General features: G+C 40.4%; 3 protein-coding genes across 10 annotated transcripts; 2 read left to right on the top strand and 1 right to left on the bottom strand.

Annotated features, from left to right (window-relative positions):
• Nucleotides 1-14968: 14968 nt before the first annotated feature.
• OVCH2 (ovochymase 2) lies at nt 14969-29901 on the top strand (the record flags this gene model as incomplete). The annotated part of the gene is made up of 21 exons (XM_082282787.1): nt 14969-15059; nt 16978-17087; nt 18031-18122; nt 18848-19020; nt 19244-19339; nt 19714-19865; nt 20455-20650; nt 21797-21820; nt 23487-23577; nt 23688-23821; nt 24260-24400; nt 24724-24854; nt 25250-25343; nt 26082-26213; nt 26589-26666; nt 27291-27477; nt 27714-27783; nt 28322-28517; nt 28790-28941; nt 29251-29419; nt 29816-29901. 21 exons carry the CDS (start codon nt 14969-14971, stop codon nt 29836-29838), a joined length of 2532 nt encoding a protein of 843 aa, XP_082138913.1. The 3' UTR covers nt 29839-29901.
• Nucleotides 29902-32316: 2415 nt separating this feature from the next.
• Nucleotides 32317-39507, top strand: CYB5R2 (cytochrome b5 reductase 2). Its single transcript, XM_082284002.1, has 9 exons — nt 32317-32413; nt 32510-32656; nt 33300-33372; nt 34404-34510; nt 35422-35551; nt 36298-36381; nt 36898-36983; nt 37575-37674; nt 38641-39507. The coding sequence occupies exons 1-9, from the start codon at nt 32363-32365 to the stop codon at nt 38811-38813; spliced, it is 951 nt and encodes a 316-aa protein (XP_082140128.1). The 5' UTR covers nt 32317-32362; the 3' UTR covers nt 38814-39507.
• Nucleotides 38936-133460, bottom strand: PPFIBP2 (PPFIA binding protein 2). 8 transcript variants are annotated; one of them, XM_082284000.1, is made up of 29 exons: nt 133295-133460; nt 115611-115708; nt 102146-102360; nt 81563-81652; nt 77595-77708; nt 69302-69433; nt 64293-64472; nt 62769-62861; nt 60206-60314; nt 58724-58756; nt 57003-57064; nt 56434-56509; nt 55254-55351; nt 55010-55074; nt 54693-54761; nt 54246-54306; nt 50635-50779; nt 49305-49337; nt 48603-48741; nt 47830-47958; nt 47153-47303; nt 46869-46980; nt 46315-46403; nt 45491-45613; nt 44755-44880; nt 43754-43942; nt 43185-43355; nt 41579-41644; nt 38936-40920 (listed from the first exon to the last, which is right to left on the bottom strand). In XM_082284000.1, the coding sequence occupies exons 2-29, from the start codon at nt 115675-115677 to the stop codon at nt 40849-40851; spliced, it is 3009 nt and encodes a 1002-aa protein (XP_082140126.1). In that variant the 5' UTR covers nt 115678-115708; nt 133295-133460; the 3' UTR covers nt 38936-40848. The 8 variants fall into 8 exon arrangements, 7 of the variants coding, with proteins under 7 accessions (XP_082140126.1, XP_082140122.1, XP_082140121.1 ...); XR_014226522.1 differs by having other exon boundaries at nt 40839-40920; nt 41579-41730; nt 133295-133427; XM_082283996.1 differs by lacking the exon at nt 49305-49337 and having other exon boundaries at nt 133295-133427.
• Nucleotides 133461-133735: the final 275 nt, after the last annotated feature.

The raw sequence follows: 133735 nt of genomic DNA, 5'->3' as shown, positions 1-133735 counted from the left end.
CACGCACTCGGCTGACTTGAGACACAAAGATTGGATGCTCTTGGTTGGAAACACTTCATTAATGCCAGGCACTGTAGGGAAAATGCCACTTTGGAGTTCTAATACTATTAAATTCTAATTCTTGGAAACACGTGAAAGGCTTCTAATTTGCCTGGGCTAACACATGCACTTTCAAGGTTACTTAGTAAGCAGAGCATGTCTCACCACTTTTCAATCCAGGTGTGTGGTTTTAAGTCACAGCTAATCTCTCCTTGTCAGTGACACCTCTGGTTTTCCTCTGATAAATATTTGATTTGGAAAGAAAAACATGCACGGTAACTTCCACTCTTTGCGACTCTAATTTAAAACCAAGTCTATCCATTTTTAATAGGAATGTGTTGCACTTAGCCCAGTAAGTCACCTTCTGGGTAGATCAGCTGCTGCTTTGCTGGTTTCTGCATTCCATGTGGTTTCTGCATTTCCGAGCCAGTGGGTGCTTAGCACCTATGTAGGAGTTCAAAGAGCATGAAATGTGACTTGAAATTCTATGGGACATTAGGTGGCTGAAGATATTTTAGGGACTTCTACTCCAGTAGTATTCTGTGAAGGCTTTTTTTTTAGGAATCCTCTGGTTAGAGAGACAGAGAACAGTTCCATGTTTTCAAATGTTGGGTGATCTCCCTGTTTTATCAGTCTCTGCTATTACTGCAGGGAAAGTCCTGATAGGAGTTAAACTATTGGTAGAAAATACTAGTTATGTCTGAATTAATGAGTTAAAATATTTTTAATAGGACTTGATAAAAAGAAAAATGCTTTGAAAACTCAGAGGCACAGAATATGGAAGCAGTTGGTGCTTTTCTCTTTAAAGGTTGTCCTAATACCTATCAAATAACTTTGCTTCTAACTAGAAATGAACTTTTTTTAACCAAGTGCAAAAACATCCACCAGTTCTTCTTGGCATTTATTTTTTCCTTTGTTTTGGACTCATGCAGTCTTGTCACTTTAGTCATTCTGGTGGAAACTTAGGGTTTTTGCTTCCTGTCTTGTTGAAATGTTATCCTGGGAGCCAGCAGTGATCAGTGTTGCTGTCATAGAAACTGAATGAAGAATTTGGAAAAAGATGCTCCTTTCACTTGTGGGAGCTTTCCAGGTGCTTGGCATGCAGGTTTAGCAATGGACCTGTTAATGTCAGGCATCTTTTAGGGTTAAGCTGGGTGTGTGGTGGCATGGTAAGATAGTTGCCTGAAAGAGCCATCTCCTCAGGCCCTTCAGATCCAGAAAAAACACCCTAAGTGGAAAGCCAGTGTCACCTGCACACTCAAAGTACCACCCTTCCTAATGCTGAGAGGTTGTTGTCACCACACTGAAATGTTTTTTGCATTTGCTGTCATAAAGCTATTAAAACATGACAAGTGAAGACAATGACTTGCATCATGAGGGATGATTATAATCTTTAAAGCATGAAATCTTCTTACAGGTCATCTTTCCCTTAATTCCTCTTCCCACCTATGACACATTGGCTGGCTCCGATGTTAAGATCACCTTGTTATTTTTAGAAACCCAGGTGGGAGAGTTTCGAGCAGGTAATTATTAGCATGTGGTGCTGCAAAAAGACACAGGTATTGCACAGTAATTTCCTGGGGCTTTAGAGCAGCAGAAGAACGAGAAGAACTGTGCCTCAAGTGATGCTGGAAGAACAGGCTGTCACCACTTTAAACTGCGGGTACCTGCTATCAATCTTCCTGCCCAGGGTGTCTCCTGTTCCATTCATGGGGTTTTGAGAGCTGATTGCTGCTACATCTTCTCAGTCACCCTTCTAGAAACTGTTGCTTGTTCTTTTCAGCAGCAGCAGTTTCTCAGCATCCCTTAGGAAGTCAGTCACAGGGGGGGTGGACACACACTGCAGGTGGGAGATGGTGGAAGATGAGAGGAAACATTTCAGCCTTATTGCAGAAATTACTGCTTGAGACTTGTTTAAAGCCTTCTGCCCTGCTGCCTTTTGATAGCAAGAAATACTTTGCTTAAAAGGAATGAGAAAGTGGTAAAAAAGTTTACCGATTTTATATTCTGATTTTATACAACTGGATTAAATAAAACAGAGCTTGTTGGTAGTATTTGCACCTGGCTGAAAGAAGAGTGGAAAATGAAAGTTAAAAAGGAAGGTAGATGATGAATCACTGCTCTTAAAATCTTTTTACTGTTGTCCCTTCCTTTAGGGTGGGAATTGTAACTGCCTTAGAGATTGAGTTTGGGAAGTAAACACCCTTACTAGATGATTGCAAACACTGATTTTTTGCTCCCGCAGGAATTGGGTTTAGTTTACTGTAAAATTGCTGCAGGGTAATGCCTCAGGCTGTTTAATTCTGTTCTGCCAAAATGAACCGTCTGAGGGAAGATAAAAATACAAAGGCTGTAAGTGAAATTTGATTGTGTTGCAGGTTTTGAACAACAGACTCTTGGCCACTGTCTGGGCTGTCTTTGGGCTAAAATAGTTGGAATACACGTGATGTGAATTGGTAGGCTCTGCTTGGATTTAACTGCACTAACGTTTTGAGCCGTGTGTGTTATTAAGCTTACTAGAAAAGCAATATTCAGTGTTCTGAAGAAGTGACATGCAATTACCCTTGATACTTACTCAAATTGTAACATTATCAGAGCAGATTTTCTGACACTTTTCTGCTGTTCTTTCACTTATTTTCCTTTAGAGAGGAATGACTGAAGATTCGTTGTTTGTTGGGAACTGACAAGCAGAGCCCAGATCACTCTTACCTGATAATTAACATCTTAAGCAGAATCTTGCCTCAGGGGACTGAGTGGTGCCTGGTACCGATGTTGTGCTTTAAAAGTACTTGAGTAAATAACCTATACAGGCAATACTTTTCAAATTAATTGAATTTTAACACTATATTGTGCTTTTTAGCCAGACCAAATTGTATTAAAATTAAACATTTTCTATCTCATTATTAAATAGATTAAAATGCCAGTGCCAGCTTCCAAATAAAACCTGTCCCCTCTGAAAGTACATGATTTCTTTTTTTGGGGGTCTAAGTTCTACAAGCATATATGTGTATGCACACATACGTATGTACACAAATGTATGAGTGACTCTTCAGTGCCCATCTTTGTAGTAAAAGCTCAAATGCTTGCAGTGCAAGGTGGACAAGAGGATTTCCACTGCACCAAGCAGTGGAAGGTTTGTCATCTCCATTTCACCCTTACAGGTGTATTGAATGCAGTTGGGAGCCTTAGAGCTCTGGGTTTGTTCAGGTGCTGCACAGAGAGCCAGTGCATGTGTTGTCTGTAAGTTCTGCTCCAGGACAACTGAGCTGTGAATAGAAAGGATTAATAAAGAGTGTGAAAAATTAAAAACTATGCCATAAGAGCTATTTTTGTAGCTACATTAAGGGGGTGGGCTGTACTTTGTTTACTGTTGGGGTTGAAAGCTTGACTTGGTAAATGAACTTGCTGAGAGACAGTATCAGAGCTTAAAAGTGCTCCTTGCTCATGCTCGAGCAGGTAGCAATAAACGGCGAGGTGAAGGTAGAGGAGTAGGTCCGGTTGTATTGAATGAAAGGCACTTCCCTCCTGCCAGTTAATGAAAACAACCTGGGACCCTGTAAGGGCACACATTTGAGGGGATAAAAAAGGCATTTTAGTTTCACATTTCCTACAGCTCTGCAGGAGCTGTGTTCTAGAGTTAATTTTTAAAGCCAGCTTGAATGCAGAGCTAGGCAGTGGATGAGAGAAAGTGCTGGCACCCCGTTAGTAACAATACTGCAGATGCTGTTGCTCTGGTGTGTTTTTTGGAGTGACAACTCATTTGAACAGGGAGGATGAGCCAAAAGAGGAGGTTTCACCACGGGGCTGGTACAATGGGCTGCTGTTGCACGCCGACCTTTGGGTAAGCAGTGATGAACAGAGAGTGCCGCTGCTGGCGACTGCTGCGTGCTCCGCTCCTGAAAGCTGAATTGGGCCGTCAGACACAGCAGGGGCTGCTGTTCCGCTCTTGTCTGACTCTCTTGTGTCTCTCTCACGGTGGCTGGCTGCCCTGGCAGAGCTCTAATCCCCTGTGCCACACCTGTTTATCCCTCCTGTGGCACAGCAGGGCTTCACGCTGTCACTGCTTGCGAGGCTCCGAATGAGAGGGAATCTGGGAAATTGTGGGGGCAGCCCCAAGGTGCTCACATTCCTGTGGCACCTCACAGAGCCCTGGTTGTTCTGGAATCTCTCAGGGTTTCCACGGTAAGCTCTGCAGCCTAAAGCCAGGCCGGGTGGAACCTGGCAAACAGGCCAGGCCTGATCCTGCTGCCGTTGGCTCCAAACCCAGCAGAGCGAAGGGAAGGAGTGAAGTGAGTCTCCTGTGGAAACAGATGCTGCGTCAAAGACACTTTGAATGGCAAAACCAGCTCCTGTCAATGATTCAAGGCTGGGCTGGATGGGCCTTGGAGCGAACTGGTGCAGTGGGAGGTGTCCCTGCCCATGGCAGGGGCCTGAAACTGGATCATCCCTAAGGTCCCTCCCAATCCAAACCATTCCGTCATTCTTGTGCACTATTACCCTGCACATTTTGTTGGTTAAGAGGAGTGTTCTGATTAAAGAGAAGTTTCCTGAAAGGAAAGAAAATGTCTAAACCAGCAAACGCCCCAGCTCAGATGCCATTTGAGGTTGGCCAATTAAAGCTACACAGCAGCAGATGATTTAATTTAAACTTTAATTCTAAAAGCAGCACTTTTTGCTTCAAGAATCATAAGCTCTCTATAGGAGAGAACTTTGCACAAGGGAAGTCTGCAGTGCTTGCTGGGAGGTTTGGATGCCAATAGCAATCAAATTATGGCCAAATAGAGCTTTCTCTGGTCTCGTTTGCTTGGCCAAGAAGATCATTAAGCCTCAGCTGGACTTCTCATAACTCCTCTATAATTCCTCTATAGCTCCTCAGCTGGAGTTGTACAGATTGAAGTTTTTGAGTGTCCAGATGGTCAAAAATGTGTGTAAAATATGCAACAGAAGAGAGTGGCATCTCAGAGGTTCTGGATTGATTTGGGGTTTTTTGTTTTTCTTGTTTTTTTAATTATTTTAGCCATTCTGCTATCTTAACCTTTGCAGTGGCCGCTCATGCAACACTAATTGATACAAAATCCTGGTTTTGTTTATTCAGTTGTATCACTTAATAATAGAATCTTGTACTAGGGATTTCAGACTGAGGAATGAATGAATATAACTAAAATTTCAAGTTTAAGAAGTTTTAAGCCAAAGTACACCCAAATTCTTTTGTCGAGGTTTTTCCACTTTCGTGAAGTAGTCCGGACAGTTGCTTTGTGTGTATCAACTTTATTTTTAACTTATTCTGGTCAGGAGAACCTCAGCTGGACACAGCTCACAAGTGACAAAGGCTGGGACAGCCCAGAAAATCAGGCTGTAACCAGAAGCTTCTTGTGCTCCTTGGTGACTCCTGGCCCATGGGCCAGGCTTTGGGGCACTCAGCCTTCAGCTCCCATCTGCTGTTTGAAAAATGACTCACGCTGAGCACATGTAGTGAGTAACTACTCCTTTCTTGCGTGGTTCTTTCCTGCCTGTAACAATGACAATACTGGAGACTGCTTGAATTATTAACTCCTCATAGTCCTAAATACAGCATCCTCCCTGCAGGCTGAGAGGGGCTCTGAAGCTGCAGGAACCTTTTGCTTTGCTTTCTTGCTGCCTGGGAACAGTTCAGATTACCAAAGACTCTACTAAGCCCACAGGGGACCTCTAACATTGCAGGTAGAAAGATTGGGGTGTGATATTTTGTTTTGGTTTTGTTTGTTTGGGGATTTTGTGTATTTTTTTTGACTTTTTTTTTTTTTTTCTGGTAGGTTACTCTGTAAGTAAAGGTGTGCCTCAGTGAAGTTTCCTGTGTTATTTCTGTCCTACCCCAATTCCTCTCATCCCTCTGCCCATACACAAAGGTACCAACTCAAGCTTTCTGGGCTGAGGCTTGTTTTTGTTTGTGTGAAAAGATACCAAAAACTATAGTTTACTCCTGACCCTTGCTCTAGAGAAGGTAGAGAGTTCCTAAACCATGAATTAGTGATGGCACCCCATACATATTACATTAGAGCAAGGAACAGTGCAGAAAGTGGTGTGTGCTAATTCAATATCAACCAGCACAGAGTGGCACAAAACTACAGCATTCTGCAGTATTTGTGAACTGAGGGCTTGACATGGCACTTTCCTACATAAAAAGGGTTGCATTGTGCACAAAGTTGTGAAAGAAACGCTGCTATTCAGTGTGTTTCAGCTGTTTTTTTCTGTAGGGAGTTAGTATTTGCTGCCTACTTTGTTGTGTGGCCGGTGTTGGCTTTTTTATTTTTTCAGAACTGGCCAAAGCTCTTGCACGGTCAGCACAGTGCTGCTCCCAATGCTGTGGCCAACCCCCACGGCCATGAAGTCTTAAGCATGCCCAGAATTCGTAGGTTGTTTAGTTCTATCTCCTGTTTACATCACATTAAAAGCAAGGCTTGTCCAGTTTAAATTAACTCTGTGTGGTTGAATTCACGTGCCTTTGAGCCAGGAATAAATGTGGTGACCAATCTCCCTGTGGCACTACGTCAAAAATCAATGTCTTCAGGAAAGGCTGGCGTTAAAACTTGCCTGCCTGGCTTAGGAGGACTCTATTGCAGTCATTTTGCAAAGAATTCAGTAGTTTCAGCTCCTGCTGATGGTGTGATTCTCTCACATCTGCCAAAGAAAGGCTAAAGCCTTCCTGCCTTTGAGCATGGTGTGGTTTCTGTGGTGCTCTGTGACACTGTTAGAGGCCTCCAGCTTTGGCTGAAGTGCTCAAGAGAATCGACCAGTGGCACAGCTCAGCTTCCCACCCACTGCAGTTTCACATCAGCCCTGGAACTCCTTTCAATCCATTTTCTTAAGCTTTTAAGACTCTTCTGTGATGGTTTTGTTGCAATGTGCTGCTGGGAGCTGGCTCTGCCCTGTCATTACAGGTCTGACAGGAGTAACCTAAACCCTTAAGCTCTGTCAACTTTGCCAAATATTGCTGAGACAGTTGAAATTTATCCCTTCCAAAGCAGACGTTTGGTGGGGTGGCTGAACATCCACGTCCCTGCTTCACAGCTTGCATGATCACATTACTTACAAACAACAAAGGGTTTTTTAGTAGCTCCACTATTTAGCTTTTTTGCTTTCACTCTTTTTGCCTCTTCCCTTCTCAGTTACTTTTTCAAAGGCTTCAGCTGTGTTTGCACATTCAAAGTACTGAATATTGTCGAGGCAGAGTTCTCATTTCCTCCTCATTATTTATAGCTACAACTGTTGCAGAGACAAGGAATCCCCTCAGTTTCAAGACAAAAGTTTTCTACTTCCCCTCTCTCATCCCGCAGTGGTATTTTGTGTAGCTCCCTAAAGGAAAGAACCAGTGTTTCATTGCTGGTTATACCTGAGCCACGAGTCTCCTGTGGCAGCAGATATTGCAGGTGGTTGCAGTGGTAGGAGCTGCTTGTGGGCAGGAGTCTGGTTTCAAAAGTGAAAAAATAGGAATATGAATCCAGCTGGAGAATTCCAAGCGATCTACAGCTTAAACCCAGATGACTTTGTCTCAGTGCATCTACTTGTACGAGGGTGAATCCTACTCAGGTTTGCTGTGGGGCAGAAAGGGTTTGCAAATTCCTGCCCCTTGTACCCTCAACATTGAGAATGAGCACAAAATGGGCAAAGCCAGACAAAAATCCTGCAGCAATATCTGTGCTGTGTGTCACTGTTGTTCATCATGTGGTTCCTCATTATGGTTAGAGAACTCTGCAGATTTCTGTTTTCCTTCAGCTTTCTCTGCAATCATGAAAACAGATTAAAGTTAATTTCTACCGAGCCTCAAAAGGATTGTGAACCAAACTTTCTGATATGACTTTAAACGTCTCACTGTATTTGAATGAGTTTTGTCTTGCAGTACAGAGGGAAAACGATTCATTTTGATTGCACAGCTGCTGGCATGGCTAACTGTTTATCCACCAAATCGCGGGGTGTTGCTCACCCACCTGCGTGGCAGGACTGGTGGTGTTCTGCCATCTGATGGCAGAGCTGGAACAGAACAGCGCTGCTGCCTTCGTGCCAGTGCAGGTTGCTCTGGGTGTATCCAGCTGGGGCAGCTAGAAGGATAAATGTCGATGCAGGGGAATCTGCTATTGGCTGTATTTTAATTGGAAATGAAGGAAATATCCCGTCATTTTTCAGCAGTGCTGTTTGGGCTGGCTTTGCCCTTCTCTCTGAGACGGCTTGCTCTTTGTGCTTGTTTGCTTGTGCTTCCCACAATCTCACATTGCCCTGGTATTGTAGGAGCAGAAGACAAAGTTCTGATTTTAACTTTGCTGCAGTTCCCCTCTCTGTCTCTCTCTTTTTGTGTCTCCATTTCCGTGTTTAAAAGTGGGAACAGTGTATCTTGCAGTCTTTCACAAACCCAAACCCATTCCCTAGATTTCAGCCTGGAAATACCCACAAAGACTTTTAAATCCACCTTTCTACACTTTTGGCACAACATAAATAGCTTTATGAACATGCTACTTCTTCACTGTTCTCTCTTCATTTCTGGCTTGATCTCCCTGTAGCTGAGGGCTGTGAGCCTGCTCTTGACTGCATTTGATTGTGGGTCCTGAAAATAAGTGATTTAGCCATGGAGACCAAGCCTGGAAGAGAGCAAACAGACCCTGGGCCAGTATCCTGTGACAGGGGAAGCTGGTCTCACTTGGCTGATCAAGAGCAAATACATGGACTCCCACATACAAATACTCCTGGACTTCCTTCTCCTGCACTTTTAAGCTCGTTTGACAGGTCATTCATCTCTTCCTACTGTTTGGACTCAGCTCCATCTCCTGGCAAGGCAGAGGTACCCACTGTGAAACAGGCTGTGCAGTGATACCTGGAGTCACCTGGAGTTCTCTCCTTTCATGTCCTGTTCTTGATGTGATGTGAAGTGCAGACATGACTGACAGCATAGCCAGGCTGATGTAATATATTTTTATTTTAAGTATGTTTCTGAAAAAATCTGCAAGGACTCATCTCGCTGCTGCCTGCCTGAGATGGCGTATTTATGTATTTTGAGCATACTGTGTAAGCACTGTGATACTGTAAGTCTTTACCCATGTTAAAACAGGCACTGAAATGTATTCACTGTACTCTCCAAAAATTTGGTGATGTATTGGATTCAATTTTGGCTGTGTGTCTGTTAGCCATCAATTTCCTATGAGATGTGCAGTTGATTAGACATAAAGAAATTGGGTACTTGTGAAAACCAGTTCAGTCTCCTGATCTCCAAAGCCTGTTTGAGGAATGTTCGTTCAGCCAAATTGTGCCAGATCGCAGCAGCACCGTTTCACCTGTCCTTGTCAAAGTGTGGTGTGACACAAAAATGTGCTGGTTAATTGGGGTGCTTGCCTTGCAGCAGCTGCACGTGTGAGGTTCCCTAAGGGCTCCTCTCTGTGCACACAATGCTGACAGGGGATGGAGGGAGGGATGGACAGACTGTGCACAAAGCAGTGCAGGACAGCTGCCAGCAATGGAACCCCTGTTTCTCCAGTGCTTCACATCTCGAGCTCTGCCAGGCTGGTGCTGTGACCTCTTCCCCAGGGAGCCTGTTCCAGTGCCAACCACCCTCTGGGTGGAAAATCTTTTCCTGATCAGTAGGTGAGCAAGGAGAGCCAGGACCTCGCACCCTTTGTGCTCATCACAGCTCCTCTGAGGTGCGATGTTCCATGAGCTTGGGCTCATCACATTCCAGCATTTATCCTTCTGGAAGTGACAGAGTGCTAAATACACAGCCTGGATACCTGCAGTGGTTGCTAATACGCACAAAATAATAAAATTTCACAAAATGAATGCTTTAGTATTCCTCTATTTTTTATTTATATTTACATTGAGGAGCTGCCACTGTGCTATTAAGACCATGCATTGCACAAAACATTCCCAAGGGGAATGCACTTGGGAGCTAAGTGACCAACTTGCTTCTGATTGTTGCTGATTTGTTTAATCCATATGCCAAATCTTAGCTGAAAAGCACTAATATTGATCTGTCCTTACAAAGCATTTTGAGATATTGAGGTCAAACTCTTCAGCTAAGCACAATTTTGTTCCCTCTCTCTTCCTTCGTTTGTCCTTTCCCAGTTAATCACTTCTGCAGTAGATGTAAGGCTGGACTCTATCCAAGGGAAGCTTTGGCTGATACCTCAATGCATTGTGCTCTTCATAGCCTGCAGTGTTTCTGCATTTGTTGTCATTGTCCACCTTGTTTGGTTTTGGTCTTGTTTGCTCTGAAAGGTAAAAATCTCTGTCTGGGAGAAGACTCAGGTGTAACAGGAAAATGGCTCATCACAGGTGTAAGTAACTGAACCTGTATCTGTAATTCTCATGAATTGGAAAATGGAGAAATGGAGCTGCAGTGAAAGGTGGGAATAGGCCAGCAGGTGCTGTTTCTTCTAATTCTTGGTACCAGTTACTTTTGGCTCATACATCAGCTATTGCACATTGCAGGATGAAAAAGAGCTCAGTGCATTTCCCATTAAAATTGCGCTCCTTTTTTTGCACAGGAGACCCAAACTGATCTTGATGCATATCCAAAATCCTGAATTAAAGACCAAGTGTTCTGGGAAACGGCGTCTTGGGGGGGTTCTGTGAGTTCTCACTGCCCCAAGTGCTCCTTTGAACATTCTTGCCATTGTGCACTTTGTTCTGTGCCCTGACAGGCCAGCTGAAAAATTTAGGAGGGAGTAGAGGGCTGAAGTGAAAACATTATCCAAAGCCAACCTTTCAGTTTTACTGCTCCCTCTGAGTCCTTGCTTGAGTTAATTGGAGGCAATAGAACATAAATCAGTGTCTCTCTGAGGCAAGAACCCGCAGCCCTTTCAGTTTTGGGGCGGGCTGTGATGGGAACAGAGTGGGAGCAAGAGGGGAAGTGTTCAAAGTCCCTCTGCATCCAAGGGAATCTGATCCATGAGGCTGACTAACATGTGGGAGGATATGGAGCAGACCTAAGCTGTGCAGGTGTGGTAGCAGCTTTCCTGGTTAAATTCCAGATTTACTGGGTGACTTTTAACTTCTGTTGTGCTGCTAAAAGTCTGTAAAGATACTCTGCCCTTTCAGGGATCTTCACCCCTGAAGAAAAGCGATTTCATAATCCCTGGAGTGGGAGGGGAGATACCTTAACACTTCAGAATATTTAGCTGAGGCATGTTTATTAAGCAGAACTAGACAAGAGCTTGTCACACAAGCTTGGAACAGAACTGAAAACTCTGGATCTGCTCTTAGGACAGTGCTGTGTCTAAAATGGCCTAGATGAAGTTTCCTGATGGATTTTGATGTTTTAGATTGTAAGTGGGGGCTACATTTGAAAGGAATGGGCTGTTCTGTCTAGGGCATGTATTCATTCCTTTGCATTGGCACTGGCATTCAATTTCTGATTAAAAGCTTTGGCCAAGAAACCAATCCAGCTATAAAAGCAAATCCAGCTACATCAAACAAGCTCAGGTCTCCACAGAGCCTGGCCAGAGCTGAGACTGGCACAAGAAGAATGGCAGCAACACACGTCCATGGGAGATGGGGCACAACTGCCCTCTTGGTAGCAGCCTAATTTTGGGTTTAAAGCCACCAGGAGCCTGCAAGCCCTGTGAGAACCCACATCAGTTATTTTGGGTCACTTGTGAAGGATTTGCCTCATGGTTTTTGCCTGTCAGTTTGTCCTTGGTACAGAAACAAGCACCTGTCAGCACCATTTTTATTAATAGGCTCAAAATGGTACTGGCTTAAAACTTCTGTCTCTGACCTTTTTGTACGTACTTACTTATTTAATTTTCAGCCAAACAATTTGCTCCCCAACAAGTGCTTGGTCGACTGAAAAATCATGGAAATGAATCTTTCTGGAAAATGAATTGATAGCACGGTGAGCATTTTTACTGCAAAATTTTAGTTTGCAGGTCTTTTTTGCAATTTTCACCCAAACCTAGCTATAATCCTAAAATAGAAGACCAGTTTAACTAGGATTCATGTGGGAATATCGAGCTGAAATAATGTAGTTTGTCTTTTGCAAATCAGGTCTATTTATCAGTGATCTCTGCTGGTCTAAAAAAGTACATGTATCCCAAAAATGTGAAGGCGTAACACGGTTCTGCTCTGAGATGTGACTTTGTTTGTACAGAGGGAGAGGGAAAAACATGGCTGTGAGTTGCAGAGGTACTTAATGTTGTGATTTTAAGAACTGAGAATCCCTAATTCCCTCAGCTTTTCAATTTATTGATCTTTGAAGTAACATGAAGGCTCTGGCTGAAAAAAGTGAATGCCAAGCTCCCCTCTCTCAATGTGAGGGTGGATGGTGGCTTTTGAAGCATATTAAAACTGAGGGGAGTTTTGTGCTGGTGCCATTCAGGATCTTTCATAAGCTTTTGGGGTGATTGTAGGCAATAATGGGTTTACCTTGAGAATTAGACTTTGTTTTTTTGTTACAACAAACCTGGGTGTAATTTGAAACAAGTCATTGGAATTACAATAGGCTAAAACCGGTGAAAAATAAGTTTGTTGGAGAATCAAAATTCCTGCCCAACTATCCAAACATAAATACATTCAGTCCATGTTAAAACTAAATCTGCTTTCAGTTAAGAACTGAAATAATTAAGAAGTACTGGATTCAGAAGCATAATACATACATGAATTATATGATTTGTGAAGTTTAATATTTTGACCTATTATATCTTGTTTAAAATATGAGGCCATTAATTTTATTGAGCTTAGAGGTTTTCCAGTTTTCCAGCAGTGACCTTGCAAACTGTTAGGATGTGACCAGTGCCCCTCAAAAGCACAGCTCATTGTATTTAAAAAAAAACCAAATTCAACCAAACCCAACAAAACCTCAATCCCATTTAAATCTTATTTTTTCTACTGATCTTCCAACAGGTTAATTACTAACCAGCATTTGCTGTTCATTTCACCCTTCACTCCTTGCTCCCTCTTCTCCTAAGTTTCACACTGTCACTGGGTGAACACATTTTCCACCTTTCTTCCTCCTTGGACAGGAGCAGTAACAAGAAGCAACTTTTCTAGCAAGAGTTAAACTTCCTCTGTCCTGCAGTTGGGCCATCTCAGTGGTCTACTGACCCAAGGCAGGCTGTGTTCCCTCCCACCACCCCTCAACCCCCTGTAAAAACCCCTCAAAGCCAGGAGAAAAAGAGACTGGAGGGCTCTGGTGATGAGTATTATCAATATTCTTCACTTTCCTTGGGTTTAGATTTATTTGGATGTGTGCATGATTATTTTTTAATGACCTCATAACAAGGAGCAGCTGTGCATTCCTACAGCATGGAGCACACTTTGATTAACAAGCATTTTATTCTCCGAGTGCACAGCAAAATAAGGGACAGCCCAGACTGATTAACATTGATTTGTGCCAGAATTTTGGGGCCAGCAGGAACTGCCTCTACGTGCTAAAACCTGGCTCAGGCTGTTTGAGACAGTTAGTGATTTAATGGCTTCATTTTTTTTGCTACAAAGGTTTGGGGCACAGAGCCAGCTCTGCTTTGAGATTCAGAGCAAAGGCCTGGATGGAGATCAAGTGGTGAGATTTGACTTTTGCCTGTGGTGAGGGTCAAGTTGGTCAGGAATGATGCTGGTCAGGAATGATGCTGGTCAGGAATGATGCTGGCAGTGCTGCCTGCCAAAGCTGCCAGTGTTAGGAGCCCTAGCAGCTCCACAGCGGGGTGGTGCCTCTGTCTGCACAGAGGATAAAGGGAACAGCTTCAGGAGAACTATAAATAGGTAGCAGAAGAGGAGAACATGGAATAATAGGACAAGAAAGCCTCCACTTCTGTTCTGCCATCCCAGGTAAGGAGCAGCTTGTACAGAACGTGCCCCTCTGTGCTTTTTCTGTCTGACCACTTTGATGCTGCACAGGAAGCGTTGCCTCTCTGTGAGAAATTGGAATGTGCTGATTGTTTCTCCATTTGCCAAATGGGCAGGATGTTTCTATTTCTCATCAGTGGCTTGTGCAGCATCACTCATAACCATGGAGATTGTTTATTCCTGTTTTCATACCATCCTGTTGCGGTGGGTGAGCAGGGAGCTCTGCTGTACACGGAACGGGTTTGGGGGCCTGGAGGGCTTGTTTTGTCCCTGCAAAATACAAATGAATCCCTGAAGGAAAGCAGCTTTCAAAAGTTTTTGATTAGAGCTGGAATAGTGTTGGTGATACAGGTCTCAGAAGTTGCAGAAATGGAGATTTCCCCAGGACTAGTAGGAAAACTTCACTCTAAATAAATTCTGTATTTATAACAGAAAACCAACTGCAACTCAAAGTTTCTAGGACAGGGTTTATATTCAGTTGTTATAAAATTGCATATTCAGAATAAAAGCTGGGGTTTGTTATCCTTTGACTGGCAGAGGAAAGAATGAAAAACTAGAAATGAATAAGCACATAAATGATTGTTGGGATGGTCCCTGATAGTGGACTGGGGGGGATTGTTATTGTGAAACTCTTGGCCAAACAGTAGAACACTGAGCATGCTGCCAACAACATTGTAAACTCACAGTGTGCTTCTCAGGTCTGGAAAAGTGGCTAAATATAAAGAGTGCAGGAAATATAAAGTGTTGCTTCCTCAAAAGCTGTAGAAATTGTTGGGGCAAATAGCAACTGATATGCTCTCCATGTGAGTTCTACTTCCATGTGCAGATCTGCCTGGGTAAGTGTTGCTAGCAGAGCATTCAATGGTAACTTCATTTTGTCATTTTGCCTCAGAAAAAATAGTTTCAGAGAGGATTCCAGTCGGTATTTTACAGCAAAGACTTCAGTGCTGGTGTGTGGAAGAATCATGCTCTATTAAATCTGGAAAACTTCTTAGTGGAGGTAAGTGTTTTGTGGCTGGATTAATGAGTAACTTCTCCTCCAATGAGTTGCTGTTCCCCTGCAGGGTTTGGGTCTGGATTTCCCTCTCTGTGTCACAAACTCTCCGTGTTTTCACTCAGCCCCAGGATGTGCCTTTCCCCCCGAGAGCTGCAGCTGCTGCTGCTGGGGCTGGTCTGTGTCACAGAGCTTTGTGCTGTGCCAGCTGCTCTTCAGAAAGGTAGGAGGGAAATTTCACGTCCAATTTAACAGTTTTGGGTCCTGATGGTTCTGCTCCAAGGCAGAACAAGCTTGGGAGGCAGTGCTGAAATCAAGAAGCTGCACTGGTTTCACCCTCTGAGTTATCTATATGAAAGGTTTCTTTCCATGAGTAATTTTTTAATGAAACTTTTGTTTGATTCCTTGATGATTCAGAACAAATAATGTTAACCTTGATTTATGATTAAATAAATAAAACTGAATACTTTCAAATTTGCAGCAAGGTCATGGTTTATCATGTTACCCATGGGGTACAAACAGAACACAGCAGGTTCTCCCTTCCATTGTCTTACATCTTAAAATCCAGAGTATTAATTTTTTGGAACAATTAATGATAGCAATTGTTCCTGCTTCCTTTGTGAAGATTTATGAATTTATAGAAAACAAGAATGGAAACCAGCAGCCTGTAAAGCAGTCAGGAATCTCTTGGGATTAAAAACTGCAAAGCATAGGGAATTTTAGAGTTTGTCAAAACACAGATAATAAAAGTTTGGGATAATATTAATAAAAATATTAACTTATCACTTTAAAACTAACCTTGAACAGGAGGACAGAGTTATTCAATTCTGAAAGAAAAAATAAATTTTTATTTTGTGAATCCGTTTTTTTTCATTTATTTATTTACTTATTCTCATTTGACCAGTACTAAATTCTTTCTAGTAAAACCTAAATCAATATTTAAAAAAAAAAATTTGTCTGTGTTTCCTCTTTCCCCTGTCCTTGTGTCTTTGCACAAAGGGAAAAAGGTGAGTCGAACGATAATTAGGAAAAAATGGGAAAAACCAGATAAATGAACTGGTTTGTTCCTATATAAAGGCTTTTTTATTTAAAAGCTGGTGTAAGTAGCATTGTGTCAGCATTATTGTGACACTTGCATCGGCCATGCTAATCTTGAGGTGACAGCAAAACCTTTTTTTGTAGATGTTGGATTCATCTGGTAGGTTGGAGAATTCCACGTTTCCCAGACAATTTGTACAAGTATTGGTCCTACATCCTTGGAATTCACCCACCTCTCTTCCAAAGCAACAACAAAATGGCCCAAGATTATGGATGCTGTATATTTCCCAACAGAGAGTTTAACAGAATTTGTAGTAAAATCTGTTAGCAATATGTTTTCAATGAGTTTTCATTGAAGTTTTCATCTTTAAGGAAAAAAAAATAAAAAATTGTGGCCACTGTTGGGCTTGGGAAATGCAAAAACAAACAACTCCTCTTTTACAACTTGCTCCTGGGCAGAACTGGTTGCTTTCCTTCTGTCTTTCTTAAAATACTACCAAAGGAGTAGTTATCACTGCAGACAATTGTTTCTAGAAATATTCTCCTTTAGAAGCACATACAGATTATAAGCTTCCCTCAGCCATAGTAGATAATAACAGTGAGTTAAGAAGAAGTAAATCTGGCATAGTTACAGATGTTCTGGAGAAATCCAGCCACTGTTGTTGGTCATCAGGGTCTGTGTATTGTGCATTTTGACTCTGTTTGTCAAAAATATTTTCAGTACAAATGCAGGGTGCAAAGAGATTTCTGAAATTGATAACAAAACAGTGATTTAGTTCCAAAATAATTCCAAAGCTTTCTTGAAAGATAATATCTGCACAGGTGTTTGTTCATGGAGGCAAAATTTAATATATATGGCACAATTGCACCAAAATATGGTCATTTGGAGAACTTCCACAAAATAAAGTACACTGTCTTTTTCTTAGCCCAGTTTAGCCTTAGCCTGGGCAGTTTGTGTTAGGAATTACGAGATGTGTTTCCTGACATGGCAGAGAGACTGAATTTTGCACCAAGCCATGCCTTCTAATTCCATGTTACCAAAAAAGAAGTAAAACTTGAATCCAGACTGAATCCTTCCTTTTTTCCCCCCTTTCCCCCCTCAGAGCCTAAGTGTGGGCAGAAAGTTCAAGAGACCAGCCCGTGGAGTTATTTTGCCCTCTTCACTCGGATCGTTGGGGGAAACCAGGCGAAGCAAGGCTCACATCCATGGCAGGTTTGCACAAGCAAATGTGGTTTTATCTGCAGAACAAAGCCCTGCAAAAGAGAAGGCTTTGGGGTGACCTAATTGCAGCCTTCCAGTACGGGAAGGGAGCCCACAAGAGAGCTGGAGAGGAACTTTTTACAAGAGCATGGAATGTCAGGATAAGGGGAAGTGGCTTCAAGCTGGAAGAGCATAGGTTTAGATTGGCTATTAGGAAAAAGTTCTCTACTGTGAGGGTGGTGAGGCACTGGCTGCACAGAGAAGCTGTGACTGCTCCATCCCTGGAAGTGTTCAAGGCCAGATTGGATGGGGATCTGAGAAAACTGGTCTGGTGGAAGGGCAAGGGGCACTGGATCTTTAAGGTCCCCTCCAACCCAAGCCATTGTATGATAATGTATTGTTGAACTCCACCCCGATTTTATGAAAAGCAGTGAAGCAGGTGGAGAGAACTCAGAACCTGTCCTGCTTCCTGATAAAGTTTTGTTTATGGTTTTTATTTTATCACTCTTTCTGGAAGAGTATCTGTAGATGAGTCTGGTGTAAATGGGTGAAACTGCTCAAAAATAGGGCACAGGACACCAACCCAAGTCCCTGGCTGCTGTCAGGCATCCTTGATTTGCAGTGCTCCCTGTGACCTGCAAAGGGAAAATTCTCAGCCAACCACTCACCTTCGCAGCCTGACGAGTACCTCAGTGACTTGGCATTTATTACAGGTGTGTTGCTTTTCCCCAGGCCCCAAGGCACAGCTGAGGGAAGAACAGCAAGGTTTGGGGTCTCTTAGGCTCAGGGATTCTGAGAATGCCATGGAAGTGTGTGTGCTGGGAATGCAGCATGTGCTTTGGCTGTGTGACTCCTCAGAGAGCACCTGTGTGTGCTCTCTCTGTTCTTCCCCAAAGGCAATTGGAGCAGACACAAAGGTTTTCTTTATTGGGTGTGTCTTCTTTAAATGCTGCAGGTTTCCCTGAAGAGAAGGCAAAAGCATTTCTGTGGAGGCACCATTGTTTCTGCTCAGTGGGTGGTCACAGCAGCTCACTGCACCCTGGACAGGTATGGATGCAGTAGGAATTCAGGAGCAGGCTGCAGGTGCAGGAAAACGTGGATTGGAAACATGTGTGCTGTAGCATTTCTTTGTGGTGCTTACTTACAGGTGCTACCCTTTTATTTCTAATCATTATTTTCCATGTTTTAACTGAAAGGGAGAAAAAACCCTTTGAACATCACAAAACAATAAATAAAGTTACAGAGTTTAGCAAAGACTGATTTTGGAAGTCTGTGTAAAAAAATTAATTTGAAGCAGAATAAAGTGTTTATACTCATTGCTTTTGTGTTCCCTTGCTGCACATGTGATATGGCAGGAGGAGCCCTAAAGAAGGATTCACTGTGGTTTCTTGGCATTTTTAATAAACTCAGAATCCTAGAGAGATTATCTTATTTTTTCTGTACTTTCCTATGCCCAAATCTCCCCTCCTCCTTCAAAAAGCAGTGCATCTAAACACTTTTACACACAGCAAGAAGGCCTGGTTCCTTAGTGCACCACCAAACCATGGTCAGGCCTGTAGCAAAATGATTTTTCTTCTCAGTCCTTTTCATCCCCCAATTCCTACTACAGGGCTCACTCAGCTCCTCCTGGCTGTATATATTAAGTGCTCTAAAATCTGAAGATGAAAGGTATTGGGTGTCAGAAGTAATAACTTCTCTGTTTAAAAACAACTCTATTTTTCCCTTTCATGTTAAGGAATGAGCAGCTGAACTCTAATTTTCCTATTCCACAGGAACCTACTGCAATATTTGCATGTCACTGCAGGAGAGCATGACTTGAGGCTCAAGGAGAACAGTGAGCAGACACTGCCTGTCAAATCTGTCATTCAGCACCCAAAGTTTGACCCCAGAACTCCAATGAACTATGACATTGCCCTTCTGAAGCTGGATGGCACCTTCAACTTCAGTAAGGCCAGAGTTAGCTGTGATCTTCTTCTCCAAGAGAAAAAGTTATTGTTCTTTGCATGCAGAAGATAAATTGTCAATATGAGACGAATTTTACAGATTCCACAAAAATAACAATACTTTTTTTGGTTAAACCCCCCCCCCCCCCCAACACTTACAAAGGAAGCTTTTTGTAATTGTTCTTTCAAATACTTACCAGTAAAATTCGTGTCCTTGTGTGGCAGGTTCCTCAGTTTTGCCAGCATGTCTTCCTCACCCAGGTGAAAAATTTGAAGCAGGATTTATCTGCACTGCTTGTGGCTGGGGCCGTTTAAAGGAAAGTAAGCCACTCACATTATTATTTTTTTTTCTGAAACTAAGAGCTTGATTTCACAGGCCAGAGCTAGACCAAAAGTAACCAATGAAGGGTCTTAAGAATTGTAATAATCTCAAAATGGGATCTTTGCTTCTATGCCCACATGTGAATTACCTCAAAACTGGTCACCAAAAAATCTAGACCTGCATTTCAATTTTGAAACATTTTGGAATTTTTTCAAGTAAAACTGCTTATATACAAAGATCTGGATGTTTGCCAAAACATGCTTGTAACCATAACATGGCTTGGAGCAAGTTCCCAACCAATTTTTGTGGTGTATTGAGAGTGGCATTAAGTTTACCTTCCAGCTTTTCTTATGAACATTTATTTGTGTTTCAGATGGACTGCTCCCTCAGGTCTTGTATGAAGTCAATCTACCAATCCTAAACAGCAGGGAGTGTTCAAGAGCACTATCAACTTTAAAGAAACCCATCCAAGGTGACACCATAATGTGTGCTGGATTTCCAGATGGAGGAAGAGATGCCTGCCAGGTCAGCTGAACTGAGGGCCCTGTGTGCTTAGGAGTCTGTGTGCCAAAGTAAATAAATACCCTGTAAACTGGGAGGTTTGGATGTATGAATTCTTTCAAAAGTTCCCTATGGGGCAATGTACTTAATTACATGATTCCATATTAAATACTGTATGGGTTGTAGGACAGGTTCCTGAGAGCAATTTTGCCATGCACCCCAGTGCAATAATGCTTAGGGCTTTCTAACTTCAGAACACTTGATAAATTAATTAATATTGGACAGATCCTGAGGACGAAAGCAGGAAGAATTGGATTACAGGAAGGAGAGGAAGTGGGATAAAGGTTAAGTTATTGTTCCTCACTCCCTTTTTACGTGCTCAAACACGTCAGAGATGCACCCATGAGGGAATTAATCTGTCTCTCCCGCTCCTGACAATCCTGACTAAACACCCTAAAACCGTGTGTGTCTTCACAGTTCTTTTAAAATCACTGTGTCCTGTGATGCAGGTTTTTAGTAAGGCAACTCAATAAAAAGAGACCTCAATAAACTGTTTAAGGCTTGCTCAGTTGTACAAACTCTGGCTCCTGGGATTTGCTTGGCTTTTTTCCAGGGAGACTCCGGAGGCCCCCTTTTGTGTCGAGGCAAGAATGGTGCCTGGACTCTGGCTGGTGTCATCTCCTGGGGGATGGGATGTGCCCGTGGCTGGATAAGGAACGAGAAGAAGAAACATTACAACAGAGGATCCCCAGGAATATTCACAGACCTCAGCACGGTGCTTTCCTGGATTCAGGAGAACATGAATGCTGGTAATTAAGTCTGCACAGCAATGTGGCCCTCACGTGACAAATCCCCTGTCTCAGAACATGTTATTTGATTTTATCTTTTTTCAGGATTCTGCACTTACACGTTTTCCTGTTTCTTGGCAAAGCACTGCAGCGTTTCACAGTCTCTTGAAGTGTATGGTACTGACTGCCAGCTGTCAAAACCAAATTGAGAGCATTGTAGATGTTTGCTTCTCTTCCACTTTGCCTCCTACTTGGACTCTTTTTTTTTAAAGAATGGTCCTTTTATGCAGCTAGCCAGTTAGCATGGTTTTTTAATTTTTATTTAAAATTTTTTTTTAGTGGACATTCACCAGATGAAAGTGTCAAAGATTCAGAGATTCCTTAAGCACTTCTTTGAAGTCACTTGTCATTTTCCTTGGCTAAAACATGTAGGATCAGACATATGACAACATGGGGACAAGTCACACTCACAAGTGCTTTTGTTCACTCTTCCCAAAAGGCCATGAATTCCCTCTGTGCTGGGGAACAGTGTGACCATCAGCCACCACTTCCAAAGCCATGGAGCTGGAGATAAAAATGTCAGGGGTGAAATTCACTGAGAGTAATAAGAAACTGAATTGATATTTTCTTCTACATTGGGCTATTTTTGTTAAAGGGTTTTGGAGACTGTGTTAAAACACAGAGAACTGAAAAACTGAGGGAGGGTTATTTAACAGGTTTAGTCAATGAGAAGAAAAAAGTTGGGAGGGGAAACCAAAATTTCCTGTTAGAAACCATCTTCAGCTGGTGATGCAAAGAAGGAACCCCCATGATGTGTCAGAGAAAAATGAAAAGGGTTTATCCTCTGAAAAAGTGCTGCTCAGACTGAGTAGTGGCCTGTCAAAGGATGGTTCATTCTGGAAGTGGCTGCTCCAGAACTGTTTATTCCAATGTCAGCATTGCCTAAACTTGCAATTTTGTTTTGATTCCAAGCCCTGGTTTATTGTTGGCACTGTGTCCCCAAAAACCATTGGGAGTTACCTTAGTGCCAGCTGTATAAAATTGCCATTTCACGTGAAGTAAAAATAGTAAAATAAAATAAGTAAAAAAAAAAAGTAAATTGTGAATATGAAGCTACAGTAATTTATTCTTCTTTTTCTACCCCCTTCCCTATCCCTCCTTTATCAGATCTGAAAGTGAAAAGCTCCACAGGTGAGTACACTACTTTTCCTCACTGTCTTCTGTGCTCTGTGTTAGAGCACAAAAAGTCCCCCCAAATAGTCATTTATATAATTTATAAAGGAAGAAATTTATAAAGGAGCTTGACTCATTAAAACACTTTAAAATGCATAATTTAAATAGATATGTTTTTCCTCCTGGTTCTGTAAAAAAAAAAAAAATTACTTCTGTAAGGTTTTATTTATGCATTGGTGCTTAATTAAAAGTAATTTTCCTTAAGACAACTACATATATAAGGCCGTATTTTTATTGAAATACAAATAAAATTAATGGGAAAAATGCAGAACAGAAGCTCCAGTAATGCATGAGAGCTAGTGACATTAATACTATATAAAAATGTATATTCTAAAAAGAAAGTGTGAGGTAAACTAGTCGTACTTTTGCACAGTTTGGGGTGACTCTATTTACTTGTCTGTCTATTTCTGAGAATGAAATTAAAAAAAAAAAAAAGCCCCATGAAACCCAACACTAAATGTAACATGTTTTAAATTTAGATCTTTCATTGATTCAGCCATGTGAATATTTGTCCTGTTCATCTAGGTACAAGTTCATGCAAAGATAATGGGAACAAGTCTTGTGAACTAGACCTTAAAACATTAATTTTAGTAACCTAGAGTGAGATTTGTCAGCTGATAAATGATGGGCACACTGTCAGTTAGTGTAGACTTGCTTTGGCCAGGGAGAACTGGGTATTTAAGTACTGTTTGTGGCTTTTTGAAAGTTTTTACTGGTCTTCCCAGGATGCTGCAGGGGAAATAATCTTATAAATACTTGATTCCTTAAATTTGTTTACATATATATAGTTGTTGATAAATGTTGCTTTTACTGGGTTACCTTGCAAGCAGAAGGAAGGGAGATGATTTTTGTAAGTTATTGTGTTTCTGCTGACACTTGGCTGGAGAGGAAATCTTCTGCTTCTTCTATTAAAGTGTTTTTAACAGCACAGTGTACAGTTGCAAAAGTCTCCTGCTGTAACATAACAAAGGGCATTATTACAAATGGGCTGCCATGAACACTTTTGTTATGCTCTGGGGTATCTGTTTTTACTCAGAGAAAATTATTTGTACCGAAATCTTCATGTAGCGAAGAGTTTCTTTAAGGTAAAAAACAAGCACTGCCATTTTTACAAAAAAATGATAGCCTATTGGCAGGGCTTCATTCTTGCTCCCAGATTACGGGGTTACAACCTGTTTTACCATAATTCCAAACAAAAGAGAGAAGAGAGAAGACACAGCACCAATCTGCCAGCAGAAACAAAGTACTTTGGCAAGATGTAAACTTACTCCCTATTCCCCTGCTCTGTTTGTTCAAGTTCCAAGACTTTACTTCTGTTCCCTACCATAATCCCTCCTTAAAATATATAGTATCATAAGTTTTCTAATCCATGAGACAGTTCCAGGGCAGCAGTAGTGCATCTTACAGAGCTGGACTTGCATTGATTGAAAAACAAAAGTATTTCCAGCACAATTTTGCTTCCCACCCCACCTTCAGTCTGACATCACTAATATGTTTACACTTTGCCAAAGTACAGCTGAGCAATCCTGTCCCACAATATCCTTGAGATGTTTGAGCTTTCTGGTGGCACAGCTGGCTGCATATTTGTCAAGCCTGATTCCTTCCATTATGTTTTAACCCACAGCGTTTTGTAGTGTTCAAGATGGCAAACTCTGCAACAGTGAAGGGGAATTACATTTTCCCGCAAGGCCTGAACAGTTCTATCAAAACCACCAGTATGTAGAGAACACACAGTCTTCCCCCAGAAAATATTCCCCATACAAGTGTAGGTTTTGGGGTGGTTTTTGTTGCATTTTTGTGAATGGGAACTAATTTCTTATTCCAGATTGTGTATATGGACTCTATCTGTGCCAGAAGTGAATTACATACGGCTTCGTTTCTCCCACTTTGATGTGGAGCAAGAAACGTTCTGTGACTACGATTCTTTATCAGTCTATTCAAAAGATGACAGACTTGTGGGTGAGTTGCTGCCCTCTTGTTCTTTGAAATAATCATTCAGGTTGGAGGAAAAGACCTTTGAGATCTGTAACCTGTCAGAGTATTCTTTATTCTAACAGCAAGTGCACCCAGTGAGGATGTGGTGGTTGGTTACGTTTCACTTGCATTTGCTTGATTGATACATTGAGACATAGGATCTGAAATAAGAGTGTGGGAAGAGAAGAGGCTGGAAAATGCCTGGTAGGGAACTGCATCACATTTCTGATGTCAATGATTTTCAATTTTTAATACAGCAAATCTATATAATCTAATGGATTAACAGGGAAAGTAGAGGGATGAATAGGAAATTTCCTTTTCATCCTAAAATTTTTAGAGCTAAGTATTAAAAATGGTACATGCAAGTTTTCTCAAGTAACTAAAGGCCTTAAATTGTGATTATTCTCTAATATTATGTTTCAGGGAAATTCTGTGGAAGAGATCTTCCATTACCTATTTTGATTGGCTCCAATAGCATAAGGCTGAAATTTGTTTCTGACGATGAGGATTATGGAACTGGTTTTTCAATTACCTACAAAGCTCTTACACCAGATATTCCTCCTGGTAAGTCAAAGCCAAGTAATGTGCCTGCCTACACTCTTGGGTGGTGACCTGAAAAAAAAATGTCAGGAGAAAATCAATCAGAGGAAGCTCCTGTGGTATTTCTGTGTGGATGATGCTTTCATGGGGGACCTTGAGGGAGGCAGCTGAGGCTGTAACACCTCATGGAGAATTGCTTTTGGTTTTGCTGTGCGCAGCAGTTCACCATCCCTAGGAATGGGCCCAAGGGCCACCTGCTGAGCTTTAAACAAACTCCTGCTCTTCCTGTTCTGGCAGCATTTTCAGCTGGTTCTTTCCTTTCCCTTTTTGTCTTCCTGGATTTCCAGATGCTGGCTGTGAGTCCCTAGCTGTCCTTTTTGAAGAAGGAGTGTTAGAGAGTATGCACTACCCAGAGCACTACAGCAACATGGCAGACTGTCAGTGGATTATCTGTGCTCCAAAGGACCACGTAGTCAAGGTATAACATGAACCCTTCTTGTGTCTGCAGGATGGAAGTGGGCACCACTGAGTTAACAAGAAATTATGCAGCTAAGGACAAACAAGATCAAGCAACATGAGCATGAATAATGCTGCTGGATGCAGTTAAGAGGAATCACTTTCCATCCCAAAAGACAGATAGGTTTGGATTTGTCCTTTAGGTTATGGTAAAAAAGGATTTCCTGAGTTAAATTTTATCATGGCAATTCTTTTTTTCATAAATTTAATATTTATGTATCACCTGTGAGAGCTCTGAATGTTACAGAAACCAAACCTTGCAGGAATCACTCAGACTACTAAAGACTCTGTAGATCTTTGAATTTTTTCCATATGACTTTCACAACAAGGTTCACTCTTCCATTTTTTTATTTAAAGCTTACATACCAGTATTTTGAAGTAGAAGAAAGTGAAGATTGCTCCTGTGATGCTGTGACTGTGTATGAGGATGTGGGAAAAGAGGAGGAAATCGGTTTGACTTTTGATTTTTTATTTTGAGGATGATCTATTTCTTTACTAGCCCTGTTGTCCAGCCTATATCAACTTCTAGAGTATCAGGTGATGTTATATGTACTATAATGTAAAATATAATGTAAAAATGCTTGCAAGTACTGATAATTCTTCTCAACCTACAGAGGCAAAGCCATGTTGAAGACAACTGGTTTTGAGTGTTTAAATTCTGTATGAAATGCAGTTCTGAATTAATGTAAATGAAGAAAAGACATAGCACAGTAATTTGGGTTTACAGTAATGATCACACACAAAGCAACCAAGACTTCTCCTTTTCAGAATCCAGTTGTTCTTCACTCAAGAGCATGTAATTTTTGCCACTTGGTTTATAGTGAAAGAGAGGAAGGCCTATCCCAAAAACCTGTTTTCAACATTTGCTTGAAGCTGGTGCTTAGATTAGGGAAAATCAGGTAGCTGGGGTGTTTCACGTGTAATGGCAACATGTGGGTGCTACAATAGACTTGTGAAACGATGCCAGAGACTCCTTGTTCTGATGAGGTAACTGCTGAACAAGGACAGGCTATCAGGAATAATAAAACAGTCCTTCAGCCTCGGTCTGCTTACCTCTTGGTCATGGTTATGTTTTACCTTCCTGTCTGAGAGCTGGAATATACAAAATATTGTGCACCCACTGTTGAAATGGAGAAGGCTTCAAAAGTACCCGTTAATTTGTAGTGAGCCTTTGCTTTCTCATTTTTAGCTAAGTTTTGTGGATTTGCCCTACCAGCACCTGTTCTAAGCTCCTCTGCTGTGATGCTGGTTGTCTTCCACTCTGATGAAACAGAGACCTTTGGAGGATTCAGAGCTACAGTCTCCTTTGTTCATGTACCAGGTAATAGAAGAAACTTGGGAAAATGACTCCTTGGGGGAGCACAAAGGGCTCTTCAATGAATTGACAGCTCAGAAATATTTTGCTCTAGGAGAGTCTCATCTAACAAATTGTTTCAGTGAAAAAAGTGGATTGTGACCCTCTTATGGCATTAAACAAAGGCCTACCGAATGGTGAAGACAAACAATGAATCTATGCAAAACCTGAGAGTTTTGTTTGTGATGCATTTTAAACAGCACTTTACTACTGTAACAGCCCAGATCCCTACAACAGAAATCTATTCCTCCTGCAAAAATAAATAAGGTATTAAAAGTGATTCTATAATACAAATATTACTCAAGACATCCTGTTAACACACTCACCACCCTCATTTTCTAGATTTAGATACTTTGAATTCAACTAATGAAGATTTTGAAAATATGGATATTACTGAAGAAGAAATACAGGTTACAACAGGTAAGACTACCTGAGTTATACTTACTTCATGGGAATAGAGAGTACCCTTTGGACTATAAATTCTTCAAATACTTAATGGTTGCAGTTGGCCCAGATTTTTTTAGTAAGATATTTTGAGGAAATAAAAAGATGCCCAGTGACATTTACATACTTTGGCTTTAGCAGAACCTAGTTTTTCTTGTCTCCTTCATCTTGCTAAGTCATGTACAGCAATGCAATAACATTTCAGTTTGTATGTCAGTTTACACCTACTTCCTTTGGAGAAAAAATTGCAAAGACTACAGGGTAATTGCAAACAATAACCAGCATTTTAGAGCTGCCCTTTTTTCCTTTAATACTCTATGGAGAATGGGATGAGTCCCTGCTCATTTTAGGTTTGAGGCTAAAACTTCTGAAGGGAAGTGGTAACTTTCATCTTGGTGAAGGTCTGTTTTTGCTAAGATCATCTCCTCAAGGTGGCCTAAACATTTGGATGCTATTTAATGAGGGAAGATGGAAAATTTAGCAAAAAAGGGGAAGGTGGAGCTTGAGAAACTGTGGGGTAGCCCTTAACTGGAACGTTCTTTACTTCTCCAAATCTTAACCTCTAAATGCTTCTTGGAACATCAGCGCTTTCTGTTTCAGATGATGCTTGTGGAATGCCTTCAAACCAGCCCAGGTTCATCTTCAGTAGGATAATTGGAGGTGAAGAAGCTGTACCATACTCATGGCCTTGGCAGGCCAGTGTACAAATTGCAGATGAGCACATCTGTGGAGGAGCAGTTCTTACCAAAGAATGGGTTGTCACAGCTGCCCACTGCCTTAATTCCAGGTAAGTGCACTGGGATGAGCCCTTCCCTGGGAATGTCTGTAACTCATGGTGTGTCCCTGCAGCCTGCTGGTTCCATCCAGGCTGGCTGGCACAGGTTTGGTTACACCTATTTACAGCTTACACTGGCTCTGGATTCTTCTGCTCCACACACATGTGCTAGGAACACATTTTAAGATTCACAGGTTTCAAGACTGCTGTTCTATCAGCCTGACAGTGAACATTTTTTTTTTCCTTAGGGAAGCATACAGAGACTTATGGATGGTGGTAACAGGACTTCATGATCTTACAGAGCAAGAGTATAGACAGGTACCATGTGTTCTGTTTAGTAATGAAATACAAATCAATCTTGCAAAATAGTTTTTAAATGTAAGTGCAACTCCCAAATTGTCCATATGCAGCAATCTAACAGCCTACACGGTGATCCTAATCTACATTTGCACAACAGCTTTTGTGTGACTATCAACACACTGTGCCTTCACTGAGCTCTAAAGCTCAGTATTCCGGAGGATGTGGGAGTGAGAAGTGTATTGTCTCTGTACTCACTGGTGACTGTCACCAAGACAGAAATAACTGGGGCACAAGCTGCCACTTTGCTCACATTGGATAAAGGTTTTTCCAAGACTCTCTTCCTACCCTTGCTGGATGGAGTTTTCTGCATGTTCCCTGTTCCATGTCACAGATGCATGATCTTGACTTGTTAATATCAGAAAGCTGGTGGTTTCTGGAGCTGCTTTTACATGTGTTCTCCTCTTAAGGCATCTTGGAAACTGAAATAAAACCGAAGATGCTTAAAGCCTCACATTCCCAAGCCATTCAGAAAATGTCACTGTCTTTGCTTTCCTAGAAAAGGTCAGTCAAGCAGTGTATTATACACCCAAGTTTTAATGAGACCACTCTGGACTCTGACATTGCCCTACTGCAACTGGCTGAGCCCTTGGAATTCAACCCCTCGGTGCTCCCAGTGTGCCTCCCTGACAAGGAGGTGGTGCTGCAGCCCTCGAGGATGTGTGTGGTCACAGGGTGGGGTGCACCTGAAGCAGGTATGCAGTCTTTGCTGGTTGGGCATGTTGTAGCTGTGTTTTAAATACCACATCCTGTGTTGGAACAGTCCTTCTGTCAATACATTAGTTTTTGGAGAACAGACATGTTAAAAAGTTTTCACTTGCGTAAGCTCAGCTAGACATGAAGGGACGTGGGTGGGAGGAGAGAAAACAGATAATTTAGATTGAGACCATTTGAAAAGGAGAGGAGTAAATCTTCCTTCTGGAACCACTAATTCATGCTTCTATTGGATGATGTGTTTTAATTCAAGACAGAGAAAAGGGGGAAAAACTGCAGCAGCTGGAAGTCCCCATCCTGGCACTTGACGTCTGTCAGAGCTATTACATAAACCTTCCCAATGAAGTGACCCAGAAGATGATCTGTGCCGGATTCCCTCTGGAAGAAGGCAAGGACTCATGCACAGTAAGTTGCATCACCCCTGGGATATGGCCAGATGGGTTCTAGAAAGGGGAGCATAAAACCTCCCAAAGGTGTTTTCTCGCAAACAGGCTGTGGTGATTTACAGAGAGAGACTCCTTAGCGGTCGGATTTTAATTACCCATATTGCAAAAAGAGCCACTTCCCTTGAACAAAGCTTGTGCCTTTCTATGTCTTTTAAAAATGGAGACCCCCAAGCACGTGAGCAGCCGGGCCCTCTCCTTGCTGAACTGATATTTTAAAAACAGAAGGAGTGATGTTGGCTCATGACAAGGTTCCTTTGTCCTTGTGCAGGGCGATTCTGGAGGCCCATTAGTTTGTCCTTTGGAAGAAAACTTGGGATTTTACACCCTTCATGGAATTACTAGCTGGGGCTTGGGATGCGGAAGGAAGAACTACCCAGGAATATACACCAATGTTGGGTTTTTTGTTGACTGGATCAAGAGCAATATTAATAGTAGTGGTATGTATTAAAAAAAAAAATCCAATTAAATTAAGCCTTTTGCTATTGCTGGGTGTTTTACCTGAGGTCTTTTCCAGGGTGCCATTTTCATATTTGGATGTCCAGCACTTCCTGAGATCTTGGCTGTTTAAAATATCCCTAGCTGAATGTCCAGAAACAGACAAATTTAAATCAATAGTAATTCCTGAAAATCTTATTTCTTCCCACTGCATTTCTTGTGTGGATGAATGTTTTCCTTACAATGGCTTTGCAGCTTCATTTCTCAGGGTTGGGAGAAGTAGAGAAACATGAACTGAGAGGTGATGGCAGCCGAGTCCACTTTGGCAAGTTCACAGCCTGTCTTTATTCCTGATCTTTGCAACATTTACCCTGTCTCATTTTTCTTCTTTTTTTCAGATCTCCCCATTTCCGTTGTGTGACTGTCAGAAGAACCTTTCTGATGGATCCCGTTGTGAAACACTTCCAAAGCACAAATGTCATTGAGAACAAAATTTGGTGGGAGAATCTCAGTTCATGATTGATGAACAGACTCCAGAGTAGATGATACTTACCCTCCTGGTGAATTTACTGCTGATTTACCTGGACTGAGCCTTTGGCTTTACACATGTGTTGGAGCAGTCACAAGTTACCTGCAGGCTCCTGACACTCTGTTAATTCATCTTAGAAGGAAAAAGGGGCAAAATAAGCTACATGAGCCAAGCATGTCCTTGAATGTAGTGCTGGAGAGTATAAAATACTGCAGGATAATTTCAATACAATTTCTGGTTTTACAAATTGTGTGCTGTTTAAACAAAACTGTTTGAAAAGACAGGTGTTACAGGCCAAGGGACCATGCAAAAACTGACAGCTATCCTAATTAATCTATGCATTAACTTGTAAATAGCCGTTTGTTTGATGTCCAAAAGGCTGTTTACACAAAAATCTGTGGTGACAGGCTCCAATTAGCTTTGCAGACCCTTCTGCTCTCAGCTTTAGTGTTTAAAACTAGATCAGTAGGATAGTACAACAGGTAGCACAAGAATAATCCTCCTTTGACTCAATGGTCCAGATAATAACTAGAAGGTAAAAGATGTCATTTAGTTTCTGATGATATTAATGGCAAAAATATTTAGAAAGTTTTTCCCATGCAAGCATTTGGTGCCACTAACCCTCTTTTTTTTTATTGTATTAGTTTTGAACTTATGTTCTTTGGGTTTTTTCAAACCTTTAATTTTATTCTGTAGCTACGGAAACAATAATTTCACTGCCTTTATTCTCAAATGAATAAGGTAAACATTTTTCACCACTTTCTTCTCTTTGCTGTAATGTTTGAGGCAAAAGCCCACAAAATATTGAGCATGAGTTTCTTGTGAAGATTTGAAAGTACTTAATAGTGGAAGGGCTATGGGAAAATTCCGATTCAGTGATTCAGATTAACAGGTGTGTTACATTATTGATGGAGTATGCTTGTTCTAGCTTTGATAAACACTCTGAAGAGATCTTAGGACACCAATGGTGGGAATATATCCTTTGTAAATTTTTATAATAGAAGCCTGTTAATGTTTAGTTGTGGTGGAAGTTGCCGTTAGCTGTTTGTATCAGTTTATGCTGGGAGCAAATGTGTGTTATCTCTTGGCTGCTATTCTGTTTTGCTTAACAGGAACAAGGTGACTTTTATCTGTTTATTAATTTAAGACAAGGATTTCAAGTGGATGTGTTCAGAAAAGCAAAAAATGTGTGGGGAGAAGTACAAGTGGTATCAGCTGTGCTGATATTGATATTTATCAGCAGTGGTTATATGCTGATAAATTGGTATTTCTTATGAAAATTCCTGTCTTGAATTCTGTCTTAAAATGTCTGGTTTTGATTTGATTGTTAGGGTACTAACTTTTTGCTTGGCTGCTTGATGTTGACCTTTTGTGTTTCTCCTAGTATGATTTTACAAGGAGCCAAGTTTTGCTTTTGTTTGTTACATCTTTTTAGTCTCTTGTGAGGTGCTGGTACCTTTTAGCAAGAGTGCGAACTGTTTCCTGATGCAAATGAAATCTGATTAAAAAAAAAAAGTAAAAAAAAAAAAAGAAAATTATGTTCAACGGGGCTCATGCAATGGGACTCTATTTTAGATTTTTAGGTTAGGCATTGTGACTGTAGGTTGTCCTGTTTGCCTCTGGAATGGTGTGCTGATGGTGTCCTGCTCTCTCTGTATGCCTCTGCCTGTGCAGGTAACACAGGCCATGCTTTTCCTGACTCTCCTCCCACTGTGGGTCTGCTCAAAAGGACATAACAACCCCATTCTCACTGGATCTTCCCGGTTTTCTTTTCGCCCAGCTTTGTTTCCCTTGCACTTTTCGAGAAGTGGCACGAGGGCAGGTTTATTTCTCAATTAGGAATCCATTTATTGCCATGCATGGGGTGCACAGAAATACCGCTATTTCTTCATCTGAAGTGACTAGTTCGGCTTTGGCGCCCTCCCTTCCTTTTCCTCACAGAAAGGATTGTTAAGCATCGGAATGGACCGCCCAGGGAGGTGGTGTTTCAGGAAAGACTGGATGTGGCACTCAGTGCCATGGTGTGGTTGACACGGTGGTGTCCGGTCACAGGTTGGACTCGGTGATCTCAGAGGTCCTTTCCAAGCTAATCGATTCTGTGAAATCAAGAATTCGGCTCCCGGGGCAGCCTGACCCGCCCGGGCTAAGGGCGGACCGGAGCCCTCAGCAAGAGCCCGGCTCCAGCCCCCGTCCTGCCCCAGGCTGGACCGGGAGGAGGAGCCGGGAGGAGGAGCCGGGAGGAGGAGCCGGGAGGAGGAGCCGGGAGGAGGAGCCGGGAGGAGGAGCCGGGAGGAGGAGCCGGGAGGAGGAGCCGGGAGGAGGAGCCGGGAGGAGGAGCCGGGAGGAGGAGCCGGGAGGAGGAGCCGGGAGGAGGAGCCGGGAGGCGGGACCCGAAGCGGGCCCTGCGTGGCCGGGCATGAGCGCGGCTGGAGCGGCGGGAGCCGCGGGCGAGGGGGCCGCCATGGAGGTACTTGCGGTGAGGGGCCGGGCTGCGCTGGGGCTGGGGTGGGCTGTGCCCTCACCGCCGCCGTGCCCTCACCGCCTGCCCTTCTCCTCCTCACAGGGAGCGCCTGTGGCCATCGCCGTGGCCGTGGTAGCGGCGTCCGCCCTGCTGCTGCTGCTGCTCCGAGGGACGGCGCGGAGGCCGAGCGGCCCCGTCACCCTGCAGGACCCGCTCGCCAAGTACCCGCTCCGGCTGCTGCACAAGGAGGTGACCGCGGCTCTGAGGGCTGTGGGGCATCGCGGCTCTGAGCGCAGTAGGTCCACTGGCCTGAGGGGCTCTTGGCCAAGGGTTGCCCCAGGCATCGAATCCCCAGAGCAGGGCGCAGAGCCCCCCAAGGATGGCTGTGGCCCCTGCAGCCACCCTGTGATGCTCCCAGGGTAGGGCAGGATGCGTAAAAGCGTTTATGCCACGCTGCGGACTGTTGTTTCCCGGTGCTTTGCATGTTCAAGTCGTGGCTGTGTTTTTCCCTCGATTCCAGTCTGGGTGCACCATGAAGCAGGCCCGGCAGCCTGCGCTTCTGCACGCCCTGTCTTGCCTGATCTTTGGCCACAGGCATGGAATGTGCTCACTGGCCTTGGGCACAGGGTTCCCTGGTTTTGTCTATGTGAAGGCGCTGTAGGGATTGTGCAGGCAAGCAACAGTCGCTCCTTGTGGAAGTGAAGAGGAGAAAGCTGCTTCTACAACTCTTGGTTTATTTAAACTTTATTTTTCACAGCCGTTTCTGTGCCCTTTCCCAGCATTTGCCTTGCATGCTAACAAAGAGCAGGCTTACTAAAGCATATTGTGTTGAGTAGAGTTTGAAATTCAAAGTAGTGGTGATGCTGACCTCATTCTAACTTTGGTTTTTTAGGAAATCAGTCACGATACTAAGAAATTCAGATTTGGGCTACCTTCAACAAATCATATATTAGGATTACCTGTAGGTAAGTATTGGAAGCAATTATTTGTATTTCTGGTTTCTCATAGTTCTTGGACTTCTGACTGTTAGGGAATTTAAGGCCCAGCAAAGCAAGGAGCTGAAAGTTGCATCTGAATGCTGCTGTCTCAGAAATGTCAGGTTTCCCAGAGGGGGTTGTATTTCTGATCTTTTGTGTGTGCTTTGTCCAGGTGTGTGGTGTAGATTAGAAATGGAGCAGTGAAACTGAACTGAGCCTGATGGAATCCATCACCAGTCAGGATATAAGCAAGAGTGGTATCTGTCAAAGCTTTTTCATATTTCTTACTTGCTTCCACCTGGTCCCCTCAGTCTGTTGGCAATTGCCCTCATGGTTTTGGCAAATACAGTCATGCTTGTCAATGAGAAACTGCTGCCTGGGAAGATGTTGAAATATTTAGAGCCTTTTCTGTGCATGCACTTACCTTCACACACACTTCCATGCATCTGGAGTTCTGTGGCATGAATTTCAGTCTAGGATTGGCCTTCTTTCCTGAACCCTGGCACACTGATAGCACTGAACCTTGGACCTTGAATCAGTGATAATGTCTGCAGGGGGACGTCTCTCTCCCTGATCTGCAGATGTGGCTCTGTTTGTTCTGCCCTGTTTGGCAGTTCCCTGTGCTGTATGACAAGTGTTGGGGTCACCCCATTCCATGCTGTGTGTCCTTGCATGGTGGCTGTCTTTCTCCAAATTCTCTTCTGGCTTGTATGGGAAAGAGTAATGGAACTGTCTGAATTAACTAGAGAAATGATAAACTAACTGAGATGTACCCTCTAGTGCTTGTGTTTATCCAGATTCATTCTTAGGAATAAGATCCTGAAACTGTATGACCATATTACTTCCTGTGAGATCCCTGCTCTGTGCTGAAAAAAGAGAAGAAACTGCACATTTTGTACAGCATTTACATGGCAGAGATTTTCTCTGTCATTGCATGCGTGGCAGGTTACAATACCTGCCTTTCTCTCTTGTCCTCCAGGGATCACAAACATAATCAGATTGCAATTCTTTCTCCCCAGGCCAACATGTTTACCTTTCTGCAAAAATTGATGGTAATCTGGTGATTCGAGCCTATACCCCAGTTTCCAGTGATGAGACAAAAGGTTATGTTGATTTAATTATAAAGGTAAATTTTGTTTTCCTTTAATACAGATAAGTTGCTAACTGGAAGGAGGGCAAGTACTTCATTTTAGTGAAATGGTTTGTTTTGATTTAGTCATCAAATTTCATCTTCTTTCACTGAAATTTCATTAAATTTCATTTTCGTCACCATGTGTATCTGCTGTGTGGCACTGAGGGATGGCAGACGTAGAGTAGATGGAGAAGAGAATCACTTCCCTGGCAATACTTTAGGAACTTCCCTAATATCTTTTATTAGGCAGCGCATGAATACTGATCTCTCTCCCTCAAGATGCCTGTGCTGCTGCTAATGCTTACTGCTAACAGCTCTAAGCAGAAAACAAGTAAAATCCTTTAAGCTAGGGGATGCAGGATTATCTGATCCCAGGACTTCTGGATTTCCTAATCCTTTCTATGATAGAGTTTGTCTTTAGGCAAAAATCCAGGTTTTTTTTGTGCATGCTCTGTTCTTCATGTTGTAAGTGTGGTGAATTGTTATGAACTGCTTAATGCTTCTTATGTGCCTTGCAAGCTGAGAAAGCTGTTGTGTGGCTGAGTGTCTGGCAAGGTCTTAAGAAGGAAAAGATGCAGCAATGCTGTTTTCAGACGGAGCAGCTACAAAAAAGGGGTGAGACATAAGGCAATAGTGAAATGAGGGCACCAGCACATAATCTGCCTGCCACCCATTCCTGTTATCCTGGCTGTTTGTAGGGAGCAGAGGGATGTGCCCAACAGCACCTTTTAGTTATTTTGGCTGCTTCCTGTTGCAAGGCTCAAGAGACAACTGAGAGCTAAGAATTGCCTCGATTTCTTTCTCAGGTGCTGAATTTCAGGCCTGCAGTATTGTGTTCTACAGTTTGTAATACTGTCTGCAGGAAAGTTAGTGGTTGATAACGTGCAAGTAATTTGTTTTTACAGGTCTACCACAAAAATGTGAACCCCAAGTTTCCAGAAGGTGGGAAGATGTCCCAGTATCTAGATAACATGAAGATTGGAGATACCATTGATTTCAGAGGGCCAAATGGACTCCTTGTCTACAAGGGGACAGGTACTGTGACACAAAGGTGGGAGAGAAGAAGGGAGTTATTGGTTATTTTCAGTGGTGTTTTATAAAACTTGACAACTGTAGAGAATCTTTTTTTTTTTAAAGTGGAAAAGAGAAAAAACACCTTTTCTAGACATGACCATGAGCCTGTCAGAGTTGACATGATAGGAAAGAGTACTTTGTACTTACTTTGTGTATGGAATAACTAATACTTGTCTCACTCCTGGGACTGTAAGTCTGAAAAAATTGCTATTGCATTAAATGACTGCGAAGTCTGCACTGGAAATAATACCTCAGCTATACATATGGAGGGAGGTGCTCTAGATGTTTTTTAAGGTTGTGGCCTAAAATACCCACTGAGAATCTCAGTGCTGTTACTGAATAACCTGCTGACTGAGAGCCAGCTCCATTTCATAATTAAACCAGGTCTGAGTTGACTGTGGGGAAATAAGCTCAGAGAAGTAATCCTCTTGTAGGATACAGGTAAAAGATTTTGCACTGATCTCAGCTGAGAGGAGCTGTGCACTTAAGTCTCACCCCAGAGGGCCGAGTGCTCAGCACTTCTTTGCATCCTGACCTCCTGTGATCAGCAATCTCCTGATGAATCTGTTATATCTCAGAGGAAGTGAGGGATTTCCAAATGATTTACCTTAGTTAATTGGTCAGCTCTAGTAATTTATTCCCATGGAATTTGTACCCATGTTTGTTTGGAAACTAATGTACCTAAAGGTTTTGAATATTTCTTCTAGGTACCTTTCTTATCAAGCCTAGTAAGAAGTCGGAAGCAGAGAAAAAGTTTGCAAAGCACCTTGGGATGATAGCTGGAGGAACAGGTAAAACTAATCCCATCATATGGAGTGTTTAGACACTGAAAATGTCTTTATGGATATATGTGAGGACTATCACTACCTTAGTAGCAGAGCACTTGCACCTGCATCTCTTTTCATTAATTTCTTTTTGTGGTGGCAGTACTGAGGCATTCCACGGCTTGAGTTTAGTCCTGGGGAATAGCAACCTGAGGGTTTGAATATTGATTTACCTTGTGACCTCAGAGAACTCACTTCATCAGTGACAAAAAATATTTTAGGACAATGTCTTGAGGGTAAAATGATGTGATAGAGAATGCTGAAGAGAAAAGCCCTGGATACAAGAATTGTGGGTTTGTTTTGAAACCATTTATTATAATAGAAACCCCCAACCTCTGCATTTGGTGTGGATTAGAAATCCAGAGATGTGTAGCCCTGTGCAAACCAGGCTTCCCACTGAAGACTGAAGGAAGGCAGCATTAATATTAAAACTGTAGCCATAGAAAGAAATACCCATTTTTTAACAATTTTGGTTTTTAACAGGAATAACTCCTATGTTGCAGCTGATCCGTCAGATCACAAACGATCCTAAGGACTCCACAAAATGTTACCTCCTTTTTGCTAACCAGGTGAGTATTCTGACACATCTGTTTGTTCTTCTTTAATGGCCCACTTGTTTTTTGCTGGCCTCTGAGCTTTTTAAACTGATGGCACATATTTCATACTCTTTCACACTTAGGTGTCTCCTCATAGTTTCACTGAATTCCTGTATTTGGGAATAAATGCTGTGATCAGATCCTGATCCCTCTGCTTATCTTACTCCTTCACTGGTTTCAAGGAAACAGGATTTGTTTCCACTAATCTGTTTGTACAGTTAACCTTCACCATACTGGTCCAGGGTCATATTTTCCAGGCCCAGGGATAAATTTGCCAGGGTCAGGGACAAATCCAGCTCATTGTGATTTTAGCCTGGATTAAAAAGTCGTTCTAATTGCCATCTTTAGGACTGTGCTTAGGTGGCTGCTATGAAGCCTCACAGTTTGTTCTTAATCTCAATTTACAGAAGCCTGTAAAGATAAAAGCTATCATGGAAGGGGGAAAAACCAAATTACTTTCTTGGTTTGCATTAATTTTTATCACTGCATTTGTTGTGAATGGTAGATGAGTTCCCATCAGAGGGCTCCTGGGATGGTTTGGAGCTAAACAGACTCATTTTGCAGACAGAAAATGATATATTGCTGAGAGCTGAGCTAGAAGACATTGCCAAGAGGCATCCTGAGCAGTTTGTGCTGTGGTACACACTGGACAGACCTCCAAAAGGTAGGGACACATGGAAATGCCTTGGCTCATCCCTGTGCAACAGAGGTTCACTCTTGCTCAAGGGGACAGCAGAGTGGTATCAAGTGTTCTTGTCTTACACTTTGAGACTCCTCAGAAACAAACCTTACCCTTCACCCTGTTTTAAAAAGTGATCTAAACCAGGTGGGCATTACAAAGTGTGAACTCACAATTAACCTCAGTTGGGTCAGGCATGTGACTCAGTGCATCTTTTCATGTATTTCAGTTTTTGGGAATTATCATCAAAAGTTCAGCTCTGTTTTGGGTTATCTTCCAAATCAGGTTGTGTTAGCATTTTGTTGGCATTAAATTGTTTAATACCTGTAAATATCATGTACATATCTTTTGTTTTGCAGCAGCTCCAGATTAGATTCTGGTGAAACAGAGCTGCCATGTGTTTAGATAAAGGCATCATTTTCCTACCTGGCTCACTTCAAATGGCTGATGCATTCAATACTACTACTGCTTGAAATAGTTTAGAATGAATTTCTTCTTTTAATTTGTTTTCTCTTATCACTAAGCTACATGGCAGAACTTTTGTTATCACTGAACTTTGTCACTTCACCACTCTATCTCAAAAAAAACCCAAACCAGAATCAGTGGAAAAATGTGGTACAAGTCTCAGTACCTCTCCTTGCCACTGGGTGACCTCCCCTCACTGGAAAAGCTGATTCACTCTTCCTTTTTATTCCTACCTGCTCATTTCTTTTATATTTTATAATTTATTATTTTAAGACTTCCATGTCTCATCAACCAGATCCTTGTTATCTATAGGCTTATTGTCCCTATGGAAGGGGATCACTAGGTTTGAGCTGAGTGAGAAATTTAACCCTCTCCTGGCTTGCAGTGATGGTGCAATAACTTGATTCTTCAGCTACTTGGTGAAGTTTAAAGAGATTTCAGCCTGTACAGAGGTTCAAACTAATTGAATTAATTTCTTTGTTCCAGAGTGGAAGTACAGCTCTGGCTTTGTCACTGCAGACATGATGAAAGCCCATCTGCCTCCCCCTGGCAGTGAGACCCTCATTCTCATGTGTGGGCCACCACCAATGATTCAGTTTGCCTGTCAGCCTAATCTGGACAAACTTGGCTATCCCAAGAGCAGTACATTTGCTTATTAACATTGATGTCACCTGATACCTTTTTTGTAAGTACTGCATATTTTTCTACAGGAACAGTTGATGTGTAGCTGTGCAGCATTTTTGTGTGTGTGTCTTTTTTTAACCCCTTGATGTAATTTCTGGGGTTTGTAACTTCAGAATTACCTTGTGTATTTTAGTACTAAGAAGCTGAGAATTCATCTTGAGTTGTATGGAAGTTACTTAGTCTGACCTCTGAAGTTAGTATAAAACATTAATTCTGAAGAAAAGAACATTAAGATCAGAGGACATCCAGCTGTATTTGTGTTAAATCATTCCACAGTCAGCAAGAGAGAGGGGAACATCCAGAATTTATTCATAACAGTCAAAAAAATAAGCATTTCTACCAATGTTATGCTAATTAGGGTTTCTTACTACATATATTTAAAAAAAGAATCGTTTTGTAGATTGACTATTCACAGCCAAGTTAGCACAACAACACACTGAGTTTTAAATACAGCACTAAAAGAAATAGGAAATACTGTGTTTGGAATATCCCAGGGCTGCTGGAGCAGCCAATCCCATTTGCAGTGCTGTAACAAGTCAGTTGGCTAATTAACCTAACAAAGTATTTCACATGCCCATGGCACCTGAGCTGCTCACTAGCACTGCCTGCATTGCCAGACTGGTATGTTTAATACCTTTTATTAAACATTAAACATTTATAGTTTGCTGATGTGTAGACTTATTTCTCATTCTTCTGGATTCTCCTTTTTTTTATTTCAGTTTTCAGTGACTGGAAAGAATTTGCCTTGATTGTACCATTTTGGACAATAAAATCATGTGTTTAGGTTCTTATACCTGACCATACAGTGCAGGCAGGGTCTGTTATGAGAGATTCATGAAGTGAGGACTGGGATAGATCACCTGTAAAAAATGCCACATGTGGCTTTCAAAAAGCCCTTGCTGCATCCTCTGGACAGCCCTGGAGGTTCCCTCTTTATTTGGGAGGGTTGTGGCTAGCAGTGGCCTGCCCTCAGGCTACGTTAGAACCTAAAGCAACACCCATAGCCAGCAAGGAGAGTAATGCAAACCAGCCCTGTACAAAGTCCTTTTCCCTATAATTAAGGAGACTGTTTTTCTGGCATTTGTCTCTTTACTAAGAGAGCTTGTTAATAGCTCATTAATACATGAGACAGACATGTAAACAGATGCCACAAGTAACTGCTGCTGTAAAGGTGCCAGCTTCACCCTCAGCCCCCCAAGGAGTAAGAGGCCATATTTCCCTCTGATGCAGTCCTGTCTAGCCCAGTACAACAGCAGCAGATTTATTTTGTCAGGTGTTTTAAAGAAATAAATCATTGTTTTATTCTGGTACTTTCCTGGTAGTCTCAGAGTTACAATTTCCTGCTGCAGTTGTTTTTGCCTTAGGTAAAGATTTGTGAACATGGCAGCTTGTCATCCTAATAAAAGCAAGGGCTTGATGGACAGTCCTATATTCCATTCTTCCCATCCCACAGTGCCCTGACTTAAGTAAAAAGAGGGCAGGACATGTGCTAGTGAAAGGGAGGAGAGATTGAAATCCTTTCTGGGGACCAGTCTGGCAAGACCCCAGGAGCAGGGAGTGAGCCATTACTGCTGGTCTCACCAGCATCCCTCTGAATTTCCAGGTAGCTCTGATGAGCCCACATGGTACAATAATGTATTAATGATTCCTGCACTACAAGTTAATTATAAAAATAAAAAATTACAAAAGGTCTCTCAGATAACAATACATCAACGTACCATGTAAAAGACAACTGAATAAAAGGGTAAAACACTGCCGGTCTTGGCTTTCCAGACTCTGGATATGAGTCCACTCCTCTCCCACCACCTGTTTCCTATTACATTATGTGGAAAAACAGCACAGAGGAGAGTTACCTGTAATGTGTGGCTACACTGACAACAGGAAATGCTACGTGGGAGGTGGGAGGTGGCAGCAAAGAGGGAAAGCTTTCCTGCTCCACAGCATCCAGCTGCTCCTGGCCACTCCCGACAGGCATGAGGTATGAGTCATGTTCTTGGTCATGCTGAAGCATCATCTCCAGTCTTCAAAGGTCGGTGTTAAAAACCTGCTGTCATTCAGCATTTCATCCTGGCTTAGGAGGGTCTGAAAGAACAAGATGGGGAGGAGTGAGGGTGTTTGGCGAGAGGCCTGTGCTCCCAGAGACACAGCTGCAGTGAGATCAGGCTCACAACAGAGGGGGTGAGAGCCACACACAATCAAAGGGAATTTCTTCAATATAGCTTTAAATAAACTTTGCTTGAGGAAATTCTTAAGAGATTTTGTGTGTGGCATGCAACTCAACTGTATCACACAACTCTTCATTATGTCTTTCAGTCACTTATTTTTATTTTTTAATAAACTAGCTTCTATGGAATGAAAAAGCAGAAGTGAGGTGTTTTGTTTTGTTTTCCACAGAGTTTTAGCCCATGTAAATTTTCAAAAGTCTGTACCTCATTCCTGGCCTTTGCTGTGACTGAGGTGGTGGTTACCTGCAAAATCTTTGAAGAATTGTTTTCATTTAAGGGGATGAATATCTGTCATTGGGTCAAAGAGACAGCAGAGTTCATGAAAACTTAAAGAGGCCTAAATGAAGCTTAATTTCTGGAGCAATTTAAAAGCAGAGTTTTTTGTACTGAATATCCCACCAGGTTCTAGAACAGTGACCCACTCACTCTTAACTACCACCAGCAATGACCAGCTTTCAGTGAGTTCTAGCAGAACATATTTGTGGCTTTAAACCAAGAGAGGAATGAGTACGTACCGTAAGGTGGGTTATGCCTTGGGAAAGAGCCCCTATTTGCATTACTGTGCCTTCTGAGTGTTCCATCTGTAAAAGCAGTCAGGAACTAGTTCAAATCAGACAGTATGTGCAATTTTATTCACTTTACATGCAGCTTTGGGAGGAATCTGTGCCTGGACAAATGAAGTTGGGGTAAGTTTAAAAGCTCCTTAACAAAAATGCCTCTGTGCTACAAGGTATGTGAAAATGCATTTAACAGTAGGAAGAGTGGACCCTGATTAAGAAAGATTGATTCCATGAAACTTGGCCTCTAATTCACAAGCAAAAAGAAAGAGCTTAACTGATATTGTCAATACAAAGTAATATTTTCCAACTGGTCTGACACTATTTATAGTTCCGGTAGGCTTCTTTCACAGGCAAGAAGTCCTTGATACAGTCCTACCGCTTTTTACATAGAAATGTTACCAGTTCTAGGGCATTGCGATTTCCTGCATGGATGACATGCTCAGAAATCATGCTTAATAGACAGACCATGCTCCTAGAGAAGAATCCAGTCTTTCTGTCATGCTTGAACAACTGCACAGTGCAAGTTCTTGGCTCAAAGTTAATGCATTCCCTCACAACTCTTAGCTGAGCAAGTGGACATCCATACTTAATCACGGTCAGGGTTTGGTATTCTCCCTAGGCAGGAGCAGTACATTGAAAGAGCCCACGGTTAGCTAATGAACATAAATGTTAGATGCACTAAACCATGCAAATGAAAAAATTACCTTCACAGTTAGTCTTTTCAATGTTGTGACCATTCTCTTATCAGGCTTAAACTGTTTTTATGTCACTGGAGAATGGGCAGTTTACTGTAGCTGCCTCTGTGTGGCTCTTGTGTGTTGCCAAAGTTCACACAAGGCTCCAGGAACGCTCCGTTTTTCAGGGTTTACATCCCTTTACACAATAGCAAAGTTGAAATAAAATTTGGTGTCTTTTAGTCTTCATCATTTGTCTGTATGTTGTCTAGACAGTTTCATTCACAAGTTCACTACTACATAACAAAAGTGAATTAACTATTGGTTTATTAATAATTTGTTCATTCCTGATGCATTGTCTTCACATAGATTGTCTAAGCAGAACTACTCCCCACTGTACACAATGAAAGAAAAATTCAGTTGGATTCTCTGATTACTGTAAAAAATACAATCCAGTTGTACTTTAATATAACTTGATAGCTTTGTACAAATTTGTCCAAATGAATTCATTACATTAAAAACCACCCGTAAAGATAATGAAAAAAATAGTGTGCCATACTAGGATTATGAAAGCTAGAAGTACAAAAGTCTTGTGTTTACTGCAGCCACCCCCTTGACTGACAAAATACCTTGATCTTCGCAGTGTAAAGGTGTCATAGTCCTGAAAAAGGGCTTGAGGATGGATGAGTTTATTATGATGTCGATTTAAAAAAAATACCCCAACATTCTTAGCTTGGAACTCTTTCCAGTGTCCACAGCCAATACTTTCTCAGTGAGTTCATGCAGATGTAGCAAAGAATTTGTAATAGGGGAACATTTGGTTATTGGCAAGCTTTGGAATGCATGGAGGGGATGAGATGAGCATGGCATCAGTCTGTCTGTCCCACCTGATCCAGTTCCCTGTCAGTGAAAGGACTAAGTCCTTTGTAGCCACCATAGTTTTTTGAAGTACCATTCGTAGCAGCTGGGCTTGTATCCATAGGACAAATGTAGTCTGTTGATTCATCAAACTTCTTTTTTCTTAAGTTTCCAAAATGCGAAAATCCAAGTTTCTTTGGCTAAAACAAGGAGTCAACACAAGTAGTTTTGAGTAAGACAAGTTAGGTTGTTCTTCAAGCACTCAAAATCCCCACTTTTCATTTACTACTATACCCTGGTCATTCAAGTACACAGACTGTGAATTAACAATGTTTGTTTTCAAATGGGGAGTTACAGTTGATGTTAGATGCACTTACATGGTGTTCCTTCTAAGAAAAGACAGAACAGATTGCATGCTTGTTACAGGAGCTGATTTAAACAGATACATAGTAAAAGCTTTGGTATCTAGAAGTAAGGGAAATGTAGCACTCCTTCTAGAATTCAGCTCTCCCTGCCCATGTTTGTCCCTTATTTTCTTTATAATTCAGAGCAGAGAGGTCTGACACTGACGTTTCTCCTTTTTGACAGCAGCACCTACCCGAACTTTGGCAGTGGTGGTCAGAGGTGTGTGTGCTGCTGACTCCATGATTTCTCTTTTTTCTTGTTGTGCCTCTGGCCCAATTAACACGTTAAAATTGGTGGTGAGGTGGCGGCGCAGGAGGGTCTTTTGAGGTGGGATGTTTAGGAGCATGGCCAGCGTGTCACCATTGAAGCGAGGTTCGAGAATCTGGGAAAAGGGCAGGATATTTATTTTTTATAGAAATATTTACAATAGGAAACTGCTACAGTGCTTAGCAGAGGATTTCTCACTAAGTATCTGTCCACATTGGACCTCTTATAGCTCACTCATGATACTCACTGGGGTTTGAATGGGAAATACCTGAAAGGAGCCAAGAAAAAACGCTGAGTGTGATCAGGCAAATACATATTTATATTTATCATCAAACCGTACATTTGTTTGGGTTGAACAAGTTTGCTTTCAGAATTTTCTGCTCTACTCAGAGTATAAACTCAATATGATTTCTACTACTTCATTTTTGCAAAAATTCGACAGCAGTGGAATCGTGGTATTTCAGAACTCTGACTCTAGTGAGCTGCAAGTAGTTCTGAATGTTTTGAATTAAAAAAATGTCACTCCTGACTGCTGTGATTTCAGGGTGCTGTGATTTCAGACTGCTGTGATTTAGCATGGCTCAGAGCTCTGGTAAAGCACTCAAAGAAACACTCTGTGATGCCTTAGCAATAAGCAACTTTCACACAGCACAGGTCAGGTTTCCTTTTATGTGCTGCTGTCAAACACTTGTGCCCAGCTCAGCTTTGATTATAAAAAGCGGTTTAGCTGTTCCTTTTTTATTTTAGTTTTCCTTTGTAATGTTAAGATGCATGGATCAGATAAAGAGCCTCCTTAGAAGGCCTGATCATGCTGTCATTATTGCAGATGTGTTTGTTTCCTTCTGCTTGATGAACATCAGATAAAATATGGTTTATATTACAGCCTTCAATTTTTAGTAGAGACGTAGTAAAATGGTAAATTCTTACGATCAGGCCCCCGTGCACTCCGCTGCCTCGAAGGTTGGGTGCATATTCTGCCAGATCCACTGATCTGAGCCATTCCATCACCCTGTGGTTGGACCACTGCACCACGTCGGAAGGTGAGATGTTGTTCTGTTGGAGGGAGCACAGAAGGTGATGGCACCACAGCCTGCATTGTCTGAGTGTGTGAGCATGCATCCTCAGTGCAGATAAAAACAGCCTCCCTCCTCTTCCTCCAAGGGCATTTGTTCTTCCCTGACTAAGGGATTGTTTCTGTTCAAGGCCCCTTCAAACAGCCTCTGGTGAGATCCAGACCTGGTCTAGTACTGATGAAACCCCCTGTGTTGCATCTAGTAGTGCAACAGTAGAGATTACAGATTACAGATGTTACAAGGGAACATTTTGACAATAGTGTTATGGACAGTGCGTAATACTAAGGCAAAGCGATGCTGATCAGGTAAGGCAAAAACCTCACAGATTTTAAAAATGAGGTCAGGCAAAGACAAGTAATTCCAAATTATTCCCTTGGAAGGTGAATTAACTTCTTTTCCACTATGGAAATAACTTCTAAAGAGAAATGCATGAGATTCAACTAATAAGTGGCATAACTGCTGCTTTGGGTGCAAGTCCCCAGTGGCAATAATTCTACTGTATCACTGTACACTGCTGCCTTTCTGTCCCCTTTGGCTGGGACCAGGTCATTCGTGCTTGCTTCAATTAATTTATTTAAGCATTCTTTTACCTCCTCAACTGGCCTCCTGCGTAGACAGTGGGGGTTAAAGCCATTGACGTGCAGCACATGAATGGCACATTTAATACTCAGGTGGTGCAGCTGACTGGTGACTTTCAGGAAGAGAAGGTCATTCTGTGAAGGAGAAAGACTTTTAGGTGGCACAGAACACACACCAAAACAGATACACTCCCCAAGTACACCGAGTTTAAATTTGCTGTGTAGTTTTATATAACACTACAGTAACTGTGATTTATGTAAGATGAAGGTTTATACTTTAAAGAGGGTTTGGTTTTTGTTAGGGTGGAGGTTTGGGGGGTTCTGTTGTTGGTTTTTTGGGGTTTTTTTTAACATTGCACCATAGGCAGGAGCATAGCCTATTTAAGGCAAATCCAGGCCTTAATTATCCAGGCTTGGGCAGGAGAACGGGAAGAAAACATGGTGGCTGTGTGTGGTTCATGGTGTGCAGCAAATGTGGTCAGAGCTGTACAAACCACTGGATTTCTGCTTTTGCTTTACTGAATATCATTGCTAACTTGGTGTGGAGAACAACATGCTCCAGAAGTTACATGTCAAACAGGTCATTTTACTTTTAATTGTGGTGTGCTACGTGATACTGAAAAAGGACTTTGCAGAAGTCAGCCCTAATGTATGACTTGTTTTATGGACCTTAGGAACAGATTCCATGCACTAGGCAGCACAGAGGAGTTATTACTGGCACTACTTCTGTCTTGCAAAAATTCTTTTAACTGCTCACATTCAAAGGAAAATTGTAAAGTATTTTGCTTATTCTGAGGTCAGATTTGGTTAAACTGAGGAAAAAGGTTTTTACTTACCACAGTTAAGTACTGTAACATCCTCCCATCTACTCTGGATTCATGAAATTGGTCTTTGTACTGAGGTAAGCCAATGTCATCAAGCCATCCTGCAGATGTGAGAACAGTGGGGAACCAACTCCAGATCAGTGAGAATGAAGCCCTTCTCCCTTCTCATCTGGCCTGGCTTCTGAGGCATTCAGGTAGCTCATTCTACCTATTCCCCTTTCCTGAGGACAGCCAAAAGCAATTCCCCACCGAAGAGCTTTGTCCACACTACCCCCATGATATTTGACAGTACAGGAGCCCATCTTCTGCAGCACAGTGTAGCTCTTCCTAGACTGAGCCCACCCATTTAATTCCCTGCAGTCTGACAGAGCTCTCCATGGAAGAGCATACCACAAGCTGCATATTTGGATGTCAAGAACAGCACAAAAATCCCCAATTCTACTATGGTGAAACTTAGTGCTTTTTAAAAGACATTTGGTAACTGCTTAAACGTGTATCAGACAGCCCTGTCATAGAGGGGGGAGAAATTCCTTCCCAAACAATTCCATGAGAGCTCAAACACTTACGTGTCACCCAGATATGATCAAGTTGTGCAGACTTCTCATCTTGTTTTGCATTTATTGCTTTAATGGCCAAAACTAATTTCTTCCTGTGCAGTGGATGCTTTATTCCCATTTCCTGCAACAAAAACCATTAACAAAGAGTTTGCCTTGCCTCTGGCTCCTTCCCTCACTTGGTAGCTTTCAAAATTGATACTGTGGGTTTCAGAAAGGTAGAGCCAATGGAGAGGCTCTACCTTTGGAGAGGCCTGGCTGGACAGAATCAACAGGTAGAGAGAAGCAGTGATTACCTTTTCCATGTCCTGAGGTGTGGCAGTTAAGAGCGTGTGGCCTGACGTCACCCACTGCCGGGCAAAAATCACATACTGGCCCAGGCCAAAGTCCTCAAGCCAGTTACAAACCCTTTCAGTGCTCCACTGAGCAAAAGGAGCATTGTGGTCACTGAAAAGCACAAGAAACATTGGAAAGACATTAAAGGAAAGAATGAATGTCCATACTGGAAAGCTCATCGTGCTGCCAGAGGCAGGACTGCAGCAAATCTGTTGGTGTGCTCTGTTCTTGGGTGTCCTGGGAATTTGGCAGCCCAGCCACAACCTGTGAACAGTTGCAGGGCAGATAAGAATTTCCCATTTTCTGTTTGAAAAGAGGGAAAAAGGAATTGCTGAATCCTCATGATTATGCAGATATTCCCACGGGAGATGATAATTCTCCTTGTCCTTTAACAAGGTAAAATTTTTGACACTCCACCAAGCAGTGAGTGCTGCGACTTGCAGCTGGAGGAGCACAGGCAGAGAGATTCTCAGGATGATTTTGCTACCAGAGAAATTCTTTCCAGCTGTTGTGGAATTCCACATGGACCGAAGTGCTTGGGAAAACTATTTCCCAAGAGGAGGGTTTGGCTGTTCAGCACTTTTAACACCGCCACACGTGACAGGCTGTGCCAGGGAGAGGAGGGAGGAGCCATTACCTCTTCTGGCCTTTGGTGTCCTTGGATCGGGATAAGCGAGGTCCAGCTGTTGCCCGGAGACCACCCCTCCGAAACTCTGCCAGGCCCAGGTCGTCTGCAGGGAAGTTACCTGACTGAGTTCTTCGTATTCTTGCAAGACAAGAGTGCCACGACAGGACTATTAGCTGGTGACAGAGGATGTTTGTTCTGCATGGAAACTACAGTGACAACTAACAGCTCTGGTAATCTCCCTGGGAACCACAAATGCCAAATCCCAGAGGTAACTCAAGGAGTTCTAGGAAATTTAGTCTGGACTTAACTCTGGAGGGGGAAAAAAAGAGCTCCACAAAGCAGCCATAACACTTTGATCCAATTAATAATCCAGACTTGGAAATGGCTGCTGTTCCCGAAGCAGATCAAGTGGACACAGTGCAACTGTGCCCTGCTTTTCGTTCTTTCTGTTTTCTCTAATTTTTTTTACCTGGTGTCTTTTGTAATGGACAACTTGCTAGAATTTAATTTTTCATGGCTAATAAAACTGCTGGCATGCTAAATTAATAGCAGTAAGAGACAGCAGTGCCTTATTTCTTTCACCAGCATGATGCTGTGAACACTCCCAGCCATTTTCCCACACCTTACGTGTGTATTTAAGGACACACCCGTGCAATCCCAGAACTGCTTTCTCTCCCCAGATTTTAGGTTATTCTTGCTATAGATAATTGGAGATTTTGCAGGGAATTGGATTATTTCTCAGCAAAAATGCTTTGACAGTGAATAAAAAAAAATAACCTTACTTTCCCCAGATTTTCTTGATCCCTTTTGGACTCTTTCTGTTTTCTGGAGACCATGGAGATTGTGGGCTTGAATCTGTTCCCGAAGAAAGAGGTGAAAGGTCATCCGAGACCACCGTAGCATCCATGTTCTCTGTTTCTCCTGGGTTAAGAACAGTGTTATAGTCACATTTTATACTAATTTTTGATCAAGTTGTTGTCTGGGAGACTGATGTTTAAATGCAGAACATGATAAAAAAGTACATATACCTATAAAATTGTTCTTGTGTTTAAAAAAAACCCCATGCACTGAAAGTGAAAAAACAGCTGTACATTTGGTACCAAAAAAAAAAAAAACAACCCCAAAAGAATAAAACATTGGGTGAAATAATTTTGTTATTTCAGTCTTTCCTATTTAACTATATTATTTGAATTCATTTAAGGTCTTCTTGCCTGCTATTAGTACCTCAACTCTTCCATCAAAATCAGTGAGAATTTTTCTAACTTCAGTGAAAAGAAAATGAAACCAGGAATAAGTGTAATAAAGAGAATTCCCATGTGAACGCCGTACAGCAGGAGCTATTACTTCATTTCAGTACTGCATGTAAGAAGTTCAATCTGGAGGGCCCAGTTGGGATTAGTATTTCATAGGGGAAAGGAGGGGGAAAGGAAAGAAACAAAGTAAGCAGCAAAATGGTGTTAAAGTTGCATCTTTGGATACAGTACCTAGCACGGGTGCACTGACACTCCTGACGCGATCTTCAGTCATCCCAAGAAGCAGAAAGCCAGATGGAGAAGCAAAGAAGATACAAAACACCAGCAAAATAAAGTTACAGGAGGGCAAAGTAGTTAAGCTAAGCATTAAAAGCAGAAACAAAAAGAAAAGAAGCAGTTATGCTTGACATGAAAGTGAATATGCACAAGCCCCAAGAACTCTGTACAGATCATCTTAAGCAGACAGAGATGATAATGGATCTGTTTGGGGCTTTTCTAACTATTCTTGGACTGTTTTAGCACTTTAAGCAAATACTACAGAGCTCTACGAAGCCTGCAGGGTATCTGAAATGAAGCAACGGCTAAGATTGCATCAAACTGCTCTGAAATACAGAACTGGAGGTGTAATGACTTTGCTGCACATGCAAGAAACAAACCAACCTGCAGAAAAAATTCTCTCAACTCAGTGTATTTAAGAAGCCATTGCTTGTTTCTAGAAAAAGAACGTTTTCCTTTACAAGCTCACCCATCCTTGGATAATCCTGCAGTTAAAGATGTAACAGCATGGCTCATGCATTGCCTACAAAGTTGCAATCACAGAAAAGCTCTTTCAAAACCCCTAAACAACCACAACCTATATTGCAATCTTGAGATTGCAGCATGCTAGCAGCTTTTGGGACCACGAGGCCTTAAAATAAACTAACCCCCGCCGAAGAAAAAACAGTAGCTAAACCAAAAAATTCCACTGTGACTTTTAAAGTGTAGGAAGATTTCAGAATCTCAAGGGATACTCTTGTGCCTGAACTCCCAAGCTCTTCGGTCCTAGAAAAATACCTGGTCCTGTGCCTCACTCTTAACACCTTTTTGTCAGTAAATCTGTGCTTAAGGTGCCACTGAAAGGAAATTAATACAGGCTTCCACAGGGCTGTGGTTGTGGAATGACAATGTATTTGTACTTCCAAAACCCACGGATGTTTCTGTGCATGGTAGCAAGTTAAATTTTCACTTGTGGGTCCCCGTGAGCTACAGCAAACAACAGTGCTGATACAAGCATTTTTACCCAAAATGTTCATGTTTTTGATAATTGTATTGTAAAGTTTCAAATGGTACTGTCAAATGCAACAGAAAAAACCCCTCTAACTTAAACTGATCCTTCACTCTGCTGTGAGCTATGGGAATATTTTTTGGTATTTGTTAAAAAATAAAAGTAGTACAGCATTCCCTAACTGAACCATGTGAACATCATGCTGCATTGTTCTGGCCTAGCAGATTCTATCCCATGCTGTGTCCCAATCCCTCAAACAGTCTGGACTTTCCCTCTGGGAGAGGCACAGGTACATACTCAGGCCTGGGATGCTGCTGTCATCGTTGTCACTCATGCCACATCCGTCTGGGGAGTTATACATTCCCTGCTCTCCGTTCTGCAGGGGCCGGGGCAGCTTTCCTGGCAATGTTTGGTACTTGCTGCCTTTCACAACTGGCTTACTCTGTTGTTTTTAAAAGAGGGAAAGAGAAAATAAATACAAAATCAAATTGTTCACAGCACTAGCAATCCAGTACACAAGGTTCTTAAAGCTGAGAAAAAGTATGGTTCAAAATGACTCCTGCACTCCCTGCACGTTCCTGCTTACAGATAACTCAATTTAAACCCATCAGTCAGCTGACAGTTTTCTAGCTAAGACATAGCCTTGCCTTCCCCCATCTGCTCCTCCCACTTCAGCCACTGTGCATTACTTTAAAATATATGTTAAATGTTACCTGGTTTTGCTGTAAGAATTTTTCTATCTGTCTCCCTTTCCTATAGGACCCTGGCACTGTTTAATCATTTGATATTTTCAAGGTCAACTTTGATAGTGCCTAGAATGTGTTTAGTTACCTCTCAGATCATGATTTTTCCCCCCTATTTTTCACCAGACTGTTTCTACCTCACAATCGTATCTCACTGGAATTTAACCCAAAAGCATTTTTATGCCTCAAATTTTCTCTAACATATTTCCCACCACCATTAGTAACAGTGAAAAAATCAACACCAAAGTCAGGGTACAGAAATCTAACTTTTTTAAGGATGAAAATCTCTTTGTATAGATAGAATTGTAAATGTGAAGCTTTTTAAAAAATAGTTACAACTAAATATAATTGCCAGTTCTATTACAGAACCTAATTTTCCTTGCATTCCAGTGATCATCTACTTGAGCATTATTCTCCTTGTACAAGAGTACATGAAATATTCCCATAAATCTGACAGTTTTGAGCCTAATAAGTTGCTTTTTCAGGCAAAGCATGTGTTTCACAGAGGTGCTTTTGCTTCCAGTTTTGGAAATGCCTTGTTGGGATTTCTTCAACACTGAATCCAGATGAAAAGATGGATGAGGCATCACTCTGGGTGAAAACTATAGGACAGAGATGCTTTTTGAGACAAGCAATGAACCTGCAGCTCCAATCGACAGTGGTAATGGTGTACAGCCAGTGTGTGCTTTGGAATAAACTCACACTGGTAAATGTCTCAGCATCTGAATGGAGGTTTCATAGGAAAACTTTGCACTGGAAATATGGAAACCACATTTAGTGTAGAGGAACATATAGCGTGCTCCTTTTTAGTAACCCTATTCCAACAAAATTGTTTCAGAACGTTGTCTGTGACAGGATGATACATTAAAAATGTAATGAGATAACCACTGCTTTATCTATTCTTATTCCAAGGCCTCGAGGATTCTTTGGATACTACAACTGCAGGCCAGATTGCACAGTTCCTCAACTCCTGCTCCTTTCTGGCAACTGCAGGAGTACATCTCAAATATTGTACGAGTAGAGAAATTGTGTCTTACATTAGCAGTGTATATTCTGAGACTGACTGACCTCAGCTTCATGTAACAAACTTTTAGATAAAAGGTAAAACCCAAAAGATTTCCCTCTCAAATCCTTACCCCCTTTTGTTTGTCAGCACTGGAACTATGCAAACATTTTCAAGACAAAAAGACTATAAAATGCAAACCCAGCCATACCATCACAGCACATCACATCACAACAGAGAATTGTTAGGGAAGGTTGCATTTAATATACCTCTTGTTCTACAACAGGCTGTGCTGGTTTTCCATCTACATACTACGGAGTTTCAGGGAGGGCAATTTCAAAGTTTTATGGAAAAAAGCAACAGACAAATGTTAGTATTAACATACATACACAGAACATCAAATGCAGTCTTATTGCTACAGAGGTGCTGCTTAGTGTATGGACAATATATTACAAGGACTGTTACCTCTTCATTTCATTTGAATCCAATATTTAATACTAATTGTGTTTGTTCATTCCCCGCTCTACAAAATTCCTGTTTAAGTTCTGTTGTGATCAAAGGAATTTTGCTATTTTCACATTTCTGGGTGGTCCCTTTAGACTTACTTTGAGCTGGGAACATAACAGCCATTTAACAGTGAGACCAATATGGAAACAACTGACATAAAATAACACACACAATCCTCTATGGATCCAGCTGAAATCATAAGGAGCTCCGATAGAAACCAAGTGATAAAAATTCCACCACGGTTAGGTCAGGGACACCGATGTGGTTTATTATTTTATTATTATTATTGCTGGAAGCAATGGGAATTTGAGCTTTGAGCAAGGCAGACTAACTCCAGCAAACAGTGCTGCTTGCACAGGTTCTCTTGGACTTAATGCAAAAAGCTGTCTTGTCATGCTGGGTCAGCAAAACAAGGCTTCTGGGCCTTAGTTTTGGTTGCAATATTCACATTTAGCCACTCACTGATAACACACAGCGAGGTCTCAGCCATTTCATTAAGAGGCCCTGTGCTTAAATTAGGGCACACAATTCAAATGCCTTGCTGAACCTGGGGAGGGCTTGCTACAATTCTCTCATATCCTTGGTAGGTTCTTCCTCTATGGACTCTGATTTTATGGGTAGAGCACTTTTACAGCATAAATGTGTAGGCACAGCCTTATCACAGGACAAATTCAGATTTTTGATTTAGGACAAGAAAATAGCTGAAAGTTATGACAAGAAGACCTTCATCAATTCCTCATGGAATGAAATGTTCGTTCTGATTTGTCACATATGTGTGACCACAATGAAATGAATGCAGCACAAATGTGACACATTCTATTTGGTCACTGTCATCTCCAGCAATTCAAGACAAATACTAGAATATTTAAGAAAAATTTTTTTAAAGTCAACAACTGGAGCAATCATAGTACTGGCATCTGGTTTAAATGGCATTACTGGGTGTAGGTGCCCTGATATTAGGCCTAATTTGAGTACAGAAAGCAACAACAGTGTCAAAAAGCCGAATTACCAAAGTGTAGCAAAATAACAGTGTACATAATGACAAAACAAGACTCTGGAGCACAATGTAACAAGACTCTGCAAACTGGGACATTTTATTCCCGAATGGAATTAAAGCCTTTGAAGTATCAACAGTGCTCCTGCTGCTTTAACTAAGGCTGCATCACTGCCATCTTCAGGAATGTCATTTGTAATAGAAAGCTAAGGGAACTGCACTCACAGCTACATGCAAACACTCAAAAAGGAATCCTACGTGGAAATACCCAGTCCCAACATTTAGCTACTTTCAGGATTAGCTGCCTTAATATTTTTAATGATTTGGAAGTAAAAAATATTTTAAAAAAACCTATAAACAAAATAATATTGCAGTTTAACAAAATGACTTCTCATTATTTCTGGTATTTCTTTTAAATATTTTTTTTTTCTCTCAGGGGAAAAACTGAATTTGAAGGTGTGTCCATATGGGTGTGTCAACCAGCTTGGCAATGGGGTGGAAAACAAACCTGAGCTGTTTTATCACTAGGGCTTTTTCCCCACATAGAGAGTTAGTGGTGGTTAAAGTTATTATATGTGAAACAAAAAGAATATTTATACTTGATCTTTGTCTTTTAGTTGTGACATTAAACACCAGAAGCTGTGATAACAAATAAACCAACCTTTTCCAAGGACTCACTCTGCAAGTCTTCTAAACTACTTGACTTCTTTTTCTGTGAAACCCTGAAAAAGCGACAGGAAAAAATCAGCAGTTAATACGACACGGTTTTTTTGCATATCACCAGCATCTGATGCAACAGCTGTACAGATCACATAATGTCTGCATAAAACATAGCTCAGAATTAAGAGATTCATTTATTTTATTGTATTTTTAGTCTGAAAATCATGGCATTGAAAACTGCAGCAGATGAAGTCAGAAACAGCAACAAGACATCCTCTCATCAGCAGCAAAAGACAGCCAGGCCTATAGGCAGCTTTAGCCTTGTATCTATAGGTGACTTTAGAGCTCTTAACAAGCACAGCAGTAACTCTCTGTGAGCAAGGTGCACCATTTAGGGTTTTAAAAAGGAAAAATGTTTTACATTTCAATGACAGTTACTCTTTCTTACCTGTTCGTGATTTCCAAAGATTCTTCTTGTGGAGAGGTTAAATTACTTGAAGATACTGGAATGCTTCCACTTAAAATAGAAATAAATTTTATGGTTTTAAGGGCTAGAGCACATATATCTTCTGATATATAAAAATGCTGATTTATTGCTATAATTGAAACCTTAAACAGTTAAGCACAGCATGACAAGCACAGCTTTCACAAGTGCCCAAAACTACAGCAAACCAAGAACAGTCAAGACAGGATGCCAACAGTTCAACAGTCTAAATAACACAATTTAGGACAACCCACATGAAACATGAGAAAGAAAGGTCTTGCCTGATTTCCATGGCTTTGTGTGGCACTGGAGGGAGCACAGCTGGTGACAATTCTCCTGCAGAGGCCTGGGTAAAATACAAGAGTTTCAAGTCTAACTCTGGTGCCTGATGCTGAATCTGCTGTGCCCATACCAAGAAATACAAAAATTTGGCCAGGATTCTGAACCCTCATCTACCTTACTACAGAGAAACCAACAGCAAAAAAATCATCTGTACAGTAGAACCTGCTTCTGAAACATCTGTACCTCTGTTTTCAGTAATTCTCCTTGAGAGTTATTCAAAAGATTCCACTTCCTTAAAGATGCCTCGAGTTCCTCTTCACTGCCACCAGAGACAGAAGAGCCTGAAAGCATTAGAGAGCAGAAGTAGAAAGGGAGAGAAACTGGTAAAGGAAAAACTTTTAGGGCCATCTCAGACAGTCTAAATTCTCTGGCCTCTGAATTCCCCTCCAGTCTTTCTCTGATGCCTGTAGTTTCCCACCCGTCCTTTGGGCTCTGACTTCCCACCAAGTTGATTTATATTGGAACAACACATTTACCACTTCCAGCTGCACGCTGTGCTCTTCTGGGAGCCCCTGAGCTGCTGATGAGGCAGCTTCTGAACCACTTGCAATTCACAGTTTGGTGTTCTGGGGCAAGCTGGGGTTGATAGTCTGTTCTTACTCCCAGTCTTTCACAGTACACTCCCCAGTGTGGATGATCTCAGTATACGCTCTAGGTCCCCACACAGGTTTGTGTTTGGGGTGTTTATTTGTTTTACTGTGCTGAGCATCACTGTGTTTTACTTACACTGTAGGGAGTATCCAAGCCAGTGTACATTAACACCATCCATCATGCTCTCTGCACTATCAGCTCAATAATCCAGAGCACCATGGCTTGCTCCTTGCTCCTTTTTAGTTATTTATTTAATGAACATTCAGAGAGAGATTTACTCTCCTTCCCTATTCTTGTGTGTTAAACACAAGTTTCCATTCTGCCATACAAGGCCTAAAAATATTGTTATTGCTTGTTAATGTGATGATGTGCATGGAACAAAACTGTCCTTTCAGAAGGTCAAGCTTCCCAGGTTAAATTCAGTGCTCAAAAGTATGTTGGCAACTTAAAATGAGATTGTCCTAAAACCCACACCACTTCCTACAGTGTAAATGAGAAATGGGACAAGGGAGTTTCCCCCACAACCTCCCCCAGATTTTGAACCTAAATACACAGAACTGTATGCAGCAAAGCAAAGTGGGTTTTCAGTTTCTCCTTCCATACAAAACTTGTCTCGCCAGCTGTCAGGATTTTCCCTAGTGGAAGGGAAATGAGTTCTCCTAATACCATTTTATGCTGTAAAACCTGGCTAATGGTCACAGGTCATAGTGGTCACAGGAAACACCACATAAACTTGAAATAAAATCAGGAAATTATTCACAAGACATTTTACCATGAGCTGCAATCATTATGTCCTTGACCCTCCTGTACTGGCTTAGCAGTAGTGTCAGCTCCTCTATTCGACGGTCCTGTGGAAAACATTAAATAAATAAAATCACATTTAAAATCCTTCATTTTTAAACACAGAAACACTGTACTACATCTCTGTGATTTTCATGGAAACAGGCTCAAGTCTCTCACATGCCTTGTAAGGAATGTTATTTGCCTTTGTACACAATATTTGCAGGACAATATGAAATTACAGACGTAAGGAAACCTGAGGGGTTTGACATTACGGCTTTTTTGAGAAATAAATGTTTTGAGCCACATTAATGTTCTCCAGAATTAATGTTACCTGTCTGGATTTCCCACTTACTAAAGGAAGTTTTTAGGGATGTGTATTATTGTCTATTCGATCATACATGAGTGTGCCACCATACAGGAAAATCCCATGCTTGATTTATGATCATAAAAATTACAATTCTAATTTAGTCCTTATAGAAAGTGTGTTATTTGGAACAGTTCAGAGATTCAAACCCATAATTTCATTCTTAATATATAGAACAAGAATTCTTTTCTCACCTTTTCCTCATTTGCAGCCAATAGTGTCTCCATTCCTATCTTTAACCGTTGAACTTCTTGGTCTAAAAATGTTTAAAAATGTTGTAAGAGAAATAAACTTGCTATATTTACTGTAAATAGATGTCTTGGGATACTCTCCCTATGTTCTTACTAGTAACCAAAGCCAAGTCAGTGGCATGGCCAGTGCACTACTAAACTACATTTAATGTAGATTTTTTCAGAAGCTGTGCTGTTAAAAGCATTGCACAACACAACCATCCTGGTTTTGCTTACAAAAGACTACATAATACTATTTTAAACTATGAAAGTCAAGCAGTGGAAAAGAAAAGAAACATTGAATCTTGTTTTGCAAAAGATGAGAGTGTGTTTGCTGTTACATACTTAAGGAAATAATTTTAAGTGGGATTGAAAATGAAATATATTCCATCTGAGAAAAAAATATTTGGCAGCTTATGAGAAGCAATTAAAGGACATTCATGAACTTAGGAATGAAAAGTAACAAAAACCTGGTTTGATACAAGGAAATTCTGTAAAAGGTTATTTACATAAGTGTTTCAGTATGAATAACTAGGTTAAAATCTACATCACGAGCTAACGGAGAATTTCCTCACACACAATTTAGTGACAGAGGTTATCCAGGAATGTTACAGTCAATTAAAACACACTCTCTGAAAATGTATGAGGTTGTTAATCATGTCCTAACTGTGCTGAACCAAACCTCTCATTTTTGTCTACACGACAGTCCCACTTCTTGACTAAACCAAGCGTGATGGAGACAGAACCTGAAATAGTTCATCTGTTGTAACTATCACTTGCAGAATTCATAGCTTGACATTAAACCAGACCCACTTGTTCACAAAAAACCATGAAAACAGATATGGCAGCAAGCATGAAGGGAGAGAGGGGAAAGAACATCAATGTTTCCAGAGAGCATCTGTGAAAAAAAGGTTTTACAACTGAATGTTGAACATACAATGTCATGGCTAAACTACTTGAAAAAGCTGTAATTAGTTTTTATTGCAGGGATTCTGGAAAGTGCACACCTTGCAGTGATTAAGTTTTAAAGCATGTAAATGAACCTCGCAGGCATTTTCTCACAGAAGAGACACAGGACATGCACAGGCACAGCCAAATCAAAAACTAAAGCCAGCAGGCAGTGTGCAAGCAACTGGAAGACGTTTTAGAAAAATCTCAGTCCTGCTAATTTCTCTTTATAAATATTAGACTTCAAAAAGGACTGGTGTCAAGGTAGATTTAAGCACACTAAAGCAAATTTTACTTACAATATTCATTAACATCATCAAGCATGGGAACATTTATTCAGACTTTTTTTTTTTTAATTTAATGCAGTGATTAAAAAAAAAAAAAAAGCCCCTCCAAAGAGAAAGGCTTTCAATTAAAGCCATCGTTCAGGATATTAAAAGGGGTTTACATATGTGCAAATAAAATGTTAAGTTTTGGCTCTGTTAACCTTGACAACATCCCTTTGAAGTCCAACCACTTGATTTGTGAACCTCTGACCTTCATTTCTGAAGTGAAATCTTACTGAACAGGGCAAGGAGCTGTCTGCTTGCTGCAAGCAGTGAAAGCAGTGTCTTGTGTGTATTACAATTAGACAGCCAAATCTAAACAAACATGGGATTATTGCTGCAGAATGCATCTGAGTTACAATTGGTGTGAAAGAACAGTGAGATAAAGCAAAAGGGAATTGCAGGGCTTACGTTTTTCTTTTAGCCTTCTCCTATAAACTTCCTCTACGATGGTAAGTGGTGAGAGTCAAATAAAGTATGTAGAAAAAGCACATATTAGATCAATTTTGCAGTTTAATTAGGATATGCATTCTAGCATACTACAAGTACACTGACATTATTTTTCAACTTTATTTGAGAAGACCGCCTAAAATTCTGATAAAGCAGTAACTTTTTCTGCAGAAGGATTGTTACTGTTTCCATTCAAATACAGTCTAAGTGCTTTCCTTGAATGTAGCCCACAGATTCTGTACAGGGCTTGATTCTTCTGCCACTGGAATCAAGGACAGTTTCACCCACTTTCAACGTGGACAGGACACACTTCTAGAAGCTGAACGCTGCTGAGCTCTAGATTTGCTGTCATACCACTATCTTTCCTTTGAAATACCATGAATTATTTGGGAATCTCATGGAAAATACAAAATTCTGTCAGTAGAAGGGTTCCTCTACCAAGCACGACTGTTAGGCAAACGAATTTTCTGGTTAGACATGCAGCTCTCTACATGCACAAGCTCTACAGCTGAGTGAAATCCACACAAGGAGATGTTAAATCTTCATTAGAATGAACCAGAGAAGGTTCTTGGGAAGCCCTGGCAAGGAGGAAGCACAGCACATGGACATTCACATCTCAGCCAGGGCAGTCTTTGGAAGGGAACACTGGGTTAACACCCACAGAAGTTGTTAGTGCAGCAAAGCTGATGCACTGTGGTGAACTACACACAAATATTCCTGCGTGGATGAGTGTCTGTGCTGCAGAGGAAGAAGGTCACTAATTCCATATTCTCATGGCCCAGCAACTGGCAGGAGCCCCAGGTGGTCAATATTTCAGAGAACTGTGGCACCACTCGTTGAGACCAAAGGCTAATGACCAATGACCTGTGTCAACAGTGCAGGCTTAAACCAGAAACCTGCAATGTCAGAGAACCCTGAAACAGCCCAAGCTACAAGGGACACTGATCTGGTCCAACATTTCATGGGACAGCGAGCCTGAACTGCACACAGTCATGAAGAAAGGAAATGATGACTCTCTTTTAGAATGTTTGGGCATTGAAACATTAGGCTTAGCTACTACTGTGACTTTTTTTTCCCCGTAGAAACCAGGAACCTTAAAAGATTTTTCAAAGAAATTTTCAAGGTATACCCAAAAAATAAATTCCCATTGAACTACAATGACTCTTTACATTTATAAATAAAATACCAACAGAAAAACTTCCAGGGCCTTGAGAATACTTCTTCCAATTTGTGCTGCCTCTAGACTGGAACAGAATTTCACACAATAAAGGCCTCTACTCTACCAGGACACAGAATTAATTTACAGCACTTTTCCTCCCAAAGTAAATTCTGTAATTCATTCTTGTACCTCCTTGTATTCCTTTGAAATCCTGTGCCAAGCTGCTACCAAAGCAAAATTAAAGTAGGAGTTTGGATTTTTAGCTTTGATTCCACTCCTCTTACCTCTTTCTGCCACTTCAGTGTATGAGGAGGTCCTGGAGAGCTGACTTTGCAAGCGTTCTATCTCTGCATCTTTGAGAGCCAATTGCTCCTGGAGCTGGGCTATCTCAGCCTGAAAGAGAGCACAACAAACCCAGAATAACTTCCCCACCCACTGTCTGTGATTCTTTCCCAGGAACTAGAAGATGTCTGAGTGTAACACCATGACTGAGATAAGTCACCAACTCAGGATGTTTCATAAACACTACAACAACTATATATATTTATGCTGTGTTATCCTATTCCTATTAGAGAAGCTCACTTTTCCCAATGCAATTAGCTCTTGGAGAAGACAGACACAGAGAAAGATATCATTTTCAAGGATTTATGTAGGTAAGGAAACTCTGGAAAGCTCTCAAACCTACAAAGTTGTTCATACAATAATAATAATGACTGTTATAGGGAACTCAAACTTGGCGTGAAGACCATCGAAAGATATCAAAGGATTTTTAAACAGATACTGGTTAATTTTAATCTTAGTTACTACTTATTAGTGTAACTGAGAATCTATTAATGCTGAGCCTTCTCAGTGGGATAACAAAACTGTTCATCCTCAAAATAGCAAGTAGGATAGAAGGAAAACAACCTAGAAAACAACCACACACATGCAACAAAATACCAGTGTCCATTTACATTTACTGCAATTTTGGGCTGCCACTAGATTTGGATAGAAAATCCCACATTAAAGACTTCAACAAGACAGAGGGAGAAGAATTCTGTGATTCTTCATCTTGAAATACAGTGATTTTAATCTGGTTTTTGTATTTATGAGAAAAACTGCTAACAGCATATTTTACTAAGCAGTTTGGTAAGATTTTCTTCTGAGGTCTCAAAACCTCTGTGTGTCAACATTCTGCATTTGCCCTGCAAAGGCACGCCAAGCCTCCTTGCAGATAAAGGACCAAAAAAAAAGGGGGGGAAAAAGTAAGAAAAAAAGAAACAACAAGGACAAAAAAGTCACTCCCGTGACCAGTTTCTCAAAATAGTAAAATTAAGCAGGAAAAATGCAAAAAAACAAACAACATTATCCAAATAGGGAGAAACAGATTAATTAACACACACACTTATTTTCACCAGGAAGTAAACATTTGGATTGCAGGATAATGTCACCACTCTGCCTAAAATCCCATGTGGAATAGAAAAATCTGCCTTGTTGCATCTCTGAAAGGCTCCTGCACTTCCCACTGACTAATGTGCTTTTTATATCCAGCCATGGAGATATTCCGATTTCTCATCTAAGAAGCTGGAACAACAGGAAGACAAAATCTTGCAGACCTCTTAATACCAGATCTGGATTTCCTCCCCTGGTCTACTTGATCTCAGAGCTCTTTCAAATACCCTCATTTCCCTTAATATCTAATTCCTGTCATCTCTATGATTATTTTTCTGCTTCCTCTCTCTTTCCTTCTACTTTTCTTCCTTTCCAGTCCTGCATCTTCTCTCCCTCAGTGGGTTTTATGATTCTTCTTTCCTATTTTCATTCTGCTCCTACATTTTTCCATAATTTCTATCTGTTTTGGCAGCTGGCCACACACTGCTTGAGAAAATATTTTCCCAAAGACTGTTCATCTCCACCATGTCAGAGAAAACATTTTCGTGGATTGAAGAACTATTATCTTACTAGGAAAGAAGACATGACAGCAACATTCTGTTATGCATCCAAGAATTCTCAAAAGACAGAAATGCTAATACAAATAATAGCTGTTTGTCACATCTGGATCAAGCTATCAAACATTAAATAGAAAATTCAGTTTAATAATTTAAAATGTTTCTCCAGAATGCAACCACAACTCAAGAGTCAGTCATTCATATGAACAGGGATTATTAAACAAATGAAGGAAGATGTGATTACAGCACAACAGGGGAAAATCGTATGGTGCTTTTTAATCCAGTGGTAAAGGGCTAAAAATTCAAACTAGAAATAACGGTGAGAATGTTCCACTAGAAAAACTAATTACTGGGGAAAATCATTAAATGTTTCACATGTCAAGTTTCTCCAGATTATCATCCAACAGCTTTGCAGGATTTAAGGTCAACAGAAATGTAAGGCAGCCGTGCACTTTGATATAAACAACGTCAAAGCAGATGAGCTAATGGTGTATTTTGGGCTTAATGTCTATGAAAACAAATGCCATAGTAAGCAAACACCCGACAAACTTTGCATGTCTCTTCAGGCTGGAAAGTATATGCCACAGAGGCTTGTCACCATTACACATATCAAGGCCAGAAAGCCTTCAAAGAGGCCTTTGCTCTGAGCAGATCTTTGCAAGTCAAAATGCCTTTTGTGGTTTCTTAAAATAAGAATTGCAAAAATTGAAAACTGCACGGAGGGAGCAAAAGGCACAAAAAAGGCTACAAGACCTTCAAACTGAAGTATGTATTCCAAAGATGGTCAAAGAAAACTTGACTTCATAGTTACCCTGCCACAAGGTAAATGTAAGAAAAGTAAATATTGATGAGAAGTGGAGCATATCCTTTCCCAGCTGACAGAAGCCTGGCGTTAGAAAATGCCAAGTATTTTGCTTACTTTAGTTGCCTTCAATTTCCACTCATACTGATTTCTTTCATTTTCCAGTTCTTCCACTTTAATTTTGAGGTGTCGAAGTTCCTGTAGCAAACCCTGCAGAGGAAGAACAGAAGTTAAAGGTAAGGCTTTTATAGCAGATATTCATTTTTCCTAGTCCTGAATTTCAGATCATGCATGAACCACACAGTACTGAACACTGAACTGCTACACTAAAAACTGACCTACTCTAAGAAGCTGTCCCTTAAATATGTCCCTTCTCCCATTCCTTCTCCCATATCCAAGATACAATTCAAGAATTTTATCTTGCTCATTCTAAAGGACAATATTATTAAATCCTTGATGGAGCTCTGACAAGACAAAATGTCTTAAAATGAACTGAGGAAAGGAAAAGTTCAGAGGAGTAACCCAATTTTGGACTCCTGTGCAGTACATACATTAAGCACCTCACTGACATCTTGGTTTTATTTTCAATGACTCCCAGATTTGATTCTCAGGTTATTTCTCCAATCCACACCTTGTAGTTCTAATAGTCCATTAAGCAGTTCTGCACAAACACAAGCCCAGAAATAACAGCACTGCTGTCAAAATAGGTGTAACACACAAAATAGTTATTTTTATAATATAAAACCTATGAGAGAAATTACTGAAAAACTCCCTCACGATATAAGCAGATTACTTATGAGTTCTGGGGATCCAAATTTTAACCAAAGAGATGTGGCAACTAAACCAATCTGAATTAAAAGCAAATATTAAAATGGTCTTTTCTAAGCATACCAGTATCAGTCCACCTTCAGTGAAATTAAGCCATTTATGCAAAATAGCTTTTGTTTTGCCATGTGACACATTTTTGATCAAATACAACCAGGATCTGTTATGTAAATTCTGCTAATATCAGGGAATAAATTAAACTGTGTTGGATTTGCTATTTTAAAAGGACAAGCAGATTCTTTGTATTATGGCTCTTTCATTCACTTTGATATTATCATTAGAAAAAGAAAGGGTACATGTCAGGGAGCCTTAGCTGAAATTATTTTATACCTGTGTTAAGCTTTTAAGATATCCAGGAATCAAGAATCTGTGTTCAGAGGTCTGGTTAGGCCACATCATCAAGCACAGCTGGGGTGGCATCATAGTGAGGAAAAGCAGCAAACTACCAAACCATGCCAGCATGCTGCACATCAGACAAACCTCAACCCCAAAACCCAAAAAAACCCACACTGCACCAGCACTACAGACTTACAAGTGAAATGCAAACTGTGAAAAAGCTGAAAGGGGTGATTGGGTTTTTTGTGCTTTAGTAGACAGCCATCAATGGTGACCAAATTGGTCCCAGCAACTGGGGTGGAGTGTCTGGGGTGGGATTTTTTTTCTGGTCATTTTTATGGCACTTGCACTCTTTGCTAAGGAAAGCCACAAAGATTAATGCCAAAACATTCCCAAGGTAGCTCTGGTTAGTGGAATTTAGTTTCTGCAAGAGAGAGAAGAGGCAATACAGAGGCTTCTGCCCAGGGATACTTCTCGTACATCACACTGAGAACAATTCTTCTGGCCCAGAGTCTCTACTGATCTTGCACCAGATTGGGGACCATTAGGGGTCAAGTCTGGTTTCCTATCTTGAGACTTTCTTTCTTGGATTCTACTATTAATTTCCAGCTGCAGTCTACACATCTGCTCCTGTAGATCACTGATCAGGTTCACTACTGACTGAAAACAAGGGAGGAAAGGGGAAAAAAAGACAAAAAAAAAAAGTGAGAAAAAAAATGATGCACAGAATGTATTTCTACAGTTGCAGCACAAAGAACTACATGAAGCACATCAAAGGCAAACTAAAAGAAGACAGGTTATGTGTTTCCTTTCTGATAAAGTAGATATAAATGAGCATAAAACTGGAATATTGCAGAAAGCCACAGATCACATGGAACAGAATCTACATTCCAGACTAAGTCATGATTCTGACTCTGAAGTTAAGATCAGAAACTTTTTTGGGCAAGTTTTACAGTCATGTGAAGGAAAATTTGGATCTTATTTTATTATGCTGGCTCAGAGGTACACTTTTGCTGAAATGGGACTTGATTACATTCATTTGCACTTCCAAATCATCCAGGAGGAAGAAACTGCAAAGTGCTCAGCTGGGGCCATAGCCTAATCTTTCAAAATTTATACACAGAATTAACCAGCAAAGTAATTCTGCTTCCAGGTCTAGCACGGGGCAGAAAAATAACTCCATTACCTCTCTTGCTATCTGGGCAGGATCTCGACATGGAGGAGGAGTTAAGCAACAGATGCAGGAGAAATCAGGAGGATAACACAGAAGAAAAAGTAATTATTTCAAGGAGTACCAGTTTGCTGGCCAGCTTCTTGGATTTGTGTATCAGTGATGTACACACAAAAAAATGCAGCTTAGAAAGCAAACCAAAGTCAAATATGAAAATGTATATATTTCACCTAATTTCCCTGACTTTTAGCAAATAGCACTGGGTATTTTTTCAGGTATCACAGGTTTGGAGTGCCTTTCTCTTAGCTTTCAGGTACATTAACAACATAAGTTTCGTGGTTTCTCAGTCTTGTCAAGTGGAACAAATTTGATGAGCTTAATCCATCTTCCAGAGGAGTGAAAAAGATTTCAGTGGACAGAACAACAGATGACATGGCAAATCTTTTTTTTATTATTTTCTTCATTAGAGTTGCCAATAATCCTCCTGTAACCTCAACTCTGCAGTAAGTCAAGAGTCTTAGAGCTAGGGAACAGCTACTGCAAGGACAGGACAGTAACAGCATCCAGAGTCAACTTTAAACATTCACAAAGATCCACCTAAATCATACAAAAGAGTTTCACACATTTGAGTATTTGCTAGCTCACTGTTAAGATGAAATTCAGAAAAGCCATTACATATATTTTACTTTATATACATTATGCTCAATCAGGATCACAATGTCTGATGCTCATCCTCCTTCATCCAACAGACCTTTAAGGAACATAAATGAGAATTAGGTTTCTCTTTCTACCATCCTATCCACAATCAATGTCCCAGGTGGGGATTGGAACTGTCAGGACACACATCCATCTCCCTCGCTTTCTTTTAAGCGCCAAGGCTTGGTCTGTGCTCCTCTTTGGCAAGAGCACTGTTCACCCACACAGGGTTCTGGAGAAGGGCTGATCCTACAGGATGCACAGATTTCTGAGCACAAACTGGCAGCTGCTCCAGCTGTGGTGACATGTGGGAGTCCAGAAACACTTCTGCTGCCACCTTGCAGTTCTCTCTTTTGCCTTAAAAAGGGGGAAAGGGAAGCAGTCTGCATCTGCATACTCCCCACAGGGGCAACTTGAGAGCACAGAAATGGCAGAAATCCTTATCCTAGTGGAACTCCAGCTTGTGTCTTCACATTTTTTTCCAGTTTCAAGGTAGAAAAGGCATTTTTGAGGTTCTTTCACAGCATGAACATTTATTAACACCAACTACAACATCTTGATTCAGATGAGACAACGCACCAGACTCCCCAGTGGGAGTCAGTGGCTCACTGACTCAGATTTCTCTGGAATTGCAAGTAGCTTTCTTTGCACTCGATATTTAATTCAGAAGTTACAAAAGCCACAAAATACTTGCCAAAAGCTTATAGCCAAACTCACAGACTTATCCCATGCTACAAAAGGAAGACATAGGACAGAAGAAGGGCTTGTTAGGCAAGCTGGAGTGCACAATTACTGCTGCAGTCTCCTGAGAGGGACAGGAAGTCTCTTTCGTCCATGTTCAGGTAGGGCAGACATCAGGGCAGCCATAAATCTGTTGATAATGCTGCTTGCTCGTACCTTTCTACATTAAGAAAAACACATTTTCTAAATTTCTGAGGCTTCTCAGGCGAGAGAAAAGCTATAAAACCCCCTCAGGTGAGATCCCAGAAACCTTCACTGCGTTACTGTGTCAAAAGTAGTACGTTATTCCACAGAAAAGGAATTAAAATGACAAAGCCAGGAGTGAGATAGCCCATTTGAAGGCAGCTATTCTCCTGGCCCCTGTGTAATATATATAAATAAATGGCACTTTATATTTAGTATGCGCTTTTGAAGAGCCAGAGACAAGTGGCATTCAGTGTGAAATCAATACCTTTGAGAGGAGGGTAGAGATGCTTGATAAACTCTTTGCTGCTAACTAAAACCAAACCTAAATGACAGCTGCACAAGATAAAGTGAAACCAATCTCACACATTAAAACTCGCTCATGTTTAGAAGAATATCTTAATTTGCTTTCTTTCCTCTCCCAGCCCGACCAGAAAAATAATTCTATAGATAAATTCTAAGTGACTGGAAACAGCTGCTGTGAAATAAGCCAGCACAAAATTAGAATAGAGAGAAAACATGGTTGAGCTGAATGATCTTGCAATGCCACATTTAATTTTAAACTCTTTAAACCTCATTATTATATTTAAAAATAGAGGGGTCAGCTATGGAGTATCATTACCCAGCTGTTTAAAATGGTTTAACTACTGGATGCCAAAACCAAGAGCAAACTACAGGTAGACTGTATTTGTCAAAGTAGTTTCTTCATTAGAAAGATGTAGTTGGGCAGTGGAGGCAAAGAGCGCAGGAAAACACTCAAAATATTACCAAATTTAAGCAGCTGTAGTCTAATAGTGTAAAGAAAATTAATTAATAAATTTCATTCTGATGTTTGAAATGGTGTTTGTATTGAAAAATTAATATAATTTACAGGAAAAGGAACAGAAATAGGGTTAAAGCACTAGAATTCAACTAAGCATCCAATTTGATTGAAAGCAACTCCTGTTCGTCCTGATAAATTAGATTAATGCTTATTCAGGAGAATCTGAAGTAATTACACAAATAGTTCAACAAGCAAACCAAAAATGCTGTTTACTTCCCCCAGCTTTCCTTACAACACCCATCCTCCTTGCTTTGTGCACACAGGTTTGCGACTTCCAACACGCCAGAAACCTAATCACATCTCTGAGTAGTTAATAATTCAGCACATACTTAACACGGCGATTCTCAACTTTTCCATCAGATTAGAATCCTTTTCCATCTCAGCAGGAACGTGTCCTATCACTGAGCAATGCCACAGAGGCATCCAGGCCATTAAAATTCAACTTTTCCATCCAAGGGGACACACACCTCACTGCAGAAGCAGCAGAATTTCACAGCTCACAGGACCAGGCCTCCCGGGCACTCAAAAGTCCTGTCAATGAAAATGCAGCCAAAATCTTTGCTGCTTTCCAGGAGCCAGGCTGGCTGTGCATGCCCTGCAATAATTTGGGAATCCTCATCCCCTTATCCCACACGTCATGGGAAGCACTGGGAGCAGGCTGCCATCTGTAGCCATTAGGGGCTGCTCAGACCCGCTCAGATTTTCAGGTAGTTTGAGAGTGCTCAGGCTTTCTGTACACAAGGCACTGACAATTATGCCTGAAAAAGCACGAGAAGGGCCACAGGTGGTAAAAACAGCAGCTGGTGCCTCTTTGCCTTGCAAGCTCTGCCAGAAATTACTCTCTTTATGTTATCTTTGAATCTCTAAAGAAAACTTCAGAGAATAAACAAGTTGAAAGGAAACACACCCCAAATGAACCATGTCACTGCAGGCAAAGTACTGATGCATAGTTATCACATATTCCACTAGCAGATTTATGGACAGCAAATAGTTCCTAATGCTGCCTGGATTTCAAATTCTCCTAGGTCAATATGGAACAAAGTTTGGGGTTTTTTTTTCAGTCAGCAATGTATAAATCTCAGACCCAGTAATCCTTTCTTTCCAGGCAATGCCCTCTTGCTAGCTGGTCCCCTTACAGAACCACTGAGTAGGGCAACACATGGCAATTTGTATGAATTTCTCTCTTCCAGGATTGTTTTCCTTTCCAGCTCCCACCTGCTGCTCACCACCATGATATGGATGTTGCTCAGATGACTTCCCTGTTTCATACTCTCTTTTTAACCAATACAGCAAAAACCAAAGCTCATTTGGTGCCCAGAACTCTCCACATTTGAAGGGGAGTACAGGTTGGAATTGCCTCCTGCCCATGACATTTTTTTTTGCACTATTTACTATGGTGCCATGAGGGGAAAGACTCATTTGAGGCAAACGCCCTCCCAGGTGTCACAAATACATTAAAATCTCCAATGTCAGTGCTTGTGGCACCCCTGATCCTACTGAGCTGACAGTCTTTTCTGCTGCATAAATGAAGGAAGAGCTCTGGTGGGCCTGGCACAGCCATGTCAGTCCAGCTCCTGGGGAAAGGAAAGGGTTAAGTGAACACCCACTGTAATAAATGCTTCTGGGAGGGACTCTGCCTTGATTAAAGCCAAACAGCAACCTCTGAAGTATAATGAGAGAGAGGAAAAGAAACCGCATCCCAAAAATGCATAATCACACTTCTCACTGAATTCATAGGATCAGTGATACGGGCTCACGGTAAGCACAGAAAATCCTATTCTGTGCTGATTTCAGCCCAAAAGCTCAGGTGTGTGACAGCACACCATAGACATGTGATGGAAAAAAATTAAAACATGCTAACAAAAAGACCCTCACCTCAGCCTTGTTCTGTTTCTCTTCGTATTCACTCTGCTCCTTTTCCATACCAACCAGCTTAATCTTCAGGTCTGAAACTTCAGCCATCAGATCTAATTTCTGAGTCTCGAGCGATGTGCGACTTAGCAGCTCCTGAAAGCAAAGCAGAATATTTTCCCCAGTTATTTATGTGAGCTCTGACAGACTGCTATGTGTTTTATTGGCAGGCCCATGTTAAAGCCTCAATTTGAACCGTGTGTTTCTCAAGTGCTGTGTTGTTTTCATCTAAATGTTCTGTCTTAATCACCAAACCATCAGGTCCCACTACTTATTTCAAGCAAATGTGTGGCAAAGTTAATCCCTGGGCTAGACATGAAATTGAAAACAATACTGAAGCTGAACAAACCCAAACCTACACAATGGCACATTACAAAATAGTTGGCATTTTCCTAAATACTCATCATTTTAGGATTACATTGTAGACCTTCTTGTCACGTGTTATTCAACAAAGGATGTATTACAGAATGAGCACCTTAACCAAAATTGAGGCAAGCAACACCTCTGCAGTGGCACTAATAGTAGCTTACACCATGTAGTACCGAGAGCTTTTGTAGGCTGTATAGTGTGGAGGGAACCACAGTGGAAGAAATGTCCTAACTGGAGCCTAAAAGGCAATGTTTAAACTAAGAAGAACTTTCAAGGTGAAACAGCGGGTCATGATTTTTGCTTGTGCACCCCAAGTTTGTCTTCAAGGTCACAGAGAAGACATTGCACACTTTGGATGGAGTCACATCGCTGTGTTTGGAGAGCCGCCAATATTCACACCTTCACTGAATCTGTCATTCTTCAGGAAAGCCAAGGCAAGAAATCATCCAAAACTTAACACAGCATATTACACACATCAAATGCCTCTGTCACCTCTGTTTTCAAAAAGAAAGAAGTCCAGTCAGGAGTTCAGGCCTTACTGAAAAATTGATACTTAGCTTTCCAAGCACATAACTGATTTTTAACAAAAGAATGTAGACTTCCAAATGGTTAAATGGTTTTGTGGTAATTCATAAATCCCATTAGTGTGTTGATCACATGAAACACACTGAGGAATCACAGCAGGTTGTGCTTTGAATTACATGGCAGTGATTTGACTGAAGCTGCCATAGTTAATCCAGGTCTATGCTGATGTTATTGAGGGATCAGAAATCACCACATCCATCACCCTTTTCTCATCTCTTCCTCTGCCCCAAACTCTACAGTACATTGTAGACCATGACTTGGAGCCACAGAAGCCACAAAGGTTATTTCAAAGATTACAGAGTTAAAGTTTATTTCAAAATCTGCTCTACATGTAAGTTATTTTAGTCTGGTGGGGAATATTGCACAAATCAAAAATAGTACTAAACTTGCATCTGTATTGCAACACCAATTATCTAAGCCACCCACTACTCCCAATGCCATGCCCATTCCTGCTGACATTGGCAATGATATTTGTGTATGGATGGGAAAATAAACAGAAATGTAGCTTCATGGTTTTGGCTTTTTTCTTTTTTTTCTTTGCTGAATGAAGTAAATCAAGCACTAGTCAGGAAAAGATATTGCACTGACTTTTTTATTGAGAAACTCTAACAGGTAGGCACCAAATGAAATCCCAGGAGGAGCTGCTTTCTACACAGGTGATTACAAATTACAATTATAATTAAAAATAACTCCTCCTCTTCCAGAAAAACACTAATTTGCATGAGTTTCAGAGACACATCCCAGTCCAGACTGGAACAGGCTCTGTACAGCTGTTAAGATAGCAGACTACTGCAGGTTAAGACAGAGTTAAAAATGAGAACTTTGATATGAAATAAAGCCACTGAACATCAGAAAAATGAGCAGGATGAGGCAACTCTGGCCCCATGGACAGACTCTATTCACTCTTGAACTAAAACAACATTTAGAATTTTTTTTGGACACTGACATGGTGTTCCATGATATGGGAGGAAGATTTCTTAATAAGGCAAGGAGCCACAGCATCCCTCTAGGGATTTTAAACAAAAGATCGATCCTTTGAGTGCAGCATCTGGCATTACTCCTTATTTTTCCTAGAGACCCCTAAATTACCCTTAGTTATGCAGTGCAGAGCAGTCCACACTCACTCCTCTCACCCCAAGTCCAGGAGCTCTCTGTGAATGCAGAGGCACTACCTGGTGTAAGTGAGCATGAAGGCAGCTGTTTGGGTTTGTTTTGTTTTTAATCAACTCAAACAAAATTTTACAATTTGCTCTGAAGCTGGGGAATCAGATTCTCAGTTAGAGTGAACTGGCATAAACCTCGTGACTTAAAATAGACAAAACAGCTAACTATTCCTAGTTTGTTTTCAATGGAGCTCCACTGATTTAAAACAGCTGACAATTCCTCTTGCATCCAGAGAACCTAACTTTTGCTTTGAAAGCAAGTGCCCTTTAAAGTAAATGTCTCCTCTTGAAACGGGAACATCTGGAAGCAATTATTTTCATCTTCAAGCAGATGCTCACAGTGAACAGCTCATTAAGAATGTGAACCATTTTGTTACAGAGAAATTATAGTGTATTTCAGTGGTATGATGCAACTTGAATTCAGCCAGAATAAATATGCAATTGTAAGAAAAGAAAATACAAATTTATGTTATTGGTTTGAAAGCAAAAAAAGATAATATAAGACAGGCAAAATGGCAATTTAGGCTTCAATAGCTTTAGGAGAATCTTAGCTGAAAAATAGAATAGATACGAAACACATCCTATGGAATCTTCTTTAGAAACAAGATACTTGGTTTTAGCTTTAAAATGTACTGTACATTATACTATGTAAGTGTAATTTAACTTCTTAAAGTTCTTTTTTTAAACTCAGCTTTTAACTTTAAAAATTAAGGAGGCATGCAGAAGCTATGATACACGTGTACCAGATAGATCAAAGAACAGCAAACTATTTCCAAACACAACATGCTTTTTAAAACTCACACTGTATATTTCTAAAACACTTAATCAACTTTTCCAATATTCCCAATGAAACTGCAGCACATGCTGTATATGTCACTTTCACATTTAGTTGTCTTGGAAATACGTAATTCTCATAACACAGTTTATAAAATGTGACACGACAAAAAAATAGCTTGAAAAGAGGTCACTAAAATTTTTTAGGCTCTCAGCTGCAAGCACAGAAAATTCCATGATATTTAGCTCTCCACAAAACAGAAGAAACAATCATGCCATACAGTGATTGAGAAACTGTAAGGAAGATTTTAGTCAAGCAGGGAGGGGGAAAAAAACCCCCAAAGATCCCATTTTGCACTTGTGCACCATACAAAATACAACATTCAAAAAATTCCTTACTTTGCACCCTTATTAAAAGCCTTGGGAGAGACAAACAGACCAAGCTACCTACCTGGGAAGCAAAATGCAGCCAAAACCAGCCCTAATGAGAACTGCACTTCTCAAGTGCTGTGTGCCAGCTGTGGCAGAAAGAAGATATTTGCTTAGCTGAAAACACAGCTGAGAGCAATGTACGTGTGTAATCACCATGAAATGGTGCAAGGCAGTAGCAGGCAGGGAATTGCAGCCTTCCAATTCATCATTTGCCCATTATATGGTTAAGCCAGGGAAAGGCCAGAGCTTCCCACAGCACTGCCAGCTTGGACAGCCCTTGGATCCGCCTGAGGAGCGGATTCCTGCCCACCGTAGCTGCAAAATAGCAAAACAGTGGAATGCTCACCTGGAGAGATAAAACTGCACAGCTTGAGAGCACGCTCTCCAAACCCCACAGCTCAACCAGAGCTGCACAGAGCACACTTCAAAATCTGAAACACTAAGCCAGCTGCTGGCAAGAAGCTCCTGCATGCTATAAACAAGTGCTGAAATTCATCTAAGATCAGATAACTCAGGCAACTGAAAGTTGAAGGAATGGTCTTTGCCAGCCAGCAAAGTTCCTGAGAAGCAAACAGATACACACCAGACTTATACCCTGCAATCAAGACAAGATTCTGTCGCCCCTGAGCATGAGACAACTGCAAAACCAGAGCAGGTACACACACTGAATGTTGTTGCATTCAAATTCCTACTCTGATACAGCTCCTCCCTGCACTCTTTTAATCCAGTTTTTTAAAAGGTCCTCCACTGTGCTGCACACAGGGCACTGTCTGGCACACCTTCCTCTGGCCCTTGCACCCAGGCAGCAGTGGGCCACAAACTGACATGAGAACAGAAATCCACTCCTGTTTACACCCAAACATTTCAGTTTTCATGTGTATTTTTTTAAGACACAAAGAATCCTAAAGCCAAGTCCTTTGTAATTTGCAAGAGAATTTTCTTGATTGAAGACACAATCATGTTCACACAACACAACCATCCAACAAGAGTCCCCAGGATTGTGTCAGAAATTATTTGAAAGGCACAAAGACACGGTCAGACCATGTCTAGGATTTGGTTCAGGTCAGGTACAGGAAAGACACTGCCATGCTGAGCAGCATTTTCACTGGCAAAACAAATTGCTGTCTGTTATGCCAGAGAGCTTCAATGGAAATTACTATCTGTTAAATAAATAAAATGCAGCTCTGGAATAGCAAAGAGGTAACAGACTAGAATTACTTGTGAAAACTACCAATAAATGCACGTAAAAAAACTGTGGAGGTGAAATCCCCGTATGCAGAAAGTTCACTTTTCAGATGGACGTGACACAGCTGTCAAGCCTGACAAGATTGCATAGCACTGATGTGTTTGTGTTAGGCATGGCTGGTACTCCCTGTCATGGAACAGTTGAGGCAGCTTTACAGAGCAAAAATGACTTCTGCTTTCCAATTCTACAGCACATTGATAGGAGGTTGTGCCAAGGCTGTCTCTCCTCTCAAAAAAAAAAAAAAATTCTTTCTAGGAAAGAATTTAGTGAGAAAGTACTTAGTAATGCCACAAACTTGGAGCAAGACACACAGACACATCATTGCTCTCTAAAACTGGCTGTAACTTCACACTTTAAAGCACTTGATATACTGCAAATGGACTGTCATAGCATAAATTGTTTTCCTAGGGTAATTCTAGGAAGTTTGTTTAATTTTACTTCCACACAGATCCCTTACAATGTGGTAAGAGGAAAGGCAGGTAGCTGTTCACACAGGCCAGCTTTTCCATACCCTTTACACATTCAATAGCAAGACAGACACCCCACTGGAAGGTAATCCCATGAGATCAAACTTGTGTCTTGCTCCCAGTCATGTTCTAGAAAATTCTCTGTTACCATTTACTGTGAAGGATGACCTTGTTTCTTGGCCCAAACCTGAATTATACTTCAGGACTGATTTACAGTTTTGCCAATGACTTTCATGAGTTTTGAAAAGACCTGCTTTGCTTTTTTGAAGGAAGAAAACGCAGACACCTTCAAGGTGGAAAAATGCTTTTCTTCATTACAGTCTGTGGTGGAAAAAGTGCCCTTACAAAAGTAAAGTGTTGGGTTTGACACCATAAGCATCACATTATCTGTAACTGTGCACACCAGGGCATGTCTGTGTCTCTCACACTGGATTCTCTCATCCCTCAAACGTTGCTGAGCTGTATTTTCCTTGGCCATGGTTCCATAAACAGTGAGGTCAAAGCACATCTCTCCACTGCCCTTCTGCCACATCTTGACCTTTCCTGTGAGCTGTTTGACTCAGCTGTCACAAAAACAGCCCCTTCCTTGTAAACCCCAGGTTAGTTTTCTCCCAGTCCTTGAGGAGAAGGTTTGCTGAGCATGACAATCTCAAATCAGTTTCAGAAGCAACATGGTCAGGAAAAGGGAGAAGGATGAAAGGCAAATGAGGCCTTCCCCCTGTTGCTGCTACCCCACATTTAAGATGCTCACCCAAAATGCTGAACAGCCACTTTATGTTAGTTGTATAAATTTTATTTCAGTTGCTGTTTCAGAAGTGGTTCCATGATCACTTTGTAGCAGGGTTCAAAACAACTGTGCATAAATCAGAAGCCAGAAGGACTTTTTGCCAGTAACCCCACCCTGCCAAAGAGGACAAGTCTCTGCTAGCAAAGATTCAGCAAAAACTACTTTGCAGGGTAGCATTAGATATCCTCTCTGCTGTGGAACTACCAGATAACATCATTAAGTTATCTTAAATTTTATGATTTTTTTAATTGAAGCATTTTTTGCTTAGAATTAATTATGAGTAACTCTTCTTATAGTTCTTGAAATAAAAAGATAGGGCTTTATTTTTATTTCATTTTCCACGTAGAGGAAGCAGCTGACTTATGTTCACAAAGGCAAAAATCAGTGGAGTTCAATATATTGTAAATAAGAAAGCAGAACCATGAAATAAACCTGATTTTACACTACACCCCCCACCCCGAGAGGGTAACAGAAGTCATTCAGAAAAGCAGGACACCAGTGGCTGCTGGCTGAGAAGATCTGAACCAAAGTCTCCCCCAAACCTTACTGATCCATCTATTGAAGCCCCTGAGGCCACACACTCACTCTACGTTTGACAAATTATCTGCAGAAAAGTCCCCTGGCCACGTATCTTACATGAAAGTCATAATCACCTCATGATCAGGTCATTCTCTTCTCCCCAAATCTCAGCTCATCCCCCAGACAGGATAATCTTTTCAACAAGATGAATTGAGAAGACAACCTCCAAAATAAATTACATTAAATAGGATCCTCTGCTGAGACAGACAATAAATGTCCAACTACTCTGACTGCTGAGAGGCTGAAAGATCTACCTTGGGTTTCCCACATCCTACTGTCAACTGGGAGAAACAACAACTACAGCTGCTCAAAGTTATCTCAAAATTTAGATTTAAGGTTTATATTAGACATACCTGGAGATTCTCTGACCTCTTTAGCTTTGGTACAGCCTTTTGTAGCTTATCACTTTAGGATCAGCTTTGTAGGCAGTTTGTGCATGTGCCTAACGCCGGACGAGTAGACGTGAACATTTTCACGCCAATAGCAATGTTCATGCAACGTTGTATTCTATTTCAGGTGCCTCAGTGTTCTGGTAAACAAGGCTTTAAGTTCACTGTTTCCCCAGAAGACTATCTGGGCAAAAAATTTTAAGTCAGAGAAAGAATAAACAGTTTTAGCAGAAGTCACAGAACAACTATCTAGCTTTAGATTGGAACAGGAAGCTTCTGCACTCTGTTGTGAATGCTTTCCTGGAGTCTGAAAACAGATTTTCTTAACTTAAATCATCACTGTTCTTTGAATTTCACTTCAGATCTCACTGGAAAACTACATGTACTCACTGTTTGCATTTTCAAAGATGTCCCCTCAGAATAAAACCTTTCCCAGCTGGAAGCATTTTGGGCTGTGTGAGATGGAAGGTTTTTTTTCAAGAACCTTTGAGAATTACCATTTAAAATGTTTAGGATACAATTTTATCTTACAGAAACTGCTGCTGTTTACACACACATGTACAAGGATCCTTATCATAATTTAAAGCTACAATCAGTTCATAGAAAGGCTTGTATATCTCACATGGACTAAACCAGCAAATTTATAACACAAAATTTTTGTGTGGGGAGGAGAACTAAGCTCATCGAGAACAGTATTTATACCGCAAATTCCTGGCATAGATTTTTTGAGGCTTATTTACAGTTTCAAGTCTATTTTTTGTATCTAAGTACTGCATTAACAGTGCATGTCACAACAGAAAGTTGCACAGGGAAAGACCAACAGATCTGCAAGTTCTGCATAGTATATGAAATGTAAGGTATTTAATTTATCATTTGCTCTGCTCCCTCAACATGTAACATCAAAGAGCAAAAATTAAATCATGTAGCCTGAAACTGTTGATTGAAATAAAGAAAAAATGTCTTTATATACTAATTTTTTCTTACAAAAATAAGGGGAAAGCTCCAAAGTTAACCGAAAAAGGTTATAGAACACGATACAGTAATTCTTTTCAACTTGCTACTTGTTCAACTTCAAAGGCATAGGAAAACAGAAGGCATTTAAATAGAACTTCTTAATTCTGTAACTCCTACATATATTAGATACATTTAACCTGTCTAACCAGTTACTCAGCCATGTCCAAATAAGCCCAGTTCAAATAAGACACAACAGTTTCATTTTGCATGCTGCCACGTACGGTATTATGCAACCAGCCAGTAAAACTTTTCTGCAACAGGAAAACAAAGAAACATTTATTGGAGGGGGAAAAAAAGTGCAAAGCAGGAGGAGAACAATAAAAGAGGCATTTTTTTCCTCCCTGTTTTATCCTCTTGCCAAAGGCAGTCACACATGCTGACAAGCTGACCATGTGTGTTCACCCCTCCGCTGGAGAAGGTTGTGCAGGAAGCTCTGCAATCCAGATTTTTACCTGTTGGAGCATTTCTTCTGTAGCATTCAGCTTCAACTGATGCCCCTCAAGACAGATTTCTAAGTCCCGGATTTTCTCTCCTTGAGCTTCCACCTGGTCTGTGAGAACACTCACCTGTAATTGGAGAGGAGAAGCACGATGCTACTGAACTGACTGTAAATAAGGTTCAATTACCTTATACATATAACATCCAAATGCACGTTTTAACAAGAAGTTCCCTTTTAAAGCCCTCAATGCTTTAATATTCTTGTGCACGGCAGCAACCTGCTCTACCAAGACGAGACAGTTTTGCAGTCTTACCTCTATTTTGCTCCAACCCCGCCCTCAAATCTCCCCTCCCCTGCAACTGTTTTGTTTTGATCTAAAAAAGAAAGGGCATTTCAAGAACAGCTGGAACGCTGCCTATAGGTAGCTTGGGTCCCTTCGTGCAGAAGTCTGGAAAATTGGAAAGGAGCTGACAAGAACAGAGGATACTGGAAATATTTTATGTGGTTTTGCAGCAGGCTTTGCCATTGTGGGTTCTGTTGGCGTGTTGCTCCCTAGAACAGATAAGTAGGAAAATTGTTCCTTCCAAACCCAACCAATTACTTTACTTCTTACAAGAAAAAAAACTCGGCTTACCTATCAATAAAGAGTTCTGAAGTTTTAAAGAATGCAGTGAGTAAAAGCAGTAAAAGGCAAGTTTTAGCAGTGGCAAAGTTCTATTCCAACAAAAATTCCCAGGCTTTGGCAAGCCAAAACATGAAAGCAAAAGCAGGGAGATACAGACAATGAATACCAAGAAAAGAAACAATAAGCAATCCTGGTAAAGATCTGTGGGAATGGTGGTACAGAGCAGTGAGTATGCAATAAAAAAAGCCCAGCAGCTGAACTGAAAGCTTGCAAAACAGAAAAAAACTGCACCCAGGATAACATTAGAAAGACATGGAAAAAACCCCAGTGATAATTCTTCTGTTAAGAAGCACATACACTCTGTATATTCATTTTGACTATTTATTTATACAAAAGCCTTCATTATTCTAGAAAAATATTATCACAAACAAACAAAGGAGCCTAAGGTGTTTAAACTCCTTTTTGAAGGAAATGCATTAACAAAAACTTATACATGCTCTCAGATCCTACCCTGCCAACACCTTTATTTATAAAAAAAAGGTGCAATATGTGGAAGTGAAACTTTTATCCACTATGCAGAATGTCTAAAACCCAAAGAAGAATTGAGTTCAAGGAAGCTGTAGAGGGAGAGACTCAGTGATCTGTATTTGTTTACCTGCAAACATAATGACAAGCATGCCTGGGAAAGAATCACATAAAAAAGAAAGAAAAAGAAAAGGCTATTTAATTTTTTTCCCATTAAAGTAGTTGGCTGTAGCTTAGAGTGCAGCTGAACTCAGGATGAGAGGTGATAGGAAGGAGTGGGTGGAGGCAGATGGCAGAGGGACACATCCAAGCTGGGGCAGGAGGAAAACTCCCTGCGAGGCAATCTGTTGCTTGTCTACTTTGTTTTGTTTCCATTAAATGAGAGATGATACACAAAAAACCCCATGTGAGGTCAGAAAGCAAGAAGAAACAAAGTGAATTGTCTCCTTTAGTCTGACGCAGGTTCCAGAGAAAGAAAACCAGCTTTATTTAGAGCATCAGGTTAGGTTTAAATACCATTGCAACCTGGAAGGAAAACTCTGTATGTTAGATGCGACCTGCAAAGGAATTTAGTAAAAGCTTAGCAGCTTTAGAAGCATCTGTTGGGTGTTCCAGCAGCTGGGCTGAGAGGCACATTAACCACTTTGAGCTCATATTTTCCCTTCTGTCCAGGATCACATCTGCCAGAGTCTTCAAGGAACCCGTAGGCTGCACCCAGAACATAATCCCAGTTTATGCTACTCTGGCAGTTCTGTCTTGCTTTAGGAGTGACACACCTGCAAGGCTCAGCCTGTAGGTAATATATTTTCTGTAGAAGTGAGGTATATGGAACACTTAGCTAAAAATCAAGTGTTAGAAAGGTTTAAAAGTCTCAGGCAAGACTGGAGTGTTGCAACTCTCCTATTTCCTCCAGATCACAGCTATGGGCCAGCCACTGGAACAATTCAGCATGAGCCATGGAATAGAGGTGCTCTGTTCCCATTCCTTTCTCATCCTTCCTGCCAAAGCAGCCAGGTTTGTACCAGCAGAGTCCCTCAGGCCATGTAACCTCAGCATGGGGCTTGCCTGTGCTCCTCATATTCAACTGCCTGGACAGGACTGGTGTAAACCAGGTCCTAAACCCAGCTCCACCTTGGCACCTTAGCTGCTGTTGATGTTCATCTTGCAGATGGAGGTTTTTGTCTATCTTATTTGCCTGGGGTTTTTGCAGTTCTACAGCAATGCTGTGCAGTGGGAAGGGAACATGCACAAATATTGACTAAGACTTTGGGTTTGATCTGGGGTGGAAGTGAGGCGAATAAAATGCAGGAGACATTTTCTGGTTCTGATTTTACTCTGTTCCTTCTAAGAAAAGCTCTAGGCAGCTCACCAAAACATGTCATAAAACCCCTCATTTGTGCATTTGGCTGGCTGCATTCCTGCATACCTGTTCATGTGGATGAAGGAACAGTTACTAAAAATCTGCAGGACAAAGACAGGAAAAGCACATCCTGAGCAGCAGCCTGGGACAGTCTGCAGGACTTAGCACAGGTCCAGTTAGATCCACAGAAGCTGAAGCACAGACACAGATCACAGGAGTGCACAGATATGTGAGGAACAAAAGAGACCCTCACACCCAAAGCCACAGGTGCACCAGTTCCACCCTCAGCTCTGGAGGGAACAGCTGCATTTGGCTCCTAATTGTCTCTCCACTCATGAGTTGCTCATGTGTGCAAGACGTGGATGTACAGTGTGAAAAGTTGTTTGGTATTACTAATAGAACCAAGACTTCAGCATTAAGAGCCACTTGATTAATAAAAGACATTCTAACAAATATCGGTCGTAAAGGGAATTCGTAGCGCACACTTAAATTCCAACCAGAACTTTGTTTTTCTGTCAGGTGGGTTTTTTTTTCTAAATTTGGTAATAGCAATTTAGTTTATGAACAGTAATGAAAAAAAAAAAAGATCCAACCAAGCCAAAGCTTGTGTCTCAAAACATTTATTGTTTATTTAACAACAGCAGTGAGGCTGCTGCTCAGTAATTGAACACAAGTGTGAGCAGAACATGCAGGATAAGGCATGTTTACAGAAACTCGTGACTGAAAGCAGGGAGATCACCTACCCAACACACTTCAGTTTTGTTTGCTATAAATATATGTGCTTATAAAATGCATTTGAAGGGAAAGGATATGCAAAGACCATTTAAATAATCTCCACCTTCAGCTCTTAAAAAGCATGGAATGTACAGTTTAGTACTAGCAAAAATACACAGAAAAAAATATTTTTTTAAGTTGTGCAGCAACATGTGTCTTCTCCAGGAGGAAAACTTAGACAGGACACAGGATCTGCTTGAAAAAGGCTTGGTAAACTGAGAAACAGGAAACCTGGAAGAGCTTAGGCATGCATTTTACTGTCAAATTTTCTCTATCCCTGTTTTCCTCCCTTTTTTGATAATGGAAACAGTTTTGGTATGGCATATAAACAGGAAAAATACCAGTTCTATCTACCTGCCAGTCTTCTGGGTCATTACAAATGGCGGCACACAGAACCTAGAAAATTGGCACCACCCAGCAAACCTAGAGAACCACCATCACTGCAGTGTCCTAGGACAGAATGATTTTTAATCCCTTTGTCATCCCCCCTTTAACTGCTGTTACACCCTCTCCTCTACCAGGTTACCCCACCATGAAATCATTTAGAGGGATTATACAGATTATAAATTCCTGGTTAAATATCAGTTACATATGGAGACCTGCTAGCATTTGTTTAACAGAAAGTACTCTGCCACTTCAGCTTTTATGCACTGAGCATCAACTATACAGACAATTTTCTTCTCTCTTTTAAACATACCTGCAGGATGAGCGACTCTTTATCACCTTCTAGTCGTGCCAACCTTTCTTGATAAGTTTCATTATTAGATGAAAGATGGTTCACCTGAGACTGGGAGGAAAAAAAAGTGCTGTGAGAATTTTTACACTTAAAGTTTCAAGCAATAGTTAATAAAAATTATATATATTAAACCATTTTTACAGTACAAAAAATATGAAAAAAGTGTGTACAGACCAGAACTTTTCATTTCATATGCGTTAAGCCTTTGGAATGTACCTTTTTTTAGCTGTATTTTGAATACTCTCTCATTTCCAGCAATCAACAATGGTATAGCAATAGACTGGTATTTTCTAGAAAATGATAATTTCAATGAAAAACACCATCTTACCAAACCAAAACCCATTTAATTTGAAGTATCTAATCTCCACAGTCTTTTGCCAAAGTCAATGAATCTTGTGTTTACCTTCAAGTGGTAAAAATTGCTATAGGTATAGTATCCCTAGAAATTACTGAAAGAAAATCAGAAGTTTTTTGTTAGCAATAAAAATTTATTTAAATGATCAAATTCTTATCAGGAACTGCTCTAGCCACCCAATCACTTATGGATTCCTAAATGGCTCTAGGGAGCAAAACCTTCTAAAACATGGCCTGTCCTTAACTATTATGCCCCATTTCCTATGAATTTTAATACTTTACATAGACACAACACAATTTTTAAAAATCTGCAGATTTATTCAAGTTTAGAAGAGTCTCCTAGGTTCATCCTGCCCACTGCAACATTGTGGGAATGGAGCTGTTTGCTCAGAGCATCAGAAGAAACCTAAGCCCCCAGAGACTGATTTCCCAACTCCACTGCAGGCACTGCATTTCTGCCAGGGAACACAACACTCAGCCTGGCTTTTCAGCTAACACAGGAATCCAAGGAGTTCCCTTCAACTGCAGCTGACTACTCATTTATACTCACTTGCACAATGGCACCAATATAGTTATAATCCTCCTCCACAACTGCCCTTTCATTTTCAGCTAAACATTTGTGAATAGATTTTTTTTTTTTTAAATTGAACATATTTATGGCTTCCTGATCTATGCTGAGACCTACAGGCTCAAACATAAAACAGAAGGTGAAAATAAACATGGTGCTAATTAAATCAAGAAATCAAATTTTTATCCAAAAGACACTTTTCAAGCCATAAAGTGCTGAGCCAGATGTAAGTGTGGCACCTTTGTAAGCTGAGAGAAACCAAGCGCCCTTGTCTCTGATTATTTTGAAAGAAATTGAGAGAATCACAACAGCACCAACAAACAGGGCTGAAAGATGTCTGAAGAGATCATCTGGTTCACTATTCCATCCTAGGGCCAATGATTATTTGCAATATTCTTGTTTTGTCTTCTTCTGAAGACCTCCAGAAACAGAATTCACAGCTTCTCCATCTACTTCTTACCTACCCATCATTAGAGCATTTTTCTTAATGCCTAATCTGAATCATCTCTTCAACTTCATGGTTCTTATCATACCACCATAAATTAAAAAATAGGTCCTTCTGCTCACTTCAGAGATTTTTTACATATTTAAAGATTATCTCTACATCTCTAATTAGCAGGTCCCTCTTCATGTTGTGAAAGAAAATATGACTTTTTCTGTCTTTTCCTCACAGGTTAACTTTTGAAGATTTGTTTTGTTACTTTCTTTTGGTTCCTCTTCACCAACTATTTCCCAACTTCTTTTAAAATTAAGAGCCTAAGAGGAGACACAGGACTCCAGTTGAAACTGGCTTGAGACTCTCGGGCCATATTTCTTTCCATATTAACAATATAGTAAAATTCATGTATTTTCAGCCTAGGACCCATAACTTCCAGATCCTTTTAAAATGCTTTTATTTAGCTGCCATCCTGTTCTTCATTCTGCTTTTACTCTTTATTTCAGCTTAAATGTGTAACTTTGAGCAAGTCTGCATGGACTGGCATTCTACTATTTACACTCTTTTCCTGTGCATCTGGCTCTTAGGTTTTAATCATGCCCTTTAGCATAGCTGCATGGCCCTTAACTAGAATCACCTATGAATTCAATAACCTTGGTCTTCTGTCCCTGTTTAAGGGACCAACAGGAACATTAAAAACAGAATGTGCAGAACCTCAGTCCACACCTCACTCACCAGCATTCATCATCAAAAGAAGAATGTGTTAACTCTACTCAGAATAAACTTTTGTCACAAGTTTTTGACCAGTTCATAATAAGTACAACTAAGGTTCAAGACCTCACAGAAATGGCTCTAAATATGCAAGTGTGAGGTCAGCCAGAAAGGCCTCAGATAAGCACAGGAAGGTACAGTAGACAGAAAAATGACCTGCTAAATAAGTGTCTGATTGACGTACAGCAGTTGTTTAAGACTTGGTAATTCTTTGTGGCATGTATAAAGACAAGATAAAACAATGTAACTTGAACCGAGGCCATCTGTGGATGGTTGGAGTGCATTCTGCAGTTGTGAGAGTCAGGACTGAGAGGAAACTGAGCAAGATGTCATATGTATCAGCAGCAACTGAGTACAGGACATAAGAGCACTAAAGACACGAGACCATGGATGATTCCAGTTGGTGTAAGAGCTTGCAAACAATAAATAAATACTGCTCATGTGCTTACACAGGTCTAAAACGCTGAATCGACAAGATTTCCTATAAAGCTGTTATTTCAGAAGATACAGCATTAAAGAGCAAAAGTTGTTACCTGGGCTCAACAAGTTAGAAGCCAAGCATGTTAACTATGTTTGTTATAATGAAAGAAGGAGAGGGATTGCATAAAACATGTAAAAAAGTTTGTGATAACACATGATAACAAAGTAGAAGGAAAGATATGCTAGAAGGCAAGGCAGCTAAAAATATGTTGATGGCAGTACCACTGCAGATAAAAAATCAAATGCATGCCATAAATACTTTGCCTACAGGAATCACAGAATCCTTAAGTCTGGAAAAGAGTTTTAAAATCGAGTCCAACCAGCACCACCACCATTTTCGCCATTAAACCATGTCCTCAAGTACCATATCTACACATTTTTTGAACTCTTCCAAGGATGGTGCCTCCACCATTTCCCCAGGCAGTCTGTTCCCATGTTTTACAACCCTTTCTGTGAAGAAATTTTCCCTAATATCCGATCTAAACCTCTCATGGTGCAACGTGGGGCCATTTCTCTTGTCCTTCCACTGGGTGCCTGGGAGAAGAGGCCGATCCCCACCTGGCTGCACCCTCCTTTCAGGCAGTTCTAGAGAGTGATGAGGTCACTCCTGAGCCTGTTTTTCTCCAGGCTAAACACCCCTGGTCCCTCAGCTGCTGCTCATGGGACTTGTGCTCCAGACCCTTCCCCAGCTCCATTGCCCTTCTCTGGACACGCTCCAGCCCCTCAATGTCCTTCCTGAACTGAGGGGCCCAGACCTGGACACAGCACTCGAGGTGTGGCCTCACCAGTGCTGAGTGCAGGGGGACAGTCACTGCCCTGCTCCTGCTGGCCACACTATTCCTGATCCAGACCAGGTGCCCTTGGCCTTCTTGCCCACCTGGGCACACCTGGCTCATGTTTAGCCACTCTCAATCAGCACCCCCAGGTTCTTTTTCCTGGGCCACTTTCCAGCCACTCCTCCCCCAGCCTGTAGCGCTGCATGGGGTTGTTGTGACCCAAGGGCAGGATCCAGCACTTGGCCTTGTTAAATCTCACACCATTGGGCTTGGCCCATCCATCGAGCCTGTCCAGATCCCTCTGCAGGGCCTTCCTGGCCTTCAGCAGATCAACACTCCCACCCCAGCTTAGGGTTATCTTTGCACTTGCTGAGCGTGCACTCAATCAGCTCATCCAGATCATCAATAAAGACACTGAACAGGACTGGGTCCAGCACTGAGCCCTGGGGACACCACTGGTGACAGTCCCCAGCTGGATTAACTCTATCCACCACCACTCTCTGGGCCAGGACATCCAGCCAGGTTTTACCCACTGAAAAGTGCACCTGTCCAAGCCATGGGAAGCCAGGAGCTGCAAAGCAATTGCTTGGAGCACTGGTATTACAGTCTCTTTAGTGATTTTGGATATAGTTTACTGTCCATCAGATTGCAAAAGATATTAACATAAAAAGTTTCCTGGAACAATTCCAAATCAGCTGTTTCTCCCAGTTCTACAGAAGGAAAAGAAAAAGAAAGCTTTCCATAATATTTTTTTCATCAAAAAGCATTCCACCACCTGCTTGAGATTCATCATTTTTATTTTCCAAATCTCTCTTTGGAATATGCTCATTAATTTAGTATGAACACAATATTGGTAGAGACTGGAAAGTTCCAAGTGTCTAAGTATCACTTGCATGATCCTGTCATTACTGAGTACTTTTCCAAGAAAAGGGCTTAAATTTTCCTTCTTATGTGACACAAAAAAAAAAAATCAGACTTTGGAGAACAATTCAATAGCTTTGATTTAAAACGGGGATGATCAGCAAAAGTATAAAAGGACGTTGCAAGAAATGTTGGTCAGTTGATGTTCTCCTTGTGTGTGCCTTTTCAGCACCAAGAGTCTCCAACACAGCTAACTTTAATCCAAACCCCACCAACTTCTGGAGTTGGTCAGCAAGCTGTTACTCAGAAATTTGTCAGAAACAACATGGATCTCATCCTGGGCTGTGGAGCGGGGAGGAGCTGGGAAAAGAAACCTGGCAGTCAGTTAAAGTGGTGATTTGTAAGCTTTTTCAACAAGTCACCCGCCTCTTTGAGGAGACAGATTTATGTCATAACCCTCCTCTCTTCTTCAGTCACATGAATCACCTTCAGCTCCACTGATAATTGAATAGGATGCCTGTGGCAACAATAATACGTGTATTAATGGGGAAGATTAGGGACATGCTTGATGTATTGCCTTTTGTTGTAGTTTAGAAGCTGAAAATGAGGAGTATGGCCAGCTGAGTTCAGCCACTCAGCTTCACCACAAACCACCTCACAGACCACATTTCAACATAAGAAAATGTGGACTGTAGATTCTTCCCAGCCTATTTGCAGTTGATAATATTTAGAAGTGTATGGTCTTTCCACTTCTGTAGTACTCTTCTTGGTCAGTAGAATTATGTTCTGAGTCACAAGGAGTTGTATTATGAAGTGATGACTGAGCAGCTTACACAGTAAACATTTTTATTTGCATCTGCCTATGGACGCAATACAAATTTAATCTCTTGGCATGTTAGTGCTACCTCAGATACACACCCATCTCAACATATGTGCTTTCCCTCTGTTACCTGAGAGGAGGAGGAGAAGGCTGGAACATGATTTCTGGATCTACAATTCTTGCCTTTCATCTGAAGGCAATTAGTAAATCAAGAGCAGGATTTTTTATTTGCCATTGTTACTGGTTGGTTAAATGAAAGTGGCAGCCACCTGGAAAAAGCTGACAGTGCATAGTCTGAAACTAGCAAAGACATAGCTACGTAAATTTTGGTAGTCCTTAAAACAAATGAATTTTTAACAAATATTTTTATTTTATCTGAATAATTTTTCTGAAAACTAATAATTATTTTCTTCCTCCAGACAGTTAAATGTCTTAAAAGAAAATATCCTTATAGAAGTCATAAGATTCACCTTCAGCAGCATGAATTTAATGGCTATATCATGGGTTTGATCACCCCACCTCTTGCTAGGACAGGTTAAGAATCTCCCCCAGAAAAAAAGGAAGGCATAAAACCAATGTATATCAATTTCAGGCCAGCCATTAGCTGTGAATATTAGCATTTATATTAATCATTTTTGACTATAACTACATGTCTACATACCAAAATAACTACATATCTACATACCAAAATGTGGGTTGTGCCAGTTTTATTTGTCTTCCATTTAAGGGTGGGTGGGAAGATAAGAATAAAGCAACAGGATGACACAAAATTTGACATGAATCCTCTAACCCAAATCCCTTGGGAGAACAAAAGAATGTTTGCTAAAAATGAGACTTTTCAGGTCATGGGGATATCTCAGGGCCCTTAGTTTGCAACAGAAACTTTTAACACTGATGGATCCCCACTCAGGCCCTGTGAAAGAACCCAGTATTAATCACCTGCAGAACACTTCCCCCAAACTGCCCACACTGCTTTATGAGGACTGTGCTGCTGGCCAAGCTGTGAAGTTAAAAGCACACTGTGTATACACCAGGAATTTTCCCTATCCTTCCTTGGCTCTGTCCACATGCTCTCAGGTTTTGCTGCCCACTTTGTCCATCTCTCTGGCCATTCTTGGCCCAGCATTCCCACAGGTCATGCTAACACCAATGAAGTCCAATGGAAAGAACTGAAGTGTGGTGACACATTATTTCAGTTTGATTTAAATATTACTTCTTCCCCTGCTGCTGTTGCAAGATGCTACTGTGCACATTATGTTACAAGACTTCTGCTTAAGACCAGACCCTCCATTCTAAGCATCTGAAAATAGAAGTTGTATCTGTTGTTTTGCCTGCCTGGATCTCAGGATTTTTGTTTTTGTTTGCTGCCCTAACCCAGTCCAAGCCACAGATACCACACAAATCTAGCCTAGCCAACCCCTGCAACATCAAAACCCATCTGGGTCTCTGAAGAGATTTCTGCTAATGATGAAATTTGAGCCAGCTCTGGCATACTTCACCAAGGCTTTATGGAAGTCTCTTGCAGTTATTCACTGTTAAATGCCATGTGTTACTCTGAAAGCAACTCATAATTTTATTATCAGCCAAAGAGCAACAATTTATGATTGCAGGAACTGAAATCTTTATATGCTGTAACAGTCAGTGCCAGACGTGAGACACTGGGATTCTTGGACAGGAAAACTGAACAAGCAACTAAAGATTGTTTCAACTTTTTTGTTTTCTAAATCACTTGTCAAAGGAATTTGGGAGCAGACTGCTTAAGTTCTCCTGGGAACAATGCAAGATCATTTTCAGTCCTCCTCCCTTCCCCCACGTGTGCTCACCCCTTTAAAGAGCTTGCAAGGAAAAGCAGCAGCATTGATATTCTCCTTCATGTACCTGACATAAAGGGAATTACATGCAACTACAGCAGGAGCACCATTAACTCCTGTAAAATCTTGTGCTACACTTGAACACGGTATCCTTTCTGAGCACAGTCCACCAGCTGACAGCAGAACACCTTATTAACCTCTTTGTTAGCAAACCTGTCTTTACAGAAATGAAATTTGCACCAGGAAGCAGGAGTGGCAGACACGCTGTATCCATAACCTCATTTAAATACCAAATTAATATGTGAGCTCAAAATACACTTTTTAAAGAGGTAATTAGCTTTAACTGCACAGAGCACAGGTTAAAAGAATAGTATAATGTTACCAGCAGCTACTTCCTGTTGCCTCTTAACTATCCTCTCACTTCCCATTTAATCCCCTCCACAGACACACTCCAGAAATGTGAAAGTTTCTATAATCCAGTGTAAGTATTTGGTAAATTAACTTCACTATTCTCAAGCTCTTATTAAAGACTGACACATCATTAGTATTTTACACTTATTCAAGGAACTACCCGAAATAAAAATTTCTAAGCACATTTCACATTAGTATTGACAGATACTTTATGTTTATACAGCTAGTAAAAACCCAAGAGTGCATGTGCATATATATTCATGTATGTATGCATATAAACAGGCAAGAATTTGCAGGAAAAGCAGACACAAGCTAAAATAGATTTTAAAATAATAAGGAGAGGATGTGCTTCTTTCATGACACACAAAATTAAATCCATATTCTAATTTAAAAACCAGCCTACTTTGAGGGATCTATTCACATCCCATTCGTGGATTTTTCTAACACCGAAAAAGAAATTCTTAGAACATAAAAAAATCCAAACGCCGACAAAAACAGTGATTTTTTTCAAGGTGATGAGAGAACTGCACAAACCTATTTTTTTTTTTTTAAAGGAAGACAAAAACAATCTCATGCAGTTAATTTATGTTTGGGCAGTTCATGACAGAATTAATAACACTGCTTTTTAAAAAACTTGTCCGTTTAGCAGAGTATCATGCACAGAGGAAAATCACCACCATTTTTACCCGAGACAAAGGCATCCCGAAAGGTCTCATACAGTTACCCCGATGAAGAATCACTTAAGTGAAGAGCTAGTGCAGAAAACTTTTCCCTTTAAAGCACAACATGGTGAACAACACCCTCTCCTTTCTTTAGCTATACATTACCATGCAGGATTTGTTTTGTTGCACTGCAGTCCCCAGAAAGCACAGGCACTTGCCAGAATCTATTGCCATTTGCTCAAAGTTTGATCCTAGAGTTTCATTTTTAAAGACAAAGACAGCTGATTTTCTCCCCCCTCCCTAAGCCTCCTCCTCCTACACCAAGACACGTCTTTAATTCACTTCTCATGAAGAAACTCACACCATTTAAAGTCTGAGGCACTGAATGAGTTTCCTTTCGCAAAGCTGAGAATTCTGACTAAGATTTTGCTAAATGTGCATTTAGAAAGAGAAAACAAAGCCCAGCAAATCACTTACCCTCTTTAGCCACGTGAAGTGCTTGTAAATATCAATCTCACCATCCATGCTTTGGGCCCATCTCAGCAGTCACATTCCCAGGGTTAAAAGAAACTTTTGGAAGCAAGTGCTCTGCTTTGTTTTACAGGATATAGCTGTGATTTCTTTCCCTTTCAACCCTCAACTTCTAAAATCTTCAATGCCTCGTCATATTTTAAGCTGAATCCCCTGCCCCTGTCCCACAGTCTTATCCCAAAGGCTTCTCACAGATGTATATATAACACACAACTGTATAAACTTCAGGCTCCCCCCAAACATCTGGTTTTTTTAAACAGCAGATTGGTTAGCAGGAAGAACAATGCAACCCCAAAAACATTAAAAATATAACTTGCTAAAAGATCTTTAAAAAAGGATCTTTCAAGAACAGCATAAATCTGCAGGATCTGTTCCCCTTTAATGCTGAATAACAAGCTAAAAATTATTAAGCTGTCACTGAGAAACTATTCTCAAGTAATGCTTTCTCTGGCTTTCTGTTTCAAGAGTGGCTGGAACTCATTACCAAAGACCCCCTATTTCCTGTCTCTGTTCTACTCCCTGTTTATCGTAACACTACTCAGCCTTCTTAATTTATTTCAGGCTCAGACTAAACCTAAAAATAAGTTCTGCTCTTTGAATTACTTGCCTGTCCTCTCAAAAGACATTATAAAAGGGGAGGAATTCAAGGACGATCCTGTGAATAAGATAATGATCCCATAAATACTGCTATTGCCAAAGAGGCGATATTCCATCCTAACAGAAGATGATGATACCCTTCCAAGATATTTGTCTGCTCCTGCTGAAGCTGAAATCTCACAGCATGGCAACTTTTCAAACTTGCAACACCAAGACAAACGCATGTGCAACGCAATGCTCTGGCAAGAAGGAAAGTTTAAAGTGTTGCCTGTTATTGCGGTGTCCTCTAGTGCCTCCACACAGTACTTATCCATGGCTTTTAAATTTTCCCAGTAAACTCCAGCTTCCAGTGTTGTTTCTCCCCCTAGTTCAAAGTGGCTTTGGCCTTAAACCAGGCAGCTGATTGTCACACACACAAGGACAACTGCTTGGGCAATGCCTCTTCAGACCCAAACGCAGCTGTCCCCATGGAATCTTTGTGATGATCTCAGAACATTTACTTATCTCCTCACTGCCTTCAGGTCCTACAGGCAAACTGACCCCTGGGTTTAAGGAGTAGTAAACCGGCAGTTTGGAAGAGCTAGTGACAAGGCTGCCCATGGTACTAATGATATACACAGAGGACTCAAAGTCTGAAGCTGCACAAAGTCCTGAAAAGCCTTTCTTACAGGAACCGGCCTCACTTAGGCATCAACCCACACTTCAGACTGGTGAAGTCACAGATATGTGACAAAATTTTTTCAAGGGGATGTGGGTTTCTAATGTTTCAACCATTCTTGGCCTTTTTGACCTGATAGAGCTCTTCTCAGAGCCTCGCATAAGACAGAGTAAGAGGGAAGGATATAAACCCAGACTTTCAGTTCCTGTCATGTATTTATTATCTGTTGTTACTTAAAGTTACATGATGAGAAAAACATGACAATTTTTAGCAAGTCAGTGCTACAGGTCTTCTAAAGGCGTTGGGTTACCTAAAATCACCAGTAAATGTGACGAGAAAAGAACTATCCGTTTCCAAAAACAATGCTGCAAGACAGATCTGAAGGGGACTTGGGTTTCCTTGGGCATAGAATCTACTTATTTTATGCTGCCTGAAAGAGGATGAGAGCAGTTATTTGTTGAAGAGCTCACACTATCTTGGAAAAATCTTAATACAGCATCAATGGTCCATTTAATAATAAAAAACCCCAAACAAACAAACAAACAAAAAACCAAAAAACCCCAAAAAACTTAATAGAGTACACTTCCCTGGGCATTACCGCCCCTGCCATGGCTGACAAGCTGGAGGCTGAATAGAGGTTTTCTTGACATTAAACTTGAATGTCCAACAGTTTAAAGCAATTTTTTACCCAAAAATCTTGTTATCTAATTAAGGAGATTAGCAAATACATCAAGCTTGATCTCACAGCATTGCATATCCCATAGTATCACCACTATGGTGCCTTAAGTTCCACACTTCATCCATTTCAAAACAGAGGCTCTAAGACTCCTATTTCAGTCTTACTCATGGAAAAAGGAAATACCTCTCTTAAAACATTCCACCATACTTTATCAGCTAATGATTGTGGTTTTAATTTTAAAACCTATAGAAAAACTGTGTTACTAAACTTCCCAGTGCCCCAGTGCAGCATCTGCATTTAGAGTAGCATCCATTTCTCCTTTTAAAAGTATTAAAAGTGACAACATACCTTACTTCTGCCTTGTCATTTGTGCTGGATTTCATGCAAAGGTCTCTTGATTCCTGTTAGTCATTCTTCCTGATTAAAAGGTAAGTGTCTGAATTTTCTGCATCTTATCAGCCAGAATGTTGACAGCATACATTCCAGACAGTCACATGCTAACTGGGAGCCTGTCACCTGCATACTGAACTTTACATCCTGCTTGAGCTTTGGCCTGGAACCTTCAGAAGCCAACTGAATGCAAATCAAGTGCCCCAGATTTGCTTAGAATGCTTTTGCATTTCACGGGGAAAGCTGGTTAGCTTCTCTGGGCAGTGTGAAAATAAGGAAAATATGCTGCAATCTCAGGATTACCACTGTATGTTTTTCTTATTTTCAGTTAATCCATGTCTGTGTGTACCAGTTTCTGGTTCAATGGAGAACTGAAAAACAAAGAAGCAAAAGCCCCCCACTGCCACTGCAGAACCAACACCCTCAAGTGTTACCCCACAGAGACTGATCCAGCTGCTTCTCTCTTGCCCCATCAAATTGTTTATTTTCTCCAGTGCTGTCCCCCCCAAAAAAGGACACACATGTTATGGCAATACAAATGCAATGTAGGGCACTAAGATATTTAACTTAAACTAAGAGTTTATATACTCCATAAGCTGTATGATAACCCATCAGGATTTCTCTGCCAATTCCACACTCCCATAGAGCACTGCTGACTACTGCCAGCCTTGATTGCACTAGAATCTCCATCTGCAGAACACCAAAGGTGGCAGCCCAAGAACTCGTGCTGATACACAGCGCACAGAAACCACTCAGCTAAGTGAGCCATTACTTTTAGTCAGCAGGTCAAATACTTCAAACAAGCCTTGAAATCTCTTTTAAACAGTAAACAAACATGCTGCAAGGGCTTTGAAACTGAAAGCAACAATACTTTAAATGATCAGCTACAGTTCTCATGTCCCTCCACTTCAGACTATGAAGAGGCAAGAAAACATCCAGAAATCCCCTTGCAACTGTGGAGGGAAAGGCACTGTCTGGTGTTTTCCCTTTTCTACCAACACTGATTTGAGCAAGCACAGAGTTTGTTTGCTTTTCCACCTCTTCCTCACACCCAGCTGAGGCTCTATGAACACTATAAAATTGTATTTCCTAGCACTGTTTTAGCAATTTTACTTTTTCTTTGTGATAAAATACAGGTGTTGGTGCAGCACAAGTGCAAACGGTCAATCATGTTCTTCTATACCCTCTGAATCTCTTGGGAAATCAAAAGGCAAAGGAGCAGGGATCAGAGCACTTCTCCAGGGCCTGGAGCATGGCACCTGTCTGCCTTTTTATCAGTAACTTACAGATTGTTCTGGCTTCCAATCCCATCAGCCTCTGAAAACACGAAAAGAACTTACACTTGCTCTTTTAGGCCAAGGAATGAAGTGACCAGGTTTGCATCCTCCCAGCCTCATCAGGGGAGCACAGTGAGGATGGACATGCCACAAAAATTTACTCATTCCCAAGAATTAGTATCAATTTTTCCTACATCTATTCTTCTGTGTTTTTTTCCCCAATCCTAGTGTCTGGGCTGCTTTGGAAACAAAGGGATTAGGACCAGATTTTACAAGGGAAATATTTTTCAGCATGCCAATTCACACGTCATTCTCGTGGTGAAGCAAAGTGTGAGAGCTTCAGACTGAAAAAAGAGAGAGAAAATATGAGAATACTTGTGTATAAAGAAACTCAGGCCATTTGTGCAGAAGACAATGGAGGAAGAAATCCCTTTTACATGGCCAAAATGGCTTCAGGAATCTAGATGAAGTATTTCCAGCAAGAAAATTTGTCTTAGAGTCTTAATCGTGACTAACTGATAATGCCTACGTGACAGAGAAAGAAGCAACTCCTGGAACAAAATGAAAAAAAACCACTGCATTCTGTAGATCAGCACATTTGCTTTGCCTGTGATAATTTAAAAAAAAATAAACAATATCCTGGGAAACAGACAAAAAATAACATTTTACAGATGCACAAACAAATAATCCTTTCCCAGCATAAGACGCACTCAGTCCTAATGGCTTAATTATTTGATTAAAATCTGTATTTTGGAATTAAATGGACTTAGATGGCCATTAGTTCCATGTGGTGGTTAACCCTTACCCTTAATCCAAATTGGTAATTCTTCTCTGGAGCCATTCCCATACCACATATCCCCAGCACTGCCATGTCCTTTCTGGTCACTGCTCAAGCAATAAGCAGCCCCCTTCCCTTGGCTGGCATAAAGAATGTATTGCTGGTTCTTAGATGGAGCTACTGTCTGTTAATTCATCCACAGACATTTCCACATTCTTGGCAGTTTCAAGCATTCTTCTCCATATGCTGAAATACTTTGTTCAGCCCAAGTTCTACAAGAACTGTGACTTTTATTTTTTTTGCATGAAACTTACTGAGAAGAGAACATAAGAAACCCGAGTACCCTGTTTTCACATAAAATCTAAAAAGTATTTTCTACTTAACAGAGCAGCAATATCAGTGTGAACACTTCCCCCAGTTATATGCAGGAGTACACTGATATGTAAAGAAAATAATTAAAGATATTTATTTACATCCTACCACACAACACATTACAATAAGTCAATAAATTTAGTTTCCAGTCTGAAAGGTTTCAAAGCACAGCTGAAACTGCCAAACCTGCATTAAATCAGTGTATGAGACATCTGAAACAGGATATTTACCAAATATTTGCACACACACCATTACAAGGTTACAGTTTGCCTCTCCTCACTATGATGCACATCGGATTTTTCTCTTCTAAATTTCATAATGGAAAAAATAGTAAAAAAACCCAAACCAAAATAACCTGCAGGTACACCTTTACAAGTCCTTATTTCTGATAAGGATTATGCAAAAATTTTTTTTTCCTTAAGCATTTCATTATTAAGGAAACTTAAGCCCGTTGTTTTCTTTTTATGAACAAGAGTAGGATGCCAACATATTGTACAATATCTCTAAAATAAGTATATTTTTTTCCATTTTTGAGCAGCCACAAAAGCTGAAAAAATATTTACTTGCATGTTATTAGCATACTAATCCAAAAGAGAACAAAATAACTTTGTTGTGGATACAACATTGTTATGTTTGTCGTAACTAATAAGATTTAGCAAATGTCGATAGGTCCACCTACCCATCCATATTCTGTGAAATGTGAATAGGAGTTACATACAGAAATACTTCTAAATTATGCCCTTCCTCTATTATTCAAATGCCTCCAAATCAGTGCAGGGCCTTTAAAAACTAAATTTGGCTCCAGTTTCTTTACATAACCTCTACACCTTTTCTGTCAGCACCATTGTTTAAGGAAACAGTTCCCTCTTACCAATCGCTCTGTTAATTACTTTATGGAAAACGTTTTCCAAAGTTTCCTGTAGCTCCACTTGGAAAATACATTTCTGCATTAATGTTTATTAAATGAATACAGTGTATACCATTGAAATCGGTGAAAAGTAATGCAGCTGGAGATTCTAGTGACAGATCAGAAGGTGAGATGGAAAAGGGACTCCATGCACAGCATCAGACACAAAAAGAAAGATGAACTAATGGCATATTCAGCCACTCAGTGTAAAGGAAGGCACCGAAGCCAACAGCTGAACAAGACTTGTACAAATGGAACTGAATAAATTGAATTAATGCCTTTGGAGGATAACATGCAATTTCTGTATAAAATCATGGCTCCTACAGAGTATTCCACTGACACCATCAAGGTGTGGATAGGCCACGTAGCTGAGGATTGCACCTGAGGGCAAACTTCCTATGTGTCAGTAGAGTACCTTGAATCTTGAAAAGCTTACATAAAAGTACAGGCTCTGCTGTTATAGCAGGAATATCACCTGTCTTCCATGAGTATTCTAAGCCTGTAACACAGCCCTGTTTAAGCACTTCTGGCCATTGTAGTTTAAGGTGGCTCTGTTAAACATCATTGATCATTACAAGGGTGAAAGAAAATGCCATTTTCAGAAACAGATCTAAATCAGCCCTACCCACTGTTGTAAACTTCTATTAGTTCTTCATGTAGAGGAGACTTCACTACCTCTCCTGAGAGCTGCCACAGTGAGCAGTCACAATCAGAGATGGTAGGGTTGATTCCCAGACAAAGCAACCACAGAACAGTGGAAAAATTAGGCCTGGTTTAGAAAAGTTCCATGCAAGCTCTGTACAAAGCAGCAGTTCCACTATCTCCAAGGCATTCTAGTATTCATAAAGGGCTGAACACATGAAGGGCACTTCTCTGCTGGTTCTGGTGTACTGTGAATTGCTCTGAAACACTTGGGGAACTCTGAGAGGCCCAGATTTTCCAGTTCACGGCTTCCTTGCATCATCAATTCATTGAAAAGGAGCTGGAGCACTGTGGAGGACCAGGGCATTCAACTTTCAACTCGGAGTCCCTCTCAGAAAACACAACCCATCTAATGTTTCAATCTGGCAGAAATAAACACGAATGCTTACGGAGTGACGGCTTTTCTGCGCTGTCCCAGGCAGGCTCTACTGCTCCCTTTTCAATCTAACGTGTTAAAATCACTTGGCAGTGGGGAGATCCAGCTATAAATAGCTCCATCAGGACTCCCAGCAGCTGAGCTCCACAGTCAGATCTACCAGCAGATAAATACACTGGCTTTAACTGGCATTGCTCAGAATACATTCCCTTCCCACTCAGCTGTTGCTGAAAAATGCTATTGATACTTTTATAAAAGCGTGTTTTCAAGTACATGGAAGTGCCCCAAACTCAGTCATTTTCTGCCTCTCATCTGGACAGATAACCCTGTGAAATTAATCTTAGACAAAAGTGAAATAGAGAGACCAGTGATTATGTTTCAGCAGAGCACTTTAACACATGCTTAAAATAAAACTTTGAAGTGACTTCAAAACTCCACAAGCTCCATCCAGTCAGAATTCTGAACTGGGCTTTACTTTTTAATTCAAGACTTTGTGAAGATACTGGGGAAAAATATTCCTTGATTTTAACCCACAGTGGAAACAATTTCTTTTGAACATTAATAATGAGCAAATAGCAAGCAGGACTGTAAGGAATTTATCCTGTTTTGGCTAAAAAGTCTCTGGTTTTACCACTAAAGCATAGATCTTGAAAAGAAACAAAGCACAGCACATATCATAAGGCAAATCACATTCTATTAAAAATTGCCTCTATCACATGTTCCTCTACTATTTCTTCTGCTCTTCTCTCCATTTCCTCAAATTGGGAATATTTAGGAATATTTTCAAAGTCAAACTTCCAAAAAACCTTCTACTAATGAGTTTTCACGAATTGGCATTTTAAGGCTTAGTATATAAAGCTACATGATGGGAGTGGTTTGCTTTAAATACAGGTGTTCCACTAGGAGGAAGATCATGTTTTGCAGTCCTGAAAATGAGGTTTTCACTCATGCTTAAGAACAACTGTAAGAACACCAGTGTTCCTCTTTACCCAGAAAAGGATTCCACAAAAGTGGACAGAATAAAACCCAGAATGAACAGTGTGGACATTCATTTAGAGTTATGAAGCTGCAGTAAAATGCATTCTCTTGTTGCTCACAAAGCCCAACACAGTCAATTGTCACTGCAGCAGTTAATTTTTAATGCTGAAATTACTATCTGCTTTGTGATAGGTCACGTGCTCACTGGCAATACTGAAATATTTAACAAGAAACATTGATACTATCTACCAATTTGTTTTGTATGAACTTGCCCTGATAATCCCTAGGTCTTTGTGTTCTGTTTTTAAGGCCAAAGAATTTACGATCATAAAGCCATGTAAAACACTTCAGACATTCTCTTCAAGGCAAAAGTTTTGACTACAATCCTTAGGTAGTTAAAAGTCTATAATTAATCATGTTTTCTTCCGTTTTAGGTTTGTCAAAAGATTTGTGCAACTACAGCAACAGTAAAATTCTCATTCTTTGAGACATAGAATCTTTCTAAATCCAGTGCTAATGTTGTCAAATCTATTTCATCTGTCTCAAAGAAGGGACAGCAGTTACTGCATCCTGCTGTAAACTCAGGAACATGATCCCAGACCACAGAAAAAGAAAAAAGGCCTTTTCAAAAAGAACACCTTTAGTTCAACAGACACTGTGCCTCAGTCTTAGAGGAAACACCAAATCACCAATGGCTCCATAAGAAAAAGGAATAAAGCAGCTGTTCTCAAAAGAGTTAATAAGGAAGGTAGTATCAGGTATGAAACATGATGCCTAAAGCTTTCCTATTCTAGACATATCTAAATTTTCCCACATCTTTGGCATTCACACCTAGAGCAGACAGGACAAAGAATATAAATAAATAAATAAATAAATAAATAAAATTGTTCAGACCACCAAACATCACTTGGTGACACTTTATGCCTGATGAAGTCCACAGTTTGGTGCTACAGACCTGAAGGAAGCTGAGACCATCTGCAGTGTCTATAATCACCACAGAAACGTCCTGACTGATCAGAAATAAACCCGTGTGCCTCAAAGCTGATCAAAGGCTAAACTCCACAGACTTTATTTATTCATTTGAACACTAGGTGTAGTTCAGCACATTAAGAGGCAATTCCCAAAGCTGTAAAGCTGCTTGAGCTATAAGGCCAAGGAGCAATTTTGTGCAGAAAGTATTTTCCTCACGCAGGTCCACCTGAGCTGTGGTTTGCAGATGTTACAATGTCCAACACAAACAGCATGAAGAAGGGTCAGCCACTTTCTGTCCTCTAAGCTGCAATCCCAAATCCTGCTGTGTGGCAAACACAGAGCAGGGACACCCACACTGGGCCTCAGAGAGCTTTCAGGGCTGCATTAGGTTATGAAGACTGCTAAGGCAGAAGGAGCACAAGAGACAATAACTGGGACTTTTATCCTGTAACTTGCTTAAACCCAAATGCTGGCAGTCAAATGCTGCTGTTTGATACTATCCAGCAGGAATGAGCCTCAAGTCTTCCTTCTGACCTCCCTTTCTGTAAGCAAAGCAATATGGGGCAGTGGCAAAACAGCTATTCAAATTATTTCCATTAGGCACATTGTTTGTATTCTTGATTAACAATGGCAGCTGAAATGATTTTTAAATACCATTTTCAACATTTAAGTGAAGAAGAATCATAAAATAAGACACTTTTCTTGAAAAAAACATGCTTATCTGCTTTTAAAATGAACATGAGATGGCTTTTTATATCTCTGGTTTCTAATGTGTGCCTAATCAGGATAAGCTGGGAATATTTTTGATGCCCATTCGAGTAAAACGTTAGAAAGAAATTAATTGCTGTAGTCTCTGAAGCTATTCAGTTACATGCTAGAGCAGCTCTCCAGCTTCAAAAGAAGGTGCATGGACCCCAAAAATAAACAGATCTGGAATTAATCACCTACAAAAGAAAATCCCTCTCCATTTATAGCTATTATTTAAACTATAATAGCTCTAAAAGATAAAAACTTAAGGCATCAGCTCACCATTCACTACAAAGTTTGTTACAATTCAATTACTGCTACTGATATTAAGCATTGTTTAATGTAATGTTTCAGCTGAACAGAGCCATTAAATGTCCTCCAAATCTCTGTACTCAGACAGTAGCCTACACTTTAGATAGAATGCTTACAAGAGACACTTTGGAGCACATTCCACTGGAGAATGTGCCAGAGCTGGCATTTTTTGTGTAATGATGTTTTACCTGAGGGATACCAGCTGCAGCAATTGGGGACCCACACTTCAGGGGTGCCTGTGTGAACCCATGAACAGGGGAACCCACAGCCACAGGAGGGGCTGTTCATGCTTGTAACCAACACCAGCTGGGAGGGAGGAAATGTGTGTGGGATTTTAACTTTCTGGAATTAGTTTTAGAACGGCATTTAGAAATTTCTAAGTGTTCCTTAATGTTTCTCAAGCCTCTAAGTATTCTGGTTTATCTGTTGCATTGCTGATGTTGATCTTAGAGTCCCCTGATTTCTAGTTAATTATGATTTTAATGAACCAGCAAATGGCCTTGGTATTGGTGTATTTAAACCATGGGAATTGAGTGGGGTTTTCTAAATGATACTCCAGGCATTTCACAGAGTAATGATCACCAAACTGCACTTGAGGCTTCCAGTGAGCATGGATTCACTGAGATGCAGAGTTCCATTCTCTGGAACTCACTACCTCAACTATCCTGACATATGACACATATTAAGTGTCATGTTTCATGGCTCTGGGCTGGAATGAAGGAAATTTCAGTATGGGACACAGCTGTGAAATACATATTCCATTTCCTTCAAATGACCTGAATTTTATCAGATTTCTTCCACAGAAATTATATGCATGCTTGCAAATTATTTGCATTTTAAAAAATACAAGAAAGGTCTTCAAATACATAACACTGCTATTCATTTTCAAGTAACAGTCACAGCAACTATGCAGTATCCTCGCTCTACACAGAGCAGTGCAAAATATTTTCAAATCAGTCATCTCTATATACTGGACTAGAGATACTCTATACCACATCTACCCTGTTTCCTTGGTTCTGAATCCAGACTGGCCAACTGCTTTGTCAAATGAATACTACTCTTGACACAGGTTCAATTTTACTGTGAACAACTCTGAAAATTCATGTCTTTTATGCAGTAAACCCATCTTTTAGTTACCATAAAGATTAGAAAAAGCATTAAAATTTCTGCTGAGGCAGGCATTCGGTAAGAGCTGGCCTAAGGATACCTAAATCCAAAACTTAATAGTGTAAATCCAAATTAAACATTGCCTACACCTCTAGCTTTCAAAATTGGTACCAAATTCTCGTTCCTTTCCCTCATATGGGCCCAAACAGGATTTTCCAGCCCCAGACCTGCACTCTGTGAAGAATGCCAACGAGCCAGCAGCTGACAAGTTCAAACGAAAGCAGCCACCTTTCCAACAACATGAGGTTACAGTCAGCACACAGCAGCTACAGCAGATAATAAACACCAAACCAGAGGCTACAGGCATGCTTACAGAAAAGCCCCATGCACTGACAAAGCCACAAGAAAAACCATTAGTCAAGGAAACTTTCTGAAGCTGGGGAAGTGACAGGTAGGTTTTACTCATGAGGAGCCACCATTCCTACGCAGTGGCAGGTTTGCTGAAGGGGAGTGCTGTGTCAGGACCTGCTGCTTCTCTTCCTTTACATCCAGTGGGTCTCTTCTTTTGAGGCCTGCCTGAAGCTCTGCTCCTCACCTGGTAAGCCTCAGTCTTTTCCACTATGATCAGATGTTTACTCCCTGTCTATCTCAGTAGGAATATCTCTCCTGCAAAATCAAAGGCTTTCCTGCATTTACTCCCACTGCCTGCTGTACAGGATATTTTGGAGACTTGTAATACTGATAGCAAAGGAAATCTAGCAAGGAAGAGGAAAGGAAATCATCCAGTCTGGATCTGTCCCTTCAACAGACAATGCCACTGCATTTTAAACCAAAAGTGTAAAAACTCAAAAGTTTTGTAAACAGTTATAACTTTGTTATCTCCAGCAAAGAGTGAACCAAAGCAAACCAAACAAAAAAAACCCAAACCCCAGAAAAGGCAATTATTTTTTATACTTCATTTTTACTATCTTTTCTCTCCCCAAGGACAAAATAAGGTCTTTTATCAACTTCTTACACTCCTATATCTGCATTGCTTCACACATAAATCAGCACATAAAGCAGTGATATCCTCAGCTTTCTATTATTACTCACCACCCCCTGCAGTTTTCTAAGTATGCAGATTTCAGTTATTATAAAAATATTTTAAGTATGAAAATACTTGACCCAAACCTGTTTGCAGACAAAATGGAAAAGCTGAAATAACAACTCACCAGGTTCTCCTCGAACCACTCCCTCAGACACACTGCTGTGGCCCCTGGGATTTGATTTCGCAACGCTTCTTTCTCCTGAGGATCCTCCAGCATCTCCAGGGCCATCCTCAGATCTTCCAGGAGGTGCAAAATTTGAAATGTGCCCAGGTACACTGATGGAGCAGGTGACACAATATCATACCCACCATTCGCATACTCTGTGGCTGACTTTGTGCCTAAAACAAACAAAATGAGGAGAGACAATAATGTTATATAATTATTTTGTAGGTGATAAATTAATAGGTACTACATACTACAACATTTGGACTTCAGACTGACAAAATTCAGTTTAGGATGAAAACCTTCATTTCAGGCTTAGAAATATTTGAATCAGTCTCTAGATAAATCAGGAAGACTGGAGAATTAAATGCAAGAGGTATGTACAAGCATATCAAAAAAGAATTTTGACCTAGAACACATTTGCAATGGCCGTTAAATTAGAAATCCCAAACCCTTATCCCAAATCACCTGTAATTTTCCACAGTTACCATGAGATGTCACTAACTTCTCAGCTACATCGTTGGAAGTCCCCACACAGCACGCTGCTAAGCAATGTAAGAATGACTGATGCTGCCCTTTGACAAGAAACTTGGATCAAAATAGATCATGTTACCAGATCTAGAAAAATATAAATGACCGTGAGCAGGTTTAGAACTCTCCCACACAGAACAACCACACAAAATTTAGCAGTATAAATGGCAAATGAAACTTTTCTAGCTCTAGAAATTACAAAAAGCTCTCTAAATTGCACTGCCTCTCTCTTTCCAGCCCTCCAGCATTTATATTATTTTCTCAACAGCAACAAGAACAGTAGAAACCATATCTCACTTATGGAAGGATTATAAATAATACAAATTCTAGTATCTCCAAAACTTTTTGTCTTAGCAGCCTGTATGTTTCAAGAAGATGCACATTAAAATATGGTATCTTTTCTCAGTCCTGAATTTCAGACCTTGATTTCATTTAATATGCCTTTGTTTCTGTAAGAACCAGTCAGGTGGAAAACTTCTATTTGCTCTACTTTTTAAAGTTTTTATTTACAATTCATTACCTCATGTACCTAATAGATTGTATGCATGTCTTCATTCATGTTCTCTCTGGCATAAACAATCACAATTTCCCCTCCTATTTGACTTAACGGGAGATTTTTTTAGGTTTTTGATCATTCCCATTGTACTGGACCCACATAGCATACGGTATTCATCAGAAGACTATGTAATTGATGTCCACAAGGGGATTACAATAATCTCCACACTATTCTTCTTTTTACTCCTGTGTTTAACAGAGTTTACATGTTAGCTATGAAAGGAACAAAAATCTTCACGGGGTCTTTGAAAATTATCTGCTAAGTTTATTTTTTCCCCCGAGCAGACGCATCTAATGTGATGTACAAACGTATAAGGAATTCAGATTTTCTTCTTCAGTGCACACTACCTCACATTAATCAGTGTTAGTTTGCCTGCTGTGGTCATTTATTTACCATGATTCAGGCACTACAAACTACGTTTGAAGCCAGTGTTTCATTTTACGTGTAGCTGGATACACAGCTCATGAATACACCAACGCTCTCGGTCCGAGGACACAGAAATGCCTTCTGCACCTAGATTAGCTTTTAAACAAACTGCTCATTGATCATTCAATGCTAATATTGTTCCCCATGTCACCCAGTTTTTTGAACAAGGATGAGACTTTGTCTCTCACTTTTTTGCATACTTAACTTTACTCACAGCCTTTGGGAAAATTTAGATAATATTAACCAGGTTTTCTTCAAGCACTGTTTTAAGGACCCAAAGTACTCTGTCAGGTCTTTGCAAAAAATGGTGGGTCTCGAATTCTACCCTACGTGTGAGGGTTTTTCTTTGACTGTTTTAAGCAATGAAAAGCCCTCCCTAGAAATTTTGCAAGCTCCATAGTAGGATTTTTCTTCTTCTTTGATAAAGCAACACTCATTTTCCCTACTGGAGCACTTCATATCACCTCGATCTCTTTTCAGACTCAGAATATTCCGTTTGATCCTGTTGACTTCCGCTGCTTATGAGTTTATTTTAATACCTCAAGTGCAAGATCTCATCTTAATTTCTGGCTAAGACTAGGCCCAAGATAGGGTTTCTTCAATATCCGGTGCTCCAAAGGCTGCCACACGAGACAACCTCAGCCCGTAAATCAACCTTGGCTTCCTGAATTACTTCCTTTCGAGGGGAGGATCAACTGACTGGTTTGCAGGACTTGTGTTCTCTAATCACTAAATGATATTTTCTTATGTATTTCTATGCTCTCAGCTACTCAGGCCAGATTATTTCTGTTTATGTATCTCCTAATGCAGATTAATATTAAACTTTAGCAACTAAAAGGAGCAGATTTCCAAACTGTAAGTGCCATTTGGATCATATAACCAATTACATCTTTTCATTCAGCCAGAGTGGCTTATTACCTACACTCTGAGAGATGCCCACACAAACTGATACATGACACTGACTTCTTAAGTAGCATTGATTCCTTGGTTATTGTGCCATTTCTCACTCTTTCTTTTGGAAAACTCCATGTCAATATTTTCTTTTTCTAGTGTGAAAAGTGCTTGCTAAGCAAAATCAGACACGATTCAAAGCTACTTCATAATCAGCTTTGGTGGCTACACCTTCAATGACCTGGCAATTTAAAATATTTATGGAATGGGAAAAACTGAAAGGGGCATTCTGCTATAGATTTCTTCATGTTATTTGCATTAATACTTTTTATTTATAGACAAGTGGAAAAAAACCGCCAACATAAATTCTACACAATCAAAACAAAACCACATTAACTTACAGGCCCACAACTAGTATTTCAGATGTGAAATAAAAGCCAAGCTAAATACAATTTAAAACAATTCTTCAGGAGTCCAGTTAATTGACCTAGGTAGATAGTTTATATAGTCAAATACACTCCTACACCATATGTATACACACTGTAACTTTCTCCAGGACAGTATTGGTAACATCTCTTTTTCACCAGTCCAAATGACTCACTGTGTATCACCTCTTGCCTCAATCCTTACATTATCATGGCTACAACATTCCTGGCAACATCTACCTTCTACAGAAAATAATCTCAGCTTCTGCAGCAAAAATTCAGTGTCAGTGATATTCACAAATTTCAGCATGCCTTTATTTGATTTGCCTCTACCAAAACACTAAGGAAAACAACACACACACACACTCTTTAATCTTGGCAAGTACAAGAACTGTCACCCTTAAGAAACTCAATTCTATAAAGGATAAAAATTCTAAAGTGCTGGAGCACAGGCAGAGCCAGACAGGAATTACGTGATTTCCTGAGACTGGGCATACTCCATATGCATCCTTGAGTTATCCCAGGCTTTTCAACTGACAGTTCAGACTGGCAGAATTCTGAGCATCCTCACATTTTGCAAAATGCCAAATTACTTTAAAACTGGTTTGCTATGGATTGCTAACATAGTACCTTTGATTCTCCTAGCTGCAATGGAAAATGGAGATTTGAATGCAACAAATAATGCACTTTGTACTGGGTACAGAAACGCAGAAATACCAAGCTCAACTCAGCATTTTAATTCAGAAAACTTCCTGATTTGCTGCTAAAATTCAAATGAATCACAGGCTTGCTTCTCTTATTTGCTTTCCATGTAGTTTCATATTAAGTAGAACTGCACTGCTCACCAGAAGGACAAGAACACACCCTGGAAAACAGAAGTGCGTAGGAGCAAATAATTGTATTTCTTTGCATTGCTTTAAACCTTGACATCACTGTGCTGCAAAGTACATGAAGTTTTAATGCCACACAGTAAGAATTTGGATATCTTTGAAGAGTAATGGAAATAAAAAGAAAAAGAGATGCCACAGAACATTATTTGTTACCATCATTCTCCACCATTAACAGCTCTTTATTTGTGTGCAGCTTTATTACATATCTTTATATCTGAAGGGGTGAAGAATGCAGTTCAAACCATCAGAGTTTTATCAATACTCAGGAAAAATGAGTGCAGTTTTGAACTCTTGCAAAAGGACTCATTTTTGTCCTTGAGCAAGTCACAGTCTTCCTGTATCTTGCTCCTTTTTCCAGGGGTAAACAGGACACAGGGGAATCTTTTGTGATGGTGTTAATATAATATTGAACACCACGGTTTCCTAGTGTACTACCAGAACACAATTATTCGTCATGAATATTCACTTTAGAGGAGTGGGAAAGACAAGAGAGAGAGAAAGAGAGAGAGAAAGAGAGAGAGAAAGAGAGAGAGAAAGAGAGAGAGAAAGAGAGAGAGAAAGAGAGAGAGAAAGAGAGAGAGAAAGAGAGAGAGAAAGAGAGAGAGAAAGAGAGAGAGAAAGAGAGAGAGAAAGAGAGAGAGAAAGAGAGAGAGAAAGAGAGAGAGAAAGAGAGAGAGAAAGAGAGAGAGAAAGAGAGAGAGAGAAGAGAGAGAGAAAGAGAGAGAGAAAGAGAGAGAGAAAGAGAGAGAGAAAGAGAGAGAGAAAGAGAGAGAGAAAGAGAGAGAGAAAGAGAGAGAGAAAGAGAGAGAGAAAGAGAGAGAGAAAGAGAGAGAGAAAGAGAGAGAGAAAGAGAGAGAAAGAGAGAGAAAGAGAGAGAAAGAGAGAGAAAGAGAGAGAAAGAGAGAGAAAGAGAGAGAGAGTTGAAACTCAGACATTCCAAGTGGCTCACTTCTGACCTTCCCAAACAGCTAGTGGGTGAAGGAGGTTAAATGCTGCTGCACATTGTACGTAGGTAGGAAGACTAAAATAAATAATAAAACAAGGAAAACAACTCTAAAGTTACACATTTCTTACACCCTGACTGTGCAAGCACATTTTTCTCCAGAGTTCCTTGCAATTAGCAGAATGGCTTCAAAGAAACATTCCTTTTGGGCAAATACATAACCTATTCAGAAAATAGCACTGCCAGTAGCTTGCAAAAATAAGTTACTAAGCACAAGTAAAGAAAGAGGCAAAAGCCTGGCCAGTTTGAAAATCCCCTCTCCTCAGCTTATGTGTATACATTCATCCATCACACAACTTCTGTCTCTCTTAGCAGTAGATACTGTGTCTGATCTCTCACTTGCCCTTGCATCTTAATTTCATCCTTGTCATCTCATTTTTTTTTTGCTCTCAAACTGGCTGAGTTCTGAAAAAAAAATGTCCTGGTAATGCACAACTCAACCATCAGTGGTTAAAAAGAGATTTTCCTAAGACTGCTGGCTCCTTTAGATCAGAAACCAGCAAAAACAAACAAAAACCCCACAGTAACCCCCAAAAACTTCATCTATGCTGGGTAAGGATGACTTTCTACACAGCTGAAATATTCAAGAGCAACAATTTTGACATCTGACCAACAGTGGTTAGAAAAGAGTTATAAACACACATTTCCTCTGGGCTTTCAGTCAATCATTACACTGCTAGAGAACACATTTTTACCTGAATATTTACTCAGTGAGCATATAGGTTGTCCAAGTTCTTCCTCTCTCCTTCAAGACTACAAAGTGTAATTTTCTTTGAAGCACAGTTTTCTTTTTCTCATGAAGACAGCCTTGAAAATGTGAATTTATGTAAACTAGCAGTAAGGGCTGGACAGGACATATTTCAGCCTCCTGGTTCCTAAGCCTCCTGCAAAATGAGTGAAGAGGGTGCTCACACAATCCTTTCTTCTCATACTGTAATGCAGAATACACCACAAACGGTGTGTTTTGAATCACAGCTCATCTTCTCCTCAAATCTCTGCTTTTAGATCTTTAACTACAGGGAAAAGTAACTATTAAGCTGGATTAGCAGGAAGCCCTAGGAAAAATTTTCCAAGCCTAGAAACGCTAATGACCACATTCAGATGAGAGCTTCATGCAGCTCAGATGATTTTGAGCTGAGCTCTTCCTACAATAACATGTGGCATCTTTGAGACAATTTTCAAGAACTGTCTATAATTTCTTATGCAAATTATAGGTGTAATTACTCAGACTTTTTCCTACACGCTACCAGATGCTGAGCTGCGATGTGCAGCACATTTAGGGACTGCACACACAGCTACAACAGAAAGGTCTCTCCTATCCAGAAACACAAGCTAAGCAGCCTGCTGAAAAAAGGAAGATGGATTATGCAGCTGTGATGGAGGTTTGAGGCTGAGTCTCCACTGCACAGGAAAAACAGGATCAACACATTCATTAAAGAAGAGAAAATATTTGCAACATTTTTCTTTTTCTTTCTTTTTTTTTTGATTACACATAAAAAAGGAGTGTATTTAGGGCCAGTGAAGCCAGTAGCCTAAGTAAAACAGTGGTTTTAGTACAGAATCTGTAATTGCTTGTAATAAGGAATAGTAAGCACACTCAGTTTGTGAGGAAATAAAGGAAACTTGTTTCATTAAGATTACACTGTTTTCATTTTTAAAAAGACTCTCAAACCAATTTCATTGCCTTAAAGTAGGAAGTGGACAAGATATGATTTTGAATTTAATGATATCAAACTAAATTGCAATCCTAGAAAACTGCTCACTTGCCTGTTAAACAACTGACTCACTCATGTACTGAAAAACAGACCACATCATGCAAACTACAAAAGGACCTTTGTGTCTCAGATTTTCAGTCCCGTGGGGCTATGGCCATCATGGTTTATCTGCCCTTCTTTGCCACATGTTGTATCTGCAGCTATTTACATATCTGTTTCTTTTCAATCCTTTCTCAAAACTCAATACAAACAGCAATGATGTTTATTTGGTATAAATGCAAAGCATTTACTGCAGCTTGGTAAGCTGATATAGGCGTCTAGGACATGACAGTATTTTTGCTGTTTTATACTTAAAAAAACTGTCTCTTGTCAGAAATAAAGAATTCAAAGTAGCATATTTAAACAGTAAGTATTTTTCCATTTTGAACTAGTTTTAACTCCCATTTTCCAAGAAAACTTCTAATTTTGTTCTTTTGATGGAAAGCCAGAAACACACTCAAGGGAAGCCAAAGACCTAACTGATCAGTAAATCAGTTCTGACTTGGACCTTCAAAGGACAATTTTGCCTTATAAAAAACAATTTTAAACACCTGTTTTTTTATGATAGTGAAGTATTTATAGGAAAGATGTTCTCAGTGCTTTCAGCTCTGTCACTTCTGTAGTACTGCCCTGTTTACAGAGGGAATCCATCAGTCCTTCAGACAAGATGAGGAGTATCCTCTCTCAATCCTGTGCTCAGAGCCCCACGATCTGTGAGGAAGTGAGAACAGGAAGCATGTTTGGCCTGAACAGTAGCCTAAACAGCTGTAGTGACCTCTTGCAAGGTTAAGCACTCAAAATTGAGGAAATTCCAAAGGTCAGGTTGCTCTGGCAACCCTGGGGAAGGAATCAGTGGCCAGTGCTACACATGCACAAAGCAGCGTGCAAGGTGCCCTGATTTTCACATGCTTTTAAAACACAGATCAAAACTGCACCTGGAAACTTATGCAAGGTCTCAACTTGAAGGCTACAGCACGTGTAAAAGCTTCAATAAACAGCTGGCTATAGTAACAAATTGCTGTAATGGTTATTCAAGTGTGTACACTTGGAGAGGCCGCATCTTAGGTGGTGTTAACAAAATTATAAGCAAGGACACAGAGAGCTAACATGAAAAGTTATGAATTAAGTGAATAGAAAGACATTGAATTGCTATATTTTTAAATCTTTAAAATATTTTAATTGCTATAAATAGGTTATTGTTGACGTCTAAGGAATTTACTAATCTGCTTTTCTGAAGTCAAGTATCTGAAGACAAATGTCAGCACCTAAAACAAGTTTTAAGTGTTATAAAATAAAATCCCACAAATTATAAACCATAAATATTTGTGTTAAGCTTTTATATTTCCTCTTTTAATATCCTGGATGTTTAGAGGTCACACACAATTTTTATCTCTCCCTTTCCCCATCATTCTTGACACATAATTTTCTGGAACTGTTATGACAGGAGTTTACATATTTCTCTATCAAAGACCTCATTTCAAGTAATTTTCTATGTAATTTCCTTTTTCATATCTCTATTGCTATAAGATCTATGCATAAACACACTGTACTTAATGGTTAAAAAAGCCACTATATAACTTCACAAATGCTCACCTTACTTAATGCACAGCAGTAACAAGATAAACAAATGCTCTAGATATATTATTTCTTTAGTTCAGAAAAAAAAACCCTAAATCATTGACTGAAAAAGAACAGAAAATGAAAAGAAAATGCACTAATCATAACTGAAGCAAAGCCTTTTAACACAATTGTAATTTATTTAGAAGATGCAAGGAAAAAAACCACTGCAATTGTTGTTGTCCAATTACACTGATCTACAATGAAGGAAACTGCTCAGTTTTTAAATTGTTCTGTTTTTTCATCATTGTTTTAACTACAGTCAGTTCAATGCTCTGAAGTGAAATTGTACGAAGATTCCTACTAGAATTAGAAAAAGTTATACACCTTTATTGTAGAGACCAAATTCTGAATTTGAAAGTATTGTGAACCTTTAATAGGACTTAAGCGATAAAAATATAAAACCACCTGGAAGTGTACAAACTGAAAAGTAAAAATAGAAGCTATTTTCTAGCCATTCTAAAGAGGCACAACTGTGCCCAGCAGCTGCACATCACCCAGCATGTACTTCAAATAAGACCCACCAGCACCTCCCCAACACACACTACAGAAAAGTAGGATTAATTTGTCTGGTCTGGACAATTTCAATCCCCCATGAAGCAGAACAGAAGTGTCCATCTTCTTCAGTTAAAGTGCTGTGAGACTGAATGAATCCTGTGATGACATGTGGCTATTCAAGGGTAAAGGATGAGGTCACCAGGAAATATTCTGTTCTCCTTTTATTTATGTAGGAACTCAGTGAAAACTTTATTCCACAAAACCCAAAATCCATCCAAAGGAGTTCAAATGACTGTCAGCACTTTTTTTTTGTCCACCCCTGCATTTAGAATCCAAGTTCTAATCACTTATTAGACCTGATTTAGTAATCCCCACAAACAGGTCCTCCTTCAAATTCTGGCCAGTAGAGCCCATGAGGAAAATACGTTCAACTTGAACTAAAACCTTGCTCATCCTCTTAAGCACAACTTCCTCTGCAGGCCCCTCTGCCACAAGGCTGTGGAAGTGGTTGGGTTTCTAACACAGCAGCCACAGCCATGAACTGAACACCAACATTCTGTCAACTCAGGAGAAGGGAATTCAAACATGAATACTCCTTAGACAACTTCTGGCCCAACTTTTTAATTGGATTTAGCTTTTAATCTTTCTGTGCTAATACTGAAATATCAGTACAGACCCATGTGATAGCATATTTAACTTTCTCATTATTTTCCAGTAAGCAATAATTGCAGGAGCCCTGGTTAAAAGGAAACTCAATAATTACACTGATAACTTGGTGAATTTGAAGAGACTCTGGAGCTGCAGCAGACTATTTTGTGACAGGAGTTTTTAGACCTTACAATTAATAGTCACTAATCACAAAGAGAAATAATGGACTTACAAATTGACGACTGAGAGAAGCAGTTTGATATAAAATAATTGTAAAATAAAAACTGCATTAATTTATTAGGATATATTGCAAAGAAAAATAACCAAAATCTACAGTCCTATAAAGAAACATACTTTAATAAACAGGTACAAGCTGAATAAAAGGAGAAGTAGTGACTTGGTGAAAGTTCAGAGGAAGCAATGCCAAAGTCACGCACCTCAAATAAAGAACGAGTAGACGGATCTGATATATGGTGCTTTCTTTAGAGGAAGCCTCTGTTTGGAGTGCAAGTCATTCCAGCTAATGGCTCAGTGATGTTCATTGACAATCACATTAGCCCTTTTTGCTATTTTAGTCAAATAAGGCTAATCATTTAGCGTGCCTAATTTATATAGCTATGAGGGCGGGTTATCAGTACAGATGTACCCGAGCATAAAAGACTTGGGAACACTGACCTATCTGTCAAATTGGATCAGGCCCAGTGAAATTCAATTTGTTAATCTTGCCTCACAATCCTGCCCTCATGCAGTCTAAGCACTAATACGTTTTGTGTTGCACTGAGAGTGAGCACAGGCTACAGTGGGACTCCTTGGCTGGATTAATCAGAACCATCCATGAGAGATGTTACCTCTTGGAGCAAGGGATAGGAAAGGGAAGGCTGAAAGTGCAAATGTGTTAACAGTTGTAATATATATTTGCATATATCCAGTTCTTATCCTAAAGGACAAGGCCACAATCTAGTATTTTGATGATAATAAAGCGAATGAAAGAAATGAAGACTGTTTTCTCATTAAACAGAGAGGATGCTGGTATTGCATGTTAAGCTTCAAAAGTTAAGCAACGTCAGATACACATGCCTGGATTTCTCAGTTCTCTAAAACGGGATTAATACTAATTGTGTGCCTAAAGACGAAGTTTCTGAGGCCAAGAGAAGCATGTGGCTCTCCTGGTACCCACTGAGGCCTCATTCCAAAAGAAGACATCTTTTTTATCAGCTACCTAAGTTTATATCAGTCATGAAGTTTAACCTTGGTCTTTGAATCCTGGCCATGTCCACAGAATCTGGATACAGCAAATTGAAATAGCACAAGCTCTTAGCAGTCCATTTTTGCTGTTTCCAGCTGACTCTAAGAGCAGCTATGTTTGTACAGATGATTTTTCCAATATTTGAAGCAATCTCAGTCCTGGTTTGTTTCAGTAAAGTCTTACAGTCATCCTTTCAAAGGGGGTTTCTACTTTATTTTTTCTCCCACCATGCAGGACAAGAAACCATTCCTGTTTTCCAGTCTCTGCCCAAATTGCATACAGAAGCTTACTGGATTGAATTAGGGAGAATCAAACTTGAATGATCATTCTGTTCCTCAATTTCAGACAAATTGGGATAATAGCTGTATCCAAGTACAGACTCCAGCAGATGTACTTGGTCCTTCAATCATACCAGAATATTGGAGAAATAGTTCTGGAACACACAGAACATTGCCTAGAGGAGAATGACAACACACTTAATCTGTCTTGAAAAGTTTTATCTATTCCTAGCAAAGAAAAATAATAAAGAAACAAGGTAAACAACCTTTCCAAACAATTGAGTTTTCACTAAGTAAAGCAATAAATCAATATGTTTCTTTATTAGTGCAGGTAGATCTAACTCTGAAATCATATGGGAAACATTCAATTAACATCAATGAGGTTTGACAGATGCACTGTCTGGGAAATACTTTGTTTCTTCTCCCATTAGATAACTTTGCATAAGCCTGTTTTCAATGTTATACTGCCTATCAGTGGACATTAGACTGAAAATGTAAGTAATGCAAAGTCACAAGGTCAACTCTCTTGAAGAGGTTGCCAATCTTCTGGTGAGCTATCCATGCACTGTGGAAATAAACTCCACATGCCACAGCCATGCCTGAATCTTTTTAGTTTAGAGCTTGGTCACCATCACCACCACTGAACAGCTGGGATCACCTGAGTTCCACTGAACAGTTCTTCCAGCATTTGCTTTGCCTCTCTGCATCACTGTTCTCCATCATCACAACAGCTAAGTGATGGGGGTAAATATGATGTTGTTTGAAAGCCTGGCAAAATTTAATTCTATTCCTTGTTTGTCAAGATTAAACCCTGAAATGGCATGGCACAACCAATCTGAAAAAGGAGCAGGGAAAAGAATAGTAAAAATAAACAAACAAAATGAAAGCCATCTTCTGGCCTCAATTTTTTTTTAGCATGAAACTTAGAAAAAAAAAGGATTTTCTTAGGCAGTCATACATTGCCATTTAATCAGTTATGTCACATATTATGAGGCTATCTTTCCATACCATGAAAAAAACACCCTACACTAAACACCTACTGTCTTACCCAGCCTCACAACTGACAGGTCCTGGAAAAAAAAAAATAAGGGTCAATTCTGAAAATCAATTTAAATAGAGCGACTCTCTTTTTATTCTCTTGATTTTTCTGAGGAGTGGAACCACCAGTGCATCCATGATACCCCACCAGTGTGTGCTGAGCTATGTATAAATCACCACAGAAAAGAGACACTGAGTTGCATTTGTGTGCAGGTGATTTTGGAGCACAGGTTCCATTGCATCCCAAGGCTTACAGTAGCTAAAAAAGAATTACAGGTCCCTAGTTTATGAATCATAGTTTGGGATTTGCTTTTCTTATTGTCTCCTTACACATCTGAGGGAAGTTCAGTGCTTCCCTATCTGTTAATGTGTTTTGTAAGGTGTGAAAAAATAACATCCCAATTAACTTCCATTGGTTAAAATCTTGTTAGAATAAGGTTTTGCATTCAGGAGAAGGACATATATGTGTGATTTTCTCCTACTTGCCTAGAATTTGTTCCATTAGAGTGAAAAGTTATTTCAATTATATCAATCCCATATTCATGTTTACAATTCTGTATATCTCAGCAGCCTGTTAAAGCTTGCACATTTAGAATAAAGTGAAGACTCTCATGAGGATGCAAAAACCAAACAAACAAAACCCTAGTGATTGTTCAAACTAAAAATCCTGGATAATGACTTCCAGCCTGGTCATGGCTAGTCTGATTTAAAGCTCCAAATTAGTCTCTGGACATAAAGCTTCATTGGAAAAGCAGGAAGAAGATCAAGGAGCAGCACAACTGCAGTAACAAGAGGCTGATGTCATCATCTTCATCACCAGGGAAGAAGGCTCAGCTTGGGTGTCACTACTGAGATTTATAAAGCTTTAGTGAATTCTTTCCCATTGTTCACAAGTGAGATCATGGCCCTACCCTGACACTCCTTTTAGGAGCTCCTACTGAACGGTGTGTGAGCACAGACCCCAAGGCTACCAAGGCCTAACCACAGAAATTAACTTCTCTTCTGGGATGCTGTAATGGTGAGAGTGAATCTTTTAATTGCCTTGCCATGAGAGCACCAAAAGACAGCAAGTTCTTCTTGCATCATATGCCTTTCTAGTGGACAGAAGTGTGAAAAAAATTCACAGCTCCACCTCTGGATATAAAATTCAACAAAATACAGGCCATGAAGATAATTAATAGGCAAACTGTTTAAAATAAATACATCATAATTAAAGAAAATAATGTGATTTTTCTATATCTGTATGTGCATGTGTTTGTAAAATGCAGTTATATATTATCCAACCAGCCAGAAGACTTGGTGAAAACTTTTTTTAAAGACACATTGAAATAAAAAACTGACATATAAAATATGGAATGTTACCACATGGCTGAGGATGTGTTTAGGTTACCATATAGCATTAAAGCAAAGCAAATCTCTCTTGCTCCAGTATTCACATGTCTGAGGGGAAATTGTGGGGTTTCCCCCTTTATCTTACTTTCAGTTTTCTCCACAGAGTTTTAACCAGATTGTTAATAGTGACATCTGCATGTCAGAGAATTTGATAAATTGAGAATAATTATTAAAAAGTAAACCAGACAGTTAAATCTCAAGACAGTATGGTGAAAAACAAAGCATTATTGTACCTGCAATGATGTCATCCATCTGCTCCAAAGCTGCTTCCAGCATATGACTGGCATCAGAAGCCATCATCTGGAATTTCTTCAGATCTTCACTCTCTTGACTGAAAAGACAGAATAAACCACATGCATTACACTAAATAACCTGATAGAAAATACATTTCACTGTCACATTATACATTATGCCACACAAACAAAAGTCCACACTACCAAAAACACAGCCTAGTAGTAAGAAAACTAACAAAACTGTTCCTATTCTTGATAGATGACTTGGGTGTTCTGATTAATTTTTTGAAGTGATTTTACTAAAATGGTGAAATGCAAGTAAAAAAAACCCAAAGAATTTCAAGTACTGGAAGTCTGAGATTTCCCTGCTCATTATCCTTAGCAATGGTTTCCTAGATTCAAAGTTCAGTGTATTTCAGCCTTTTCCTCTCTGGGGAAAAAAAGAAGATTGTCTAAGGTTCAATGAAGGAATGCAGACAGGGGCAAAACATGTCTAGCCTAAAAGCAGAAATCTGTACGAGCTCTGCTTTTTGATTGCTGCCTTAAGAGTAAAGGTAATTCTGAAATAGTTTTTACTCCTCCTTTCTCTATCCCCATTCAATCTTTCCACCACTTCTTTCATGACACTGAAAATACAATTATTTCTGTTCAAATAACCAAAATGCCCCGGGTATGAAGTCTCTGAAGTTACTGCTGCTGCTTTAAAACAGGATTAAATACATTCATGCTACCATCTGACATTAAGGGTAACAACAACAAGAAAAATCTTCCAAAATGAGTCTCTGCTTGTGAGTTAGCGTTGCTGGACTCTAAGTCAAGTATCAGCTGCTGCTGCCAACAGATGACATTTCAAAGGAGAGAAGAATTTATGCAGTCCATTTCACTGCCAGTGAAAATCCCCTCTGGAAGAAGGCCCTTTTGCACATCACTTCATTGCTGAAGCATGAGACCAGTGCCCACACAGCGAGGAAACAGGGATTGTTCTTGCGCATGTGATTTGCAGTGCTCTAACACACAACTCAAAGCACTCACAAAGCCCACAAAGGGTCACAGTATTTTGATTTCTTTTCCATGAAGGCTGCAATTCAGTCTTTTGACATTCAGTCTTCTTATACAGCAAGTTTTAAGAGCTGTGACAAAAAACTGTTCAATTTTAACAGCTTTGTAAGCACCACAAAAGACACCTGTCTGACAATGGACAGAGATATCCTTCAAATAACTCAAATTGTGGCTAAGTGTATAGGAAATGGGCCTATGTTTGTGGGGCCTATTATTCCAATGCTGCTGAAATGCCACTAATCTGTGTTTATCATGGGATTACATGTGCTAAGAATTCAAGTAGTTTGAATATAAATAAATATTACAGTGAAAATTTGTACTATCAAATCAAAATTATTTTCTTCTCTTGAAAACTAAGAATCCTGAGACACGGGCTTTTCTCCGTGGTGCTGGGGAAACATACACAAAGAAAGCTAATTTGTTAATAAAACCTCTGTATTATCAGCATCCTATGTTCATTCAGGTTAACATGTATCACCCCACTATCTAGAGAGACAGATGCAGGAATGAGTCAGAAACTGCAATGTTCTAATTTGAACTCTGCCTTTTATAGCCTGTCACAGTGGGTAAGCCACGATTTAACTCCAGATCACATTGATCTGAAGAGCAATGTGAGAATGCCTCATCTTTAGTGTCGCCCAAGGCCAAGATTAATGGAAATGAATGGGTGGTTTTGGTCCCTCCGTTTTTGTCAAAATAATCTTTCAAGTACGAACAATGCTAAATTTAACCAAAGTACATGTCACCCAAATATTTCATTTATTGGTAAGGAAATAACATAAATTGTGCTCGGAATAATCTGGAAAGTCATTAAGTCAGCTGATACAAACTTAAAATTTCAGAGTGATTTCTTTTATGCGTGAACTTTACAGACACTCCCTCTGATCCTGCTGCTTCCATTTGCTGGGTTTTGGGAGATTTCCATCTTCTATTGCCACATTACAGGCCACTAAAGACTTCTCAGCTGCAATGATCCTCCTTCCTCGCAGTATTTCCTCTAGTTCAAAGCAGCCATACCCCGGGTAATAATCACCTCAGTGACAGGAAATCCACCTACAGCAAAGAGCTGCCAGAGAGGCACCGGGGCTTCCTCGCCGCTGTGGCTGCCAGCCGCTCCCCCAGAAATGCATGGCCACCAGCTGTGTTGGGAAATCAGGGCAGCAGTTTCTAGCTCAGAATTAGAAGAGAGTAAAAGAATGAAAAATGCTAAATATAGTATAGAGTTTCTATTTCTAGGTTGCACTCCATGCTCTTGTTTGTGATGACAGCTACTGCTCCGTGGGCTGGAGCAGCAGTACATGGCTGCTCAAACAAGAAATGCAGGACTGCATTTCTTCTTACCATCTGATACAGTATTTCATCACCTGTAGTGACAAAGGGACAGAAGATGCTGATAAACTACATTACAAACTTGAAAATTCAGTTATAGAAAAACCTCCCATCAAAGCCTTGGCAAAACCCAGAAAGTTTTGCTGAAAAACTTCACCAGAAGAAAGTCTCCTATCTCTTCCTGGCCTCCAGAGCCAGCCTGTTTTCTCACCTGTGCTCACAGTGTATTTGCTGCCTAACTGCATTAAGCTATAGCAAAACCTGCTGATCAAACAACGATTTATTAATAAAAGCAATGTTCTTTGCTCCAGAGAGATAATGTAATATTACTTGCTTGACATCTTTTTCTAGACAGACCTGTTGCTTGTGCTCCAGGCAAGTCTTACTTTCCCAGACACTCCCTTCTTACAGTTTGGCTGTTCTGAGCAGTATTATGAAAATAGCTTGTTAGATCTCCTGGGCTTTCAGCTACCATTTCTGATCTAATTCTACAGAAATATCTTCAACTATGGGCTCTTTTTAAAATATTATTAAATAACAAGACAACTCTATCAATCCCTCAAAAGGATCCATCTATTTGCTGGCAATTACAATTCCTTTCATAGTTTTCATTTCTGAATGACCTCAACGGATGCAAAACACCATGACTTATTTACTTATGTAAATATATACATGTATTTTAAAAAACCCAAGTTTTTTCAGCTTTGCTAACAAAGCTGAACAAAAGCTACCTCTAACATTACAGTACAAGCTTTAATATTAGCAAATTCTAACCTTCAGGACTTATTAGATTAATTCGTATGCCAGCAAAATACAAGAACCAGGCTACTCACCTTTTCAGGTCTCTAGGAGGACAAGAGTTTACTTTTTTTCCCTGATCAGTAAAAATTCCTCGCTATTAATAGCTGAAGTTTTACTGTTAAGCAGACATAAGTCTAAATTATTATCATCCCTTCTAAGCCACGCGCTCATAGTAATTTAGAGCCCTGCCCACAGAGATATTGCAAACCTGTTTGTTGTAATTGCCAAAGTAATGAGATCTTCCAGGAAGTGCAGACAGAGCAAACTGGTCTGAATCCCTGAAATTTATTTTGCTAAGCTAGTTTTACACTATAACTCCTAATCTGAGATTTGCATTTCAAATAAAATGAAAAATCCCTGGTAGAGCTATTGTGCTCAGAGAGCCAGTATCCCTTGCAAATTTCTTAACCTACATTCTGTATGTAAAACTACAACTTACTGTGTCCAAAAGAAACGTAATATTTAGCAGACATTTCACTATGAGCAAGATGTTCTTCAGAATTATGAAAGCCCTTAATTAAATTTGAATCTTTCATGGCTGGCTTGAACCAGCAGCTACCCAGAGATAAGAATATGAACAATATGAATTTAGGCAACTCAGACGTTTTCCCAAGGTTTCTCATAATAAAGAGGTTACCAAGTTTATCAATTAAGTGGGGTGTGGTTTTTGACAGAAACTCCAGAAATCCAGCTCCTGTGTGTGGCGTACAAACTCATCTTACATTTAGCAGACACATGTAACAATTAACTACCACCACCTTTTTTTCCTGGGATGAATAAATACGTGTCTGTAAACTGTTTAAATATTCAGATTCAAGTATTACCTTGCTCTGTACATAATGGCATAATGAAATATCAAGTGCCTTGGATAAGCCTCTGAAGTCCTCCAAGCTCTCCTCCAGCTGCAAGATGACTGCTGCCCTGGAATGCAGATATGTGCCCAACTTCCACCCTCTCTCTTTCCCACCTGTCTTTTCCCCCAACCACACTGTGCAGCAACCAGCCACCCCACAGGAGCACAGCCACTGATCTATCCCTCCAACTCATGGCACCATCAGCTACACAATTATACACACACAGGTGGATCCTGGCCTTTCAGAGACTGCCGTAACTCTCTAATTAAGATAATCCTTAGTCCTAACTAACAATCCAGGGAATAACTTCGGATGATCACTAGAATGACTGCCTAAGGAATGCTACTTATGCAGGATCCTCCAGGGCTATCCAGCCAGAAAACCTATTTATCTGACAGCTGAGAGAGTTGGGGTTGCCCAGCCTGAAGGAGAGAAGGCTTCAGGGAGATCTTCCAGCAACTTCCCAGTGCCGAAAGGGGTTACAAGAGAGCTGGAGAGGGACTTTTCACAAGGGCAGTAGCAACAGAAAAAGGGGTAATGGTCTTAAGCTGAAGGAGGGCAGGTTTAGATTTAGTATCAGGAATAAATTCTTCCTTGTGAGGGTGGGGAGGCCCTGGCACAGGCTGCCCAGAAAAGCTGGGGCTGCCCCATCCCTGGAAGTGTCCAAGGCCAGGTTGGATGAGGCCCTGAGCAACCTGGGATAGTGACAGGTATCCCTGCCCATGGCAGAAGGGGTGGAACCAGATGACTTTTGTGGTCCTTTTCACCATTCTATGGTTCTAGTTTAAATTTCATTTATTTCCTAATACAGACACTACTTGCTCTATTTCCCCTTCGTATGATTCACTGGAATTGGCTGAAAGGCAAAAACCATCTTCTTTCATTGACTAACCATTATGAAATAAGTAAAATCCAGACTATTCAGAGGGCTTTAGGATTAGCTAGAACAGGAATTAAAACATATTTCTTTTCAACTGGAAAGTGTCAAGTGTCCACACTAAGGCAGAATGGGTAGCTCGGAAGAGAAATATAGATTATTCAAGACCTGATAGTGAATTACTACCACACTAGGTAGGTGGTAGAACTGCTGAAGTCTCTATTCAACAAATTGCTGGGGGTCCTTATGAGAGGGGATATCCTTAAGTGAAGCACAGCATTAGTACAACATGATGAAAACAAGCTGGCTAAATCAGCTAAAGCAGCTGGGTGTTACCCTGGCACTGTAAAACCACCACGTTTCTGTGCTACTGATCAAAGTCAGAGCGACAAGCAATAAGAACTATGATGCTTTTAAACATAATATGCTAAATAATTTGATTTAAAATATGAAGGGAACTGAACATAGTTAAATGCAGTGCATTATGAAGTGGCAAAGTCAAACATCTCTTTTCAAAAATAAATCCATTGAGTTTGCTAATACAAGTCTGAATTTCAATTTTGGAGGAACAGAGGGTGAAGGAAAAAAGAAAGCCCCCTTTAAAAAATGCTAAATCTGACTGATACCTAGATGCTTTAGAACACAAATCACCTCATAGCAACTCCTCCACGGGCCTAATGGATATTAAGTTACAGTTCCTACTGGTACCACAACCAAATTTCCTGACTCATGTTTGCACAAAGTCTCATCCTTACATATAAAAGCTGACGCTGACAGAATGGCATGTGCAAAGTGAGCTCTCTTCAGCTCCTCTCTGTAACACTTCCAGCAACTGCAGGAAGCCCTTCATTCCTCAATGTTGCTTTAAACTTTGTTCATAAAAGCTTAAAAAAGCCCTTCATAATTTGATTTTATATTGTTATCAGATATATGAAGTTTTCTGTGTTATACACAGTATAAAGGAAAAATGTTCTAGCTTCTGACTTTGCAAATCTTAAAACCAAAATTGCATTGTTACTGTACTAAGTGCAAAAATTCTAATTATTTTAGTTCACTTGTCTGCCATCTAACTAGTTCCAGCTGCTAACTAGTTAAAATTAAAAGAAAAAAAAAGCAACAAGGTGAATAAATGTCTTGGTTTTAAACTTAGACTGAACAAAGCAGTACCTGGTAAAATACACGAGAGGAAACTTTCTGAGCCAAAATATGAACATTTCTGTTCTTAAAATAAAACACATACAAAAGTCAGATTTGGTATTGCAATTCACATCTAGTTCAGAGAGTTTTACAACTGAGAAAAGTTAGATCCTCAAAATTTTAACATTTAAAATAAACTGTGTTTTTTATTTGCCTTCCAATCTTAGGTACTCACTGCCCTCAAGGTCACGGCTCCAAATTTTCTTCCATGAAGGTCAACATTTCAGTGGGATCTTTGAAGTTACTTAACTCCAGCTCCAGTGCCTGGGAAAGTGCTCACACCACACCTTCCCCCCCACCCCCACCTCGTGAAAGTAAATTCATGCTCTGGTAAATTGAAAGGTGAGGAATTATAATAAAAGTAAACACAGAATTCATGCACAAATTAACTCTGCCCTAGAGTAAAGCAGAGGAGAAACCCTTGCAAGAAATTGAGAGAGATTAGGTAGATGTGATAAGCAAAATTTTCAAAGCTGGGCTCTGTAAAACTCCTGAAAATTTCGACAAACTATACTGCTGGAAAAAAAACCCCACTCTTTAAGCCTTGAGAATTACAAATAACATTTCCCCTCCCCTGCAAGGAAAGGCTGAGAGAATTGGCTTTGTTCAGCCTGGAGAAGAGAGGGCTTCAGGGAGACCTTCCAGCACCTGAAGGGAGCCCATCTGAGAGATGGGGAGGGACTTTTTACAAGGGCTTGGAGTGACAGGACAGCAGGGAATGGCTTCAAACAGAAAGAGAGTAGGTTTAGATTGGATATATACAGAAGAAACTCTTCCCTGTGAAGGTGGTGAGGCCCTGGCACAGCTTGCCCACAGAAGATGTGGATGTTCCAACCCTGGAAATGTTCAAGGCCAGGTTGGATGGGGCTCTGAGCAACCTGGTCTAACAGAAGGTGTTCCTGCCCATGGCAGAGGGGACAGAACTGGGTGATCTTTATAGCCCCAACCCAAACCACTCTAGGATTCTGTGATTCTTTGCCATTATCATACAGAACCAACTCAGCAGAACGAGCACTCCTAATAACTTACTCCATTAATCTAATTTCATGTGTACTAATCCCACCAGGGATACAGAAGTGTACATAAGCACTGTGAAACAGACATTTTGCATTAAATTCTGCAGGTATCGTGTGGCCATTCTGCTTCAGTATCACTTGGAATATTAGTGTGAAAGTGCAAGCTACTTCACTGAAAGAGGTCAGTGCCAACACAGGGCCAGAAGATCTTTTATCTCAAAGCAAATGCAAGGAGGTCCAATTTTCAAATCTTCTCAACTTCTTCCATTCCTTGACGCACACAGAGGATCATTGTAAAGATCAGCTGCCTTGCCAACAAAGAGCAAACACTCCTCAGGCAACTGGCAGAGTTTGTAGAGCCCATGCAGCCCTTGGAATGCTATGGGAAGCGTTCAAGGTACAGGGTATTTCTGATTTTTAGAAAAATGCCGCAAAAGAATCACATGATGGAACAGGTGAAGGTGTGAATGTTTCCATGCAGAGTAAAAGCCACAAATCTTTACAGAAATAACTCACTTTGGAGATTTAGAAGAGTGGAGAGGACTAAATGCTCCTTAACATGGGCAGACACTGGAATAGGTGAGGATCGGTGAAGGAACCGGCACCAGTGGATACTGAGGTAGCCAAGATGTGTTTATCTGCAGCAGAACCTCAGAACAAAGAGCAGGGTTGATGACCCAGAAAACTGATTTTCTGCAATCAAAAGAGGCAATTCTCATCCACATTTCTAAGGTAAAAAACCTGAGGTCAGGGTTAGACTGCACAGAGAAACAACAGACACAATGAAGGAAAATATTTCTTATGAGTATTTCTTATTACAACACTATCTACTCATGGGTTACTCTGACTATAAAGCTCTGTTCTGAATTTGCCTCAACTTTACAAATGTGATATGAAGGCTCTCATTAAGTCTAAACTCAGCTTTAGACATAAAGGCTTAAAAATGTATACTAAAAAGTCAACTTTTTGACTTTGCAAAATTTATTTTCATATCAGTATTTTTCCCCCCTTTGAAACATTCTGTTCAGCAATTTATAAATAACAGGAAAAATCACTAGGCTGGTTTAATATTACCCAACCTGCATCTGTGGCTACAAATATGCTGAATTTATACTAACAGGAACTGGCAGTATCAAGTACTTCTGTATAAATTGAAGCTTCAGTAGCTATTTTGAGGAAAGTGTCTGTGGGAAACAAAGAAAAGAAAAACATACTTGTGCTAGAAACAGCAAATTCAACAAAATCGAATCCGCTTGGATTAAAAGCGCTGAACTGGGAACGGCAAATGGATCACTATGAAAAGCACCACATCTCACATGACTCAGCATATCAACAAAAATATAAATTTTAACAGCTGTGTCAGTTTAATGCCTGTGCTTATAAACAAAACATTATTCTATAGATTGCTTCCTGAGGATTATTGAAAATATCTTTGGAAAAAAGCCATTTTCAAGCTTTTCCTCTTTCTCTGCCTAAAGAATAGGTGTAACTGTTGTCCCCAAATAGGTTATTTCACCTGGTGTGCAAGAGACCAATCCACACACAGACCAGAGTTGCATCAGTTGCTGAGTTGGCTTTGTTACTTTCTTCCGTATCTTGGGAATTCTGCCAAAAGTCCCTGTGGCCTGTAAATTCTGCATTCTTTGTGCGGACCATCAGTGGTACATCCTTCTTTCTCCCCAAGCTCTGTTAAGTTCCCCCTAGGTCTGAGACCACTGATCATGTCAAGCCCAAAACTTTAACAAGACAATTCTGCTGACAAGTAATTCATCATTCCAATACCTGGACATCATAACCACAAGGCAAAAATTCTTCGTGGCGAGTTAGACCTTGATTTAAAAAAAACCGTATTTTTTTGATTTTGCTCCTCCATTATTCAGAATGTGACACACCTCACTCCCTGCAGGACTGGCTAACACTAAGGAAGTGTCTGTATCAAACACTGTGCCACAGCTGAATTTCAAATCACAGCCTTCTGTCATAACTGCTTCTCATACTTCATGGAGTTACACAGTTTTCTAATTTTGAAAAAAAAAAAAAGCATTATACAGAGAGGTAATGCTGCAAGACAGAACAGGAACTGGACATCCAAGAGCAACATTCAATATTTTTAAGGGTCACAGAGGTGAGAGAAGCATATAACATCCCCCAGCTGAAGAAACATTATTATTGGTGGCAAGAAGAACTCAACACCCTTTATCCTTGTTTTTCCAGTGAATCCAAGGAGAAGAATGAACACCAAGATGCCTAGAGACAGATTAGGCATGCACTGAAACCAGAAGCTGGCTTTAGAGGGAACATGGAGCAGCCCACAATGAGTCTGTGACAAGATATATAGGCCTCCCCAATGACCTGTTTGATAGAGGAGCTGTATTTGCTCACAGAAACACATATTTACCTAGGGCAGGCTCTGAAGGGATTCACCTCCCTGAAAACCCACACAAGTGCTCAGTTCTTGTATTTCACACTCATCTGTGTGCACTATTACTGTTTTGACTCTGTCATCACAGGTGAAACAAGTTAAGCAATCATAAGACAATTTTTAAAAAAAAAGGGTAATTGTATATCCAGTTTTGAGTATCTGGGGAAAACTTTTTATAGGCTTTAAAAGAGTTCTGAAGTGCTCACTGTGCTGCTTCCACAAAGTAGATACTCCAGTGGCACAGGATACAAAGAGATCCCGAATTTCTCCTGTAATATATTATATCTTTTAGTATCAACTATGAGAGGTGTTCTCAAGCTCTTGCCATCCACAAAGCCCATCCTGCCTTGTCTGCCAACCATTTCAAGGTATTTACTCTAAGATCTACACAAATGTAAAATGAGTAAGTTTCCATGTCAAATCATCTTATCAAGGATAAGCCAAATCAATGCAAATTTCTCCTTATAAATTATACATGATATAAGGGACTAAGATAAGAAAAGCAAAGCCCCAGTTCCATGCATCAGGATGCCTATTTGAATTTGCAAAACTCTGAAAGTATGTGTCATTTCCAGGTAGAGACTAATTGCTCAGTAAAACTTATGAGCTTCCACTTACGAGCCTCTAAAGTTACCATATTCCAATTCAGTCACTTTGGCTCACAGGTTTGCTAGGACACCTGATTCAGAAAGCTTTTGGAAGTTTTGCAAATTACCTGAATGCAAGAACTGAACCTAGAAACAGACCTATTCATAACTCAGTACTCTTCTGGGTTTTCTATACATATTTACAGCTGAAGTGCAGGATGCTGTCAGCACAATTCATCACTGGGGTATATTTAAAAGATACCTTTTGTTCTCTGAATTCCCATTACTTTCAGGGCACAAAAAAACCACAAGTTAAACTATTATAATGAACACATGCAGGATTTCTGTAGATTCCTTTCCAGAGAAGTATTTTAACTACTTAAATGTGAACAATGACACAAAAGGATTTGCTAACAAAATAAAACTGTAGCTAAAATTCTACTGTATTACTTCCAGTCCCAAGAAGAACTCTTTGATATGGGTGAAATAAATAGAAAAATTGCAAATGCTAGAGTATAACTGTAGCCAAAACAATACATTGTTGTAAATTTAGTCAAATTTTACTGCCTCTGAAATAAATAGACACCTTTATATTGACATAGCAGAAAAATGGAAAAGAATTCTTGTATTACTTTAAAGGGCTCTGAATGTCACCATAGCTAGGCCAGAAGCCATAAAATGCACTGTCAAAACCAGGAATGATGCCTGGGAGCATGCTGATTGTCAGGCTTTTACACATCCTGTCTTGCTCCAGAGTATTTCATGTTAAGACTCAGAGCAGCTTTGGAAGTCCTACTACTCATATTTGGTCTGTGACTACACCTATGGAGTTTCCTGAGGTAATAACTTAATCATGTACTTTACTGCTTGATAGCAATGCCTTTATTGGACCTGTTTATTAAAACAGCCACAAAATGAAATTATTTCAAGCTAATGACTTGCAAAGTCCTTTAATTCCTAATAGATGCCAGCTGATTTGCCTGCATCAAAAGTTTCTCAGAAGTTTTGTGCATTTGGGGCCATTTGCATCAAAATAAAAGAATATATAGACAAAAGACTGAAGTATGAAAATTACCATCTTTTGGATAACATTATCTTTTGCTTCTATTTCAGGAGAGAAAAGGGAATCAGAATTCACTATCAGTTTCTTCAGTTTATTTCATTTTCCCAAAAATGGATCAAAGTCTGCTTCCATATCAGTAATTGTGACATCTTTGTATTCCTCTACTACATTTGAAAGGAAAATTTGATTTGCTGTGTAAGAGACATTTAGCCCCCTTTGCTTCAGTTGTTTTCAAACCTCCAAGTACAACTATTCAAGACAGTTTCATTAATTCCAAAATAATATAGATCTGGTCCATTCCAACTTGAAAAGAAGAATATGGTCATATTGGTAAACACCAAAATACACGCCTATCATGAAGAAATTTTTTCCTCTATTAGTGTTTATGGATAAGGGGTAGTTTTGCTTCCTGACTGTGCTGTAAATATGTACATGTAAAGTTCTGTTTACTCATTAGTTAAGAAAAGCAAATAAAATACATTTACAGTGAAATGATATTTATGAACATACTGCCTGGCAAACTGGGCATTCTGCCTAGCATGGCACTTTTATCAGTCTCTACTAATTTGGAAGCTCTTCTTCTAAGTACCCAAATCTGGATTTCCAAAGGAAGTGAGCAGCTGCTACTCCCATTTGCAATTAGTCCTGGATAATCAGAAGCTTTGATTAAATAAGAACTACAAATGGCTGGTGAATCCCAGCTAAATTTTAGACCATTAATTCCTTTTATGACAAACCATTGACTCTGAACACAAACTCCTCTCCCCATGCTAAAAAATAAAAGTAAAAAAGCAGTTTTCTAAAATCTGCCTTTTGCCAATGAAATCAGAAACAGCTGCACTTCATGATCTGCAGAGGAAACTGAAGATGGTACCAAGTTTCCTAATTAAAATGGAGAAGGCAATCAAAGCAAAACAGATTCAGACCACAATTCTTGAAAGTTTTTTAATCCTTAGCCTGATTTACAATTATTATGAAATGTTGCACACATTGGGCAAAGTATGGGTGAGTAACTCCTGTGTGTTATACAGTATTTTTCACAACAGACCAGTACTATGCTCTGCAAAGCAGGCCAGAACAGACCTTCTTCTTGCACAAAAGCTTGTTATAACAACTTTCCTTTCTTTAGTAACAAAGGTTCTAATATGATGTTCTTTTTATACATATGAAGTCTGCCAGAGCAGACTGCAATTCGACTGTAGAGTTTCAGGCAAAATTACTACTTTCTACACATTCAGCTTTCTGAATTGCAGAACATTTTAACTGAAGAAGTATTTAACTAATCATTTATAATGCTTATGACTGAAATTTCCAGGTTTAATATAATCTGTAGTAACACTAGAATGCTTTGTACATGTACTTTCATTTACAGAAGATTACTTCCAGGAAAGAAAATACTGACTTCACTAATTTTTCTTTTTATTTTCCTCAGATGTAATGAACACATTCTTTAAGAGAATCACATATATTACTTTCGTAAGTGGTTTGTGCTTGTTTCCACATAAAACAGATTATCTCCCCGAGGCCTTTGCTAGAGATTTTTATTTTTTTATCTGGAGTGAAACATCAGAATTCTTCTGTTTAGGAGCTGACTGGATTATGTGCATTAGTTTATGAACATCCCAGAAACACACTCATAAATCTTGCTGCAATGCCATTAGAATAAGATGTTTTGATTATACTTTATTAAAGCAGATGCTACCATCTGCACTGGTAAGGACTAAAAATATAATTCACTGCATTCGAGAGACACTTGGCAAATATCTTCCCCTGTCCAAATTTGATTTCTGAAATAAAGTTTGGGTTGAAAATAGTGCAAATTGGAAATAAAATTACTTTTTTTTTTTTAATGGCAGCACACACAGAAATAAGAAGGCATTCCCAGCTAAGTCACCTCTGAACGTGGAGACCAACCAGACTTGTTTTCAGAAGAGGATAAATTAAAACAGGAGATCCCATACTGTAAGTGCTGGAAATCCAGATTAGAATGCAACATCTTAGATTTATCTTTACTAATTACTTTAACTGGCACACAATCTGTTGATCTTAAAAGAGTATGAAGAGTCAACCAGCAAGTGAATCATTCTCTATGAATATTCATACATGTTATGTTGCTCTAATGAAAACAACACTCACAGTCAGCGTTGGATAGGCAAGAATTGTAACAGAGGCATCCTTTGGACCTGTATTTTTCTTGACTTTGAGCACTCAGTCTGATTTCACACCTCCAAACTAATTCAAGGCTTTGTTGAAGGAGAATCAGCTGATCTGTTTCTTCCAAATTCACATGCACTTCAGGAAACCATCATCAATTTGCTGCCATTTCCTTGGGTGATATGGCAAAGGCTTCCCATACAATCACCAGTTTGTACTTGCAAATTTTTGGAAGTCAGATCCGTTTTTTACCATTCACGGAACAGTAAATAATGACACCTGCTATCTGGTCACCATCAGGTCTCTTATCTTTCCCCCTCTAAAAAGTGCTCTGCTTTAGCCTGTATTAAATCCTCAACTTTTATCCTGTTACTTCAGTTTTAACCCAGAAAATTCAACTGAACATAGAAACACAATATATTTTATCTAACACATACACAGCGTTGAGAAAACCACTAATGGTTCCCCATTTGTTTGTTGATGATCTGACAGAAATAATGCCCTGTCTTAGGCATTTGAAGATACCAAGTTTTCCTTTTTGATCTGTATGAAAATATACAGCTCTTTTCCCTCATCAGGTTTCAGTCACAGGTTTTGAAGAAATACTACCGAACCACACAATATTCATGAAGTCTTGCTTTACAGGTTATCAAATTAAGAGTTTAAAATCCAGGTCATGCTTACAGTCCTCTAAACCACTACATTGGAACTTGGCAGATGCACATTATAAACACAAATTGACCTAGACTGGCAACAGTGCCATCAGGATTTACTTTTTATGTTTATTTCAGAAAGAAATTATCTTTTTAATATAACTGCTTTGTTCTCTGCATCAATGAACTGCCAGATAAGAGCAAAGTGCTCTTGGGAAATGGTTTTATTGCAAATAAACACATGGAGATGGAAACAAAAGAGGTAACTGTAATGTTACCAGGTCACAGAGACTTGAAATAAAAAGATCATGCTAAAGCATAGGCAGAGGCATCTAACTACAAAAAAAGAAGCACCTTTATTTTGTTGCTTAATGTGCATCTGTGTAAAAGAGGAACTAAAATACTGCAAAGGTGTGACAGGAAGAAATTCCACCTGCCACAGGTTATCAAAGACATCACCTCAGAGCTGGTGCTTAGACAAAGAACAGACTGAGCAAAGGTGGGACTCTCAGTTTCTTCATCTTCAAAGTAACAGGTGAGTTGAGAGCATTGAAGAGACAAAAGCAAACTGGGGAGAATTTAAAGAACTCAAAATAACTCACTAGTCAAACTTTCCAATTTTTGGGGCATTGACTAAGGCAAACATTTCATACACAGAAACTCTGGTAACTGAGCAAGTGTCCCTCCAGGGACAGCCACTGCTGCTAAACCCTATTCAGTAGCTTACAAGATTTTCAAGGTTGTACCTAAAGAGGTTGAAGTGATCTCTGAGTATGAGATGGCAAACAGAAATGGTAAACATCCCCAGAGACTTGAATGATGCAACTTCACTGACAGAAAAGTGACTTCTGACTGTTCTAATCTACTGCCCTAAACAATGTCATCTTCTGCTGTGTTGCTATTTCTACACTGCTGGGTATTTCTGGAAAACACAGAAAAGCCTTTATTTGTACAGCATGTTCAGCGATTTTGTACCTATAGTGAGTGATCATTACCATAAAACACATTTCCCTGTTCATCATTCTCCGCTTTGATAAACTAAATCATCACATTACAGACTTCTAAAAGGAGGAGGTTTCATCCTATTTCTGTAAATGTCTTTTCGGGTGGAAGGGAGCAAGAGGAAGGAGGATTTTTTGCTAATAAGCAGAGGCCCATTGAGGCCCTGCTTTACCTGTAGGAGCACAGTCGTTTGCTGATCTTACCAGGTCAAGGCAATCTGAGCTCACACGAATCCTTAGCTGCAGGGAAAATGAACTTAGTTTCTGGTCTGCCTCAGAGTAGCCTAATAAGAGTGGGAGCAGTGCATAGGGACAAGTGCCTTGTAGGGTTTTGTGGGAGTTTGTTTGTTTGTTTTGAGGAGAGAGATCAGAAAGAGGCAAACAGGAAACGAGTTAGGTAAATGAGGGCTGGAAGCAGAGCTGCACATGGAATAACAAAGAAGTGTCTCACTGGGTCTTGTTCTGTTTCATTTTCCCTTCTTTTGCACTCATAGGACATTCTCCCTCTGCCTTTCCTGCCTGTTTGCTGACACTATCAAAGTGTTTGGGAAGGTGATTATTAAGGTCTCCACTCTACTCTTGTCGATCTGTTCTCTTCCTATCCTCCACTCAAACACTCTCTCTACCACATGGAGTCACATTTTGCTGCCTCAGAGCCTTCATGGGCTGTCTGAAGGAACCAAGAGACTCAGAGTAACAAGCATGACAGGAAACTGGGAGAATGGATTCAAGAACCCAGAAAACACTTCTGTGGTCTGTGCCTACACCAAAACATTCTCCCCTTGTTTACACCCACACCCACCCTGATCACTCTTCCACACTGCTGGTACCACGTTAAGAAAGATGAATTGAGATCAGATACCGGAGGAGTGAGGGGAAAATAGCTCTTATTATCTCATCTTTACCTATTCCTTCCCATCTTCCCTACTTATCTTCATGTGGATAGGGCTGGGCTGCTGGAGTGAAATCAGGATGGCAGGATCAGTGCCCTCTACCACCATCCCTCTAATCCTCTGCTTCCTGGGATGGGAGATGAAAGCGGCCAGGGAACAATGTTCCCAGCCCAATTCCTACCATGTTTCAGTCACACAGATCAAGCAGTTTCTGTCCCCTCCCTTTAATTTGGGCTTTCCATAGGGCAGAGTCCCAGATGTGCGATAGATAAGCTGCTATATATTTTGCCAAGACACTTGATTACTACCTGGCTTAGGTAAATAAAGCATTTAAGTTTTCAAAAGAGATGTTAACATTGGTTCAAAAGAGCTACAGGCAAGTCATGTGCCTCTACAACAGATAGGAAAAACTTCAGCAGCCAGTGGTGAGACTAGTCTTGAGCTATCCCTCAGCTTAAATCTTGTTATTGGGGACTCGAAATTATTTTATATATTATAAATTATATTTTTATTTTTACATACTATTTTTTCTCATATTCTGGTACCAAGCTATACCTGTCCTCAAGACAAAGCTAAGGTTCTTTTGAGTTCTCCCTCTGCTTTAACTTATACCAGGTTTCCTGCAGGTTCAAGAGGCCCTCACTATTGTTCTCGAGCAAGTGGATAGAAAATCCATATAATTTAAAAAACAACAACCCATATTTGCTTATGTTTGTCCCAATCTGACTTTTCACTTTCCTTGTATACTGAGTTCTACTCCATTAGAAAGATGGAGAGATGCATAAAGATTCATTGGTTTTAAACAAGTTCATACAGCAGATGCAAGCAAAAGTTAGGAACACAGGCAAAGCCAATAAACAAACACGGAAAGCTGGAATTCCACTTCCTTTGCTCTCCCACCTGCTCTTTCCATACAAGTTTCAGAATGAAGTCCTTCATGCACTTGTTCATATATTCATCTTTTAAAAAAACCAACAACTGCAGAAAAGCACCCCTCAGTGATTCCCCTACTGCCAGAACCTTAAAATTAAAAACCCGAAATTGCAAACAACCTTTTTGGCTCTGAACATACAAAGAGTTGCACATGCAAATCTTCAAAAGCACATGTTGAACTGCACCTATGCACAGTCAAATTGCTACTTAGCATCTTACCCTGCCCCATGCAAAGCTGAGCAAACGATGACACACAAAGGACGCGCTTCCTTATCCTTCTTGCAAGTGTTATGGGGAGGTATTTTTATCACAGCAGCACGATAGATACCGTGAGTGCTGGCCGATGGGGCTGGAGATCACTTGACATCCCCTCATACTCTTACCTCTCTTATCTATGTACCGCTCAAACAGCCAGTTTCATCTTCCAGCGGCTCTCCCCTGAACATCCTTTAAACAATCTCATTTTTCCCCCACTGCAATGCCCCACATACCCCTTTTATATAGTTAATTGTCAAAGCCTGGGGAGGGGAGGAAGGGGGGCTCCCACCTTAGAGAGCTCGGCTGCAGCTGGGTGTCACTACTGACAGCGCTTGCTGACCCCACTGCCCTACGCCACTGAAGCGCTTTATTTACTGACCTACCAGGCGGACTGAAGTTCCGGAGCTCTGCTCGCTGCGGGAATAAACATTTACCTCCCAGGAGCCGCGTCTGTTTGAAAGCCCTGCTCCCGGCGGGATGGAGCGGGGGCGAGCGGGGAGAAGCAACAGGCGCCGCTGCAGCCACAGCGCCGGGAGGGGCCCCACTGAAACACCCCACAGGACCCGCCGAGCCCGCGCCCCGCTGACCTGATCCCGATCCCGATCCTCCTCCTGATCCTGCCCGGCGGTGCCTCCGGGAAGCCGGGATACCCGGGAGAGCCGGGACCGTGGGGACCACGCTCCGCCGCCTCCCGCGCCGAGGGCTCACCCGGGAGCGGCTGCGGCCGGAGCCTCCCGAGCAGCCAGATCCCGATCCCGATCCCGATCCCGATCCCAGCCCCGGCCCGACCCCGGCTCGGCCGCGCTCGGGGCCGCCCCCAAGTGACGGCGCCCGGCGCTCCGGCCCCCCCGCGGGGGCAGGTGCTCCCGGGAACTCCTGCGCCCCGGGAAGGCTCGGGAGAGCATTCCCCTCCCCCCAGTGTTGCCTGAAGTAGAGCTGCCGAGCAAAACGATGTTGTTCTCAGAAGTGTTAACCACGCGAATTTTTCGTTGCGTATTCCTACATCCCAGGGGCTTTCCAGGTTAACA

This window comes from Coloeus monedula (genome assembly GCF_965178545.1).
Source record: "Coloeus monedula genome assembly, chromosome: 6".
NCBI lineage: Eukaryota > Metazoa > Chordata > Aves > Passeriformes > Corvidae > Coloeus > Coloeus monedula.
This window is presented reverse-complemented; position numbering and strand designations above follow the sequence as displayed.

Coding starts and splice junctions, on each gene's coding strand:
- PPFIBP2 (XM_082284000.1), bottom strand. CDS start 115,677: ATGATGGCTTCTGATGCCAGTCATATGCTGGAAGCAGCTTTGGAGCAG. Junction 54,307..54,692: donor TCTTTGGAAATCACGAACAG/GTAAGAAAGAGT, acceptor TCGCTTTTTCAG/GGTTTCACAGAAAAAGAAGT. Junction 47,959..48,602: donor ATCAAGAAAATCTGGGGAAA/GTAAGGTTATTT, acceptor TTGTCTTGCAAG/AATACGAAGAACTCAGTCAG.
- CYB5R2 (XM_082284002.1), top strand. CDS start 32,363: ATGAGCGCGGCTGGAGCGGCGGGAGCCGCGGGCGAGGGGGCCGCCATG. Junction 32,657..33,299: donor TCCGGCTGCTGCACAAGGAG/GTGACCGCGGCT, acceptor TTGGTTTTTTAG/GAAATCAGTCACGATACTAA. Junction 34,511..35,421: donor ATGTTGATTTAATTATAAAG/GTAAATTTTGTT, acceptor TTGTTTTTACAG/GTCTACCACAAAAATGTGAA.